This window comes from Amphiura filiformis, chromosome 10 (genome assembly GCF_039555335.1).
Source record: "Amphiura filiformis chromosome 10, Afil_fr2py, whole genome shotgun sequence".
Lineage (NCBI taxonomy): Eukaryota > Metazoa > Echinodermata > Ophiuroidea > Amphilepidida > Amphiuridae > Amphiura > Amphiura filiformis.
In genome coordinates this window covers 4,019,351-4,163,529 of record NC_092637.1, presented here as the reverse complement: position 1 = coordinate 4,163,529, position 144,179 = coordinate 4,019,351, and positions in this window count along the sequence as shown.

The window sequence follows — 144,179 nt, the reverse complement described above, 5'->3', positions numbered from 1 at the left end:
ACATATTTACACGCAGCTGCAATATTCTTGAGATCATTCCATGATACATGATCAATAATCGTGAAATGTAGCCAAGGATAAGTAATATCCACATCAAGTATATTTTGTTTCTCTTACCAGTTTAGACGAAGTCGAAGATGAATACTATTGAAAAGGGACAGTTATGTTCAAATATGTTGTTAAAATGTTTTTAAGAATACTTGATATTTATCTTAATCTGATTGTCATAGGCAAGCATATTAAGATACACTTCATTGTGTCAGGCTAGACAAGCTAATTCAATGATTTTTTACAGTGAGAAAAAAACCTTATAGCCGCTATTCGCTGTTAACAAAAGTATACTTCTAACATGAGAGGCATAGTACAGAATACTACGAGGTATCCGGATTATACAATTTGATCGCATTATTAGAAATCTAGATTTCACCTGTGGTTCAACTTACACTTTGTAAACACTTATCAGCCCTTATGTAATTCTGTAGCTTGTAGTGCAGTTGCATTAGTCGTACAATCTACTTATTCATCTAGTTTCCGTAAGGACTTGCTACTTGAACTTTGCCACGTACTGCTAGGAATTGAGATCGAAGAAATCCAACATACAATGATTATAAGTATGCAGAACAATTTTATTAGCTCTGAAGAAGCGTACTTTTTTGTTGTTTTCATAACAGATGGAAATAGATATGTTACATATGTTGCTTGTTAAAGAAACAAGTGTACAACATATGAGTTTAAATAATCCATTTAAATTAAGTGGTGGGCCAGTTGGGCCGTGGCCCGGGTACTTTCCTGCTCATCAAGGCCCTCGGTACATTTTAGGCCGTCAACAATAGACTATAATTGTGTGTGAGCTGCACGTGGATGTGAAAAAACAAAGAACATGTTACCCCCAACTGCCTATTCACATAAGGTAATACGGTAGTATATAAATGTGCGTTTGAATTTTTTTCAACAAATTAATTCTTTATTGAGCATAGTATCCCATTTACTTTGGTAAGATTTTTACTCTTGACCTGGTAAATGCAACAAAATAGCAACATATACATTAAAGAAGTATATCATCGCAAACATTATACTCGATTCTCAGTTACTACGATGTCTTATTGCTCCTCATTTCAGCAAATATATGCTGCGTCTTCAAGTCATTGATTTAATCTAGGAAAAACATACTATAATAAGTGTAAGGAACTTCAACCGTAATGTATTGTGGATAGATAATACAAGTTTAAGATGAGTTCGTCGACTCGTTGAATACATTGTAAGGGTACATAGTATAAACATAGTATAAACACTTTTAGCGATGGAATAAAATACGAACTAACCACCACCTGCGAGCTCCTTCAAGAAGAAAAGCTTGACAGATTTGTAACGAACCACATAAAGAGTGATGCTCATTTTACTACAAATGATGTACTCGATTTCATTATTTTGTACGATCTTACTGACTTCTGTAACCATGGTAACTAGTGTAGTTTTCATTCTTATATCTTTGACATTTAGAATGGCAAATATATCACCAGCGTAAACAACGAATACAAAGCAGCCATGGTAACAAGAAAAAGTGTAGGAAAGTGAAATGAAACTAATAAAGAACGAATTGGAACAAAAATGCAACTTGTATCTACTTGATAAAAATTACACAATGCACGCCCTTGCCATTTGAATGTACCGTGTCAGACTATTATTCACGTGAAGCCCCAAAGATTTTTCCTTGTCAGTTTTAATCATACAGTTGGACTTTAATCAAGAGAGTATTAATTGAAGTTGTGTACAACAATTTATCACATTCTACCATGAATGTAATTTAGCTTACATCGATATTACCCATGTGTATAAGACATTGATCACTGGTGGCTAAATTGAAACGTGACCGATCTGGTCATGTGTTATGAAATGCCAACAAGAAAAAGAGAGAACTGTGTCATTTTCTTTCGCAGTGCGCGTTCGATTTCAACAGTTTAATCCAATTTTGTGAAAACGCTCAACAAAGCCGTATTTTTGGATGAGATTGTTTCGAAACTATATTCGCAGTATCGAGAATAGGTTTGTGAAATATTTTGTCATTTCTTTCAATATTTGAAATGTTCTTTATTTACTCCAGTGCTGATTGTTAGCAACAAAAAGGCGTGGCTGGAACTGTGATATATGTATGTCGCTTTAAATAACAAAAAACAATTGATTTTTGTATGTGGGAATGTGTTTGGTGGCGGGGTGGGGGTGTGAGGTGTTGGGTGCAAGGGTGAAATTAAGCGGGATACGGGAGCCGTTTGGCCTCCAGAAACTCATTTGTAGTTGACCCGGGGGGGGGGCACTCAACTTTAGAAGTGACGGATATGTGCCTACCAGAGTCGCGAAGTAGGAGCCTATCGGGTACAAAACGTTAATTAAAAAGAAGGGGGGGGCATTGGGTACAAACAAAATAGAAATGGGGGTCATTGGGTATAATATTTTGAAAAAAGGGGGTCAGTAGGTATAAGATTTCAAAAAAAGGGTCATCGGGTAGAACATTTTTGAAAAAATGGAGCACAATTCTATTTGCTGGTTTCAAATTTTCCAAATTTCCAATACAAATTTGTTGAAATAAGAGAATTTGGAAATTTCGGCTTTATTTTGTGGCATTTTGCTGGTGCTATTCTAGAAAAAAAGGAGGTCATTGGGGTAGCCGCAACTAAAAAGGGGGGTCATCGGGTATGACTTTTAAAAAAGGGGGTCATCGAGTATAGTCGACTTCAAAAGAGGGGGCCTTTTGTTTTTCTGAATTACCCTAGTGTCAACATATTGGTTTTATTTTAAAATGTGCTTAGTTTATAATGCTTTAGAATGTTATTTCCCTGGCTATTTACAAACTGAACAAATAAGTAATGTGTCTTGACATTCAACGTACATCAAATAATGATATAATTATAAAAAAAATGTAAACCTTCATCTATCCTTTTGCATGATTAATAAGCGTACGTGATCAACACAGTACACAGACAATGTGTTACACCAAACAAAACTCATACTACTATTCTTCTTCTTCTTCCAATATAGTACAATCCGCACATAGCGTATATTCGTACTTTACTCAGCAAAACCATCGATATTTAATACACATTAAATTACATGATATTTGGAGCATTAACATCAGATATAACAAATACGTGATCTCGTTGCTTCGGTTGCAAAATTATTATTATTATATGTTCCACCAAAATACGGTGTAAAGGTGGGTGAGAGACCCCTTAAAGCGCTCGTATGAAGGTGATCAATTGAAATTGCAACTATCATATTTGGTGTCATTTTTATCAATGTTATGTTATTATTTATAATTATTTGCATTTAAAAATAGAGACTTTTATTTACAAAATCTAGCTATGATTAAACATATGTTTGCGATCACGTTGAATTCTCTAATGAGTTGCCGACTTGATATCTTTCATCCACTGCTCTTGTTATATTTTCACTTTATATAGTTGATTTAATGCTTAAATAGAGGGTGACCTATTTTACCGTATACAAACTGATGAATTTATATTGCTAGAAAAATGTAATTGACACAATTTTTCACCGATAAGATTGAGTTCAGCACAATCTCATTCATATTTGTGTGTTATGTATTTTGTCTCGAGTGGCGGCAACCTTTGTCAATAAGCATCGTGTTCAGGGTAAAATATAGCCAGCTTTCACAGCTTACAACAAACAATAGTACAACTATAAAGATGTAGACAATATCAATATAAGAGCCCTTTAGGGAAAGTTGTTGTGAATTTCAATAGTTATGACATATTTAATAACACCATGAATTACGATCTTCAAATTCTTGAGAAACATAAGCATGATATTAAACAAAAAACAACCATGATAGATGGGAGATTAAGTAAAAAGTGGGTCAGATACTGACGGTTTTGATTTGTATTATGTGGCTCTAAGTACTTCATGCAACATTGCAAACGTTCAAAGACTAACATTTGGTGAAATATCAAGAACTGGAAAGCATGTGTCTTACACTACTCAGGTAAACTAATATGTAAGAGGACCATGTGGAACATATATGAATTGGTGTGTGGACAGATGGTGATATAATTACTCAAATTTGATAAATTACAATTTTAACAAATATTCACGAATGTGAATAATTAGGATTCAGCGGTGTTTCATTTGGCAGAAGTTTATAATATTTCTGGAATTGGAGGTAGAAAATTATACAGGGTGTCCCTGAAAGAACTGTATCGTCGAAAACATAATTGTTTAGGTATTTTAATGCCACAACTAAACATAACTAGATAATTGGCGATTGGTTACGGATTCTAATAACAATCGATGATCTGTACTCCGTGGAACGGATTGAAAATCAGGTAGTTTCGCAAACTTCTTTTATTTCAAATATGGAGCCGTCAATTGTCAAAACTCGACCACATCGCTTATTTAGTTATGTTTGGTTTATGCCTTTAAATGCTCAAATCTAGTTCTTGACAATACAGTTCGTTCAAGGACACCCTGTTTAAGTGCTATATTATAAGGTCACATTCATAATCGTATAATCTCGTACTATGCTGTACTAGTGTGTATATATTTATATCATATTGGAGTTATACTTTGGTCGAAGGCGAACAACGATTACATACTGACCAATTGCAAACAATGTTTCTTCATACTTTTTCAAAAATGAACTAATCCCATTGGACAGAACTACCAATAGCAAGCAGATTAAGATAGACATCAAGTTGTATTCATAATATAGATTGTTGTCATCAACATCTTTCTGCTCTTCAATATTTTGTCATGTTTTTCTTTGACTTCAATACAGATGGATGTGGAATTACATCCTAACTTTACGGGTCCAAATGTGTTGAAACTGATGCAAGCGAATGCCTTTGAATGGATCGGGACCTGTCTGCACCCAAAACCCGCAATTTTATTTGTACCCAAGTGTTTCTTATTGCTGAATACTTGAACATGAAATGTTGCATTTATTCGGACCCATATACAACATATTAAGATCTATCCCGAGGCCTTCGGATGCCTTGGTTCCCTTACTACTGAATCTATCAATTTATTTGTTATATCATATTTACCCAGATCATGTACCCTACATAGTATTGTACAGACATAATGAGTATAAACAAGCAAATAATATATAAAGATATAAATCACAATAAAATAGAGTATATCAAGTAATAAGAACAAACCATTTCAAAAGAAGCAACAACATTGGAATTATTAGACTTAGAATTATGAACAAATATGGGTCACTCCATATCAAATCAAGGAGGCGCCCCACCTGACCCCCTCAGATTTGCTTTATATTTTAGTCATATGTTGTACCTGTAAAAATAGTAAAAACCTGCAAATTTGAGGTCTGTAGCTCTTACGGATTTTCTGTGGCAGCCATTTAAAGTTGGAGTAGGGGGGTCTAAATTTGGACCCAAAAGTTGCCCTTTAAATAAATTTCATCTTTGGGCGTTTGTGCCTTCTTTATAAAAAGAAAGAGAGGTCTGAAACTTTGCATACACACTAACTGCATGCCCAATTTGTCAACAAAAAAAAAAAAAATTCTGTAATTGCGCGTTGTGTCACGGGCTCATTAAATATGCAAGAAAAAATGTAATGTTTTGTAAACTGGCAAGTTTAGCCCCCTAAATTCACATTTTTGTCAGATTAATTATTTTTGTTGTCACCGATGCTATATATAGGATAAATACAATGCATACCCAAAAATTGGGGTCACAACTCATTTACATTTCGAACAGCGCCCTCACGAAGATGGAATTTATTGCACATTCAACATTTTCAGGGGCCCAAAGTCGATGTGGTCCACCTTCAAAGTTTATAAAACATCACTTTTATATAACTACAAGTCTTAAATTACAACTTTGCTAAGTCCCAGTAATTGTATAGGTTGACTTCATATAAAATGACAAGCCCAAAGTTAACCATTTTCTTATGATTGCATCTAGTGCAAAAAGGGTGCAAATGTGCCGAATTCGGAAGGTTGAAAGTCAAATTGACCCCAATATTGAAAAAAAATGGAAATAAAAGTAAATAGGGCCAATAACTATGCATCTAGTCATTTATTTTCAATATTGTGGCCATTTTGACTTTTAAACCTTCCGAATTCGGCACATTTGCAGTACATGCAATCATAAGAAAACGGTCAACTTTAGGCTTGTCGTTTTATATGAAGTCAATCTATAAAATTAATGGGATTGAGCAAAGTTGCAATTTAAGACTAGTAGTCATATAAAAGTGATGTTTTATAAATTTTGAAGGTTGACCACATCGACTTTGGGCCCCATGAAAATGTTGAATTTGCAATAAATTTCATCTTCGTGAGGGCGCTGTTCGAAATGTAAATGAGTTGTGACCCCAATTTTTTTTTTTTTTTTTGTATTTATCCTATATATAGCATCGGTGACAACAAAAAATAATTAATCTGACAAAAAATGTGAATTTAGGGGCTAAACTTGCCAGTTTACAAAACATCTTCGTGAGGGCGCTGCACTCCAACTTTAAATGGCTACCATAGAAAATCTGTATATATTGAAAACGAAATGGAAATACAAGTAAATGGGGCCAATAACTACTCATCTAATCATTTATTTTTAATATTGTGGCCAATTTGACTTTCAAGCCTTCCGAATTCGGCACATTTGCACTACATGCAATCATAAGAAAATGGTCAACTTTGGGCTTGTCATTTTATATGAAGTCAACCTATACAATTACTGGGACTTAGCAAAGTTGTAATTTAAGACTAGTAGTTATATAAAAGTGATGTTTTATAAATTTTGAAGGTGGACCACATCGACTTTGGGCCCCCTGAAAATGTTGAATTTGCAATAAATTTCATCTTCGTGAGGGCGCTGTTCGAAATGTAAATGAGTTGTGACCCCAATTTTTGGGTATGCATTGTATTTATCCTATATATAGCATCGGTGAAAACAAAAATAATTAATCTGACAAAAATGTGAATTTAGGGGGCTAAACTTGCCAGTTTACAAAACATTACATTTTTTCTTGCATATTTAATGACCCCGTGACACAACGCGCAATTACAGAATGTTTTTATTTTTTATTTTTTGACAAATTGGGCATGCAGTTAGTGTGTATGCAAAGTTTCAGACCTCTCTTTCTTTTTTATAAAGAAGGCACAGACTCCCAAAGATGAAATTTATTTAAGGGGTAACTTTTGGGTCCAAATTTAGACCTCCCTACTCCAACTTTAAATGCCTGCCACAGAAAATCCGTAAGAGCTACAGACCTCAAATTTGCAGGCTTTTTAATATTTTTACAGGTACAACATATGACTAAAATATAAAGCATATCTGAGGGGGTCAGGTGGGGCGCCTCCTTGATTTGATATGGAGTGACCCATATATATGCCAAATCCACAGCACGCTTTCTTATTTCATCAAATGAAGTTGTCAGATACTAGCAATGGTTAAAATTCATGTATTATTGCAAATAATTAGTGATAATGTATGATGTCAAGAACCTTTTACGGGAAATATATATGCTATATAATTATATCCTATATATAATTTATATAAAACAATGGTGAAACCGATAAAAGAAAGAGAGAAAAAAATAAAAACCTATGAACTCTTTAAAGCAGAACCAATGCGCTTTATACCATTTCTATGCTTGGATGATATCACTATGACCTTCGATGTATATTCTTTGCCGGATTATATCGACTGATCCGCAAATTGCTCACGGTGAGTAAACTCAAGTAAGTACTACAATAAACATTAATATAAAGGTTTTAAGTAATGAATGGCAAACCGCAGAGCAAGAAGATGGCAAGATGTTGCGAACTCGATGCCCATAACTGCTCGCGAATTCGCAACCAGGTATATGGCTACACTATATTAATTCATCGGCGTGCTGCGGCTTGAAACTGCAAGACGCTGTAGAGCCATCGAAATGCTGCGAGACGACGCAGAGGTAATCGGCGAGATTAAGCACCGGGTCCTTAGTGTAAAATGTATCGTACAAAAGCATCACCATGTAGGGCAATGAAGGAAAGTTTACTTGGTGGAACATGTTTCAGAAGACATTTCACTATTATTGATCAAGTAGCCGTGGAACAGAGACTAATGCAGCAGTGAAAATATGTGGTTTTATAATTATAACGAGTTTATAATGAATTCCGTATCACAATTCGGTGTCATTGCTATTTACTATGTCCATAGAAATGCAAATATCTACTGACAATAACTGGGTACATTAGCACAGGGTTGATTGCAACATAGGAACAGGTGATGTTGAACAATAACCACGTGCCTCCGAGCATTCTATTTTCTACATTTTAAAATTGCGTCAATTCCCACGTTACATAATTGGCGTCTAACCCTTGGTTAAAATAAAGTATACAGAGCTCCAAGGCATGTGAGGATTGCATCCCCTTACTACTTTACTACCGTGAATAGGTAGTTAATTTGCCAAATTGTGAATAGAAATGGAACACGGTGGAATACCAGAAGCCACCATAGACTGCTACAAATATGCATACTATCCTAGAGCCGTAAGATTATGGAACCAACTACCATCAGCGACAGTGTTAGCACCATCTTTAGCCACTTTCAAGGAAGCCGCCCTACCAGCTGTGAGGGGGATGAAGGTACCTGTTGGCTCAAGACTCCTGTAAACCTGTATGTTTTTATCCCGCACCCTAAGTTTTTCGTTTGGTATGGTCGTTACTTTTTTCTTCACCTACACTTTTCTGCACTTTGCCTGTTGACGTCACTTCTGCACCATCCTAGTATAGCTTTTAAAGCTGCAAAAGGATTCACCATTGAAGATTGAAGAAACAATGACATACTTTGCCTCATTTGTTTGTTTGTTTTTTCAACTAATAACCACTTTTCTGTGTTATATGTTCGTAAATTGCTATTTTTGTTTTCTGAATACCACGACTTGAATGATGAGGTAAATTATAGTTTCGCTACTGAAGTTTCAGTTAAGGGCCGGTTAGAGTTTACGAATCACAGCATCAAACACAAAGTAACCTTACTGACATTTGCTTGCTTTTGATTTTGCAAGTAAAATCCAATTTAAAAAGGTCATAAAGTATATTGAATCATCGCGAAAGGAAAATTGAACCCAAAAGATTGATGTTTCGAACAAATTGAGGTAGTTGTTCTCTACAGTATCCTGCCACAGTCTACCCAATAATATAAGCTCATGCAAAGCATATAGAAAGTAAAAACACTTCCCTAAAAAAAAGGTCGTGTGTTAAAACATACTCAGTACCGGGAGTTCAACGCCCGTTGGCTTCTTACTCTTTATGCATCCAGTTCACGTGAATGTGAAGATATATATATACAAGAAAATTGTAAAATGAATGACAACAAATATCAGAATCTTATTTTTAGAAACTGTGTGTGCAATATCGCTAAAGGAAAAGTAATATAGAAGTTGCTTTAATTTAATATCACTCGTAATATTGAAGTCCAAAATCTAATTGATATCTGATGTAGCGTGACAATGATAAAATAACAGAGACAACTGTTTGGTGATTGTTTTTTAGGAACATCCATGAACCTATGCTCACTATCTCTCATGCCAATATTAAGCTATTCCAGTTGAAATCCATACACCGCCTATATGGTAGACATGTCATTTATCTCCCACACATAGGTTGTAGATTTTAACTTTTAGAAAACCCCATTTGAAATTTACACTCCCTGTATGGAAGGGTAAGGTATATGACGCGTATTTATTTATTTCTCCCACAGGAGGGTATGTATTTCAACCGGAATAGCCAATTAAAACCAATCTAGTAGGTATACCCCCAGACTGATGTACGTGACACATTTTGATCCATCCATGCTCTGATGGGTCACAACGATAATAATGTAATAATATAATGCAAATCTCTAGTATTGATGTGCTGTGCGTTTCTTCAGATTGCTTCTGCAGTGTTCTGTCTTTTAAGTTATAAAGAACTCATATGAACAAATTGTTACATGTTTTGGCACTTTATTTCTTTTTTAACAAAAACACATTATGGTTGACAATTTTGACAATCTTCTTTGCTTCTTTTCATTTCAAAGGCGTGCTAATTATCAACCATAATTGGCTTTTCTTAAAAATTTTATTTCTAAACTATATACGATTTATGTCATGGCAAACATCAAACTTAAAGTCTTTATTGTTCCTCCTTTGAGGCAAAGCGGTTTTAATTGGTTCGCCTTCAATCATCGATTAAATATACATTAAAGTCAAATCATTGCACCAGACAAACCAATACGACTATAATTGTAGCGAATATCAGCCGTAATGCATCATGGGCTATCATATTTATTACAATGTATATTACCCCGTATATTACACTGCAGTAGGTTTGAGTAGAGTTCGTCAACCGCTGAATGAATGTTCAAGATACGTATATCATGAACACTACTGATTTTCTACGAGTTCCTTCTAGGTGAAAAGTTTAACTGATTTGTTGCGAGTTATATTTATGTGGTGCTCTTAATCAAATGCAGTCTGTAGGTATTTTTGTTCTTGCGTCTTTGCTACTAAGAATGGCAAATATATTACCAGCGTAAACAGTTCAATTTTGGAAAAACAAACGCGCAGTAACAACAAAAAATGTAGCGAATTAAATAAAAATAAGCAAACACATGCAACTTAAAATACATTAGGGCGAGTGGCATGAAGTACTTATGAATATGACGTTTCACGGTATATATTTGTGACGCACTCTGACAAAACCACGAACAAGTCGCATTTTTGACATTTCATGATTTGAATAAAGCAAGTGCTATGTAAGCACTAGACAATAAGCTTTAAAATGATACCAGAGATTTTATAATATGAGATAAGACACTCTGTACAAACGGCCTATACGTACCATTCATTCATGTACACCCAAGTTGAGGACAGCAAAATGTGATTCTTATTAAAAAATTATAATTAATAAATTATCCATGACGTGATGGACACGCAGAACCAACAACTGGTTGTGTAGAAGACCAGTACGGGTTTGAACGATAATTTATTAATTTATTTAAAAAAACATCCATATATGGTATGTGTACTATCCTTAAACTAGCTCCGGATTGTCGCTGATGATACCAACAATATATTATAATGAGCATCAATACTTTTCAAGATATGGATAATTGTGTAAATGATACCTTGATATTTTTGCCAAATTTCTATTCTGAGTAATGGTTTTTCTGCATCTCACAGGATTGAATAGGGATTATCATATTTGAACTGTAATAAACCACTTTTAGTATTTTCAAGGATTTGAAAGTCCACTTAGTCGCACAGACAAATCTCGGAAAGTTTTTACTTTGTAAAATTATTTCAAGGGATATCGACTCTGTACTTGTCGGTTAGGTTGAAATGGTTATATACTTTCATATTGGTGAGAAGATATATTCCTTGGTATGAAATATAACGGTATATGACGCGTATAGTAAATAATTACTGGGTCCGCAACAACCCCTCCAGAGTTTGTGTTACAAAAATGGCCCAGTATGACGAGGGTGTGAGTAGAGTTATTTGTGTAACGACAGATGAGAGAAGACAGAATATAAGCCTACCAATGCACGAGAACCATTGATGAGACAAAATAACATCACCGTTGACAAAACACATTGCAAATAAAAAGTGTAGAACATCTCGTGTCAGCGAGGTTAAAAATGCTAAAATGCTAAAAAGTTTTTTTTACCCTCGGTTCATTTTGATGAGAGCTTAAGCGTATCTTTATCGATGGTTAACTCAGACAGCCATGTTAGATTTTCGTAACGCACCTATTCAAATGTCAAACGGTGGGCGACAACGTTACATAAAAAAGGACAAAACACGTTCAATTGTGCAAAATTGGATTGATATTCATTTTCACAATCATTTGCATAAAATGTTTTAAGGAAGCATAGAAACGGAATGCTGACCCATTTTTTTAAATTTCGTATAACATGACGGTGATTTTGTAGTCTAATAATATTTAAGGTTATGGCTTACCGTTTAGCAAATAAAATAAACATGTCAACAAAAGTAACTAACCCCCCCCCTTTGTGTTACAAATCCGTAAAATGCTTTGAAAGCAGAATTTATTTCTTCGCATTTTGACACCTTATTTGATACGATAACCCAGAAAACAAAAAGCACCTGACAATTTAATGTAGTGAGGTCCAGATTTGAAAGTTGCACTTACAGCAATACAAAAACACTCAGATATCATTACACAGATTTCCTTCCATTTTACTGAATGCAAATCAATAGAATTTACTGCAACTTTCAAATCTTGGGTTACATTGATTTAAATGTACGCTGTGACGTCAATATTTAGACAATTACTGCAAATGTGTGTCAAAATGTCAATAAATTCTGCTTCCAACGCACTTTACAGATTTATAATACAATCGCCCGTTTTTGAATAGTGGCCAATATTTAAGGGGGATTAGTTGAGATGTTTATGAATGTTTACAGCCATACAGCTAGGGTGATTGCAATGAAGGGTATACGTAATTTTCAATCTGCAACTTTCAAATCTTGGGTTACATTGATTTAAATGTACGCTGTGACGTCAATATTTAGACAATACTACAAATGAGGTGTCAAAATGTCAATAAATTCTGCTTCCAACGCACTTTACAGATTTATAATACAATCGCCCGTTTTTGAATAGTGGCCAATATTTAAGGGGGATTAGTTGAGATGTTTTTGAATGTTTACAGCCATACAGCTAGGGTGATTGAAATGAAGGGTGTACGTAATTTTCAAAATCAAGGAGAAAGAACAAAAAAGAATACTCTTCGTAGGAGGAGAGTTAATTTCAGCATTATGCAATACCTGTTGGTGAGATGATCTCAAAATGGAAATGGTATTTATCACGTTATCCACTAGACATAACAGAACAATATAAAACACTGCGAACAGATATCCATCCAACATAATAGACGTATTAGACAGGACGTTAGTTTCCACACAGGCTATAGATTTCAAATGGAGTGGAGTGGATACTCAGGTAACCCCTTTTTAAATTCATACATAAGGGATATATGGTTATCAACTGGAATACCCCCTTCTTAAATGTTTTACACACTATATAGTCAAATATTATCATATCTTGCATTTTTTTATATGACTTATTGTTCAAGATTTTAAAGAATTAGTTGAATTTGGTTTTAATCAACCTGTATTCATAGTGTTATAAAACGAATAATTAATAGTTATACTTATTTTCTAACCGCTGAAATAATGTGTTGTTTTCAGCAGTAATACACTCAGAATGGAATTAAAGGTTAAGCAAGTTGATGATGCAATTGTCTTTGTTTCTAAAATTATTCGACATTTACCACTGCTCTCTTATTTATTACTGCAGCTTTATTTTAGAATAACCAATCCACTCAATGGTGTTCTGTCTCTTAAATTTGCCATATCAATACCGCTGCTACGGACTTAATAAAGATCTAAAAAAAGTCACATATACTGTCAGTACATGTGCTTTTCCTATGAGAAGCAATAGAAAAGTAAGTGGGAAACGTAATTAAAGTTCATTCAAAAAGCACCGTTACGACATCTTTACCTTCACAATTATAAAATGTCCATTCATTGACTTATCATTTTGCTCTACGGGATGCCCACACTTAATATCTCTGTGTACCTATAATAGTACCGTAAGGAGTTCTTATGCATACTTGCCTTTTCTTTCTATTACCTTGTACTTCGGACATTGAAATCCCTTGAAAACATAGAATGGCAATACATGTGTGCCTTGAGAGGTAGTGACATTTACAAAGTGCATCGTATCGTATGTGCACCCTTTCTAAAGATACCCGATTATCAACAAGCATGTAGCTGTACAATACGGATTAAAAGTACGCACTTCGAACAGTTGATACCCTTCTTATATAGTTCATAAACAAATTATCTGATCCTTATATTACAGAAGAAGTGAACCGCACCAGCAGATAAAATCATATTAAAGAAAATATGAACCACACCAGCAGGTAAAATCATATTATAGAAATGCGAACCGCACCAGCAGGTAAAATCACAATCACAGAAAACTTCATGATACCTGTACGATGTTGTATTATCCCGTGTATTCTGCTTGAATATGCTATTTACTGCTGCTTTTGGAGCTACTTATGATACGAAATAAGTAAAACCTGCAGTCTTGCTTTAAATGTTAAGCAACGGATATTTTTCCAGGCGCAGAGCAAACATATTTTCTGATAATATCGGTAAATGCGCTGGACAACAAACCAACAAACCACTCCTTGAAAAACGGTCCTTATAACCCTAGAGCTACTGAGGCATATTTTGTAACGCGGACTATGAAGCACCCCCCTTAATTTTCAATTATGAACCTCGTACACCGTTATATTTGATACCGAGTATAGCTATGGGTCTTTTCAATCCAGCGAAATTAGAAAGTAGACAACATTCTGTCCCTTAACGTTGCTATACATAGCGATATGGATCAATCTGAAAATGTATTCACGGAATCAAATCGGAACGTTACAATGTTGATATGTAAGATAGTGAGCATCGGTTCATTGATGTTCCTCCAATCAACCTGTTCTCAGTTTTGTTCTAGCATCGTGTCGCTGCATCAGACTTAATCGATTGTATTTGGAACTTCAGTATAATAGGAGCGATATTAAATTAAAGGAGCTTCTCTATTGTATGTCATTTGAATTTATGAATACGTTTTTAAAATATGTCTCTGATTTTTGTTTTGCGTTAATGTTCATCTTCTTTTTATTATAAATCTTCAAAAGTGATTCTTGTGAACTGTATGCATAGGCGCAAGCGGACGTACACTGAATACAGTATCTGTCATCACGAGCGTTTTTTAAAAAGACAATTTCTCATTCTATACCTGTTTTGCATTTTCTAATACGCTTTTTGTCAACTGTGGAAGGGCTTTTGTGAAAACAAAACACAGACGCTGATTCAGAATATCCATATTCATATCTATATTCTGACTTACATGTTATGTCTGCGATTATTCAATATAATGTACGACCTTAACTTCAAAATAATAGACTTTTACCTGCTAAAATAAATCACTTTACAATCACAAGTAAATGAGCTTATTACTACAGATCGCTCAAACCTCGTAGTACACTTATTGCTTCAAACTTTGATTATCAGAGTCTTCTTGTTCAAACACAAATTGGCCAAATATTGCATTTGTTTTAACTACATTTAATGTTAAGCAACGGATATTTTTCCAGGCGCAGAGCAAACATATTTTCTGATAATATCGGTAAATGCGCTGGACAACAAACCAACAAACCACTCCTTGAAAAACGGTCCTTATAACCCTAGAGCTACTGAGCCATATTTTGTAACGCGGACTATGAAGCACCCCCCCCCCCCCTAATTTTCAATTATGAACCTCGTGCAACGTTATATTTGATACCAAGTATTATAGCTATAGGTCTCTTCAATCCAGCGAAATTAGAAATTAGACAAAATTCTGTCCCTCAGAAATATAACTTATCTCATCAGAGTCTTCTTTATCAAACAGGAATTTACGAGCATGACACACAAATTGGCCACATATTGCATTTGTTTTAACTACATTGAATTTTCATTCCCAACTTTCATGTATTTTAACTTTTCCAATTAACATTCTAATGATTTGCAGAACAGTGTCCATGCACGGTAGCAAATAAATGTGTTTTTCACGAACCTAGGGGGTTCCACATGCTTCTTGGATGCGTGGAAGAAGATATGTCACCTAAGGTTAGACGCAAACGTGGAAACGTGGGAATTGACACTATCTTAAGATAAAATATGAACCAAAATGTTTGTAGGGATTAGTGTTCATCGCCTGTTCCCTTATAGCAAATTAATCATGTGCTAGTGTTTCTACTTAATGTCAAGGGGTATTTGCATTATTGTAATATGCAATGACACACATACGTAATACGGGTTCCTTAATTATAATACTCATAATGATGACTCTCAAAAGAAAGGGAAACATCTATAAAACCACACATATTTACACACAGCTGCAATATTCGTGAAATGCAGCCAAGGATAAGTAATATCCGCTTCAAGTATATTTTGTTTCTCTTACCACTTTAGACGAAGTCGAAGGTGAATACAATGGAAAAGAGACAGTTATGTTCCAATATGTTGATAAAAATGTTTTCAAGAATATTTTATGTTTATCTTAATCTGATTGCCTTTGGCAAGCAGATTAAGATACACTTCATTGTGCCAGGCTAGACAAGTTAATTCAATGATTTTTTTACAGTGAGAAGAAACATTAGTTATATTTTAGCCGCTATTTGCTGTTAACAAAAGTATACTTCCAACATGAGAGGCATAGTACAGAATACTACGAGGTATCCGGCTTATACAGTTTGATAACATTATTACAAGTCTAGATTTCACCTGTGGTTCAACTTGCAGTTTGTAAACACTTATTAACCCTTATGTAATTCTGTATTGCAGTTGCCTTAGTCGTACGATCTACTTATTCATCTAGTCTCCTTCAGGACTTGCTACTTGAACTTTGCCACGTACTGCTAGGAATTGAGATCGAAAAAATCCAACATACAATGATTATAATTATGCAGAACAGATTTAGTAGCTCTGAAGAAGCCTACTTCTATTTCTGATTTTGTTTTCACACATTTTTAACATATTCTTACAAAATATGATATTATGAACTGAAATAATTTAAAAATTCGGTGGCGTGGGGGTCCGGGCCCGGATACTCTCCTGCTCATTAAGGCCGTCGGTACATCTTAGGTCGTCGGTACACGACTTGCCTTGGCGAAAAAAATGTGGTCAGCAATTAGACCATAATTTTATGTAAATTGCGTGTGGATGTGAAGAAACAAAGTGCATTACCTCTTCACGTTGCTACATAAGGTAATAGTATACAAACGTACGTGCGTTTGACATTTTTTGTGCGCACAACCACCAACAGCCCCCCCCCCCGCACACACATACAACTGTTTCAGCAAATTGTTTCCTTATTGAGCATAGTCTTCAGTCTCTCATTTATTTTGATATGATTTTTACTCTTGACCTGGTAAATGCAACAAAATAGCAATATATACATTTTGACAAAAAGAAGTATATCATCGCAAACATCCCACTCGATGATCAGTTACTAGAATGTCTCATTACTCCTCATTTCAGCGAATATATGCTTCGTCTTCAAGTCATAGATTTAATCTAGAAAAATATACGATAATAAGTGTAAGGAACTTCAACCGTAATGTATTGTGGACAGATAATACAAGTAGGTTTAAGATGAGTTCGTCGACCCGTTGAATACATTGTAAGGATACATAGTATAAACATAGTATAAACACTTTTAGCGATGGAACAAAGTACGAACTAACCACCACCTGCGAGCTCCTTCAAGAAGGAAAGCTTGACAGATTTGTAACGAACCACATAGAGAGTGATGCTCATTTTACCACAAATGATGTACTCGATTTCATTATTTTGTAAGATCTTACTGCCTTCTGTAACTCGTAGATTTCATTCTTGTATCTTTGACATTTAGAATGGCATATATATTACCAGCGTAAACAACGTACTTTTGTCAAACAAATACAAAGCAGCCATGAAACAATAAGTTTAGGAAAGTGAAATCAAACTAATAGATAAAGAGTTGAAACAAAAAATACAACTTCCACAATCAGAGCGAGTTGACGCAGCGGTAGTTCCCTCGCCTTGCACCACGGAGGTCCCGAGGTTCAAGCCCCGGCCTTGCCCAAGGACTATATGTGCATTTGGTTTATCCCGATTCCATGCTCGCTCTCGCAGGTTTTACCCGGGGTCTCCGGTTTCCTCCTGCTTTCAAAAAATCGGGGATTATTTGTTTGGTTATCAAAAACTTCCTTTAACCAATGGAATTTGGGGATCTGCACAGATAATTGGTGGATGTTACAATCTGAGTGCGAAAAGGTTTGCGCCAGGTTAGGCTGCAACTGGCCTAGATTTGATTGTGATGATTCACGATGGCAGCGAAATTACAGCGCTTTGAATCCTTTAAGATCTAGCTGGAAAAGGGCGCTATATAAATCCGAAATGTATTTATTATTTATTATCATGCAAAATGATTAATATTATAATATATTAATTTTGTAATTAGTTTTGTAATTGTCTGTAGTTACAGGCAGCGTGAGGATCCCCAGACTTGAAAGCAGGGATCACTCGAGACAGTCTCCATGCATCAGGAATCCAGTTATGAGACTCAGGTTGAAAATATCAGAAAGAATAGGGGAGACAGTAACCACAGTGCGTTTCAGCATGAGGCTTGTGATTCCATCAATTCTAGCGGCTGAGTTGTTGTTAAGCTTTGATATTAAAGGGGTGGATATCATCGCTGGAATAACTGTAAAGAGATAAAAGGAAGAAATATCATAATGGAGTTGGAATGTCAGAAGTATTGGAGTCATTGAAGCATTCGGAAAAGATATTACAGAAAATATTGGCAATCTCAGCCTAGGTGGTACTGAGAGTCGAATTGAATGAAACTGGGCATTTATTGTTTTCTAATGCTCATGTTTATTATTGCTAGTGAATAAAACTAATATAAATATTAACTAATTTCATAGTAAGTAATGTACATGTTGTACAGATGATCATAGCATTACACATTGATATCATCTTGATCATGGGTTGTACAAAGGAACCATTTTAAGAGCAATAACTACTTAAGATTGATACATATGACATTTGGAAGTGTATCTACTTGATTAAAATTACATAAGACACGTCCTTGGCATTTGAATGGACCGTGTCAGACTATTATTCACGTGAAGCCCCAAAGATTTTTCCTCGACAGTTTAAATTACACAGTTGGATTTTGATCAAGGCAGTATTAATTGCAGTTGTGCAAAACAATTTATTACATTCTACCATGAATGTAATTTAGCTTACACCGATATTCCCCATGTGTATAAGACATTGATCACTGGTGGCTAAATTGAAACGTGACTGATCTGGTCATGTGTTATGAAATGCCAAAGAGAAAAGAGAGAACTGTGTCATTTTCTTTCGCAGTGCGTGTTCGACTTGAACAGTTTAATCTGATTTTGTGAAAAGGCTCAGGCAAAAAAAAAATCATGTTGTTGGGTCGGATTGTTTCTAAACTATTCACAGTATCGGGAATAGGTTTGTTAATTAAAATTAATAGAGATTAGCCGATATAGTTTGACGTACGAGTTTGTATCGGTAGCATCATGGAAATCATACGCAAGTTAATTTATCATTTCTTTCATTGATGAAAATGTTCTTTATTTACTCCAGTGCTGATTGTTAGCAACAAAAAAGTCGTGGCTGGGCGAACTGTGATCTATGTATGTCGCTTTAAAGAACCAAATAACCAAAACATTTTTTTTTGTATTTGGGGATGTGTGTGGTGGCGTGAGATGTGGGGTTTAAGGCGTGGGGTACATGTGTCTCGGGCAATAAACACCGACATTACGTGCGACAGTACATAAGCATTAATGGCAATAATTATATGTTATTACAATACTACCATTTTATACTCCAACGATTCGGACTGGAACACATGGTCACAGTGACCTATACTAAAGATTTTCTGCGATATCGGTGGTACATGAAAACGATTTACAGCACTGTCCGCGATGTGTGTTTGGGAGAACCTTCTGATTCTTCTTGGGGTTTTGGAATGATAATGTCCATGTAATATGTAACATGATCAACCACACATTGCATGCCAGGTTTTAATTGTATGTTTGTTGTCTCATCCATATAAACTTGTGTACAGGATCAAAGACGTCAAGTGGGTGCAGAAACATGCCTGTACAAAATGCAAGCAGTTTGTGCAAACCAGATCTGAAGGCACTGCCACCAACGCCATTTGTAGTCAGAAGAGCTCTCCGCTCCAGCGTGTCCATGCCTTGCCATGCTTTACCAGTACCAGTTTCTAGAATCATATGGCAGGACCTTCATCCATACAGCAGTTCACGTTTGAAATAGCCTACCATATGGAGTAGTCGGATACATATCTGATAACGGCGCACCATCCTACAAGAGGAGAGTGCATAAGCATAGTATTTCACGTGTCTGATGCTTTACTGTTCCCCTTCACTCTTGATAGTGATATATAGGAACTGTTCTTTATTTTCCCAGAAGTAAACGCGTTAACATATTGGTCTACTTTTAAAATGTGCTTCGTTTATAATGCGTTATATGTCATATCCCAGGCTATTTACAAACTAAACAAATAACATTGTAATGTGTTTTGATATTCAACCTACATCCAATAATGATCAAATTATACCTTTTTTAAAACCTTCACCTATCCTCTTGCATGATTAATAAGCGTACGTGATCAACACAGTACACAGACAATATGTTATACCAGATAAAACTCATACTACTCAGCAAAACCATCGATGTTAATTATAATACACATTAAATAACATGACATTTGGATATCAGATATAACGAATACATGATCTCGATAGGTTGCTTCAGTTGCAAAATTATTATCATTATGTGTCCCACAAAAACTACGGGGTAAAGGTGGGTGACAGACCCCTTAAAGCGATCGTTTGAAGATGATCAATTGAAATAACTTTAGCAACTATTATACGATATCCATATTTGATGTCATTTTTATCAATGTTATGTTAACATCATCATATATTTATAATTATTTGCATTTCAAAATAGAGACTTTTATTTACAAAATCTATCTATGATTAAACATATGTTTGCGATCACGATCACAATGAGTTGCCGACTTAATTGTTATCTTTCATCCACTGCTCTTGTTATCTTTTCACTTTATATATTTGATTTAATACTTAAATAGAGGGTGACCTATTTTACCGTATACAAACTGATGAATTTATATTGCTAGAAAAATGTAATTGACAAAATTTTACACTGATAAGCTTGAGTTCAGCACAATCTCATTCATCTTTGTGTATTATGTATTTTGTCTCGATTGGCGGCAACCTTTGTCAATAAGCATCGTGTTCAGGGCAAAATATAGCAAGCTTTCACAGCTTACAACAAAAAATAGTACAACTGTAAAGATGTAGACAATATCAATATAAGAGCCCTTTAGGGAAACTTGTTGTGAATTTCAATAGTCATGACACATTTAATAACATCATAAAGTATGATCTTCACATTCTTGAGAAACATAGGCTTGATATTAAACTAAAAAAACCGACCATGCTAGATGGGAGATTAAGTAAAAAGTGGGTCAGATACTGACGGTTTTGATTTGTATTATGTGTCTCCAAGTACTTCATGCAACATTGCAAACGTTCAAAGACTTACATTTGGTGAAATATCAAGAACTGGAAAGCACATGTCTTACACTAATCAGGTACAATAACATGTAAGAATATCTGGAACACATATGTTATATTGTCAGATAATGAAATAACTACTAACATTTGAAATTTAAATCACGAAATTTACGTTTATTGGCAATTAGTACTTAATGAATAATCAGGATTCAGCTGTATTTTACTTTGGAAGAAGTTGATAATATTTTTAGTGTTTTTTTCTGGAATTGGAAGTTGAAAATTATACAGGTAGAGAGAGAGAGAGAGCTAGCGGAGAGCTCATCTGACCACATCGTTCCTGAAATATAAGAATTTTAGGAAACTTTCTCATTTTCAAACTTTCTGCGGATTCAAATAACAATCGATGATCTGTACTCCGTGGAACGGATTGAAAATCAGGTAGTTTCACAAACTTCTTTTATTTCAAATATGGATCCGTCAATTGTCAAAACTCGACCACGTCACTTATTTAGTTATGTTTGGTCTATGCCTTAAAATACTCAAATCCAGTTCTTGACAATGCAGTTCTTTCAAGGACACCCTATTTAAGTGCTATATTATAAGGTCACATTCATAAATCGTATAATCTCGTACTATGCTGTACTAGTGTGTATATATTTATAGTATGCCATATTGGAGTTATACTTTGGTCAAAGGCGAACAGCGATTACATACTGACCAATTTCCTACATAGGTTCTTCATACTTTGTCAAAAGAAACTAATCCTATTGGACAGAACTACTCATGAGTTTGCCAATAGCAAGCATATTAAGATAGACATTAAGTTGTATTCATAATACAGATTGTTGTCATCAACATCTTTCTACTCTTCACTATTTTGTCATGTTTTTCTTTGACTTCAATAAATAGATGGATGTTAGAGTTACATCCTAACGGTACGGGTCGAAATATGTTGAAATCCAACCGAATCCCTTTGAATGGATCGGAACCTGTCTGCACCCAAAACCCGCAATTTTATTTGTACCCAAGTGTTTCTAATCATGCTGAATTCTTGAACAATATTCATTTATTCGGACCCATATACAACATATTAAGATCTATCCCGAGGCCTATGGATGCCTTGACTCCCTTTTGATCCATTTCAACCCATCCGGACTCATTCAGTGTAATAGTAATTTCCGAATAAATGTGCATGGGTAGTTAGTGTAAAATATATCTTACAAAGGCATCACCATGCAGGGCAATGAGGGAAAGTTTACTTGTTAGTGGAGCATGTTTCAGAAGACATTTCACTATTATTGATCAAGTAGCCGTGGAACAGAGATTAATGCAGCAGTAAAAATATGTGGTTTTATCGAGGCGTCCTTTTTCCATAGAATTATAATGAGTTTAATAATGAATTCCGTATCACAATTCGGTGTCATTGCTATTTACTATATGTCCATAGAAATGCAAATATATACTGACAATAACTGGATACATTATCACAGGGTTGATTGCAATATGGGAACAGGTGGTGCTAAACAATAACCACGTGCCTCCGAGCATTCTATTTTCTACATTTTAAAATTGCATCAATTCCCACGTTACATAATTGGCGTCTAACTCATGGTTAAAATAAAGCATACAGAGCTCCAAGGCATGTGAGGAGCGCGTCCCCTTACTACCTTACTACCGTGAATAGGTAGTTAATTTGCCAAGTTGTGAATATAAATGGAACACGGTGGAAACAATGACATACTTTGCCCCATTTGTTTGTTTGTTTTTTCAACTAATAACCACGTTTCAGTGTCTCACGGTTATATGTTCGTAAATTGTTATTTGTGTTTTCCGAATACCACTACTTGAATGATGAGGTAAATTATATTTTCGCTACTGAATTTTCAGTTAAGGGCCGGTTAGAGTTTACGAATCACAGCATCAAACACAAAGTGACGTAATAACCTTACTGACATTTGCTTGCTTTTGATTTAGCAAGTAAAATCCAATTTAAAAAGGTCATAAAGTATATTAAATCATCACGAAAGGAAAATCGAACCCGAAATATTGACACAAATACGTAATAATGGTTCCTTAATTATAATACTCATAATGATGACTCTCAGAAGAAAGGGAAACATCTATAAAACCATACATATTTACAAACAGCTGCAATATTCTTGAGATCATTCATTGATACATGATCAATAATCGTGAAATACAGCCAAAGATAAGTAATATCCACGTCAAGTATATTTTGTTTCTCTTACCAGTTTAGACGAAGTCGAAGATGAATACGATTAAAAATGGACAGTTATGTTCAAATATGTTGATAAAAATGTTTTTAAGAATACTTGATGTTTATCTTATTCTGATTGCCGTTGGCAAGCAAATTAAGATACACACTAGACAAGTTAATCCAATATTTTTTTTTATAGCCGCTATTCGCTGTTAACAAAAGTATACTTCCAACATGAGAGGCATAGTACAGAATACTACAAGGTATCCGGATTATACAATTTGATCGCATTATTAGAAATCTAGATATCACCTGTGGTTCAACTTACACTTTGTAAACACTACAGTAATTCTGTAGTGCAGTTGCCCGAGTCGTGCGATCTACTTATTCATATAGTCTCCTTAAGGACTTGCTACTTGAACGTTGCCACGTACTGCTAGGAATTGAAATCCAACATACAATGATTATAATTATGCAGAACAATTTTAGTAGCTCTGAAGAAGCCTATTTTTATTTCTGCTTTTGTTTTCACAAATTTTTAACATATTCTTACAAAATATGATATTATGAACTGAAATAATTCATAAATTCGGTGGCGTGGGGGTCCGGGCCCGGGTACTCCCTTGCTCATTAAGACCGTCGGTATATCTTAGGCCGTTGGTACACGACTTGCCTTGGCGAAAAAAATGTGGTCAGCAATTAGACCATAAGTGTGTGTAAATTGCGTGTGGATGTGAAGAAACAAAGTGCATTACCCGTTGCTACATAAGGTAATAGTATACAAACGTACGGGCGTTTGAATTTTATTGTGCGCACAACCACCAACACCCCCCCCACACACACACACCCACACCCCACACGCCCACCCCACCCCCACCCGCTTGAGCACACACATAAAACTGTATCAGCAAAGTGTTTCCTTATTGAGCATAGTCTTCAGTCTCTCATTTATTTTGATAAGATTTTTACTCTTGACCTGGTAAATGCAACAAAATAGCATGCAATATATACATTTTGACAAAAAGAAGTATATCATCGCAAACATCCCACTCGATGCTTAGTTACTACAATGTCTCATTACTCCTCATTTCAGCGAATATATGCTTCGTCTTCAAGTCATAGATTTAATCTAGAAAAATGTACGATAATAAGGAACTTCAACCGTAATGTATTGTGGACAGATAATACAAGTAGGTTTTTGGTTATCAAACACTTCCTTTAACCAATGGAATTTGGGGATCTGCACAGCTAATTGGTGGATGTTACAATCTGAGTGCGAAAAGGTTTGCGCCAGGTTAGGCTGCAACTGGCCTAGATGGTGCGATTTGATTGTGATGATTCACGATGGCAGCGAAATTACAGCGCTTTGAATCCTTTAAGATCTAGCTGGAAAAGGGCGCTATATAAATCCGAAATATATTTATTATTATGTTATTCTCATGCAAAATGATTAATATTATAATATATTAATTTTGTAAATTTTGTAAATAATTTCAAAATCGATAATATAGGTTGTGGGTGCATGTGCTAGCAACAACCTCTGCTCCGCCAGGATTGTTTTATTTTGTTTTTACGCCGTGTGTTTTGATTGTTTTCCATGTGCTCATGTTCCCTGCTTGTTTCAAGAGCCAGATGATGATGATCTAGGCTGAGGAACCATATCATACATGCTCCTCATACCGGTTTCATTTTGCTTGATCATAATTGTTGTATTTAAGATTATACTTTTGTCTGCATCACAATATTGTTCATACTTATGTACAGGTGGCCCCTCTGCTCTCAAGGGTTCCTATTATATTCTTGCCTTTGTGTGCTTCCCATATTGGTTTAATGTTGATCCATTTTGCATTATTTGGCTCATTTATTGTATTTATGTTTGATTTGTTTGATCACAGTATTTGCTTTTGTTTTCATAATTATGATCTTTCAAATTGATCAATAAAATCTGACATGTTATTGCTGATGAGGTGCTGCAGAACTTGACTATGAATAACCTTGTCCAGAAGCTTACTGCAAATTGGTTGCAATGAGATAGGTCTGTAGAGGCAGCGTGAGGATCCCCAGACTTGAAAGCAGGGATCACTCGAGACAGTTTCCATGCATCAGGAATCCGGCCAGTTATGAGACTCAGGTTGAAAATATCAGAAAGAATAGGCGAGACAGTAACCACGGTGCGTTTCAGCATGAGGCTTGTGATTCCATCAATCCCAGCGGCTGAGTTGTTGTTAAGCTTTGATATTAAGGGGTGGATGTCATCGCTAGAACAACTGTAAAGAGAGGTAAAGGAAGAAATATGATAATGGAGATTTGGAATGTCAGATGTATTGGAGTCATTGAAGCATTCGGAAAAGAAATTACAGAAAATATTGGCAATCTCAGCCTAGGTGGTACCACTTCGATAAATTATTATCATTCTAATGTGTTTATTATTATTATCATTTGAATTTTTTTTTTCTAAGAGTCGAATTGAAGAAAACTAGGCATCGTCGAGAAGCTGTTTATTGTTTTCTAATGCTCATGTGTATTATTGCTAGTGAATAAAACTAATATAAATTATTAACTAATGTGATAGTATTAAAGTAATTTTTGTGTTGTAGAGATGATCATAGCATTACACATGTCATAAGAGCAAAAACTATTTAAGATTGATACATATGACATTTGGAAATGTATCTACTTGATCAAAATTACATAAGATACGTCTTTGGCATTTGAATGGACCGTGTCAGACTATTATTCACCAAGCCCCAAAGATTTTTCCTCGACTGTTTAAATTACACAGTTGGATTTTGATCAAGACAGTATTAAATGAAGTTGTGCAAAACAATTTATCACATTCTACCATGAATGTAATTTAGTTTATACCGATATTCCCCATGCGTATAAGACATTGATCACTGGTGGCTAAATTTAAACGTGACCGATCTGGTCATGTGTTATGAAATGCTAACGAGAAAAGAGAGAACTGTGACATTTTCTTTCGCAGTACGTGTTCGACTTGAACAGTTTAATCTGATTTTGTGAAAATGCTCAGGCAAAAAAAAAATCATGTTGTTGGGTCGAATTGTTTCTAAACTATATTCACAGTATTGGGAATAGGTTTGTTAATTAAATAGAGATTAACCGACATAGTTTGACGTACGAGTTTGTATTGGTAACATCATGGAAATCCAGGGGCGTAGCCAGCTTTCTTGGTCAGGGGGGGCAAAATAAAATGTTGGGGGCAAGAAAAAATTGCATTGCATCATACAATACATAGAGACTGTATGTCTTCGAGCTTCCCGAAAAGGGCCTTATTGTGATGATGTGCGCGCGTAGCGCGAAAAGATGGTATTTTACACTATTTTCGCCCATTATCCGGCTAAAAAGGGCTTTATCGTTACAATGTGCGCGCATAGCGCGCAAAAAAATTAATTTTACACTATTTTGGCCCTGAATTTTGCTAGAAAAGGGGTTCCTTGCCCTTTTTCTTTGCCCTCCTGATTTTCTCTTTCATTTTTTGACAGAGGGGCACTTTTTTTTTTTTTTTTGTCAGGGGGCACTCTGCACCCCTGCCCTGGCTACGCTACTGTGGAAATCATAAGCAAGTTATCATTTCTTTCATTAATGGAAATGTTCTTTATTTACTCCAGTGCTGATTGTTAGCAACAAAAAATCGTGGCTGGGCGAACTGTGATCTATGTATGTCGCTTTTGTATGTGGGGATGTGTGTGGTGACGTGAGGTGTGGGGGTGTGAGACGCGGGGTACATGTGTCTCGGCCAATAAACACAGACATTACGTGCGACAGTACATAAGCATTAATGACAATAATTATCAATTACAATTACAATTACAATACTATCATTTTATACTCCAACGATTCGGACTGGAACATATGGTCACAGTGACCTATACTGAAGATTTTCTGCGATATCGGTGGTACATGAAAACGTTTTACAGCACTGTCCGCGATGTGTGTTTGGGAGAACCTTCTGATTCTTCTTGTGATTTTGGAATGATAATGTCCATGTAATTTGTAACATGATCAACCACACATTGCATGCCAGGTTTTAATTGTATGTTTGTTGTCTCATCCATATAAACTTGTGTACAGGATCAAAGACGTCAAGACGTTACTATCGTGAGTTAATGGTAGTTAATTTGCCAAGTTGTGAATAGAAATGGAACACGGTGGAAACAATGACATACTTTGCGTCTCACGGTTATGTGTTCGTAAATATTTATTTGTGTTTTCTGAATACCACTACTTGAATGATGAGGAAAATTATATTTTCGCTACTGAATTTTCAGTTAAGGGCCGGTTAGAGTTTACGAATCACAGCATCAAACACAAAGTGACGTAATAACCTTACTGACATTTGCTTGCTTTTGATTTAGCAAGTAAAATCCAATTTAAAAAGGTCATAAAGTATATTAAATCATCACGAAAGGAAAATTGAAGTCGAAATATTGATGTTTCGAGCCAATTTATGTACTTGTTCTCTACAATATCTTGCCACAGTAAGAACAAATCCCTAAAATAAAAGGTCGTGTGGTAAAACACACCCAGTATTGGGGAGTTCACGCCCGTTGACTTCTTACTCTTTATGCATCCAGTTCACGTGAGTGTGAAGAAAATTGTAAAATGAAAGACAAAATAATATCAGAATCGTATTTTTAGAAACTGTGTGTGCAATATCATTAAAGGAAACGTAATATAGAAGTTGCTTTAATTTAATATCACTCGTAATATTAAAGTCCAAAATCTAATTGATACCTTATGTAGCGTGACAATGATAAAATAACACAGACAACTGTTTGGCGATTGCGCACCTTTGAAAGCATCGATAAACCTATGCTAACAAATAAAAAAGGAAGTAATAAAAAGTAAGTGGGAAATGAATTTAAAGTCGTTCAAATACCATCACGAGTCGCTAAAAAAGCATCGTTACGACAATATTATCTGCACAATTATAAAAAATTCTATCCATTAATATATCATTTTGCTGCCGTGAGATATGCAAACGATCTTTAATGAACCACTATTTTAAATGCATTAAAAAAACAATCCGTTCGAATATAAGAAGCTTTAATCAGTGCATTAACCGATAAGGGTATGGGCAGAATCCAACAGGCTACTTGTCAATCTATGAAAGTCATTTGAAATCAGATATAAGAGCTCTACGGGTTGCCCACACTTAATATTTCTGTGTACCTACAGTACCGTAAGGAGTTCTTATGCATACTTGCCTTTTCTTTCTATTACCGTGTAATTCAGACATTAAAATCCCTTGAAAACATAGAACATGTATGGCAATACATGTGTGCCTTAAGAGGTAGTGACATTATACAAAGTGTATCGTATCGTATGTGCACCCTTTCTAAAAATACCCGATTATCCACAAGCATGTAGCTGTACAATACGGATTAAAAATACGCACTTCGAACAGTTGATAACGTTCTTGTATAGTTCATAAACAAATTTTCTGATCATGTTACAGAAGAAGTGAACCGCACCAGCAGATAAAATCATATTAAAGAAAATGTGAACCACACCAGCAGGTAAAATCATATTATAGAAAATATGAACCGCACCAGCAGGTAAAATCACAATCACAGAAAACTTCATGATACCTGTACAATGTTGTATTATCCCGTGTATTCTGCTTGTATATGCTATTTAATGCTGCTTTTGGAGCTACTTATGATACGAAATAAGTAAAACCTGCAGTCTTGCTTTAAATGTTAAGCAACGGATATTTTTCCAGGCGCAGATCAAACATATGTTCTGATAATATCGGTAAATGCGCTGGACAACAAACCAACAAACCACTTCTTGAAAACCGGTCCTTATAACCCTAGAGCTACTGAGCCATATTTTGTAACGCGGACTATGAAGCACCCCCCCCCCTAATTTTCAATTATGAACCTCGTACAACGTTATATTTGATACCAAGTATTATAGCTATAGGTCTCTTCAATCCAGCGAAATTAGAAATTAGACAAAATTCTGTCCCTCAGAAATATAACTTATCTCATCAGAGTCTTCTTTATCAAACAGGAATTTACGAGCATGACACACACATTGGCCACATATTGCATTTGTTTTAACTACATTGAATTTTCATTCCCAACTTTCATGTATTTTAACTTTTCCAATTAACATTCTAATGATTTGCAGAACATTGCCCATGCACGGTAGCAAAAATGTGCTTTTCACGAGCCTAGTGGGTTCCACATGCTTCTTGGATGCGTGGAAGAAGATATGTCACCTAAGGTTAGACACACATTATGAAACGTGGGAATTGACACTATCTTAAGATAAAATAGGAACCAAAATGTTTGGAGGCATGTAGGGATCAGTGTTCATCGCCTGTTCCCTTATAGCAAATTAATCATGTGCTAGTGTTTCTACTTAACGTCAAGGGGTATTTGCATTATTGTAATCATATTGCAATGACACACACACTTAATACGGGTTCCTTAATTATAATACTCATAATGATGACTCTCAGAAGAAAGGGAACCATCTATAAAACCATACATATTTACACGCAGCTGCAATATTCTTGAGATCATTCCATGATACATGATCAATAATCGTGAAATGTAGCCAAGGATAAGTAATATCCACATCAAGTTTATTTTGTTTCTCTTACCAGTTTAGACGAAGTCGAAGATGAATACTATTGAAAAGGGACAGTTATGTTCAAATATGTTGTTGGGGGGGGCACTCAACTTTAGAAGCGACGGATATGTGCCTACCAGAGTCGCGAAGTAGGAGCCTATCGGGTACAAAACGTTAATTAAAAAGAAGGGGACATTGGGTACAAACAAAATAGAAATGGGGGTCATTGGGTATAATACTTTGAAAAAAGGGGGTCAGTAGGTATAAGATTTCAAAAAAAGGGTCATCGGGTAGAACATTTTTGAAAAAATGGAGCAAACTTCTATTTGCTGGTTTCAAATTTTCCAAATTTCCAATACAAATTTGTTGAAATATTTTGTGGCATTTTGCTGGTGCTATTCTAGAAAAAAAAGGGGGTCATTGGATAAGCCACAAGCAAAAAAAGGAGGTCATTGGGGTAGCCGCAACTAAAAAGGGGGGTCATCGGGTATGACTTTTAAAAAGGAGTCATCGAGTATAGTCGACTTCAAAGAGGGGCCTTTTGTTTTCTGAATTACCCTAGTGTCAACATATTGGTTTTATTTTAAAATGTGCTTAGTTTATAATGCTTTTAATGTTATTTCCCTGGCTATTTACAAACTGAACAAATAAGTAATTGTGTCTTGAAAAAAAATGTAAACCTTCATCTAACCTTTTGCATGATTAATAATAAGCGTACGTGATCAACACAGTACATACACAGACAATGTGTTACACCAAACAAAACTCATACTACTATTCTTCTTCTTCTTCCAATATAGTACAGTCCGCACATAGCGTATATTCGTACTTAACTCAGCAAAACCATCGATATTTAATACACATTAAATTACATGATATTTGGAGCATTAACATCAGATATAACAAATACGTGATCTCGTTGCTTCAGTTGCAAAATTATTATTATTATTATAAACTCCTCAACGAAAGTTTGGAAAGTTTTTTCAAGCATATGTATCTCCAATTATTTGTGACATATTCATATCGTGTTGCATATCACTGGATAGCTACAATACTCCCTTTACAATGACACCCATTTGAAACAATAACATTTTTCACGGCTGAGTACATGCCTTGTGATTGTAGTGGGGTCTCAAAATGAATTTGCCAAATTGACCATTATTCTGTGCAGCAAGCTGCAATCCCATAACTTCACAATCTGGGACCTAATGCAATCCTCCAAGATGACACCGCTCGCCACACATAGCCACGGTAGTCAACGACTACCTACAGAATATGGGAGTAGAGTCAAAATGGCCTGCCATCAGGCCAGACCCGGGGGCCAGACCTCAACCCGATTGAACACTTGTGGGACCAGCTTGATCGTGCTGTGCGTGCCAAAGAAGCCCATAGGCAACCACATTGAATGACCTGCGACGAATCCTTGTGGAAGAATGGAATTCCATCCCACAGTAACGTGTAACCAGGTCGGTGAGCAGCATGAGGAGATGGTGCCTGACTATTGTGGCTGCCTGTGGTTTTTCCACCCGCTATTGAGGTTAGTGGCTAGCTTTGTTTGAGCACAGAATAATGGTCAATTTGGCAAATTCATTTTCAGACCCACTACATTCACAAGGCCTGTACTCAGCCGTGAAAAAATGTTGTTGTTTCAAATGGGGTGTCATTGTAAAGGGGAGTATTGTAGTAATAACATGTAAGAATATGTGGAACACATATGGTGTATGGTCAGATGATCAAATAACTACTAAAATTGGAAATTTAAATCACGAATTATACGTTTATTGGCAATTAGTACTAAATGAATAATCATGATTCAGCTGTATTTTACTTTGGAAGAAGTTGATAATATTTTTAGTGTTTTTTTCTGGAATTGGAAGTTGAAAATTATACAGGTAGAGAGAGAGCTAGCGGAGAGCTCTTCTGACCACATCGTTCCTGAAATATAAGAATTTTAGGAAAGTTTCTCATGTTCAAATCTTTCTACGGATTCAAATAAGAATCGATGATCTGTACTCCGCGGAACGGATTGAAAAGGAGGAAGTTTCGCAAACTTCTTTATTTCAAATATGGAGCCGTCAATTGTCAAAACTCAACCAAATCGCTTATTTATTTATATTTGGTTTATGCCTTAAAATACTCAAATCCAGTTCTTGACAATACAGTTCTTTCAAGGACAACCTATGTAAGTGCTTAAAGGTCACATTCATAATCGTATAATCTCGTACTATGCTGTACTACTGTGTACATATTTATAGTATGTCATATTGGAGTTATACTTTGGTCGAAGGCGAACAGCGATTACTTACTGACCAATTTCCTACATTGTTTCTTCATACTTTTTCAAAACGAAACTAATCCTATTGGACAGAACTACTCGTGAGTTTGCTAATAGCAAACAGATTAAGATAGACATCAAGTTGTATTCATAATACAGATTGTTGTCATCAACATCTTTCCGCTCTTTAATATTTTGTCATGTTTTTCTTTGACTTCAATATATAGATGGATGTTGGATTTATAAACATCCTTACGGTACGGATCCAAATATGTTAGTATCCAACCGAATGCCTTTGAATGGATCGGAACCTGTCTGCACCCAAAACCCACAATTTTATTTGTACCCAAGTGTTTCTTATCATGCTGGATACTTCAACAATATTAATTTATTCGGACCCATATACAACATATTAAGATCTATCCCGAGGCCTATGGATGCCTTGACTCCCTTTTGATCCATTTCAACCCACCCGGACTCATTCAGTGTAATAGTAATTTCCGAATAAATGTGCATGGGGAGTTAGTGTAAAATGTATCTTACAAAAGCATCACCATGCAGGGCAATGAAGGAAAGTTTCCTATTTGGTGGAGCATGTTTCAGAAGATATTTCACTATTATTGATCAAGTAGCCGTGGAACAGAGACTAATGTAGCAGTGAAAATATGTGGTTTTATCGAGGCGTCCTTTTTCCATAGAATTATAATGAGTTTAATAATGAATTCCGTATCACAATTCGGTGTTATTGCTATTTACTATATGTCCATAGAAATGCAAATATCTACTGACAATAACTGGATACATTGGAACAGGGTTGATTGCAATATGGTAACAGGTGATGCTAAACAATAACCACGTGCCTCCGAGCATTCTATTTTCTACATTTTAAAATTGCATCAATTCCCACGTTACATAATTGGCGTCTAACGCTTGGTTAAAATAAAGCATACAGAGCTCCAAGGCATGTGAGGAGCTCCTCCCCTTACTACCTTACTTCCTTGAATAGGTAGTTAATTTGCTAAGTTGTGAATAGAAATGGAACACGGTGGCAACAATGATATACTTTGCCCCATACTTTGTATGCTTGTTTTTTCAACTAATAACCACGTTTCTGTGTCTATATATGTTCGTAAATTGCTATTTGTGTTTTCTGAATACCACGACTTGAATGATGAGGTAAATTATATTTTCGCTACTGAATTTTCAGTTAAGGGCCGGTTAGAGTTTACGAATCACAGCATCAAACACAAAGTGACGTAATAACCTTACTGACATTTGCTTGCTTTTGATTTTGCAAGTAAAATCCAATTTAAAAAGGTCATAAAGTATATTGAATCCTCGCGAAAGGAAAATTGAACCCGAAATATTGATGTTTCGAACCAATTTAAGTGTATTATTATCTACAATATCCTGCCACAGTCTGGACAACCATATTAGATCATGCAACGCATGTAGAAAATAAAAACACATCCCTAAAAGAAAAGGTCATGTAGTAAAACACACCCAGTACTGGGAGTTCAACACCCGTTGGCTTCTTACTCTTTATGCATCCAGTTCACGTGAGTGTGAAGAAAATTGTAAAATGAATGACAAAATAATATCAGAATCGTATTTTTAGAAACTGTGTGTGCAATATCGTGAAAGTAAACGTAATAAATATAAGTTGCATTAATTTAATATCACTCGTAATATTAAGGTCCAAAATCTAATTGATATCTGATGTAGCGTGCCAATGATAAAATAACAGAGACAACTGTTTGGTGATTGTTTTTTAGGAACATCCATGAACCTATGCTCATTATCTCTCATGCCAATATTAAGCTATTCCAGTTGAAATCCATATATGGTAGATATGTCATTTATCTCCCACACATAGGTTGTAGATTTTAACTTTCAGAAAACTCCATTTGAAATTTACACTCCCTGTATGGAAGGGTAAGGTATATGACGCGTATTTATTTATTTCTCCCTCAGGAGTGTATGTATTTCAACTGGAATAGCCAATTAAAACCAATCTAGTAGGTATACCCCCAGACTGATGTACATGACACATTTTGATCCATCCATGCTCTGATGGGTCACAACGATAATAATGTAATAATATAATGCAAATCTCTAGTATTGATGTGCTGTGCGAAGTCCATTGTACACTTGCATTTATGAATCCTTGCGTATAAAATCCTCATACGAAAGTGATGCTGTTTGCTCATATTATTTATCTCCTTGCGCTGCCTTCTCCACAATATATCTCCTTGCGCTGCTTTCTCCAAAAATGGTGTTTCTTTCACCAATTACTCTTTCTCCACGGAACAGGTTTCTTTAACACAGCTCCGTAGCCTTCACAAACCCAGCAAACTCCAGCAATTCGACAGAAGAACTTTAATCTTTTGATGAGGAAGAGCACTTTCGTGTGCTCGCAATCTCCTTCGTTGTTGTATTGAAATAGCTCAATTATTCGCTACTTGCACGGTTCCGCCATTATGCACTATGTGCGGGAGAGCCTCGAACTGGCAGCATACATGAAAGGAAGAATTATGTAACCTTACACAGAACGTTATGACTAGTTCAATTCCCATTCATGTATGCTGCCAGTTCGAGGCTCTCCCCGCACATAGTGCATAATGGCGGAACCGTGCAAGTAGCGAATTGGCTATATAAACTTGTTAAAATGTACTACTTTTTTTATACACATTCACCTTTCACATTACATCACTTCCTGGGGGGTTTTCCTGATGGTGCAATAATGAACTGGGGATTTCCAAGTTCCAAACTTAGATCTGACTTTGTTTACAATACTTTTGGGGGAATTCCAAAATGACTTTCCACGCCATTACCTCGCACGTACAAGGGGGTTTCCCATCTTATGACATACTTTCAGCTTGTAAATAAAGTTAAATAATTAAATTAAATTAAATTAAATTAAATTACTCAGGGCACATCACAATATCAATACCATGAGAAATATTTGGGCTAAAAAATAAAACAATTATTTGAGCGTAGAATTTCAGCGTGATCAATCTGAGACTAGCATATAAGTCCACAAACTCATGTATCTGATTATAGTTTCAGTTGGATGAAATATTGTAAAGCAAACGCATAGTAACAATAATGTGTGATGCTTTGAGAACAATAGTTTGCATATGCAGCATTGTTATGGCAAATAATAGTACAACTAAGTAATTGTGATTGTATGATGAGAGCATGATATTGTTTTTGCAATATATTTGCCCTTTAATAAGTAAAACCTGCAATCGTGCTTAAAATGTTATGAAACAAATATTTTATGCAGGCGCAGAGCAAACATATTTCTGATAATACTGTTAAATGCGCCGGACAAAAAACAACAAACCACTCTTTGAAAAACGGTCCTTAACTCTAGATCTCAGATCTACTGATCTAGATCTATATTTTGTAACACGGACTATGAAGGGTCCCCCGCCTAATTTTCAATTGTAAACCTCGTATACCGAAACATTTGGTAACAATGTATAGCTATGGGTCTCTTCTATCCAGCGAAATTAGAAACTAGACAATATGCTGGCCTCTAACGTTGCTATATATATTGCTTCGCCTTCAAAACCAAAATTGATCATGTAAATCAATCTGCAAATGTATCCACGGAATCAAATGGGTAGGTTACAATGTTGATATGTAAGATACTGAGCATCGGTTCATTGGTGTTCCTCCAGTCAAACTGTTCTCTGTTTTGTTCTAGCATCGGGTCGCTGCATCAGACTTAGTCGATTTAATTCGGAACTTCAGTATACTGCGAGCGACATTAAATTAAAGGAGATTCTCTATTATATGTCCTTTAATTTATTTATTAATACGATTTTTGTTTTGCATTGGTGTTCGTCTGTTTTATTAGGAATCTTCAAAATTGATTCGTGTGAACTAGGAAATAAAATACAATGGACAATGGACATTTTTTTTGAGAAAAACAGAGACAGACGTTGATTCAGAATATCTATATTCTGAATCACAAGTAAATGAGCTTATTACTACAGAGCGCTAATTCCTCTTAGGGATTGGTGTATATCGCCTGTTCCCTTATTGCAAATTAATCATGTTCTAGTGTTTCCACTTAATGTCAAGGGGTATTGACATTGTTAATTGCATTAATTACATAATTAATGCAATGGCACAAATACGTAATACGGGTTCATTAATGATAATACCCATAATGATGACTCTCAGAAGAAAGGGAAACATTATAAAACCACACATATTTACTCTCTGCAAACAACTGCAATTTCTTGACATTCCCTCATTTCAAATATATAGTTTTGGTTTCTCTATTGTTCAGAAACCAGAAATCAAGGGATTAAAAAGTAGAGCTGATCTGGTTTGCAATCATAACACTATTATGCTGGAAGGACACAGTATAGGGTATATAACCAGAAGTATACAATAGCCTATTGTGCTTACATAATTATTATCATGATTGATATCGGAAATCTATCCCGCGGACGACAGTTGATGCTCTCTGTCGAAGGTAGGTGGCATATTACACTCACGAGTTCTAGGCCTAGAAATCATATACATGCGCGTATATTGAAGGATGGGGCGGGGTGGGGGATTTGTTTGTTTGTATGAGACATAAACGATGCATGGAGATGATTTGATTATGAATTAGTTTATTATCCCCGGAAAGCACAACCCATACCTCTTTAAGAGGGGATTCCCCTCCCTATATAACCACCTCTTCCCTAAATTACCCCTTTCCCCCTCCTCCTCCCCTACATTCGATATCTTCATCTCGAGCTCTCCTCCTCCTTCTATTTCACTTCCAATGCTCTCTCTCATCTGTTTCTCTCTCTCCCGGCCCATATTCCCCTTGTCCTCCAACCACCCCCACCACCACACACACACACACACACACACCCCACACAATCTCTTTTCCCCTCTATCTTCTACTTTTTGAGGTAAAAATTGCTTCAGTAAAAGTCATTAGGTTATTAGAGGTCATATAATGGCCTTCCATCGATTCTGGTACATGGGATTAAGGACATGAATCGATTTTGTTTACAGCACCTATACAATTACAATAGTGACCCCTTTTGTAATGTCGAATGCAAATATTTCGATGGTCTATATTTTTTCACAGGTGAATTAGCCTAGACTTATTCGGTTTTGTAAACCACGTCTTTCAATGTAGATTACCATGCTCGATTTCTCTCCTCGTGGATATTGCACTGCGAAATTTAAACATTTCTTTTGTATACTTAAGAGTAGGTAACTTCAAATCAAATAATTTTACGATCCACACCACTTATAAGAAACTGAAACCAAAACCGAAACTGACTGACACAAATGTTCGGTTTTAAACAAAAGGTAGAAACAATGAGTTCGATATTTTATGATTCAAGTGGTTAGGCAGGACAATAGGAAACCACGTGACCAAAACCAAAACCAAAACTAAAACTATATATTTGAAATGAGGCATTGTTCCATGATACATGATCAATAATCGTGAAATGCAGCTAGAGATAAGTAATATCCACTTCTAGTAAATTTTGTTTCTCTTACCAGTTTAGACGAAGTCGAAGATGAATACAATTGAAAAGGGACAGATATGTTCAAATATGTTGATAAAAATGTTTTTAAGAATACTTGATGTTTATCTTAATCTGATTGCCGTTGGAAAGCAGATTAAGATACACACTAGACAAGTTAATCCAATAATTTGTTTATAGCCGCTATTCGCTGTTAACAAAAGTATACTTCCAACATGAGAGGCATAGTACAGAATACTACGAGGTATCCGGATTATATAATTTGATCGCATTATTAGAAATCTAGATTTCACCTGTGGTTCAACTTACTGTTTGTAAACACTTATCAGCCCTTATGTAATTATGTAGTGCAGTTGCCCGAGTCGTACAATCTACTTATTCATCTAGTCTCCTTAAGGAATTTCTGCTTGAACTTTGCCACGTACTACTAGGAATTGAGATCGAAGAAATCCAACATACAATGTTTATGCAGCGCAATTTTTATTAGCTCTGAAAAAGCGCACTTTTATTTCTGCTTTTGTTTTCATAGCAGATGGAAATAGATATGTTATATAGTTTGCTTGTTAAAGAAACAAGTGGACAACATACTACTTCAAGGCCGTCGGTACATCTTAGACCGTCACAAATAGACTATGACTTTGTGTGAGCTGCATGTGGATGTGAAGAAACAAAGAACATGTTACCCCAACTGCCTATTTACATAAGGTGCGTTTTGAAATTTTTGTTCAACAAATAAATTCTTTATTGAGCATAGTTTCCCATTTACTTTGGTAAGATTTTTACTCTTGCAAATACCAAATAGCAACATATACTACATTAAAGAAGTATATCATCGCAAACATTCCACTCGATGTTCAGTTACAACACTGTCTTATTGCTCCTCATTTCAGGGAATATATGTTGCGTCTTTAAGTCATTAATCCAGGGAAAATGTACTATAATAAGTGTAAGGAACTTCAACCGTAATGTATTGTGGATATATAATACAAGTAGGTTTAAGATGAGTTCGTCGACCCGTTGAATACATTGTAAGGATACATAGTATAAACATAGTATAGACACTTTTAGCGATGGAACAAAATACGAACTAACCACCACCTGCGAGCTCCTTCAAGAAGAAAAGCTTGACAGATTTGTAACGAACCAAATAAAGAGTGATGCTCATTTTACTACAAATGATGTACTCGATTTCATTGTTTTGTACGTGCTTACTGCCTTCTGTAACCATGGTAACTCGTGTAGTTTTCATTCTTGTATCTTTGACATTTAGAATGGCAAATATATCACCAGCGTAAACAACGTACAATTGTCAAAGGAATACAAAGCAGCCATGGCAACAACGGAAAGTATAGGAATGTGAACTAATAGACAAAGAGTTTGAACAAAAAATACAACTTCCGCAATCAGAGCGAGTTGACGCAGCGGTAGTTCCCTCGCCTTGTACCACCGAGGTCCCGAGGTTCAAGCCCCGGCCTTGCCCAAGGACTGTATGTGCATTTGGTTTATCCCGATTCCATGCTCGCTCTCGCAGGTTTTACCCGGGGTTTCCGGTTTCCTCCTACTTTCAAAATATCGGGGATTAGTTGTTTGGTTGTCAAAAACTTCCTTTAACCAATGGAATTTGGGGATCTGCACAGATAATTGGTGGATGTTACAATCTGAGTGCGAAAAGGTTTGCGCCAGGTTAGGCTACAACTGGCCTAGATGTGCGATTTGATTGTGATGATTCACGATGGCAGCGAAATTACAGCGCTTTGAATCCTTTAAGATCTAGCTGGAAAAGGGCGCTATATAAATCCGAAATGTATTTATTATTTATTATCATGCAAAATGATTAATATTATAATATATTAATTTTGTAAATTTGGTAAATAATTTCAAAATCGATGATATAGGTTGTGGGTGCGTGTTGATTGTTTTCCATGTGCTCATGTTCCCTGCTTGTTTCAAGAGCCAGATGATGATGATCTAGGCTGAGGATCCATATCATACATGCTCCTTATACCGGTTTCATTTTGCTTGATCATAATTGTTGTATTTAAGATTGAATTGGTTTATGATATACTTTTATTTGCATCAAAATATTGGTCATAATTGTGTACAGGTGACCCCTCTGCTTTAATCATTTTGATCCATTTTGCATTATTTGGCTCATTTATTGTATTTATGTTTGATCACAGTATTTGCTTTTGTTTTCATAATTATGATCTTTCAAATTGATCAATAAAGTCTGACATGTTATTGCTGATGAGGTGCTGCAGAACTTGACTACCTTGTCCAGAAGCTTACTGCAAATTGGTTGCAATGAGATAGGTCTGTAGTTAGAGGCAGCGTGAGGATCCCCAGACTTGAAAGCAGGGATCACTTGAGACAATTTCCATGCATCAGGAATCCGGCCAGTTATGAGACTCAGGTTGAAAATATCAGAAAGAATAGGCGAGACAGTAACCACAGTGCGTTTCAGCATGAGGCTTGTGATTCCATCAATCCCAGCGGCTGAGTTGTTGTTAAGCTTTGATATTAAGGGGTGGATGTCATCGCTGGAACAACTGTAAAGAGAGATAAAGGAAGAAATATCATGATGGAGAGTTGGAATGTCAGAAGTATTGGAGTCATTGAAGCATTCGGAAAAGAAATTACAGAAAATATTAGCAATCTCGGCCTAGGTGGTACCACTTCGATAAATTATTATCATTCTAATTTGTTTATTATTATTATTATTATTATTATTATTATTATTATTATTATTATTATTATTATTATTATTATTATTATTATTATTATTATTATTATTATTATTATTATTATTATTATTATTATTTGAATTTTTATTTTTTCAGAGAGTCGAATTGAATAAAACTGGCATCGTAGAGAAGCTGTTTATTGTTTTCTAATGCTCACGTTTATTATTGCTAGTGAATAAAACCAATATAAATATTAACTAATTTCATTGTAAGTAATTTACATGTTGTACAGATGACCATAGCATTACACATGTCATGTGTTGTACAAACGAACCGTTTTAAGAGCAATAACTATTTAAGATTGATACATATGACATTTGGAAATGTATCTACTTGATTAAAATTACATAAGACACGTCCTTGGCATTTGAATGGACCGTGTCAGACTATTATTCACCAAGCCCCACAGATTTTTCCTCGACAGTTTAAATTACACAGTTGGATTTTGATCAAGGCAGCATTAATTGCAGTTGTGCAAAACAATTTATTACATTCTACCATGAATGTAATTTAGCTTACACCGATATTCCCCATGTGTATAAGACATTGATCACTGGTGGCTAAATTGAAACGTGACTGATCTGGTCATGTGTTATGAAATGCCAAAGAGAAAAGAGAGAACTGTGTCATTTTCTTTCGCAGTGCGTGTTCGACTTGAACAGTTTAATCTGATTTTGTGAAAAGGCTCAGGCAATAAAAAAATCATGTTGGGTCGGATTGTTTCTAAACTATTCACAGTATCGGGAATAGGTTTGTTAATTAAAATTAATAGAGATTAGCCGATATAGTTTGACGTACGAGTTTGTATTGGTAGCATCATGGAAATCATAAGCAAGTTAATTTATCATTTCTTTCATTGATGAAAATGTTCTTTATTTACTCCAGTGCTGATTGTTAGCAACAAAAAAGTCGTGGCTGGGCGAACTGTAATCTATGTATGTCGCTTTAAATAACCAAATAACCAAAACATTTTTTTTTGTATTTGGGGATGTGTGTGGTGGCGTGAGGTGTGGGGTTTAAGGCGTGGGGTACATGTGTCTCGGGCAATAAACACAGACATTACGTGCGACATAACATAAGCATTATGACAATAATTATAAGCTATTACAATACTATCATTTTATACTCCAACGATTCGGACTGGAACACATGGTCACAGTGACCTATACTAAAGATTTTCAGCGATATCGGTGGTACATGAAAACGTTTTACAGCACTATCCGCGATGTGTGTTTGGGAGAACCTTCTGATTCTTCTTATGGTTTTGGAATGATAATGTCCATTTAATTTGTAACATGATCAACCACACATTGCATGCCAGGTTTTGATTGTATGTTTGTTGTCTCATCCATACAAACTTGTGTACAGGATCAAAGACGTCAAGTGGCTGCAGCAACAGGCCTGTACAAAATGCAAGCAGCTTGTGCCCACCAGATCTGAAGCCACTGCTACCAACGCCATTTGTAGTCAGAAGAGCTCTCCGCTCCAACGTGTCCATGCCTTGTCATGCTTTACCAGTACCAGTTTCTAGAATCATATGGCAGGACCTTCATCCACACAGCAGTTCACGTTTGAAATAGCCTACCATATGGAGTAGTCGGATAACGGCCCACTATCCTTCAAGAGCAGAGTGCACATTAAGCATGTCTAATGTTGCACTGTTCCCCTTCACTCTTGATAGTGAAATATAGGAACTGTTCTTTATTTTCCCAGAAGTAAACGTGTTAACATATTAGTTTAAAATGTGCTTCGTTTACAATGCGTTATATGTCATATCCCAGGCTATTTACAAACTAAACAAATAACATAGTAATGTGTTTTCATATTCAACCTACATCCAATAATGATCAAATTATACATTTTTTAAAACCTTCACCTATCTTTTTGCATTATTAATAAGCGTGCGTGATCAACACACTACGCATACAGATGCTAATCATAGTTATAATACACATTAAATAACATGACATTTGGTGCATTAACATCAGATCGCTTCAGGTTGCTTCGTTTGCAAAATTATTATTATTATGTGTCCCACCAAAAATACGGTGTAAAGGTGGGTGACAGATGATCAATTGAAATAACTTTAGCGACTATCATACGATATCCCTATTTGGTGTCATTTTTATCAATGTTATGTTAACATCATCGTATAATTATAATGATTCGCATTAAAAAATAGAGACTTTTATTTACAAAATCTACCTATGATTAAACATATGTTTGCGATCACGTTGAATTCTCCAAAGAGTTGCCGATTTATTTTTCATCCACTGCTCTTGTTATCTTTTCATTTTTGATTCATTTTATACATTTAATTCAATGCTTTAACAGAAGGTGACCTATTTTACCCTATACAAACTGATGAATTAATATTGCTAGAAAAATGTAATTGACAACATTTTACACTGATAAGTTTGAGTTTAGCACAATCTCATTCATATCTGTGTATTATGTATTTTGTCTCGAGTGGCGGCAACCTTTGTCAATAAGCATCGTGTTCAGGGCAAATATAGCAAGCTTTCACAGCTTACAACAAAAAATAGTACAACTGCAAAGATGTAGACAATATCAATATAAGAACCCTTGAGGGAAACTTGTTGTGAATTTCAATAGTTATGACATATTTATTAACTTCATAAAGTATGATCTTCAGATTCTTGAGAAACATAGGCTTGATATTAAACTAAAAAAACGACCATGCTAGATGGGAGATTAAGTAAAAGTTGGTCAGATACTGACGGTTTTGATTTGTATTATGTGACTCTAAGTACTTCATGCAACATTGCAAACGTTCACAGACTTACATTTGGTGAAATATCAAGAACTTGAAAGCACGTGTCTTACACTAATCAGGTACAATAACATGTAAGAATATCTGGAACACATATGGTGTATGGTCAGATGATGAAATAACTACTAAAATTTGAAACTTAAATCACGAATTTTACTTTTATTGGCAATTAGTAATTAGGATCGATTCAGCTGTGTTTCATTTGGCAGAAGTTGATAATATTTTGGTGTTGTTTTATTCTGGAATTAGAAGTAGAACATTATACAGGGTGTCCCTGAAAGAACTGTATCGTCGAAAACATAATTGTTTAGGTATTTTAACACCAGAACTAAACATAACTAGATAATTGGCGTGGTTGGGGGAAAATCGTCTTCAGATACGTGAAATAATATGCTTTAAAGCACACTGCTCTTGGAAGATGCTCCGTCTTTGTCAGATATGTTTTGGGTTACTCCATCTTGTAGGCTTTTCCAAACGTGAACTGCAGTGTTGATGAAGGTCCTGCCATGTGGTTCTAGAAACTGTTACTAGAGTGAAGAGCTCTTCTGACCACACCGTTCCTGAAATATAAGAATTTTAGGAAACGCCCTCATTTTCAAACCTTTCTACGGATTCAAATAAGAATCGATGATCTGTACTCCGTGGAACGGATTGAAAAGGAGGACGTTTCGCAAACTTCTTTTATTTCAAATATGGAGCCGTCAATTGTCAAAACTCGACCACATCGCTTATTAAGTTATGTTTGGTTTATGCCTTAAAATACTCAAATCCAGTTCTTGACAATACAGTTCTTTCAAGGACACCCTATGTAAGTGCTTAAAGGTCACATTCATAATCATATAATCTCGTACTATGCTGTACTACTGTGTATATAATTATAGTATGTCATATTGGAGTTATACTTTGGTCGAAGGCGAACAGCGATTACATACTGACCAATTTCCTACATTGTTTCTTCATACTTTTTCAAAAAGAAACTAATCCTATTGGACAGAACTACTCATGAGTTTGCCAATAGCAAGCAGATTAAGATATACATCAAGTTGTATTCATAATACAGATTGTTGTCATCAACATCTTTCTGCTCTTCAATATTTTGTCATGTTTTACTTTGACTTCAATATATAGATGGATGTTGGATTTATATACATCCTAACGGTACGGGTCCAAATATGTTGAAATCCAACCGAATGCCTTTGAATGGATCGAAACCTGTCTGCACCCAAAACCCGCAATTTTATTTGTACCCAAGTGTTTCTTATCATGCTGAATACTTGAACAATACTCATTTATTCGGACCCATATACAACATATTAAGATCTATCCCGAGGCCTATGGGTGCCTTGACTCCCTTTTGATCCATTTCAACCCATCCGGACTCATTCAGTGTAATAGTAATATCCGAATAAATGTGCATGGGTAGTTAGTGTAAATGTATCGTACAAAAGCATCACCATGTAGGGCAATGAAGGAAAGTTTACTTGTTGGTGGAGCATGTTTCAGAAGACATTTCAGTATTATTGATCAATTAGCCGTGGAACAGAGACTAATGCAGCAGTGAAAATATGTGGTTTTATCGAGGCGTCCTTTTTCCATAGAATTATAATGAGTTTAATAATGAATTCCCTATCACAATTCGGTGTTATTGCTATTTACTATATGTCCATAGAAATGCAAATATCTACTGACAATAACTGGATACATTAGCACAGGGTTGATTGCAATATGGGAACAGGTGATGTTGAACAATAACCACGTGCCTCCGAGCAGTCTATTTTCTACATTTTAAAATTGCATCAATTCCCACGTTACATAATTGGCGTCTAACCCTTGGTTAAAATAAAGCATACAGAGCTCCAAGGCATGTAGGGAGCGCGTCCCCTTACTAGCCTACTACCGTGAATAGGTAGTTAATTTGCCAAATTGTGAATAAAAATGGAACACGGTGGAAACAATGACATACTTTTCCCCATTTGTTTTTTTTTTTTTACTAATTACCACGTTTCAGTGTCTCACGGTTATATGTTCGTAAATTGCTATTTGTGTTTTCCGAATTCCATAGAATTATAATGAGTTTAATAATGAATTCCCTATCACAATTCGGTGTTATTGCTATTTACTATATGTCCATAGAAATGCAAATATCTACTGACAATAACTGGATACATTGGAACAGGGTTGATTGCAATATGGGAACAGGTGATGCTAAACAATAACCACGTGCCTCCGAGCATTCTATTTTCTACATTTTAAAATTGCATCAATTCCCACGTTACATAATTGGCGTCTAACTCTTGGTTAAAATAAAGCATACAGAGCTCCAAGGCATGTGAGGAGCGCGTCCCTTTACTAACTTAATACCGTGAATAGGTAATTAATTTACCAAGTTGTGAATAGAAATGGAACACGGTGGAAACAATGACATACTTTGCCCCATTTGTTTGTTTGTTTTTTCAACTAATAACCACGTTTCAGTGTCTCACGGTTATATGTTCGTAAATTGCTATTTGTGTTTTCCGAATACCACGACTTGAATGATGAGGTACATTATATTATATTTTCGCTACTGAATTTAGAGTTAAATGCCGGTTAGAGTTTACGAATCACAGCATCAAACACAAAGTGACGTAATAACCTTACTGACATTTGCTTGCTTTTGATTTTGCAAGTAAAATCCAATTTAAAAAGGTCATAAAGTATATTGAATCCTCGCGAAAGGAAAATTGAAGTCGAAATATTGATGTTTCGAACCAATTTAAGTGTATTATTCTCTACAATATCCTGCCACAGTCTGACCAAACATATTAGATCATGCAATGCATGTAGAAAATAAAAACACATCCCTAAAAGAAAATGTCGTGTGTTAAAACATACTCAGTACCTGGAGTTCAACGCCCGTTGGTTTCTTACTCTTTATGCATCCAGTTCACGTGAATGTGAAGATGTATGGAAAATTGAATAACAAAATAATATCAGAATCGTATTTTAGAAACTCTGTGTGCAATATCGTGAACGGACACGTAATATAGAAGTTACTTTAATTTAATATCACTCGTAATATTGAAGTCCAAAATCTAATTGATATCTGATGTAGCGTGACAATGATAAAATAACACAGCAACTGTTTGGTGATTGCTTATTTTTAGGACCACAAATGAACCTATGCTCACTATCTTTCATGCCAATATTGAGCTATTCCAGTTGAAATCTATACACCCCTTATATGGAAGACATGTCATTCATCTCCCACGCAGATGATATAAGACAAGCAAGTTAGATCTTCGTAACCCACCAATTCAAAATGGTGGGCGGCAACATTTCGTAAAAAACTTCCAATTTTGCAAAATCGGATTGCTATTCATTTTCACAATCATTTAGTATAAAAAGTGTAAAGCAAGAAAAGGAACGTAATGCTGACCTATTTTTATTTCGTATAACAACCGTGACGGTGATGTTGTAATCTAATTGAAGGTCATGGCTTACCGTTGAGCAAATCCAGTATGAATGTTTACAGTATACAGCTAGGGCAATTCAAATTAAGTGTGTGTGTAATTTTACAAGGAGAATAAACAAAAAAAAAGTACTCTTCGTAGGAGGAGAGTGACATTGCGTAATGCTAAAATTACAATTTCAACATTATGCAATACCTGTTGGTGAGAGTATCTCTAAAAGGAAATGGTGTATATCACGTTATCCAGTCGACATAACAGAACAATATAAAACACTGCGAACATATACCCATCCAACATAATGGACGTATTAGACAGGACGTTAGTTTCCACACAGGCTATAGATTTCAAATGGAGTCATCCACTCAGGTAACCCCTTTTTAAATTCATACATAGGGGATATATGGATTTCAACTGGAATATCCCATTCTTGAATGTTTTACACGCTATATAGTCAACAATTATCATATCTTACATTTTGTATTATGACTTGAAAAAAAAGTATTTTAAAGAAATAGTTGAGTTTGGTACACATCATTCTTAATCAACCTGTATTTCATATTGAGGAGAAAGCATTTATAATGTTATAACACAATTACTTACAGTTGGACTTTTTTCTTCAAAATATGTGTTGTTTTCAGCAGTAATACACTCAGAATGTAATTTCGGGAGGGGGCAAGCATCACTCAAAAACCCCGTTACTCAGCAGACCCACAATTTAGAAAACCCATCAGCCAGAATGTCCGCTATTCAGAATTCTGAAGGCCCGCTACTCAGAAAATATTTTTTTTAGTAGCTGGCCTTCTGAATAATGGGTTTTCTGAATAGCGGATCTTATGAGTAACGGGCTGTCACCTAAAATTACAGGTTATACTAGTTGATGCAGATTTCCTTGTTTCTAAAAGTATTTGACATTCTAATGAAACAGCTATCACTGCTGCTTTATTTATTACTGCATCTTTACCGTATTTTAGAATAACCAATCCACTCAATGGTTTTCTGTCTCTTATATTGTTACAGATCCAAAACAAATTGCTAATGAATTTAACAAGTATTTCGCTAACATAGGTCCTTCGTTATCTTCTAGTATCAAACATACTGGAAGCGATTATAACACTTACCTTAAGAAAACTTATTTCAGTGCTACTTGTTTTTTAAAACCAACGGACGAAGATGAAATAACTACATATATGGCTGTTCTGGATTTTGTAAAAGACATAAGTGAGGCTATAGATAATGATATGTATACACTAGGTATTTTTATGGATCTATCGAAAGCCTTCGATACCATAGACCACGATATATTACTCAGTAAGCTGTATCACTATGGTTTTCGTGGCGTATCACACAATTGGTTTTCAAATTATCTCTCTAATAGGAAACAATATGTATCGTATAATAATGTTGTGTCATCTAATGAAAATGTAATTTGTGGTGTGCCCCAGGGTTCAATACTGGGGCCATTACTTTTCATAATTTATATGAATGATATTTGTTTTACATCCAAATTATTATCATTTATTTTATTTGCTGACGACACAACTGTATTTCATACTGATCGTGATGTAAATGTGCTTTATGATACAATGAACCGTGAGTTAAAAGAAGTATGCAATTGGTTCAAATGCAATAAATTATCACTCAATGCATCAAAAACAAACCTTATGCTTATAGGAACAGCATATCAAACAAAACACGCTCAAATAAATGCTGATATTCACTTAGATGGTTGTAAATTAACTCGTGTTTGTACTGCAAAATTCTTAGGTATAACAATTGATGAGAATTTGACGTGGAAATCACAGATAAATGAAATTTATAAGGTGTGTTCGAGAAATATAGGTGTCTTAAATAAAGTTAAGCACTTCTTGCCAAAACAATCATTGTATCAATTGTACTGCTCCCTAATTTTGCCTTATATGACCTATGGAATATTGTTATGGGGTAATGCCAGCAAAGAGTACCTTGTGAAAATTTTTAAACTTCAAAAAAGGGCTTTAAGAATCATCTCTAATAGCTCTTATCTATGCCATACAAAGCCTTTGTTTGAAAACTACAATACCTTAAATATTTTTGAATTGTACAACAAAGAACTGGGTATATTTATGTATAAGTATAAAACTGGTTTACTTCCTCAATCATTTGATAATTTATTTACAGAATTGGAAAGTATTCACAACTATGATACGAGAAACAAGACTGATTACAGACTCGAAATACACAAAATTAAATCTGTATTAACTTTGGTACCGAAACTTTGGAACTCGTTCCCCCATGATATCAAAGCGGCTCGAAATTTAAATTCTTTTAAAAAGCGTTTGTCGTCTTTTCTCATGGAGAAAAATCTAAGCATATAATATATCTTTGTTGTAAATTATGTATCAGTATTTGGTACATGTATGTTATTGGTTTAGGATTTGTTGAAACTATTTTTCTTATTACATCCGTAATTCTAACTTATTGATCAAATGATTTATTTTTGTGAGTTATTTTCCTACATTACCTTGCTTTTGTTGCTTGAGACATCTGTTTGTGTCTGTGTGTGTAAATGTATGTATCTGTATTTGAGTGTAATTCTTAATTTCTGTGATTCTAGTATTATATTAATTAGCCTAATATTTCTTTTAAGGTGGTGTAACGCTCAATTCAGGCTTTTGCCTTTTGTTACATCTCCGCCATCTTTTTTTTAAATTCTATTTTGCCGTTTTGTTAAATTTGCTTGCATGTATTTTGATATGATGGAAATAAATTTAAAAAAAAATATGTATGTAATATCCGAATTTTAATAACAAATGAAATGCATTAAAGGTCCGTAACCCGATCGACAGCATCATCCCCCCGATTTTTTTCATTGTTGATGAGGTTTTGGTATCACATAATAGATACTCTTTTTCTCATTACTATCCTGAAATTTGACGCTCCAAGTTGATGTACTTCTGGAGAAATCATGAAACACAGCGGTTTTTACAGGTTACCAGTTGTTCGCATTTTACACGCCACTGGAGTTTTGGGTAGTCATAGAATGAAATCGGAATAGATTCGGAAGACTTCACCCCAGTACCAATTCGTCCGCAAAATACATCAAATAGGCCCCTAATGTCAAACTATAGATGGCGCTATAATGATATAAAACAAAAACAAAAATAAAGAAATACATAAGAGGCGAAATAAATAAAGAAACATGACCTATATTGTCAAGCATGATACGAGGAATATGAACAAAATTATGAGAGCACCTCCCCCCCATTAAAAATTAGTTAAAAAATAAAACAAAGAAAATCATAAATATGTGAAAATGTGCATCATATAGCTAAAAATAAAGAAATAATTAAGCGAAGTAAATACAGCATGGGCTATCTTGTCAAGAATGATAATGAGCGCAGTGATATGTAATGTTTTTAAGATTAATCAGTATGAATAGAGGGTATAAAAGTGTACAGGGGCGAGCCGGTTTTCAGTGCCAAGGCGAACACTTCCTGTTTCCACCGGGACATGCGCTCGGCCGTTGTTTCGGGATGCCTGACCAGAATGCAATTCACGCGTACCAGTGTATTGGCTTGCTAATATGCTAATTATTCACATTTATGCTGAAATTGTTTCCGTTTTCTCACATAGATGGATAAAGGGGACAATATTTGACATTGTATGTAAGTTTAAAGAAAATCCATATCCTAAACCGATAGGGTTACCCCCTTTTAAGCCCCTGAGCTATATCTACTGCAATGCAATACTTCCTTTCCACATTGTTGAAAGCTATTTCGGAAACAACTGACTTCCGGTAGAAAAACCCATGATCCACGTATAAGGTATACTTCTCAGGGTATAACTAACTCTTCCGAAGCTTTAAAATTCTTTTAGAACTTGTCATGATATAAAACTAGGACGCTAGTGTTAGATGACGGAGTCTTATGTGAAATCTGAAATATCTTGTTATATACTGCCCTTGGGCGGGGCTAGGTTGTGTCTGAAGTGTTTGATATGCTTTTGAAATCCCTTACATGTAGAACCGACAAATCTAAGCCATGATACTGACACCCCCTACAACAATGGAAAACTAATACTCCAATGGCTTGAGATTTATCCATTTCTTCGCTCTGTTGCAATAGTATTGCAATGTAATCATTGAATACGTTCCTAAGACATGCCGCTTTGACACACAGGGTGTCCCATAAAAAATGCCGGTGTAGAAATTTTGACGTAAGTCGAGAAATAGGCATCATGATAAAAAAAACAGCGTATTAATCATCGTATTCTGCATCTTATATGCTAATTTTTATTTCAATAGACTGACTGATTGTGAAGATATGAGTGATTACATAACGCATGTGTCAATTCACTTCATTCCTCGTTTGATAGAAAGATCACACAACACAGTGCACACTGGTGGTGTTTAAACATGTCAATAAAATAAGCTACGCGCTGCGTTTTATTTACTTTAATTACAATGCATATTCCTCGACTAATGTTCAAATTCATTCAACATGTATTTTTTCTGGAACACCCTGTATTACTCTCCTACTAGTCATCGCATAAACCAAAACTCTCTTACTTTTGGAGCTTGTATTAGATTGTATACTTAGAACTGAAATTAAGATACTGACACGTGTGATTTGTCTTATAATCACATTCACCGAGAATGAAAGTTTTCTAGTCACAAGTTGTATTATAGCAACGAAATGTATATATTATATACTAGTATGTAAACATTTCGAAAAAGGTACTACCCCCTAAATAATGACCATTAATCAAAATCGGGTGATTGTATTACAACTCTGTAAAATGCGTTGGAATCCGAATTTATTCTGACACCTCATTTGTAGCAATTGACTAAATATTGACGTCACAGCGTACATTTAAATCAATGTAACCCAAGATTTGAAAGTTGCAGTTAATTTGTATTGATTTTATATTCAGTATAATGGAAGGAAATCTGTGTAATGATATCTAAGTGTTTTTGTATTGTATGTAAGTGCAACTTTCAAATATGGACCTCACTACATTAAATTGACCGGTGTTTTATTGTTTTGGGGGCTATCGTAGCAAAAAATAGTCCCCTTTTGAATAATGGTAATTTTTAAGAGGGGGGGGGGGTTAGTTACTTTTTTTTTGAGATGTTTATCATTCATCATATCTGTGTGATATGTGCAGTAGGAAAAAATAGAACGAAGTAGTCGTCAGTGTTTGGTTGTAAGTAATGTAAACGAAAAAGGTAAAAACACCATTGTTAGTATCGGCCACATATAACCGTAATCAACTCCATTTATAATAATAGTTGTCTGTATTTTTCAGTTGTTAATATTCAATCTTTTTCTCTTTTTTCAATTTTCATTTTCTTTATTAACAGTGTGTTGACATATAAATATGTAAGCACTGCTTAAAATAAATATAACACTCGATGTTTTTATTAATTTAAAATATACATTAAACTCTCATTTTTGTTAACTTTGTTGATTAATTTAATTTAGTAAGACCAATAAATGTAGGTTCCAAAATTAAATAAAAAAATAGTTGAGTTGTATTTATGCATACCTGGTGGTGCGCTCAGCAAGTCCATATACTATTTGCATCACATTCAGATTCGGAACTCTCGTGTTGAAATATCAATGACGTCATTGGTTGGTTCCTTCCACTTATCTTTGCGTGCTGCATCTACACTAAATAAACAAGAGAAACAAACCCATTACAAACTACTTATGAACTGAATTGTATACGAATGTATTAACGAATACCCGCTTCCAACAGCAACCTACTTCATTCAGGTTTGTACTTCACTCTATTTAAGTCAAGTTTGTTGATGTGAAGGACTGTCAATAATTCCATTATTGTAGTTATATTGCATTTTTTAAACTTAAGAACACTTCATAATTCCATTATTGCAGTTATTATTGCATTTTATAAACTTAAGAATACTTCATTTTTACGATAAGGTGTCATAATACTAATGTATGTCGATCAAGCAAAAGAGACTTACTCTCTAAATTCATAAGATTAGATTTGAATTTTAAGTCTTTTCAAGGTTTTGTCCTGCTAATAAGTCCCTGGAATTTAGAGAGTATAATAATACAGACAACAGAAAGGGTGAAGTCTCGTTAGACCTTTGGTTCAGACCATATTGAAGTGCGTAATCATACGAACGCACTTCTATGATGAGATATTATTGCAGATTTGTTTGTGTTCATCATCTTACGAATGGTAGTGAGCTTTGGCAAATAATGCATTGATCATTTCATAGCAAGCGTGTAGAATTCAAATATCACAGAGTTACTTTTATAGGTCCTGTGGTTCTTGAGTTATATCGTAAAGAGGGCTGAAACAACAACACTTTTGTAAAACGTACTTATAACTTATTAACAACAATAAATCAAGCAAGTTTTCAAACTATATGATTTTTGCAAAACATCAATGTGTTATTTTTCAATAATATATTTATCTAAATATTGAAAATCGCACACCCAAAACATCTCAAAACATAACAAAACACTGAATATACGACAGAACTGTATATACGAAAGTTTAATCAGTATTCAAATTAATAAAAAGTAAAATATTGACTCAAGTACCACAAAGGGGTTCTGTTTAGACATAGCTAACACCCACAGGTATCGATACTGTAAATCTCTATGGCTTACCCAAGCCATACTAAGCTCATCCCTGTTTTCTTACTGAATAAAATAACATACCACCATAAAGTTACAAATGATGAAAAACCTCAGTATTATACGACATTTCTCCACCAACTTTATGTATACTCTTCGGTAAAACTAGTATCTGAGATTTTTTATCATTACCAATACCGTGTGCACACACCTGTAAAGGCAGTATTATTATTGCAAACGAGTTTTATAGGGGCGATGTGGGAAAGCACGTATATAGGAACCAATAAGTCAAAGTGGTTATGGATGCAATAACAATCAGCTAATAACGATCAGTTAAAGGTGATAAATATGTTCGGCACAAATGTGACGTATCATGTCAAAAGGAGATATAGGCAGGATCGTAAATGGAACAATAGCCAAAAATCTGCCTGTGGGTCATTTTGTTCACAATGTTAAAAATATTGTCTGATATTTCTACGTAAATCTATTTTCTACGTAATTCCTGACTCTCAACATTGTCAATAATATCTTTAAAGGCCGATATCTCAATTTCCAATTTTTTAATACCATAACTTACAAACTCGATATCTTCGTTTAGAAATGTCCGATTTCATCGGGAAAAACGGTGTTGTGGAGCAAAATATCTCTATATATTATATGACAAATGAGAATAACCCTTTAAATTTCACGAAACAATTTGGTAGCATACGTTAACAACACTACCAAGAGAATGACCTTATGAATAACAGTATACGTTTGTGCTTATCATACATAATGAACAATTGATTGACTACGTGACATTTTAACACTGAAAAATAACGAATATGTAATATCATACAATAGAGAAGGTTACACAACAGAACAATGAAGAATAAATACAATACAATACATCTCAAAATAATGCAGAAAGCGCAGCTTATTGACTTAACCTTTCGTGTTAGTTTTCTTCAAAGGTCATTTTATTGATTTGATTTTTTAAAAGCTCAGTATTTTCTTGAAGTTCATGGTCAGATTAAGTCAACCAATTTGTATAAATCATACTACATGTACTGCTTTTCCAGAAATTTCGCCAGATGGTCACACTGGATGCACCAATGTATAATTACCTCCGTATTTCCAGAAACGAAAAACATAATGAATTAAATATAAATTAAATGAATTGCTCATTTTTGTTCGTCATGCAAAATGTAAGGGCTACTATTATGAATGGACAACGATCAATATTAAATCACAGGACATAAGGAATTTTTTAACAAGAAAATGTCACCTGCAGAGAGTATCTGACCTTTTAATTCTAATTATAACTGTAGACATGGATTATGTCCTATTATCAGAAACGTCAGCATTATTTAGATTACTCTGTAGTAAAAAAAAAGTTGATGAGTATTAATCTTTTGTAGACTTAATTTCTTAAGTGTTTGTTAACTTTCAAGTTCACTGTTATTAGCACTTGAAAACGCCTGTTCTTCTAATCAAATGATGCAGGAATTAGTTTAATTATTTAGTTGTGACACTCACGTATTTTAAAGACAATTATACTCTGTATCACCAGCATAATATTCAGAACTCTCGTGGCGTCATGGAGTGGCTCTTCAAATTATTGCATGCTACATCTACACTAACTAAACCCATGACACACTAGCTATACACTGAATTGCATGTGAATATTTCGGTGAAAATTTTTCAGCCAATAAAAACACTGGAAAACAAAATTTTTATAGCATATTCTAAACGTCCAAAAAAAGCATTTGCTGCCTCCAAACCAGAGTAATATACTTTTTAGAATAAAACCAACCATTTTTTAGCTGTATAGGTTCCCAGTATATGTTTCACTTACCACGCGTGTAGTGTATTGATTGGTATGGCGCTATATCCAAATGCGGTTGCAGTTTGTATCGATAACTCTTTGTTATAGCCATGACAACTCTTATAACTCTTGTAATTCATAATCTTCCGGTTGGTCCGACTTAAACTTGCTTGAGAAATGTTGCAAAGGGGTTGCATCTTGAGCTACTGATGTTTGGGTCTATTTGCAACGCATGCCTAACTCTATCAATGTTTCAGTTCGCGGTCTTCCGGACCCTGGAGATTCAGGCTGTCGGTTATTAGAGTCACATGATTTGAGTCTACTATGGTGAAAGAGCATTCTCCGTCGCCGCGCCAACTTTGTGGAACAAGCTGCCTGCACGCATCCAGAAAGCGAGCAGTCTCACCATCTTCAAGAGACTTTTAAAGACTTATTTTGTTTGACAATCCGTTGTAAATATTTTTGCTGCTTTTGTGTATAATTTTCTGGTTTTTAATTAGTAGTTTTTAAGATGTACTTTTAAGGTTGTAATTGTAAGTTTTATCTTTTGTAAAGCGCCCAGAGGCCTTTTGGTGTTGGGCGCTATATAAGTGCGTTGTTGTTGTTGTTGTTGTTGTTGATTTGCGTCTTACCTGCACTATTGCTTACTTACATGTACTCGATATCCGATCAGCTGTGGGTAACTGAAAACGAAAGAGACGACGATCTTCATGCGCCATAATTGAAGTGCCATATTTTACTAGGCTCGTTTCTTTGTGTGCATTCTAATATGATGGAGTTGAAATTGAAAAATTAAAAATTCGAAACCACTCCTACCACACAACTTTATTGTGTATTTGAATACCTCGCTATATCAGTCAGCACCTACCATGCATTATCATGACTACATTGCTTGGGCTGAGAAACCGCGTGCAACTGCAAAAAGTGTGGTTTTATTCAAATGAATATAACTCATGTTTGCAGTGCATGTTTGCAGTGAGCGAGTACTACAATTCTGTTTTTTAAATGTAGACGTTCAGAATCTGATTTTCTATGATATTTTCATTTATAAAAGATTCCTTATATATTTCGTACAAAGGCGCCACAAACATGAGATTACTTCATTTTGAATCACCTTGTCCCTTTTTATAGATTTATTCTTCTAATTAGTACTAAGTACTGAATGAGAACTTTTGGATTGATCTAAGACATATCAAAACATGGACAACATTGCCAATGTCAATTACATACCAATCACACAGCATCGTTATTATAATAAACATGATATCACAAAACACGGCGGTTGCAGCAAAACTGAATTATAACCTTCTGACCTCAGGATTGAACAATATTTCTCCACCTACGTGTATATACTTAACGAGTGTAATTTCATTAACAATAAAAAGAACAAGAAGGAGGAGAATAATGGGTCATTTTTCTGACTTGTGAGATCCTCAGTTCTTCAAGTGCATCATTTCCTTGAAGTTCAAGGTTAGATTGAGTCATCCTATGTGAAGAAAGCATATGGAGTAGTCTTGCCTCTTTTCCAGAAATCTCACCATATGGCCGCCATGAAATAAACGGTAAAGGTAAAGGAGACGATACTGTATAAACAGTGATCGGAGCGCCCATCTCCCTTTCATTGGCGATTGGGCCAGACTCCTCCATGTAATGTTGTTATAGGGGGATCGCTACACCTCCTCTACAGCGAGTCTGTTACCTTCCCAGCATTTAAGAATGCCGGTACCCATTTAAACACATGGGTGGAGAGGAGTAATCGAGATAAAGTGCCTTACTCAAGGGCACAACACGATGGCGTCGCCGGGGCTCGAACCCGCAACCTTGTGATTATGAGTCAGTGCCCGTTCCGCTAGGCCACCGTGCTCCCAATAAAATAAAATAAATAAATACAATAATAATAAATAAAGATTATAAAAGGTTCGGATGCACAAGACACTCGACATATCCTGAGACGACAAAAAAACCCAATTTCAACTTTAAACAAAATATCTTTTCAATTGAAATGAATATCTTATCAAAATGCAAATGCTACGAAATGTGAAGGAGGAGTAAATCTTGAGCCGCATGACACAAAAAGAACAAGAAGGAGGAGAACAATGAGTCATTTTTCTGACTTGAGAGATCCTCAGTTCTTCAAGTGCATCATTTTCTTGAAGTTCAAGGTTAGATTGAGTCATCCAATGTGAAGAAAGCATATGGAGTAGTCTTGCCTCTTTTCCAGAAATCTCGCCATATGGCCGCCATGAAATAAAATAAAATAAATACAATAATAATAAATAAAAATTATAAAATGCTCGGATGCACAAGGAACTCGACATATCCTGAGACAAAAAAAAAACAATTTCAACTTTTAACAAAATACCTTTTCTGTAATGTAATTCCCCGATGTCAACAGTTGCTGCACTGGACAGGGATGGTTCCCCGGGGGGGATCACTCACATAAATGGTCTGTACGCATGCGTGACCAAAAAAACAAGTAAAAGGGGGTGTTTTTTTAGGCAAGGCAAGTTACGCGCGTGACGCGTTTAGGGTCTAAAAAACAGTGATTTTCAAGAATAAGGGTAGTTTTCTGAAACTGGACAACTTGTTTAGGGTACCTTTTCAAATTTTTGGTAAATTATGAGTCCAAAAGGGTATATTTGTTGCATTTTCACCAGCTAAAATCTCATTAGGGGGTAAATTCTACACTAAATTACCTTATTAAGGGGCTCAACCCACCACCGCCAGTCCCAAATCGGGACCTCAGCAGAATGTTAGATTGATGGAACAGGATTTATAATATGTCTACCTGGGCTTGATGCAGCAAACAACAACTTGCTTCATCTGTACACGTCCTTAAAAAACGTCGATTGCAGATCAAGCCAGGAAGCAGCCACTCCACGGCTATGGAATTTCACTAATATAGGCATCCCTTTAATTTTGTGGCCCTGAACCAATATTGCAATATTGCAAAAATGCAAATGAAATAATGTAAAATTGTATTATTTATGTTAAACTGTATTAAATTGTCATGTTCTTGTTTAATGTGCACTTAATGCTGTTAAACATGATGATTATTGTTATTGGAATGTATTTGCAATTAGGTTTGCTCGAATACTGTTCAATCTGCAATTAGATTTGCTCGAACACTGTTCAATTATAGTCATTTTATCACATCCTTTTCAAAGAGCGTTATTGGGTCACGCAATAATACATTCGCTTCAATTTACAACATGTTATTTAAAATGTATATTGAACATTTCTATTCCAACCGTGTTACATTATGTTTCCAGGCAGTAATAAGTAACCCGTCAAGGTCTTTACCAATCTATTTTGTTATATCAATCAAATCGGTCACAGTCGGGCATTTTTACGGGAAGACGTTTCGTAATGTATTCCTAAATGCATTCCGTGCTACTCTGATGTGGAAATTATACAAACACAAGGCCTGAAGTGAGTTCATGGAGGTCGTTAACCAATGTTTTATATGGGTGAATGTATATTTAGAGTATGGTGGTTGTTCGTCATGGTAAGGTAGAGAAGAATATCGTCGCGTCAGTGCAATAACGTCGAAAGTGATTTTTCTGTGGTTTTTGCAGTTGCAATAATTTGTTTAAACAGCGATAACATTATGTGTGTGCAAAGGAATCATATACATGTATCTGATAATATCGGAAATTAAGCTGGACAGTAGTCCTCTTTGATGATAACATCTTACCTTAGCAAATATGAGTATAAATATCTTGTAAAATCTTACACTAAAATACACAATTTCGTGAACAAATTTAACACCAGGACTTTTAAAAAGTTAAAGTATATTCAAGCACCGTGGTTTATCTGAATAAAATACGATAACTTATAGGGCAATAACTGCGCATTAGTTATTTTGAGGGCATTGCGAAAAATCTAAACAGTTTGCCTTTGGAACCGAGGAATATCCCGAGGAGCGCAGCCCCGAGGGATATTCTGAGGTCCAAAGCAAAATGTTTAGATTTTTCACAATGCCCGTAATATTACCGATGCATTAATTAATGTATATGTTTTATAATTAACGGAGATGGTTAATTTCAAAGGAAATAGGTGTATCTCAGAATTGTATTGATTTCAACATGTACCGATCTGGTCAGTAGCGTTCTGGGTGTTTCAGGCTTGAGTAAAAAAACCCAATACATTTCTTCATTTTAAGTTCAATACGAAGTAGCTTCCAAAATGAAATAAAAAGTTGGGATGAAAGTCTGCCTACCTGGCGGTACACAATTAGCATATCCATAATGTATGCATTACCTCCAGATTCAGAACTCTCGTGTTGAAATATCAATGACGTCATCGATTGGCTCCTTTCACTTATCGTTGCGTGCTGCATCTACATTAAATAAACAATAGAAGCAAACCCCATTACACACTCCTTATAAACTGAATCTTATGTGAATATTTCAATGGGCTTCCGTTTCAAACCGTTGAATACTTCATTCATTTTTGTATTTAACGTTATTTTTAAGGGTACACGAGGTATTGTTGGTCGAAGCAGCCACAACAAAATCGATTGTCATTATTTAAATCAATATATTATTGAGAAAACAACACTTTGATGTTTTGCCAAAGTTCATTCTATAAATCATGTACTTTGAAAACTGGCTTGATTTATTGTTGTTAATGAGTTATGTACGTTTTACAAAAGTGTTGTTGTTTAGTCAGCCCTGTTTACAACATAACTCAAGAACCACATGACCTACAAAAGTATATGTGTAATATTTGAATTCTTCTACACATCTGCTGTGAAGTGATCAACGTTTTGCCCAAGGTCACTACCACTCGCACGATGCTGTGAACTACCAAATCGCAACAGTTTAAAATAGTTGCTAACCTTAACATTGTTTATAAAGTCAAGTTTGTCGAGGTGAATGACTGTCAAGAATTCCATTTTGATAGTTATATTGCATTTTGTTTACTTAGGGTTACTTCACTTTTACGATAACCGAGTCCCAATACTAAAGTATTTTGATCACGTAAAGACACTTAAAATACGCCAACGACAGAGAGAGTCAAATCTCGTTAGGAGTTACTTTCATACCATGGAGAGTACGTAATCATGGGACCACACATTGGAGATTGGGTATGTCGTTTGGATGATGTTTCGATGCGATCAGGCTTCATTATATATTGAACAGCGTTTCCCACACGATTACGCACACCCAACCATCTCAATACACGTGGGGAATATAAGATTTAAATTTAAATCAGCATTTAAAAGTATAATGCAATTATTTGATCACTTTTGACTAAATCAAAGTTGAAAGTCATCGATTGTACCTATATAGTATGATCTACCACGCGGCCACGAATGGCTCCCCGTCTTGACTTCGCTGTCACCTAAAGAGCCTCGTTATGTAACGATATTGTAACTTACATTAAATAGGAGCTCTGACATCTCTATATGGCATATCGAAGTCATAGTAACCTCATCACTTTTTCACAACGAGCAAAAGGAGTCGATCACCAATGACAATAACATCAGAAACATACACCATCATGAGTTCATTATAGTATATATTTTATCAGAAAACACAGCGGGTCGCACAGTATGGCTTTAACATTGAACATTTTGCGTATAGGCAGAAAAACAATTGTTGTATTGAAGTAACTGCGCCATTGCAAAATAGGGTAGGGCGGTCCCCATTTTAACTTTCTGTACTATACAGTAAGCCAAAAAATTAAGGTACCAGTTGTGTTTACCCCTGTATATCCTAAATAAAGACAAATATGTCCAAATTAAAACAAGCAGCTAATACCCGAACTCTCTAGCTCTGATTCAAGACCCTATTTGTTGAAATTGGTTGAGAATTAAAGAAACGGTGATCTAAAACCTACTGAAGAGACGAAATCAAAAGTTGCACTTTTGTGTTCTAGACATTGAAAGCATGGCGCTAGTTTTAACGTGCTAATCAATGGAGGCACGGCGCTGGTTCCCTTATTCGCGAACGCGTTGTGTACAAATCAATAGCGCATGCAATGGAAGAAACTGCAACTTTTATTTTGACACCTTCCTTGGGGTTTTGGATCGTCGTGTCTTTATTTCTTGAACAATTTCAACAAACGAGGTCTTAAATTCGAGCTAAAAGATTAAGCTATTGGCTGCTGGTTCCAATTATGACATATCTGCCTTTGTTTAGGATATACAGGGGGTAAACCTAACTGGTACCTTAATTTTTTGGCTTACTGTATATAAATAGTGCAGTCAAATAAATCATAAAATAACAAAACAACTATTGCGAGTGCTTAATTGTGTACCTTTGCAATTTCCGTGTTTAGTTGTATTCCTTTTTTGAGAGAAGCACCACATAGCGGTGTTCGGTGTTTATTTGTTTTGTTTGTTTCGTTTTTATTTTTTGTTGAAAAGTCTAGGGTAGGGCCCGATTTAAGGGTAGGGCGGGTTACCCCAATTCAACAATTTTGTTTGACCTTAGTCTTTTTCAAAGGTCATTTGATTGATTTGAGATTTTGTCACCGATTTTGGTCCGACCCTGCCATCCAATGTAGATAAAACAATATGGTTCAGCTACTGCTTTCAAGAAATGTCGCCATATGGTCACCACCAATGCCACTCAGAATTATATGAATTGCTAATTTATGCCAGGCACTCAAAAGGCATGAGCTAAAGTAAGAATAAACAAGATGCATGGTAATTCTGGTTCTATACATACGCGTTTGATCCTGTTATCAGAAATGCTTATTATAATAATTTACTTGTTTATATCCAAGTAAAAGATTGAACGTAAATACACTTTAACATCCTATAAAATTAAAAATAAATGTAAGACACTCTAATTTGAAGTCTTTTATGTGTTAAATTGTTTTATTTTCAACATGTTCTTTATTAATTTGCATTCTGTTATTGATTCGCAAGAGCATTAACGGGCCATACAATAAACATGTATATTAATAACATACAGCATCTTTATATTAAAGGAATAAAACGAACGAAGACGGGAAACAGGTGTACATTAGCAGCACATTTTCGGTACTAAGCGTACCTTCTTCAAGCTTTATATTAAAGGTTTACATTCAATCCATGTTACAGCATATTTCCATGCAGACAGCAGCGAGGAGCCCGTCAAGGTCTTTACCAATCTATTATGTTGTGATATCAATCAAATCGGTCGTTGTCGGGCATTTGTGCGGGGAGAATGTATTCTTAGATGCATTCCGTACCTACCACTCTGGTGCGGAAATTATAAAATCACAAGGCATGCAGTGAGTTCATCGAGGTCGTTAACCAATGTTTTATTGGAATGAATGTGTATTTAAGGTCTAGTTATTCACCATGCAATATAAATTTATTATTAATTAAACAGTCAAGTACCCAAACAAACAAACAAACAAACAAACAAACAAACATACACAATGACAAAACAAAGAAAGAAATCAACCAAGCAAACATGAAGATAAGCAAAGAAACAAATTAAGCAAACAAACACAACAGAGGATCGTATTCTCTGAAACATTTTGCTTCCTGTTTGATAACCAATTATGAAAATAGGAACATTAAGAATGTTAAGAGTAATATCACAAAAGGCTAAAAATAGGATTTGGCATCTAAATCATCTAGTTTCACCTGACATTGGTGGCGTTTAACTGTGAGAGTTCTGAATATGAGAAAATTCCACCCGAAAGTAGCCTTTTTCCAAAAAAAATGAAAAAAACCTTTAAAATTGTCTGAAAACCATGTAATAGAGTGAATGAACCTTTAGGTACGACGCTAAGGGTAGAAACGTGACAAAGGTCAATGTATAAACTTTCGGCTGGGTGTAATTTTACTAATACGCCGGTTCAGATTGTCCAATTTCAATGATTTTTGTGTCCAGTGACATGTTTTCTGACATGGCAAATTCAACTGAATAGCTTAAAATGCAAATGGCCGCATTGACCTTGACATTTTAAATTGGCTGCCAGAATGTAAATATTAGGGTGCATCATGAGCCCTCATATAGTAACCACTAATTTAGTCTTAACATGCTCCACTAGTTCAAATATTAACGCTTGTCAAATTTTACTTGATTCTAAATTTGTTATGGGTACACCACAATCTGGTAGCTTATAATTTTGCATTCAAACACACATTAAAATGAACTGTGCACTTTCAAGGTCAATGCGATCATTTGGATTTTCTTAAGCTGTTCAGTTGAATTTGTCATGTCAGAAACATATAACTAGACATCTGCAAAATCATTGTAATTTGACATTCTTAACCGTATTAATAAATTTTCAACCAACTAGCTAGCTGAAAGTACCTTGAACTTTGTCATGTTGTTTGACCTCTACCAACATATCTGACACTTTGAAGATCGAGGGTTTTATTGTTCTTATTATTCGAATTTTTAATTGAATAAATTTACCGATAGTATTTGTAGTATCATAATAATAATCGGAAACGAAAAAAAGATGAATTAAGCTCTATATCTACTTTAATTGCTGAAAACCAAAGAACAGGTGTGTTTGTGTTTACACAGTAGCCTACTTTTGAAAGTACGATTTATTTTCGACCCATCAATTAAATTATATACATTACTTGCGAGTGTGTGTCCACATGTGACTTACTTATAAGTGAACTTACACGTACGCCTTTCCGCCACTGGTAAAGTATGCCCATTTACGATATTGTTGGATCATCCAGTTCCATATTATCAACATAAGTCGGCAAGTAACTTGCACGTCTTGTTCACACGGGCTTTATATTCAAAAGTAGCGCACTACATGTAACATATTTTATATAAAAATCGTCAAAAGTAACTTGCAAGTATCTGATTTTGATTGCGTCGACCGGCTCTACTGTTGGGTTTACTTTTGATTGTAGTTACTGTTGACTTTACTTTCGATCGTCAGAACAACGCTTATATCATAATATGAATTTATGTATGTTGCTGCTTAGACTATTAATTCGCAAAGTATACTACTTACGGTAATCCATGTGGTGATTGCCCTCACTAAATGTGTGCAGAAAAGTCAGGATCCTGAAAGTTAAAAGTATTTCAGTTTTAAAATAAATAAACGGCAATTTGTCAGTATGTGAGGAAAGTAAACATGTTCAAACCCTTTTATCTCTGGGGTATAACAATAATCCCTCTGTTTTTGTTAGTAGATACATGTGCGCCGTAACTACCTATATACATGTATAATATTGCTTGAAAGGATTTATTCCCAGCCGATGAGTTATGTGCAATCATTTGCTTTTATTTGCATCCATTGATTCTGCAAATTGCCTAGACTTTACATTTAAATCGAGTTATCTGCAAACATTAACACATTCGTTTTAACAAGCCTGCTTGTTACGTTTACGACGTGAACAATTTGCCTTAACAGTTACACCATAACTTTCAATGAGACCACAAAATCACTGCAATACAGTTACACCATAACTTTCCATGAGACCACAAAATCACTGCAATGAGCAAACATTGAGAATATCATTAAGACAGTATTCCGTGCCAAATTTACACGTCAGATGTTTTTATTCATATGGTTTTGAAAATGAACACAACTCAATCAAATTGCAAAATTTAACGCTTGTCGTTAAGTTTTATCAAAAGATGCCGCACGCCGTTTGACCTTTCTAAATCGGTCCATTGCGATAAGCTCACATCATGCTTGTCTTAAGTCATTTTCATAAAGCATCTATGAAGATATACATGGATATGCTTCACAGTTAGCTTGAGCTCTCATCGAAAACTAACTTTGTAGTATTTTGAAACCAGCTTTGTATCATTTTATTTTTATGGTTACATCAATTCGCGCTTCGCTGGCATGCGATTTCCTCCAGTTAATGGTCTGTTTTATGTTTGTGATGCTTTTTCGAGGTTGTTATAGCTTTCTCTCATCAATGCTTCTGGTGGTTTGGCCTTCTCTCACCTTCTCTTAATAGTCCATCAAAGCAATAGATGACTTTGTTGATATTTTCAGAGTTCCGCATTAAATCATCGCATCTAATATGAAGGAATATCTAGGCATTAACATCATCGTGTAGAGACAGCTGAAAGGTTTTCGCCAAAATATTTATTAAGCTCCTTTCTCAAGCTGGTCTGAAAGCTGCGGTATACACAGAGAGATCATTCAACATGCGGGTTGTAGTCTCGATGGGGCAAAAGATCTCTAATGACTAAAAATGTTTGATCGTAGTATCAATCATTAAGACAAAATACAACTGACATGTTTTAGGAATGATATGAATTCTATAGAGATCACACGGCTAGATATAAAATTTGCCATGTTCTTATTGGGAGGGGGTGATGTGCAAACATCGTGTTGACATAATTTTTAACGTATTGACATGACCTATGGTAATATTAATGCTATCGTTGATTTCCTTTATTAATTGGATCGATGGATTTATTTAGTACGCTACATGTTTAGGTAAATGTTAATCTGGAAACATCGCTCCTGTCATCTCACTAGCAACACTTTTAGCCTAACACGAACGCTTGTATTTTTCGCCATCAATCAATATTACCCATATCGTTAAAAACATAGCAAGTTGTTTGCTAAGTCTAGACATGCTAGAGCTCACCAACAATTGTCTCAGTTTACCGACGGGACAGATAGATAATAAATACTTGCAGGGTGATGATATGATGTAAATTTATAACACTATCACGTACTTCTCATTCATTACTTATAACTAGAGGCATTTAAGCTAATGTTTTTTCTGTCTTCTCCATTAAAGATACTTGTCACCAACGATTTTGAATTCCATTCCTCCGTCCATAGGGCTAAAAAATTCCATGTTTCAAATCCCCGTGCGCTTTCATTTTCTTAGCGCACATATCAGCTGAAACATTTTCCTTTTTTCTGTAAAATCATGAAATTCTGAGACATATTTTGAAGAAAGTTTACTTGAATCGATTCTTAAATCGATTGTTTAGGTATTTACTATTGATATTTGTAACACAAATGTGTAAATCAATCACGATTTTTTTTGATGCGTACTTTTGAGCACTCGAACTTGACATCTTAATTCAAAATTAAGTTTTAAAAATTGTTTCAAAAGAATATCCGGCCAGAATGATTCCTTATTCGTTTTTGAGACTGTCATGGGCTTTGAGACATAGCATTATTTTTAGCCTAATATACTACACATGAGTGACCGACAAGTGTTATTTTAATTTACAACTTCAGTGAAAGATTCATTCAGAATTTGCCGCGATCATAAACTGGGACACTAGTGATCATCGAAAGACTTGTTTGGCAAATCTTTCTATAATTCGACACGAGTACTTGGTGGCTTAACTGTCTTTGCGTGGAATCCAAAACAAGTGAAGTTAGATCCTGTTTTGGGCGCAACATGATTGTGCGCTCTGTGTTGTTGTAGGTATAGGCCACTTACTTTCTTTATAACGTTGTGGTGGTGTTATTTTTCATTCAATACCTTAGATAATCAGATCATTCATCATTTGCAAAGAGATTGTCGTGATTACTAATCAATCAATCAATCAATCTTTATTTTCATCAATCTCATTACAAACATTATAGCATTATTATAATATACAATTATTGTGTATTAACAAGATTTGATGAAGGTAGGTACATCACAAAGCCGAGGCCTGATAACGATGTACCACCTTTTAATTAACAAATAATTATAATTTAATCAAAACAACGAATATACACATAAACATAAATAAATAAACAAAGAACCCATCTTAATTTACCATAATACAATTTTAAGCAAACAAATATTTTAGCAGTAGTATAGTATCAAGTAGTATAGTGAATAACATAGAGTCAGCACAATATGAATTATAAGAACCCATCTTAATTTACCGTAATACAATTTCAAGCAAACAAATATTTTAGTAGTAGTATAGTATCAAGTAGTATAGTGAATAACATAGAGTCAGCACAATATGAATTATAAGAACCCATCTTAATTTACCATAATACAATGTTAAGTAGGCAAATATTATAGCAGTAGTGTAGTATCAAATAGTATAGTGAATAACATAGATTCAGCACAATATGAATTGTGACATTATTTGTTATCTTTTAGATACCTTAACATACTATTTTTGAATTCATTTACCAGTTTAGCTTCTTTAATTTCACTTGGCAAACTATTCCACAGCCTAGGACCAAGTGTTAAAACATCAGTGACTTTATGGATGTCAGTTCGATAATTCTCTTTCTTTCTGGTATTATAATTGTGAATAGACTTCATGTTTATGAACAAGTTGTCAAATGAACTTGGTAATAGACCCTTATGATATTTGTACATAAATATACCCAGTTCTTTATTATACAGTTGGCATATATTAAGTAAATTGTACTTTTCGAACAATGGTTTGGTGTGGCAAAGATACGAACTATTATTTATAATTCTTACTGCTCTTTTCTGGAGCTTCACAAGTCTGTTTAAATTATACTTATTAGCAGAACCCCACAATATTATACCGTAGCTTAAATATGGTAAGATTAGCGTACAATACAACTGATACAGGCTTGTTTTTGGTAAAAATAGTTTAAGTTTGTTTAGGACACCAATATTTCTAGAACATGTTTTACTAATGTTGTTAATATGTGACCTCCAAGTTAGGTTGTCATCAAGTGTAATGCCCAGAAATTTAACGTCATATACACGTGAAAGTTTGCATCCATCTAGAAATACATTGTGGACATCAGTTATATTCTTTGTTTGATGAGGTGTTCCAATAAACATAAGATTTGTTTTACTAGCATTCAGGGATAACTTGTTACACTTAAACCAGTTAACAATCTCCTTCAATTCTTTATTCATATTGTCACAAAGCCTTTGAATATTATTATCAGAAAGAAAAACAGTTGTGTCATCTGCAAATAATATAAACGATAGAAGTTTGGATGTTCTGCTAATGTCATTCATATATATAATAAATAGTAGTGGCCCCAAGATGGAGCCCTGTGGCACCCCACACTTCACACTGGTACAAGATGATTTTGCAGAATTAAAAGATACATATTGTTTACGGTTTGACAGATAGTTTTCAAACCAGTTATACGGTACACCACGAAAACCATAATGGTACAACTTTTGTAATAAGATGTCATGATCAATAGTATCAAAGGCCTTTGAAAGGTCCATGAAGACACTTGCAGTATACATATTTTCATCAATAGCCTTGTTTGTATCTTTAATCAAGTCTAATACAGCCATATACGTAGAATGTTTATGACGAAACCCATATTGCCTATTGTACAGTAATTCTTTGGCATTTAAAAAGTTACTACATCTTTCATGAACAATTCTTTCAAGAATTTTTGAAAAACAAGGCAACACAGATACTGGTCTATAATTACCAAATAATTGTGGAGAATCTTTCTTATATATAGGTACAACCTTTGCTATTTTCACTAATATCTTTTCCAAAAAAAAACGAGCATGTTTTCAACGTAGTCGTAGGATTTATATGATTTTATACCGCAGTTAAACATAAACAAAACAAAATATTTTGAAATTTATAAACCAAAATATCAAAATCTGAAATAAAAAGAAAAACAATGGCGACCCTGTTTTTTTCTTCAGATTTTTAGGTCGGTCGATAAGGGCAAGGCAACTTATTTTTATAAGCCTAACAACATCGTTCGCGATCAGGTAATCAATCCTACACATATAAAAAAACCCTTATGAATAACAGTATACGTTTGTGTTTATTATACATAATGAACAATTGATTGACCACATAACATTTTAACACTGAACTATTAATAACAAAGCTGAAATATCATACAATAGAGAAGGTTACACAACAGAACAATGAAGAATAAATAAAATACAATACATCTTAAAATAATGCAAAAAAACGCAGCTAATTGACTTCACCTTTAGTTTTAGTCTTCTTCAAAGGTCATTTAATTGATTTGATTTTTTTAAAGCTCAGTATTTTTTTGAAGTTCATGGTCAAATCTAATCAGATTTTCTTGAAGCTCGTGGTCATATTCTTCAAAATATGTCTAAGAATTTCATGATTTTACAGAATAAAGGGAAATAATAAATGAATTTGCTGTTATGCTGATATGTGCGCTAAGAAAAAAGAAAGCACACGGGCTTTGAAACATAACATAGCATAGCATGGACGGGAGAATGGTATTCAAATCCGTTGGTGACAAGTATCTTTAATGGAGAAGACAGAAAAAAACACCTTAGCTTAAGCCTCTGGTTATAAGTAATGAATTTGTATAAATCATACTTCTGCATTTCCAGAAATTTCGCCAGATGGTCACACTGGATGTACCAATGTACAATTACCTCCATATTTCCTGAAACGAAAAACATAATTGAAACTCTTAAGGGATCTAAAATGAGCGTTTATTGCGTTTCGACAGTATTTTTTGTGCGACATGAGAGCACCTCAGACCTATCGAATTGCATTCTGAATACGAAGCATGTCTTTCTGATATCAAATAATTTCCATTTTTTGAAAATCACAATATAATACAAAATTTATGACAAATTATAAAAATTTGATATTTTTCAAATTTTTGATACATAACAGTCCTCGAAGTGAATTATATAAATCTAATGATATATTCTTAAAGTGTATGTAGCAGGGAGGAAAAGCCGACGGTCAATTGAACATTTTGACCTTTCATATTGAAGATATGGATTTTTTTTCCCAAAAGACCTATTTTTTTGGCGTTTTGGGGAAAAAATCCATATCTTCAATACGAAAGGTCAAAATTTTCAATTGATCGTCGGCTTTTCATCCCACCTACATACACTTTAAGTATAAATCATCAGATTTATAAAGTTCACTTCAAGTACTGTTAAATATCAAAAATATCAATTTTAATGATTTGCCATAAAATGTGTATTAAATTGCAAATTTCAAAAATCAAAATTATTTGATATCAGAATGACATTCTTCGTATTCAGAATGCAATTCGATATGTCTGAAATGTGCTCTAATGTCCCAAAATAAATACCGTCCAAACGTTCATACCCCAGCCCTTAAAATCGTTTAAATTCAATGAATGGCTCATTTTTGTTCGTCATACAAAAGGTAAGGGCTACTGTTAGGAATGGACAACGATCAATATTAAATCACATGACTTTATTTAACAATAAAATGGCACCCCAGAGAGTATCTGACCTTTTAATTCTAATTATAACTGTAGACTTGCATTATAACTAGATTACTGTGTAATAAAAAAAATGTATGATGACTGAATTTCTTACGTGTTTGTTAGTGTTCAAGTTCATCCTTATTAGCACTTGAAAACGCCTGATCTTCTAATCAAATGATAAAAGAATTGGTTTAATCCTTTAGTTGTGACACTCACGTATTAAGACAATGATACTCTCTGTATCACCATTATATTCAGAACTCTCGTGTTGAAATATCAATGGCGTCATGGAGTGACTCCTTCAAATTATATTTGCATGCCAATCTACACTAACTAAATCCATGACACACTACTTATGCACTGAATTGCATGTGACCATTTCGGTGGAATAGTTTTTTTTCAGCCAATATATAACACTGGACACCAAATGAAAAATATCGTTGAAAAGAGCAGATTCTAAACGTCCACCAAACCAGAGTTATACTTTTTGAATAAAACTAACATTTTTGTAGCTGCACACGGTTTCACTTACCATACGTGCAGTGTATTTATTGGTATGATGCTATATTCAAATGCAAAATCCACGACGGTGCTGCAGTTTGTATGGATAATTCCTTGTTATAACCATGACAACTCATAACTCTTGTAATTCATAGTCTTCCGAATGGTCCGACTAAAACTTGCTTGGGAAATGTTGCGAAAGGGTTGCGTCTTGAGCTGCTGATGTTTGGGTCTACTTGCAACGCGTGCCTAACTCTATCAATGTTTACTTGTAATTGTCATGATGGTATATGGAATTTCCCTCTTGGATAACTTTAGGCCAATAGGATTTAATGTTTTTCTCACATTCAAGTGAGCTGATTGTTTATGACAAGTAGTCATGCATCATGATTCTACTTATTGATAGGCAGATTTTCTTAGCTTCTACACATAGAGTTCAGATTGTTATGCAAATGAGTTGGTCCCTTGTTCAGGAGTGGGAGATATCTGGTCTGGGCATTCAAAGTCTTGGCATTTAGGCAGATTTTCTTAGCTTCTACACACATAGGCAAATTTTCTTAGCTTCTACACATAGGGTTCAGATTGTTATGCAAATGACTTGGTCCGTTGTTCAGGAGTGGGAGATATCTGGTCTAGGCATTCAGATACAAGACAGAGGAGGGTTGACACCTAACTTGTTGTACTCCATGTTAATCCATGTGCAGGAATAGTATAGAGAGGGCTGCATTATTACACAGCCGTGACGTTAGTGTGTCCTTTTTCTTACAGGTTCTTCTCTCTTTCTTCTTTCTTCTGTCAACCATTACATTTGCTCTAGCACTCACAAGCTTACATCGATTTTGACCTAACTTGGTCACAATGATCATTGACCGTGCCCCTACATGTCACATGAAACCTGTGGGGTCAAAGGTCACGCAGGGGTCACAGGGGTCAAAAACGTGATTTCAACTCAAAATGCATATTCTCCTACAAATTACGTAGGACAGTGACGCCACTTGCACACATGCATTGTAATTACCCAGTGTCTATAAGGTGTACACATATTTGGGGTCAAAGGTCATTGAGGGGTAACTTCCGGCATAAAACGGAAGTAAAACATAGCACAGTAACGGTATCTTCACATATGATCTGCAGTCACCCAATGTATATGTGGTATTTTTTTTATTTGGGGTCAAAGCTCATTAAGGGGTCACTTCCGGTATAAAAAGAAATAACTTTAAAATGCATCTTCTTCCACAAATTACGTAGGCCAGTGATGCCACATGCACACATGAATTGTTATTACCCAGTGTCTATGTGGTGTACACAGATTTGGGGTCAAAGGTCATTAAGGGGTCACTTCCGGTATAAAACGAAATACCTTCAAAAATGTCTATTAGCTAAACAAAACATAGGACAGTAACGGTATGTTCACACATGAATTGTGGTTACTCAGTGTATATGTGGTATTTTTTTATTTAGGATCAAAGGTCATTTAGGGGCACTTCCGGTCTAAAACGAAATTCCTTCTAAATGCCTCTTCTGGCACAAATAACATAGCAGAGTGATGCCACGTGCATTGAGATTGGCCGATGTCTATGGAGTGTTCTGAGATTTTGGAGTCAAAGGTCATTAAGGGGTCACACCACGGCTGTGTTCGTGGTCTTAGACCACAGCTAAGTCTAGTTGCATTTCTTTGTGAAAGTTAAAACATAACTATCTCAACTGCTGCGCTGCCTCGTCAGTGTAACTTGCTGTAGCCAAATACTTTGCCAGGATAGTGGTGCTGGAGTTGTTATCATCGTTAAGATGACAATTGTGTCATGAAAGTAGAGCTTTCCTCTGGGTAGTTGTTTTGGATGTCGAATTGAAAAAATGTGGTACTTTGAATGGTTCTTCTCAAAGAGAGTATGATGTCCGTGACGATCTAAGTCGGGGGCAGTGCAGCAGAATGTTAGATTGATGGAACAGGATTTATAATTTGTCTACCTGGGCTTGATACAGCAAACAACAACTTGCTTCACCTGTACACGTCCTTAAAAACGTCGATTGCAGATCAAGACAGGAAGCAGCCACTCCACGGCTATGGACATTTCACTTATAGGCATCCCTTTAATTTAGTGGCCCTGAACCAATATTGCAATATTGCAAAAATGCAAATAAAATAATGTAAAATTGTAGTATTTATGTTAAACTGTATTACACTGTCATGTTCTTGTTTAATGTGCACTTAATGTTTTTCTTAAACATGATGAATATTTTTATCGGAATGTATTTATTAGATTTGCTCGAATACTGTTCAATCTGCAATTAGATTTGCTCGAATACTGTTCAATCATAGTCATTTTATCACATCCTTTTCGATGAGCGTTATTGGGTCACACGATAATACATTTGCTTTAATTTACAACATGTTATTTACAATGTATATTGAACATTTATATTCCAACCGTGTTACATTATGTTTCCAGGCAGTAATAAGGAACCCGTCAAGGTCTATACCAATCTATTTTGTTATATCAATCAAATTGGTCACAGTCGGGCATTTTTACGTGGAGACGTTTCGTAATGTATTCCTAAATGCATTCCGTACTACTCTGATGTGGAACTTATACAAACACAAGGCTGAAGTGAGTTCATGGAGGTCGTTAACCAATGTTTTATATGGGTGAATGTGTATTTAGAGTCTGGTGGTTGTTCGTCACGGTAAAGTAAAGAAGAATATCGTCGCGTCAGTGCAATAACGTCGAAAGTGATTTTTCTGTGGTTTTTTCAGTTTGCATTTTTTTTATATTTAAACAGAGACAACATTATGTTTGAGAAGCGGATTCATATACATGTATCTGATAATATCGGAAATTAAAAAAGTCCTCTTTGATGATAACATCTTACCTTTGCAAATATGAGTATAAATATCTTGTAACATTTCAATCCGACCTTATATATGACCGTCCAGGTCGAAAAGCTCGTAAAGTCGGCCCCTGGTCAAATTTGTTTTATTCCATGTTTAGAAAATAAACGGTTCCAAAAAAATAAGTCCCCCCCCCCCCCTAAGAATTGTTGGTATAATCCAAAAACGGCTTGATCAATTCTCTTGTTTTAAAGTTTGGAACATATGCTAATTAGTTATGCATCAAGTGAACGGTGTTTTCTTGTTATCTGTTATCATCTTCACTGAGAAATACAGCAATTTATAAAAATTTCTGCCGAAAAAAAGCTGCACTTTTCTACATAGGCTTTTTATGCATGCCTTTTTGTTTCAGACCTCTTTCAGTTGAATAAAATTAATCAAAAAGGAATGTTTCTATATGTTTTTATGTTTTTTATTAAAGTTAAGATGTTTAATTAATTTTTAAACTTTTCAAACATGTTTTATGGTTTAGTGAGTAATCATATAGCCATTTATGAAATTTAATTCATCAACAAAAGTTGCACTTTTCTAAATTGGCGTTTTGCGGTATGCATTTTAAAAAATGCGTAAATTTAACAAGTTTTTCATTCTAATTTAATTTATTGGAAGGAACAACTGTAACCTCAATAATAAATCTTGTGTTCATTGATTAATTTAACCAATGGACCAACATATTCCTGGTTAGATCTTTTATGCTGGCCCTATACACTTGTTTCATTGGTCATTGCTTACTTTTGCTCATTTTAATTGATGTAAAGTCAGTCAAAAACAATTTAATCAGAAGCTGATTCGTGACTATTCGCGATATTGAAAAGAAATCAAACAATTAAAGTAGAGCCCTTAAAAATTATTTCAGAACTTGTCATGATATACGCAAGACGCTAGCATTTATTTATTCTAACTGCTGAGTTGATGTTCTTTGCTTAAAAACACCAGTATTAGCAGTGGTATGTTCTTTGTGAATGGGGACCGAATTGAATACATACGAGGGGCAGTCAGTATGTTTTAAGAGTTGACTCGTTACGTCATTTGTGGATCGTTTTCATGGCATTTCTCAATGATTACATAAACACTGTACCTTTGTCTATCAAACAACACATGTAAAATTATATCACACACATGATTACGTAACAGCATTAGCATAAATCAATGGTCTAGAGTCACCTGGTGAAATTGAGTCGTTTTTGTTAAATAAGAGGCCGAAATGAGGTATTGTTGTATTTTCTCGGGAATTAAAGAATGGAGAATGCTGCCGTTTGGAACAGTACTAGAACACCTACTACCTGTTCATTAAACCATGTTTGTTGGGCTGGAAAGGTATTAGTTTATTTAAAATGCGTGGTCAAATATGTCTTATTTTTTGACAAAAACAAAGCTTTTCTTTCTTTAAAAATCTTGATATTGCCAAAAATAGCAAACGTGGAAATTTAATTTTTTTTGCCAGTTCTGTTGACTAATCTTTAAACATTTAAACGGGAGTCTCATTAGAAAATATTTGAATCCGTGATTAAAATATAACTGTTATTCTACCATTGTTACATTTATACAAAAAATAGTGGTACAAAGAGAGAGACCATCATTTGAATGAGAAATAAATTTTTAAAACTTTTCTGTTCATTTCAGGTTGAGATCATCCATAAAAATTCATATGAATATTTAAATTACAATTTTCATAGCATTTTGTAATATTTTAGGCCCTATTTACATGGAATTTAGCAATTTTCGTGCATTTCCTTCATGTTGTATCGGTCATCCCACCTACGCATGCGCAGATTGTTGTTTGATTTGCACCAGTGAGTACCAGCTCTCACACGTGACCAGTCATTATATTTTAGTATGTTTCATTTTGGAGATAATTAGTGTCATTTGTAATAACTGCTTTTTCATTTTCGCCATTTTTGCAGAATAATTTCGCTTCCATTCAAGCCCTAAAGTTGTTGAAGTTTCCAGACGTCCCATTTCCACCAAAGTTTAATGGCAAGTCTCATATTATACCAAATGCAAACTGAGGACCTAGTGTTTATTCCTGCCAAAAACTAGCCTTATACCCCTTGTACTTTTTCAGTTCTCGGACATTTTAAACATGTGTCTTTGCTGTAATTTAAAAGGCCCCCCTTTTTGCATGATTTGGCAGTGTCCCTAGACTATCGCTAATGCTGTTACGTAATCATGTGTATGATATAATTTTTACATATGTTGTATGAAAGACAAAGGTACAGTGTTTATGTAATCATTGAGAAATGCCATGAAAACAATCCACAAATGACGTCACGAGTCAACTCTTAAAACATACTGACTGCCCCTCGTAGTTCGTAACACTATGTCCTCATTGACAAAGGACATGCAATTGACTATACCGACTATACAGCGACTCAACAATTGCAAGGTCTCGAAACCCCCAACTTGCGACTTTGCACACATTTCATGGGAACAGCTGACATTATACAAACTTATGACCACAATGATAATACTCGAGTAGGGTGAGATTGGTCCGTAATAGGAGAAAAAGTAGAACACCTGGCAATAATAACAATCAAATGCATCTATAATAACAATTTCTATTAATCTAAATAATGATGATTTATAGATGTTCTTATTCTTGGTTTACATTTTTTTGTATTTGCAGCTTCCATGTCTTTACACTCACTCGAAGGCGTTTGTTGTACAAGGCTTACTCAGTCATTTAATTAGGCACTTGAACCGATTGAATTCGGTGTTGGGATGAGCAAAAGTGTGAGCTACATCTTTTCAAGTTAAAAATCAAATGAAAAGCATTTTTAAAATATTTTTTCCAGTAAATGTCAGCGGAAAACCACAATGTTTGATACTGTGTTTTAAAAATCCTAGTGTTAAACGCAGGCGTGAAATTTAGTTTTCTTACGTAAGATTTTCGACTTTGATTGCACTATTATTCACTTCGGACTCTTAAAATCAACGCGTAAATGTACCCATGGCTTAATGGTTCTGAATGCCATAACAGAAATACCAGTTTCTGCTGGTTTTATTCAAAATGTTCTGAGTTGGCCATTTCGGCAGTCACAAGTAAAAAATAGTGAAATCAAAACGGACATGCTGACTTAACTATAATATATAGATCCGTACGATGTGCTTTATAGAAATTGGAAAAATATTTCTTTAGCGAACCATATTAGTTTGAAACGTTAAAAAGTAAAGGTCTGTAAAAAATCAAAAATCCTACACCAAAATACACGATTTCGTGAACAAATTTAACACCGGGACTTTTATCTGACATTACTGAATAATATGCAATTATTGTTTTATAATTAACGGAGATAATTAATTACAAAGGAAAAAATGAAATAAAAAGTAGTTAGGGAGCGATCGTTATTTACTACAGGGGAGATTGGGCGTTTTGAGGGGGGAATCCGATGGGTTTTTTTTGGGTCTTGAGGGGAACGCGAAATTATTCGTTGAACCAGGAGGGGGGAATGTTAAGTTTTAAATGGAGAAATTCGGGAAAACAAGGGGGGAATCCGAAACTTTTGAGCGGACGCGAGAGGGGGATTTGTTTGTTGATATTTTTCAAAAACGCCCATTACCCCCTGCCGTAAATAACGATCGGTCCCTTAGTAGTTGAGTTGAAAGTATGCGTACCTGGCGGTGCACACTCAGCATATCCATAATATTTGCATTACCTCCAGATTCAGAACTCTCGTGTTGAAATATCAATGACGCCATCGATTGGCCCCTTCCACTTATCTTTGACGTGCTACATCTACATTAAATAAACAATAGAAGCAAACCCCCATTACATACTACTTATGAACTGAATTTTATGTGAATATTTCAATGGACTTCCATTTCAAACCGCTGAATACTTCATTCATTTTTGTATTTCACGTTATTTTTAAGGGTACACGAGGTATTGTTGGTCGAAGCAGGAATTATTTAAATCATGTATTATTGAGAAATAACACTTGATGTTTTGCAAAAGTTCATTGTATAATTCATGTACTTGTTTGATTTATTGTTGTTAATGAGTTGTGTACGTTTTACAAAAGTGTTGTTGCTTCGGTTGCATTTACACACTCGCTATGAAGTGATCAATGTAAGTTTTGCCCACGCTCACTACCATTCGCAAAATGCTGTGAACTACCAAATCGCAGCAGTTTAAAATAGTTCCTAACCTTAACATTTTTATAAAGTCAAGTTTGTCGAGGTGAATGACTGTCAAGAAATCCATTATGATAGTTATATTGCATTTTGCTTACTTAAGGTCACTTCACTTTTACGATAACCGTGTCCCAATACTAAAGTATTTTGATCACGTAAAAGACACTTAAAATACGCCAACACCAGAGAGAGTCAAATCTCGTTAGGAGTTACTTTCATACCATGGAGAGTACGTAATCATGGGACCACACATGGGAGATGGGTTTTGTCGTTTAGATGATGTTTCGATGCGATCAGGCTTCACTCTATATTGAATAGCATTTCCCACACGATTACGCACACCCAACCATCTCAATACACGTGGGGAATAAAATATTTAAATTTAAATCAGCATTTAAAAATATAATGCAATTATTTGATCACTTTTGACTAAATCAAAGTTGAAAGTCATTGATTGTACCTAGTATGCTCTACAACGAATGGTTCCTCGTCTTGACTTCGCTGTCACCTGAAGACGCTCGTTATGTAACGATATTGTAACTCGCATTAAATATGCGGGCTTTTATATCTCTATAATAATAATAATAATAAAAAAAAAAAAAAAAATAAAATAATAATAATAATAATAATAATAATAATAATAATAATAATAATAATAATAATAATAATAATAATAATAATAATAATAATAATAATAATAACATGTTCAATACAACATTGATCTTTCACATGTCCGTGTGGATATTAAAATATTACTAAGAAACAAAAGTTAATTTTAAAATACAATGCATTAATGTACATAGACTAAAAAACTAAAATTAATACGATATTTTACTCTCACCATCTTAACACACATCATCCATACATCTTTCCACAATAAAACGTTATTATACGATGTATGTAAAAGTTATATTTAAATTATTAAAACACATCATCAAGACCACTATTGCACAAAAATATACATAATGATAAATTATTCAAAAATATTAAGAAATAATTTATTAAAACACATCATGGTAATTTAAATTATTGCACAAATACCGAAATTGCAATAAAATATAAAATACTATAAAAGTAGCACCCACGTTCATCCTCATAAATTCATACTCACACTCCCACATGTTAGCTACTACCGCCTCACCATGAAACAAACATACACTCCGCTCAATGTCATACCCTTTCATCCCCTCAACACGCATCATCCATACCCAGGATCCATACATCGTATACGATTTGCATACAAATTAAATTCAAAGTCATATTTAGCTCATCACTTTTTTTAGAACGAGTAAAAGAAGTCCATCACCAATGACAATAACATCTTCAGAAAGATACACCATCAAAACGACTCAAAATCATCTGAAAACATTAGCATGATATCACTTTAGCTGTTTAAGCCCAAAATGTGGTTGTACATGATGTTTTGTTTGAAAAAACTAATAAATGATCCCATCAAACAACCGTGTATCTATATCGCGATTCCCCTTGACTAGCAAAATACACCCGTTGTTTTAAAAAAAAGATTCTCCGCAAGTGTCCGCGAAAAGGAAATATTCGATTTTTACGATCAAAAAGCGTTGCATCGCCCCACTCATTGACACATGCCTTGCTCATTGAAACGCTCATTCGGTCATTTTGCTACTCATTCCCTGCTCATTGACTCATATCACCGCTCATTCGCTCATTTTACTGCTCATTTACATGCTCATTGAATTATTTCCCGGCTCATTGACTCATTTCCATGCTCATTTCACCGCTCATTAGAGTCACGCGGTAGCTTGACCAGCAAGTTTTAAAAAAAAACGACTGATAAAGAAGAATAAACAGATGCGCCGCGGGACTATATTTACACGAAACAAAACGCTATTGTTCTATGATATTTTTCGCTGGGTACAAAATATATCTAAAACCATGCTAAATCTTATTTACTGTCCAAAGTGTAATATTTTAATAACTCATTATTTCAAAAAGTTACACCAATCTTACAGTCAATCCGATTGTTTGATAATAAACAAACCTTCTTGCTTCATTTCACGCGGTATTTTATAGCCAAAATAAGTGGCAAATCATAGCTAATCATACTGAAATCCAGAATCTTTCGACACTGCTACAGCCATACAAAGCTGTTACTGTCGCACTACCTTTTGAGATTCACTTCCAAATATACCCTAGCATTTTCCTGGATACCCTCCATACAAATTCTGGATCCCATTCGCCAAAAAATCAAGTTTTTCATAATTTATTTATTCTTTCCGGACCACAGCATACATTCATATTAATAAATACTCCGCTTCTACACGTCGTAATATTGAGACTTCCCCGTGGCGAAGGGGTTAAGGCCATGGACTTCTAATCCATTTATGAGTTTTTGCTCAAGTTCGAAACTTCCCACCACTTTTTTTTCAATGTTTTATTAACCAATTTATTGTCATAAATCAAGAATAACACCATTTTGAACACCCATTGCTATGGTGATATTATATTTTTTTCATCAAACAAACAATTATTCAGGGGCTCTGTTCACAGCTCAGACTGAAATTATATTTGGAATAAATATTATAAATTGTCACAAATTAAAATCACAAACCGCGAAAGATCGCCAACAACTGCCGCTAAATATTGATATCCAACTAGATTTCCCCACAGGGCTATAAAGAACCACAAACCACGAAATTTGGATATCCAACTAGATTGCCCCGCAGGGCTACAAAGAATCACACACCATGAAATATGGATATATCCAACAAGCCTAAATTATAAATTAGCTCACGATAGAGGGCAGGGCTTGATAAGGGAAATTCAAATCACAAAACGCGAAAGATCGCCGACAACCGCCTTTTAATAGGGATATCCAACAAGAACCACAAACCGCGAAATTTGGATATCCAACCAGATTGCCCGTAGGCCTATCGATTATAAAGAACCGCAAACCGCGAAATATGGATATCCAACAAATTAAGACCACAAACCGCGAAAGATCAACAACAACTGCCGCTCAATATTGATATCCAACTAGATTGTCCGCAGGGCTATAAAGAACCACAAACCGCGAAAGTTGGATATGCAACTAGATTGATCGAAAGATCGCCAACAACTGCCGCTCAATATTGATTATAACGAACCACAAACCGCGAAATTTGGATATGCAACTATTGCCCCACAGGGCTTCAAAGAACCACAAACCACGAAATATTGATATCCAACAAGCTTAAACTATAAATTAGCTCCCGATAGAGGGCAGGGCTTGATGAGGTAAATTAAAACCACAAATCACAAAAGATCGCCGATAACCGCCGCTTAATAGGGATATTCCACTAGATTGCCCCGCAGGGCTATAAAGAACCACAAACCACGAAATTTGGATATCCAACTAGATTGCCCGCAGGCCTATCGATTATAAAGAACCACAAGCCGTGAAATAGGGATATCCAACAAATTAAGACCACAAACCGCGAAAGATCAACAACAACTGCCGCTCAATATTGATATCCAACTAGATTGCCCGCAGGGCTATAAAGAACCACAAACCGCGAAAGTTGGATATGCAACTAGATTGCCCAGCAGGGCTACAAAGAACCACAAACCGCGAAATTTGGATATCCAACAAGCTTAAACTATAAATTAGCTCCCGATAGAGGGCACCAAACCACGAAAGATCGCCGACAACCGCCGCTTAATAGGAATATCCAACTAGGTTGCCCGAAGGACTATACAAAGAACCACAAACCGCGAAATTTGGATAGCCAAGTAAATTGCCCCGCAGGGCTACAAAGAACCACAAACATTAAAACACGATTATCTTGCCTAGTCGGGCATTTAGACGCTTCCGTAGTATAGGCTTAAATATATGCGCATTATCGGCCTAAATCGGACTTTCTCTCCGTGTCTCTCTGGCATTGTCAACTTTGGGTGTGTGTTGTTCATATTTACATTTTCTTTACATATTTACGTTGCCTTGAATAATTAAAGTGTATTAAAATGTATATTAACAGTACAGTCACGCGTGACGAGCAAGTTTTAAAAATAAACGACTGATAAAGTTTTGTTTAATTTATTTTTTATTGTCATGAATCAAGAATAGCAACTTCAAACATCTATTTTTCATTTTATTCGTTTTATGGAGCACTTCGTAACCTGATGACTTTCTAAGCTTGGAGCTGATTGGCTACATTCATAAAAAGAAAAGAAATCTACCAAAAAAAAAAACGTTGACAACGTAAAGAAATCAGCAAGTTTAAAAAACCCACCTCGGCTCACTTTTTGAAACTTGGTCCCATTTTGAACACCAACAGCAAATCAGTGTTTTTATTTGATTTCAACAGAATACAACGTTTCCAATAAGATTACAAGCCTACTTTTATTCGTTTAATTCAATCATTAATCATGATTATTATAAAACAAAACACAATAGGATATTGGTTTACCATGCAAGAACAAGATAACCTTTCAGGTCGTTTCAGAAAGCTTACAAATTAATATCGCATTTGCACATTAAAGATACATAACACATCTGGAAATGTTTTAAATTTATATAAATATGATAAAGTTTATATATGATATATGGGACCAAGTTTCAAAAAGTGAGCCGAGGTGGGTTTTTAAACTTGCTGATTTCTTTACGTTGTCAACGTTTTTTTTTTTTAGATTTACTCATTTCACCACAAAATTGACTTTTGATCGTGTAAGGTTCACTCAGGGTCGAACGTCACTTCCGGGTCAAAGGTCACTTCCGTTTTACATGGTCGCACCTCTAAGTTTTACTTCGATATTGGTATAGAACAGAAACAAACAATATTTCCCTAGACGAAATATTTTAGCGCATCGACCTTTTGACCTCTCGACCCCCGCGGGTAGTTTGTAATTCTACCCGTAACCTGTATACTGAATCTGACACCGTTTCAAATTATGTACAAAAATATTCTTATTTTAAACAATTTGGTGTTTCTAGAACAAAAACACCCCCATGAGGACCACTTCCGGTTGAAAGTCGCTCTTTAAAAAAATTAATGTTTTTAATTTTTTAAATTTTTTTTAAAATTATTTATTTTGAAATTTTTCAAAATGGCGGCATTTGTGGTTGACCTTTCAAAATGGCGGCACTTCCGGTTGACCTTTGACCTCATGACCCAGAACCGGAAGTGGACGTCTCTAAATACCCTTTTAATACAGTGTTGGTTTTTTTTAAGGTCTATGGTAGGGCTCCTTTTTCATTTAGGGCGGGTTATTCCAATGCAACTTTTGTTAGTGTAGGGCCCAATTTAAGGGTAGGGCGGGTTACTTCAATGAAACAATTTTGTTATGCCTTAGTCTTCTTCAGGTCATTTGATTGATTTGAGATTTGAGATTTTATGACTTTATTATCATTCTGTGTGAAGCCAAAGGTCCGACCCTGTCATCCAATGTAGATTAAACAATATGGTTCAGCTACTGCTTTCAAGAAATGTCGCCATATGGTCACCACCAATGCCACTCAGAATTATATGAATTGCTAATTTTTGCCAGGCACTCAAAAGGCATGAGCCAAAGTAAGAATAAACAAGATGCATGGTAATTCTAGTTCTATTCATACGCGTTTGATCCTGTTATCAGAAATGCTTATTATAATAATTTACTTGTTTATATCCAAGTACAAGATTGAACGTAAATATACATATACTTTAACATCCTCTAAAATTGAATGTAAATGTAAGACACTCTATTCTGAAGTCTTTGATGTGTTAAATTGTTTTATTTTCAACATTTTCTTTGTTAATTTGCATTTTGTTATTGATTCCCAAGAGCATTATTGGGCCATACAATAAACATGTACATTAACAACATACCAAGACTTTATATTAAACATTTCTATTCAAGCCATGTTACAGAATCTTTCCAGACAGCAACGAGGAACCCGTCAAGGTCTTTACCAATCTATGTTGTGATATCAATCAAATCGGTCATTGTCGGGCATTTGTGCGGGGAGAATGTATTCTTAGATGCATTCAGTATCTACCACTCTGGTGCGGAAATTATAAAATCACAAGGCCAGTAGTGAGCTCTTGGAGGTCTTGGAACCACAAACCACGAAATTTGGATATCCAACTAGATTGCCCGCAGGCCTATCGATTATAAAGAACCACAAGCCGTGAAATAGGGATATCCAACAAATTAAGACCACAAACCGCGAAAGATCAACAACAACTGCCGCTCAATATTGATATCCAACTAGATTGCCCGCAGGGCTATAAAGAACCACAAACCGCGAAAGTTGGATATGCAACTAGATTGCCCAGCAGGGCTACAAAGAACCACAAACCGCGAAATTTGGATATCCAACAAGCTTAAACTATAAATTAGCTCCCGATAGAGGGCACCAAACCACGAAAGATCGCCGACAACCGCCGCTTAATAGGAATATCCAACTAGGTTGCCCGAAGGGCTATACAAAGAACCACACACCGCGAAATTTGGATAGCCAAGTAAATTGCCCCGCAGGGCTACAAAGAACCACAAACATTAAAACACGATTATCTTGCCTAGTCGGGCATTTAGACGCTTCCGTAGTATAGGCTTAAATATATGCGCATTAACCAGTTCCGACTTGAAGTAGGCCTAAATCGGACTTTCTCTCCGTGTCTCTCTGGCATTGTCAACTTTGGGTGTGTGTTGTTCATATTTACATTTTCTTTACATATTTACGTTGCCTTGAATAATTAAAGTGTATTAAAATGTATATTAACAGTACAGTCACGCGTGACGAGCAAGTTTTAAAATAAACGACTGATAAAGTTTTGTTTAATTTATTTTTTATTGTCATGAATCAAGAATAGCAACTTCAAACATCTATTTTTCATTTTATTCGTTTTATGGAGCACTTCGTAACCTGATGACTTTCTAAGCTTGGAGCTGATTGGCTACATTCATAAAAAGAAAAGAAATCTACCAAAAAAACCACGTTGACAACGTAAAGAAATCAGCAAGTTTAAAAAAACCCACCTCGGCTCACTTTTTGAAACTTGGTCCCATTTTGAACACCAACAGCAAATCAGTGTTTTTATTTGATTTCAACAGAATACAACGTTTCCAATAAGATTACAAGCCTACTTGTTATTCGTTTAATTCAATCATTAATCATGATTATTATAAAACAAAACACAATAGGATATTGGTTTACCATGCAAGAACAAGATAACCTTTCAGGTCGTTTCAGAAAGCTTACAAATTAATATCGCATTTGCACATTAAAGATACATAACACATCTGGAAATGTTTTAAATTTATATAAATATGATAAAGTTTATATATGATATATGGGACCAAGTTTCAAAAAGTGAGCCGAGGTGGGTTTTTTTAAACTTGCTGATTTCTTTACGTTGTCAACGTTTTTTTTTGGTAGATTTACTCATTTCACCACAAAATTGACTTTTGATCGTGTAAGGTTCACTCAGGGTCGAACGTCACTTCCGGGTCAAAGGTCACTTCCGTTTTACATGGTCGCACCTCTAAGTTTTACTTCGATATTGGTATAGAACGAAACAAACAATATTTCCCTAGACGAAATATTTTTAGCGCATCGACCTTTTGACCTCTCGACCCCCGCGGGTAGTTTGTAATTCTACCCGTAACCTGTATACTGAATCTGACACCGTTTCAAATTATGTACAAAAATATTCTTATTTTAAACAATTTGGTGTTTCTAGAACAAAAACACCCCCATGAGGACCACTTCCGGTTGAAAGTCGCTCTTAAAAAAAATTAATGTTTTTAATTTTTTTAATTTTTTTTAAAATTATTTATTTTGAAATTTTTCAAAATGGCGGCATTTGTGGTTGACCTTTCAAAATGGCGGCACTTCCGGTTGACCTTTGACATCATGACCCAGAACCGGAAGTGGACGTCTCTAAATACCCTTTTAATACAGTGTTGGTTTTTTTTAAGGTCTATGGTAGGGCTCCTTTTTCATTTAGGGCGGGTTATTCCAATGCAACTTTTGTTAGTGTAGGGCCCAATTTAAGGGTAGGGCGGGTTACTTCAATGAAACAATTTTGTTATGCCTTAGTCTTCTTCAGGTCATTTGATTGATTTGAATCATCTTTCTGTTTGATAACCAATTATGAAAATAGGAACATTAAGAATGTGAAGAGTAATATTACAAAAGGCTAAAAATAGGATTTGACATCTAAATCATCTAGTTTCACCTGACATTGGTGGCGTTTAACTGTGAGAGTTCTGAATATGAGAAAATTCCACCCAAAATTAGCCTTTTTCCAAAAAAACCTGAAAAGAACCCCTTAAAAAATTCCTGAAAACCATGTAATAGATTGAATGAACCTTTAGGTACGACGCTAATGGTAGACATGTGACAAAGCTCAATGTATACAATTTCGGCTGGGTGTAATTTTACTAATACGGTTCAGATTGTCCAATTTCAATGGTTTGTGTGTCCAGTGACATGTTTTCTGACATGGCAAATTCAACTGAATAGCTTTAAAATGTATGTATGTTGCTGCTTAGACTATTAATTCGCAAAGTATACTACATACAGTAATCCATGTGGTGATTGCCCTCACTAAATGTGTGCAGAAAAGTCAGGATCCTAAAAGTTAAAGGTATTTCAGTTTTAAAATAAATAAACGGTAATTTGTAAGTATATGAGGAAAGTAAACATGTTCAAACCCTTTTATCTCTGGGGTATAACAATAATCCCTCTGTTTTGTGAGTAGATATATATGCGCTGTAACTACCTATATATAATACTGCTTGAAAGGATTTATTCCCAGCCGATGAGTTATGTGCGATCATTTGCTTTTATTTGCATCCATTGATTCTGCAAATTGCCTAGATTTTACATTTAAATCGAGTTATCTGCAAACATTAACACATTCGTTTTAACAAGCCTGCTTGCTACGTTTACGACGTGAACAAGTTTGCCTTAACAGTTACACCATAACTTTCAATGAGACCACAAAAGCACTGCAATGAGGTGACATTGAGAATATCATTAAGACAGTATTTCGTTCCTTTTCCTAAATGCCAAATTTACACGTCAGATCTTTTTATTCTTATGAGTTTGAAAATGAATACAACTCAATCAAATTGCAAAATTGAACGCTTGTCGTTAACTTTTATCAAACGATGCCGCCCGCCGTTTGACCTTTCTAAATCGGTCCGTTGCGATAAGCTCACATCATGCTTGTCTTAAGTCATTTTCATAAAGCATCTATGAAGATATACCTGGATATGCTTCACAGTTAGCTTCAGCTTGTATCGAAAACTAAATTTGTAGTATTTTGAAACCAGCTTTGTATCATTTTATTTTTATGGTTACATCAATTTGCGCTTCGCTGGTATGCGATTTCCTACAGTTAATGGTCTGTTTTATGTTTGCAATGCTTTTTCGAGGTTGTTATAGCTTTCTCTCATCAATGCTTCTGGTGGTGTGGCCTTCTCTCACCTTCTCTTAATAGTCCATCAAAGCAATAGATGACTTTGTTGATATTTTCAGAGTTCCGCATTAAATCATCGCATCTAATATGAAGGAATATCTAGGCATTAACATCATCGTGTAGAGACAGCTGAAAGGTTTTCGCCAAAATATTTATTAAGCTCCTTTCTCAATCATTAACACAAAATACAACTGACATGTTTGAGGAATGATATGAATTCTATAGAGATCACACGGCTAGATATAAAATTTGCCATGTTCTTATTGGGAGAGGGTGATGTGCAAACATCGTGTTGACATGACCTATGGTAATATTAATGCTATCGTTGATTTCCTTTATTAATTGGATCGATGGATATATTTAGTACGCTACATGTTTAGTTAAATGTTAATCTGGAAACATTTGCTCCTGTCATCTCACTAGCAACACTTTTAGCCTAACACGAACGCTTGTATTTTTCGCCATCAATCAATATTACCCATATCGTTAAAAACATAGCAACTTGTTTGCTAAGTCTAGACATGCTAGAGCTCACCAACAATTGCCTCAGTTTACCGACGGGACAGATAGATAATAAATACTTGCAGGGTGATGATATGATGTAAATTTATAACACTACCACGTACTTCTCATTCATTACTTATAACCAGAGGCATTTAAGCTAATATTTTTTCTGTCTTCTCCATTAAAGATACTTGTCACCAACGATTTTGAATTCCATTCCTCCGTCCATAGGGCTAAAAAAATTCCATGTTTCAAATCCCCCGTGCGCTTTCATTTTTCTTAGCGCACATATCAGCTGAAACATCTTCCCTTTTTCTGTAAAATCATGAAATTCTGAGACATATTTTGAAGAAAGTTTACTTGAATCGATTCTTAAATCGATTGTTTAGGTATTTACTATTGATATTTGTACCACAAATGTGTAAATCAATCACGATTTTTTTTTGATGCGTACTTTTGAGCACTCGAACTTGACATCTAAATTCAAAATTAAGTTTTAAAAATTGTTTCAGAAGAAGATCCGGCCAGAATGATTCCTTATTCGTTTTTGAGACTGTCATGGGCTTTGAGACATAGTATTATTTTTAGCCTATTATACTACACATGAGTGACCGACAAGTGTTATTTTAATTTACAACTTCAGTGAAAGATTCATTCAGAATTTGCCGCGATCATAAACTGGGACACTAGTGATCATCGAAAGACTTGTTTGGCAATTCTTTCTATAATTCGACACGAGTACTTGGGTGGCTTAACTGTCTTTGCGTGGAATCCAAAACAAGTGAAGTTAGATCCTGTTTTTGGGCGCAACATGATTGTGCGCTCTGTGTTGTAGGTATAGGCCACTTACTTTCTTTATAACGTTGTGATGTGTTATTTTTCATTCAATACCTTAGATAATCAGATCATTCATCATTTGCAAAGAGATTGTCGTGATTACTAATATCTTTTCAAAAAAAAACGAGCATGTTTTCAACGTAGTCGTAGGATTTATATGATTTTATACCGCAGTTAAACATAAACAAAACAAAATATTTTGAAATTTATAAACCAAAATATCAAAATCTGAAATAAAAAGAAAAAAATGGCGACCCTGTTTTTTTCTTCAGATTTTTGGGTCGGTCGATAAGGGCAAGGCAACTTATTTTTATAAGCCTAACAACATCGTTCGCGATCAGGTAATCAATCCTACACATATTAAAAAAATCAGTTGCACATTGGTAGATGCGTGGAGAATAAAACTTTAAACTTCATGACGCAATTTGGTGGCATACGGTAATAACACCACCATAGAGAATGACCTTATGAATAACATTTTAACACTGAACTATTAATAACAAAGCTGAAATATCATACAATAGAGAAGGTTACACAACAGAACAATGAAGAATAAATAAAATACAATACATCTCAAAATAATGCAAAAAAAAAAACCCAGCTAATTGACTTAACCTTTCGTTTTAGTCTTCTTCAAAGGTCATTTTATTGATTTGATTTTTTTTTAAAGCTCAGTATTTTCTTGAAGTTCATGGTCAAATCGAATCAGATTTTCTTGAAGTTTGTGGTCATATTCTTCAAAATATGTTTAAGAATTTTATGATTTTACAGAATAAAGGGACATAATAAATGAATTTGCTGTTATGCTGATAAGAAAAAAGAAAGCGCACGGGGCTTTGAAACATAACATAGCATAGCATGGACGGGAGAATGGTATTCAAATCCGTTGGTGACAAGTATCTTTAAGGATACACTAAGAAATGTATAAAAAACGTATAAAAGACGTATAAAGTTGTTCTCTAAAACCGCGTTTTCTCAGCAATCAAATATCGCAGTGAGTCAAATGTTGGTGCATGGATGTATCTTTACATTATTGTTATTTACGTTATTGATTTTTCGCCATTGATACCTTTACAGCGGTATTGAGCTTGTTTATCATAAGAGCCTGTTATTACACTATTCCATAATAGCAGTTTGAGATCAATCATTTCTACGTCTCTCAGTGGCTCAATCGGTTAGCGCGTTGGACTCACGCTGGACTATATAATGCTATAGTTTTGAGCTTGGAAACTTTGGTACGTGTTCGAGTCCCGATGTGGTCCATTCCATTTAGTTTAGTTTATTTATCTCTCACTTTTTTTTTCTTTTTTTTGTTTGTTTCTTTCTTTCTGACTGCAGCGATTGATTGTTTTTGCCCGGTTTTTTTCATTATATAATTCAGGAATTTTTAGGCCTATACTAGTCTAATAGGCGCGGCCTATGAATATAGGCCCTATTTTTACAAATTAGTAATAACAAAATATTGGTTGTTGGTTTTGTTATTGTTGTTGTAGTTATTGTTGTAGGCCTATATATTGCATAATCAGGGTATAAATAGGCCTACTAGGCCTATTATAGCCTATAGAAGCATTGATTTATTTCACGACAGATATCATCCAGGATAATTTTAAAAATTGAAAATTTAGAAAATTCGAAGGAAAATTGCTGAAAACGGCTGCCCATAATCCCCCCCCCCCCAATCAGGCCATATGGTCCTATCATGGTCGCCCCTCCTATCCCTGCAACATATATTCTTGATATCTGTTATCATCTTCACTGAGAAATACAGCAATTTATAACATTTTCTGCCGAAAAAAAGCTGCACTTTTTATGCATGACTTTTGGTGTCAGACCTCTTTCACTTGAATAAAATTAATCAAAAAGGAATGTTTCTATATTTGTTTATGTTTTTTATTAAAATAACTTAAGATGTTTAATTAATTTTAAAACTTTTCAAACATGTTTTATGGTATAGTGAGTAATCATATAGCCATTTATGAAATTTAATTCATCAACAAAAGTTGCACTTTTCTAAATTGGCGTTTTGCGGTATGCATTAAAATGCGTAAATTTAACAAGTTTTTCATTCTAATTTAATTTATTGGAAGGAACAACTGTAACCTCAATAATACATCTTGTGTTCATTGATTAATTTAACCAATGGACCAACAGATTCCTGGTTAGATCTTTTATGCTGGCCCTATACACTTGTTTCATTGGTCATTGCTTACTTTTGCTCATTTTAATTGATGTAAAATCAGTCAAAAAAATTTAATCAGAAGCTGATTCGTGACTATTCGCGATATTGAAAAGAAATCACGCAATTAAAGTAGAGCCCTTAAAAATTATTTCAGAACTTGTCATGATATACGCAAGACGCTAGCATTTATTTAAACAGATCACCACCGATATATAGTGGCGTAAGAGTACTTGCATGCCTGTCTTTGCATGCAACTAGGTGGTACTTCCTGTTCCCACGAAATGGGCGTAAAGTTGAGAGGGTTGAGGCATTCTAACTGATGAGTTGATGTTCTTTGCTTAAAAACACCAGTATTAGCAGTGGTATGTTCTTTGTGAATGGAGACCGAATTGAATACAGAGTTCGTCATATTATGTCCTCATTGACAAAGGACATGCAATTGACTCTGTATTTAAACAAAGAACAGCAACTCAACAATTGCAAGGTCTCGAAACCCCCAACTTGTGACTTTGCAAACATTTCATGGGAACAGGTCACATTATACAAAATTATGACCAAAATGATAATACTCGAGTAGGGTGAGATTGGTCCGTAATAGGAGAAAAAGTAGAACACCTAGCAATAATAACAATCAAATGCATCTATAGCCTAATAACAATTTCTAATATTTTAAGTTACCATTTTATTAATCTAAATAATGATGATTTATAGATGCAGCTTCATGTCTTTACACTCACTAGAAGGCGTTTGTTGTACAAGGCTTACTCAGTCATTTAATTAGGCACTTGAACCGATTGAATTCAGTGTTGAAATGAGCAAAAGTGTGAGCTACATCTTTTCAAGTTAAAAATCAAATGAAAAGCAGTTTTTCCCAGTAAATGTCAGCGGAAAACCACAATGTTTGATTCTGTATGAGAAAGGTTTTTAAAACAAGTCTCCACATACATAAATGACAGCCAGTGAAAAAATTTCACTGATCATCCAGGATTTGAACCTGGGACATTCGGATCACCGGACCGATGCTCTACCAACTGAGCTAATGAGTCAGATGGAGAAGAGCAGTGATGTTATTATCTATAGGCCTTCAGTTCAATACCCGTTTGATACTGTGTTTTAAAAATCATAGGTTAAACGCTAGGGGTGAAATGTAGTCTTCTTACGTAAGATTTTCGATTTTGATTGCACTATTATTCACTTCCGACTCTTAAAATCAACGCGTAAAGGCTGGTTCAAAGTGAATATTCGAAGGCGAATATTCGGCTTCGAATACGTTTTGGGCGTCAAAATATATGCGGCTTCGAATATAAAACTATGAACCGGAGAAAGATATATTTCTACAATTCACAGCGTTGCCCGACTGTTAACAAGTATTGCCCGTTGACCAAGGTAAGCAAAATTTAGAGAAATTCTTTAACGAAGTTAATAAAATCATAATAGGTAAACTCCATAATTTGAACTATTGTCATGATATAATGACTGTATAAATGGGTCTAAATAGGAGCAGTGGCGTAACCAGTGGGGGCCGGGGGTGCAAGCTGTCCCGGACACAAAAAACCTGGAAGAAGAGTCAAAAATTGGGAAGGGGAAAAGGGGGAAAGAGAGAAAAAGAGGGAAGAAAAAAGAGGGAAGAGAAAGGGAAAGAAGAGAAAAAGGGAAGGAGAAGAGAAAAAGGAAAGAAAGAGGGAAGAGAAAGGGAAAGAAGAAAAGAAAAAGAGGGAAGAAAAGGGGAAGGGAGAAGAGAAAGGGGAAGGGACTCAAGGGAGAAGAAAAAGGGAAAGAAAGAGAGAAGATCTATTATATAGGCCTACTACTTTCATTGTGAAATTTGTACACTGAAACACTGATAGTTTCTAATATGCCAAAACCAGGAGCTTCATGGCGCTCAGCCCCCTTGACCCGCTGGGCTTTGCCCCTGGACCCCACCGACTCCACCCGTTTAACGCTTCGAGGCAAGCGTGCTTTCTCTCGAACATAAATACTAAAACTTTTGATCAGAAATTGGGACATTTTTCAATCTTGCACCCCCCCCCTCCCGGAAGGTCAGGTCTGGTTACGCCCCTGAGAGTCAAAAAGATTTGCTTTTTCGCGGGGCATTTACGACCTGCCTGTAACCGGCGCGGAGGTTGACCCATACCTTCTTGCAGGTTTCAACTGCAAAGCAAATCAAGAAATGAATGAGTCAATAGATAGATAAATAAAAAAAATAAAAAATAAGTAAGAAAGTAAGTAAGTAAGTAAGTAAGTAAGTAAGTAAGTAAGTAAGTAAGTAAGTAAGTAAGTAAGTAAAGTAAATAAATAAATAAATAAATAAATAAATAAATAAATAAATAAATAAATAACATAAGATATGATTGAAGCGACGACAAATATGACAGCCCTCATAAGTGTTATATATGAAACCACCAACGGTGACCCACCAAATATATATCTGTCGAGTTCAACAAAATTCAACTCCCACAAATATATTTCCGGTGAATACTTTTTTCATTGGCTGATATCCACTTGAGATCGGTATCATCAAAGTAGTATTGCTCTCATTTCATGATTCATTGAGCAATCAATTTTGGCATTCGACCGAAATACGCGTCAAAAGATAAAAAGCCTCGTTCCGAACTTGTGTAGGCCTACATTGCTAGGGCCTAAGAGTGTTTTAATGCCTGATTCACAAATTATAGAAATAAACAAGAATTTTTTTAAAAAAGAACACGCAATGATAGGGTACCAACGCTCGTGGTTTTGGTTGTTCTGCATAGTTTATGAAGATATTTCATTGCAAAGCGCTATATATCCATTCCTACATGTTACTTATTTTGCCCTCTTAATTATTAATTATAATTATGAATTTGACTGAACGCATTACATCTTTATTCCGCCCAAAATAACATCGTTTATAGGTGCCCAAAACGTCAAGAATTTCGCTAGTTTAGTGCGGAAAAGATGACAAAAATGGGTGAACCTCCGTGGCAAACGCATTTTTATATCAATAACCAATGATTTACCACCCCCAGACCCTCACACATCCTCTGCCAGGGGCAGATGCATATGAGGACCTAGAACTGGGGCCAAACATTATTTATGTAAAACCGGGGTGGAGGCATAAATCTGAATTTGGAGTTAGATTTTTTTCCTGCATCAGTCGATTTAAATGGAGCTACGTTAATATGGAAACATTCACTTGTACATTTAGGTTATGTTTGTAAGCCTAAATATCATAATTTTGCATAAAACATTACTTTATACCATCACTAGGCCTACAGCATTGGAATGCTATTGCCTGCCAGGCATTTTCCTTTTCCTGGACGTCTTAATAGTCCCTTACTTTCATATCATATAAAAATGGGTACGATTGTCCCGGGGGGCACTTCAATATGAAATGGATATAGGTGTAGGGCTGGCACTTCCGCACTAAGGGGCATTCGGTGAGAGCAAAATGTAAAAAAATATGGGGTCATTGGGTGAGAACATGACCTTTTTTAAATGGAATCTTTGAGTGAGAGCCGAAACAGCGCCACAGAAACCTCGAAAATCGAATTTTTAGTTCTAAATGGCTTCAAATTTCTTTGTTTTTTCAAAATAAATAACAAAATCAGTGATAAATGAAAATTACTGTTCAAATTGAACTTGTAAGGGTCTTTGGGTGACAGGTCAAATGGAAAAATAGGGGGTCTTTGGGTGACAGAGCATCTGTTCGTAAAAAAATATGGGGTCTTTGGGTGACAGCGATGATGAAAAGGGGGTCTTAACAGCCCTACATACGCGTCACCTCCAAAGTTGGAGTGCCCCCCGGACGCTTGTACCGCACTAATAAGGGGGCACACCACTAAAGCAATGCGCCATTTGTGTAACCCTAATGAGTTCCGGTAAAATACAGAAACTATTTGAGGTATTTTGGGCCGGTCTTTAGACTTATTAATCAGAAAGAGTGGCGAATTATTGCTTAAATAAAAGTGGAACGCCTATACATAAATTCGTCGCATTTTTACAAAACAAAGTCGCATTTTTATAATTATTGAGAAAAAAGGTCCGCGAATTAAAAAATGGCAGAATCGGGTTTGCAGTCTTGAGAGCATGTCAAAATCATTGGGGATTTTTGAAATCATCGTTCGTCGAACGATATTCAGGTGACCTCGAGCCTTTCATATAAATCAATAGTATCTCGCCATCAGTTGAGCGATATTTAATCCGATCCAACTCATATTTTATTCGTTGCCGTATATATTTTGACGTCACAAAAAGTATTCGAAGCCGAATATTCGAAGCTTCGAATATTCACTATGAACCGACCCTAAATGTACCCATGGATTAATGGTTCTGAATGCCACAACAGAAATATCAGTTTCTGCTGGTTGTATTTGAAATGTTCTGAGTTGGCCATTTCGGCAGTCACAAGTAAAAAATAGTGAAATCAAAACGGACATTCTAACTTAACTATAATATATAGATCCGTACGATGTGCTTTATAGAAATGGGGAAATATTTCTTTAGCGAACCATATTAGTTTGAAACGTTAAAAAGTAAATGTCTGTAAAAAATCAAAAAGCTTACACCAAAATACACGATTTCGTGAACAAATTTAACACCGGGACTTTTATCTGACATTACTGAATAATATGCAATTATTGTTTTATAATTAACGGAGATAATTAATTACAAAAGAAAAAATGAAATAAAAAGTAGTTAGGGAGCGATCGTTATTTACGACAGGGGGGATTGGGCGTTTTGAGGGGGGAATCCGATGTTGAGGGGGAACGCGAAATTATTCGTTGAACCAGGAGGGGGGAATGTTAAGTTTTAAATGGAGAAATTTGGGAAAACAAGGGGGGAATCCGAAACTTTTGAGCGGACGCGAGGGGGGGGTCGAATTTGTTTGTTGATATTTTTTCAAAAATGCCCATTACCCCCCTGCCGTAAATAACGATCGGTCCCTTAGTAGTTGAGTTGAAAGTATGCGTACCTGGCGGTTCACACTCAGCATATCCATAATATTTGCATTACCTCCAGATTCAGAACTCTCGTGTTGAAATATCAATGACGCCATCGATTGGCCCCTTCCACTTATCTTTGACGTGCTACATCTACATTAAATAAACAATAGAAGCAAACCCCCATTACATACTACTTATGAACTGAATTTTATGTGAATATTTCAATGGACTTCCATTTCAAACCGCTGAATACTTCATTCATTTTTGTATTTCACGTTATTTTTAAGGGTACACGAGGTATTGTTGGTCGAAGCAGGAAATATTTAAATCATGTATTATTGAGAAATAACCACTTGATGTTTTGCAAAAGTTCATTCTATAATTCATGTACTTGTTTGATTTATTGTTGTTAATGAGTTGTGTACGTTTTACAAAAGTGTTGTTGCTTCGGTCCTCATTTACACACTCGCTATGAAGTGATCAATGTAATTTTTGCCCACGCTCACTACCATTCGCAAAATGCTGTGAACTACCAAATCGCAGCAGTTTAAAATAGTTCCTAACCTTAACATTTTTATAAAGTCAAATTTGTCGAGGTGAACGACTGTCAAGATATCCATTATGATAGTTATATTGCATTTTGCTTACTTAAGGTCACTTCACTTTTACGATAACCGTGTCCCAATACTAAAGTATTTTGATCACGTAAAAGACACTTAAAATACGCCAACACCAGAGAGAGTCAAATCTCGTTAGGAGTTACTTTCATACCATAGAGAGTACGTAATCATGGGACCACACATGGGAGATGGGTTTTGTCGTTTAGATGATGTTTCCATGCGATCAGGCTTCACTCTATATTGAATAGCATTTCCCACACGATTACGCACACCCAACCATCTCAATACACGTGGGGAATAAAAGATTTAAATCAGCATTTAAAAGTATAATGCAATTATTTGATCACTTTTGACTAAATCAAAGTTGAAAGTCATTGATTGAACCTAGTATGATCTACAACGAATGGTTCCCGTCTTGACTTCGCTGTCACCTGAAGACGCTCGTTATGTAACGATATTGTAACTCGCATTAAATATGGGGGCTTTTATATCTCTATAATAATAATAATAATAATAATAATAAAATAATAATACTAATAATACTAATAATACTAATAATACTAATAATACTAATAATACTAATAATACTAATAATACTAATAATACTAATAATACTAATAATACTAATAATACTACTACTGCTACTACTACTACTACTACTACTACTACTACTACTACTACTACTACTACTAATAATAATAATAATAATAATAATAATAATAAGTTAATTTTAAAATACAATGCATTAATGTACATAGACTAAAAAACTAAAATTAATACGATATTTTACTAAAAGGCAAAATATATATAATAAATAAAATAGTAACCCTGCATTCTTCCTCTTACAATCACACTCTCACTCCCACATACACACCATGAAACAAACATACACTCCACTCAATGTCATACCCTTTCATCCCCTCAACACGCATCATCCATACCCAGGATCCATACATCGTATACGATTTGCATACAAATTAAATTCAAAGTCATATTAAGCTCATCACTTTTTTTTAGAACGAGTAAAAGAAGTCCATCACCAATGACAATAACATCTTCAGAAAGATACACCATCATTAGTTCATTATAGTTAATATTTTATCACAAAACACGGCGGGTCGCACAGCATGGCTTTAACATTGACTTAACATTTTGCGTATAGGCCGAAGACCAATTGTTGTATTAAAGTAACTACGCCATTGCAAAATAGGGTAGGGCGGTCCCCATTTAACTTCCTGTACTATAATTATATTACATACACTATACTTGTTCTTGCAATCAAATAAATCACAAAATGACAAAGCAACTTTTGCCAACTCTTGAGAGTGCTTTATTTTGTACCTTTGCAAATTTGGTGTTAGTTGTATTCCTTTTTAGAGAAGCACCACATAGCGATTTTTGGTTGTTGTTACTTGTTTGTTTGTTGTTTGTTTGTTTGTTTGTTTTGAGAAGTAAGAGGGTATTAATGTCGAATAGATATATTAGTTATGCTTTGACGCATTTCGCGATGCAATGACGCATATTTGTCGCAATTCGGTACGCTTTGGCGCAATTAACGACACGATTTACGCATTTTTGACGCAATTCGTTACGACGCATTTTCTTACGCAGTCGATGCATTTTGATGCTTTTGTGCATTTGTGGTATATTTGTTGGGAGGGGAGGGGTGAACTGGTTTTAACCAATTTTATCCACGGTTGTTTGATGTGTATAGAATTGGCTTCAATATTAACTAAATGCAAACTATAGATGGCGCTATTTATCCTTAAATTTAGCCATTAAAACAGTTGGAATAGGTGAAACAAGCAACAAGGAAATTTTATAAACATATTCTATCAAACAATAAAAGGAATTATTTGTATTAAAAACTTGAAAAAGTAATTTCCAGTAACTAAATAGCGCCACCAATTTTGTCATTAATAGATACATTTTATATCCGAAAAAGCTTTAAAAAATACTATAAAAGTGAATAATTTTGCAAAAGAGGGGACATTAAAGTCGAGAACGACTCAAAATCATCTAAAACATTAGCATGATATCACTTTAGCTGTTTAAGCCCAAAATGTGGTTGTACATGATGTTTTGTTTGAAAAACTAATAAATGATCCCATCAAACAACCGTGTATCCGGTTCTATATCGCGATTCCCCTTGACTAGCAAAATACACCCGTTGTTTTAAAAAACGATTCTCCGCAAGTGTCCGCGAAAGGGAAATATTCGATTTTTATGATCAAAAAGCGTTGCATCGCCCCGCTCATTGACACATGCCTTGCTCATTGAAACGCTCATTCGGTCATTTTGCTACTCATTCCCTGCTCATTGACTCATATCACCGCTCATTCGCTCATTTTACTGCTCATTTACATGCTCATTGAATCATTTCCCGGCTCATTGACTCATTTCCATGCTCATTTCACCGCTCATTTACTCATTTCACCACAAAATTGACTTTTGAAGGTTCACTCAGGGTCGAACGTCACTTCCGGGTCAAGGGTCACTTCCGTTTTGCATGGTCGCACCTCTAAGTTTTACTTCGATATGGGTATAGAACGAAAAAAACAATTTTTCCCTAGACGAAATATTTTTAGCGCATCGACCTTTTGACCTCTCGACCCCCGCGGGTAGTTTGTAATTCTACCCGTAACCTGTATACTGAATCTGAAACCGATACGTTCCATAGAACGGCGAATACGACGTTTCAAATTAGGTACAAAAATATTCTTATTTTAAACAATTTGGTGTTTCTAGAACAAAAACAACCCCATGAGGATCATTTCAAAGGTCACTTCCGGTTGAAAGTCGCTCTTAAAAAAAATTTAATTTTTTTAAAAAATATTTATTTTGAAAATTTTCAAAATGGCGGCATTTCTGGTTTATATACAGTGTTGGTTTGTTTTAAAGGTATATGGTAGGGCTCCTTTTTCATTTAGGGCGGGTTATTCCAATGCAACTTTTGTTAGTGTAGGGCCCAATTTAAGGGTAGGGCGGGTTACTTCAATGAAACAATTTTGTTATGCCTTAGTCTTCTTCAAAGGTCATTTGATTGATTTGAGATTTTATGACTTTATTATAATTCTGTGTGAAGCCAATGTAGATTAAACAATATGGTTCAGCTACTGCATTCAAGAAATGTCGCCATATGGTCACCACCAATGCCACTCAGAATTATATGTATTTTTTGCCAGGCACTCAAAAGGCATGAGCCAAAGTAAGAATAAACAAGATGCATGGTAATTCTAGTTCTATTCATACGCGTTTGATCCTGTTATCAGAAATGCTTATTATAATAATTTACTTGTTCATATCCAAGTACAATATTGAACGTAAATATACGTATACTTTAACATCCTCTAAAATTGAAAGTAAATGTAAGACACTCTATTCTGAAGTCTTTGATGTGTTAAATTGTTTTATTTTCAACATTTTCTTCATTAATTTGCATTTTGATATTGTTTCCCAAGAGCATTATTGGGCCATACAATAAACATGTACATTAACAACATACCAAGACTTTATATTAAACATTTCTATTCAATCCATGTTACAGCATGTTTCCAGACAGCAGCGAGGAGCCCGTCAAGGTCTTTACCAATCTATGTTGTGATATCAATCAAATCGGTCATTGTCGGGCATTTGTGCGGGGAGAATGTATTCTTAGATGCATTCAGTATCTACCACTCTGGTGCGGAAATTATAAAATCACAAGGCCAGTAGTGAGCTCTTGGAGGTCGTTAACCAATGTTTTATTGGAATGAATGTGTATTTAAGCTCTAGTTATTCGCCATGCAATGCAAATTCGTTATTAATTAAAGAGTCAAGTACTCAAACAAACAAACAAACAAACAAACATACACACACAATGACAAAACAAAGAAAGAAATCAACCATTGAAGCAAACATGAAGATAAGCAAATAAACAAATTAAGCAAACAAACACAACAAAGGATCGTATTCTCTAAAACATCTTTCTGTTTGATAACCAATTATGAAAATAGGAACATTAAGAATGTGAAGAGTAATATTACAAAAGGCTAAAAATAGGATTTGACATCTAAATCATCTAGTTTCACCTGACATTGGTGGCGTTTAACTGTGAGAGTTCTGAATATGAGAAAATTCCACCCGAAATTAGCCTTTTTCCAAAAAAAACTGAACAGAACCCCTTAAAAAATTCCTGAAAACCATGTAATAGATTGAATGAACCTTTAGGTACGACGCTAATGGTAGACATGTGACAAAGCTCAATGTATACAATTTCGGCTGGGTGTAATTTTACTAATACGGTTCAGATTGTCCAATTTCAATGGTTTGTGTGTCCAGTGACATGTCTTCTGACATGGCAAATTGAATAGCTTAAAAATGTATGTATGTTGCTGCTTAGACTATTAATTCGCAAAGTATACTACATACAGTAATCCATGTGGTGATTGCCCTCACTAAATGTGTGCAGAAAAGTTAGGATCCTAAAAGTTAAAGATATTTCAGTTTTAAAATAAATAAACGGCAATTTAAGTATGTGAGGAAAGTAAACATGTTCAAACCCTTTTATCTCTGGGGTATAACAATAATCCCTCTGTTTTGTGAGTAGATATATATGCGCTGTAACTACCTAAACACATCCCAAAAAGAAAGTATCCAGTTTGATTTTGGTCCATAAATCAAAGATGGGGTCTTAAATCAAGAACTACCAAACGTATGTTACAGATGAATTAATTCCGCACAGTTTGATATCTCATTTGATCACAGTGATCTCTTAAATGCAATCACCCCAATTATAAAAGTTGCAATAATCCTTATTGATGTGGTTTTCCTGCTTCTCCTGATTCTTCATAAAGGTGCACAATAACAGAGACGGTCTGAGACTTTTTGACCTCACATCATGTGTTTTATTCAATACAGATACTCTTTTACTCCTTCCTCATGCATGCTCTTGATCTATCGCTACCCATATTGAGTAGGAGGACTAAATCAATAGGAATTTGCTGCAACTTTTAAAATTGAAGTGATTGCGTTCAAAAAGTCATTGTGTCATCAATTCTGTATCGATTTGGACAAATGAGGTAACAAAATTCATCTGTAACATACTTATCGTAGGTCTTGATTTAATACCCCATCTTTGATTTATGGACCAAAATCAAACTGGATACTTTCTTTTTGGGATGCGTTTATATATAATACTGCTTGAAAGGATTTATTCCCAGCCGATGAGTTATGTGCAATCATTTGCTTTTATTTGCATCCATTGATTCTGCAAATTGCCTAGACTTTACATTTAAATCGAGTTATCTACAAACATTAACACATTCGTTTTAACAAGCCTGCTTGATACGTTTACGACGTGAACAATTTGCCTTAACAGTTACACCATAACTTTCAATGAGACCACGAAATCACTGCAATGAGGTGACATTGAGAATATCATTAAGACAGTATTTCGTTCCTTTTCCTAAATGCCAAATTTACACGTCAGATGTTTTTATTCTTATGGTTTTGAAAATGAACACAACTCAATCAAATTGCAAAATTGAACGCTTGTCATTAAGTTTTATCAAAAGATGCCGCACGCCGTTTGACCTTTCTAAATCGGTCCATTGCGATAAGCTCACATCATGCTTGTCTTAAGTCATTTTCATAAAGCATCTATGAAGATATACATGGATATGCTTCACAGTTAGCTTGAGCTCTCATCGAAAACTAACTTTGTAGTATTTTGAATCCAGCTTTGTATCATTTTATTTTTATGGCTACATCTATTTGCGCTTTGCTGGCATGCGATTTCCTCCAGTTAATGTTCTGTTTTATGTTTGCAATGCTTTTGCGAGGTTGTTATAGTTTTCTCTCATCAATGCTTCTGGTAGTTTGGCCTTCTCTCACCTTCTCCTGTCTGTTGTAGACGACTTTGTTGAATTTTTCCGCATTAAAACATCGCATCTAACATCTTGGTTCACAATTGTTGAGTATGTAAAGGAATATCTAGGCATTAACATCATCGTGTAGAGAAAGCTGAAAGTTTTCCCCAAAAATATTTATTAACCTCCTTTCTGAAGCTAGTCTGGAAGCTGGGGTATACACACGGAGAAAATCCAACATGCGGGTTATAGTCTCGATGGGGCAAAAGATCTCTAATGACTAAAAATGTTTGATCGTAGTACTTATCAATCATTAAGACAAAATACAACTGACATGCTAAAGGAATGATATGAATTCTATATAGAGATCACACGGCTATAGATATAAGGTATGTAGTTACCAAGTACATGTATTTGCCTTATTGTTCCTGGGAGGGGGTGATGTGCAAACATCGTGTTGACATAATTATTAACGTTTTCACTTAAGAACCACATGACCCTGTTGTTAAATGGAAATGTTAATGCTATCGTTGGTTTCTTTTACTAATTAGATCGATAGATTTATTCAGTACACTAGATTTTTAGTACGGTTAAATGATGATCTGGAAACATGGCTCCTGTCATCTCACTAGCAACACTTTTAGCCTAACACGAACGCTTGTATTTTTCGTCATCAATCAATATTACCCATATCGTTAAATACATAGCAAGTTGTTTGCTAGGTCTAGACATGCTAGAGCTTCCCAACAATTGCCTCAGTTTACCGACGGGACAGATAGATAATAAATACTGGCAGGGTGACGATATGATGTAAATTTATAACACCACCACGTACTTCTCATTCATTACTTATAACCAGATGCATTTAAGTTAATGTTTTTTCTGTCTTCTCCATTAAAGATACTTGTCACCAACGATTTTGAATTCCACACCTCCGTCCAAAAGGCTAAAAAATGGTATGTTTTTCTTAGCGCACATATCAGCTGAAATAGCAAATTCATTTATTATTTCCCCTTTTTTCGGTAAAATCATGACATTCTGAGACATATTTTGAACAAAATTTACTTGAACCGATATTCGCATTGTGTAGGTATTTACTACTGATATTTGTTCCTCAAATGTGTAAATCAACCACAATTTTATTACACCCATTTTAGTTTATAGAAGGCAAAAAAGCGAACAAAAAACAAACAAACACTAAAACAAATAAGCCAGGGGGTACTACACCCAGGCTGTGGTAAATTTGTGACTATTTTTTTGCATTTTTCTCAAAAACTAATAACACACTGATAACAAAAGTTATGTATATTATTGGGGCAAGGATTCCAATTACTACACTGAAATGTCAGTGCCTCAAGACAAGCGGTCCCGTATATATGATAAGAAATGAGGTACATCCTAGCGGTACCTAATTTATTATCATAAATAACGAAACACTTGTCTTGGGTCACTGAAATTCCAGTGTAGTAATTGGATTCCTTGCCCTATAGTATACATAACTTTTGTTACCACTGTGTTATAAGTTTTTGAGAAAAATGCAAAAATAGACACACATTTATTGAGGGGTGTAGTACCCCCTTAAACCAAGAAATGACTACAAATTTCTGAAACATTAAAACTCGGATCCCTAACGTTCATTCAGAACTTGTCGCTGTCATAAACTGGGACACTGGTGCTCATCGAGGTTTAGCAATTCTTTCTACTATTAAACACGGATACTTGGTGGCTTAACTGTGTTTGCGTGGAATCCGAAAAAAAGTGAAGTTAGATCCTGTCTTTGGCGCAAATCCGAAAAAAATAATGAAGTTCCTGTCCATGGGCGCGACATGAATGCGCCTGAAGTATGTCAATTGATTGGGAAATGCCTTAAAACTGGGAAAAGCAAGCCATGATTCTGACACAAAAGCATATTCGTAATACTCCAGTGCCGTTAGGGTGATCCGTATAGTCTGAAAGAGGAACCCTGGTGGTTCTTATATCAGTTTGCTTCAAGTCAAATTCTACCTGTTTCCATCCATGTATGTAACTACTTGTCCTAAGGTATGTGCTCTTACAAGTTGCAAGCCGTCACATGAGTAAGACTCTTATTAACTGGATTAGATCGTTTGGACTGAAAACAAGATGTCTTTTATTCACCAAGGTAGGTGTGTCAAATGCGGCAAGTTGTCTTCAAGAAAACTTTACTGAAAAACAATGGTTGATTGGCGTAACATAAATTCGGTAGGTAGGGCGGGATTTTTCTAATTATTATTATTATTATTATTATTATTATTATTATTATTATTATTATTATTATTATTATTATTATTATTATTATTATTATTATTATTATTATTATTATTATTATTATTATTATTATTATTATTATTATTATTATTATTATTATTATTATTATTATTATTATTATTAGTAGTAGTAGTAGTAGTATTATTATTATTGTTAGTATTAATATTATTTATTATGCGCTTTAAATTCCTTTTAACATTTAAACACAATTTTCGCTTCGCGTGTGAGTGCTGTTGACCAGTTTTACACTACTATAGCTAAATATCGGCTTGAATTTGTGGTTAGGCATGTTCATTTATAGCTCATGTGATTAATGAGTTATTTGTTTTAAGAAGGAACGCGAGAATCACATAGATTAAACAAATATGCTGCAATACATCAAGTTGACGTGTATCGTTGTTTCTAGAAAGTTTGACTATAAACTACCCAGCAAACAGAAATTTTAATACAGTTATATAAAGGGTATAAAAACATAATGTGAGAATGAAAAAAGAAAAAAAAATGCAAACAGCAGGAAGGTTAATCTCTTTATGGGTGCTTCCTCGTCAGCAGCTTCTAAATTTTCTTGTTGGTCTCTGCTGTTAATGCCTAGTTAGGCCATGTCGTAAAAAAACATGTTTGCCCAAAATATTTTATAATAATGTTATAAAAACGTTTCAAGACCTTTTTATACAACCCGCCATTTAAATGCTATTAAAATGTTTTGAAAAAAACACCCGTTTTTGTCCAGGTCCAAAATGGATTAAAAACAAACCAGTGTATTCTTCTAGTCTCCTCAACAAATTTTTGAAAAGTTATTTCAAGCATCTTTATCTCAAATTATTTGTGACATGTTCATATCGTGTTGCTTATCAATGGATAACTTAACTGTTTGTTTCTTTACAATGACACCATATTCTGTTTGAGACCCACTACATTCACAAGAAGTGTACTCAAGCGTGAACAAGGTTGTTTTCTCAAATGTAGTGCCATTGTAAAGAACAATAAAGTAGCTATACATTGATATGCAACACGATATGAACATATTATATTACATATAATCTTGAGATATAGATGCTTGAAAAAACATTCCAAACTTTTGTTGAGGAGTTTAGTTATAAGAATTTCGAACGTGTGTAGTTTAACCTAGGATATATAGCACACGAAAATATCAAAAGTCATTATTTTGCTCTATGAGTGTTGTGACTGAAGAAGTGTCAATGTTAGTTTTGATATAAAAATGTATACAAACACATGATTATACAATCTAGGATGTGTTGTTACCTTAGCATTCAAATATGTCAAGGTCATATATGCCCCAATGGTCATTTGGCTGTGAGAGTGTTAGTATTAAACAGTGTAGTGGTCAGATGCAGTTCGCTCAGCCACGTCAATAGTCCAGTCCCTTGCCTTTCGTCATAAACATTGATGTCAATCAATATTGAATTGCATTTAAACGCAAATTCAAATCGTTTGTAGCCATTATTTTGTGGCACATTCACCTTTATTTACATCACATATATTCAATGTAATATTCAACCGTGTTGTAGAATGCATCCAGACAGATTATATTAAGTACCTCAAGGTCTTTAACAATCCATTTTGTTATCAAATCGGTCCAAGTCTGGTATTCTCACGGGGAGCTACTTCGTAATGTATTCCTAATTGCATTCAGTACAACTCTGATGCGGAAATTGTACAAATACTGGTGATGAAGTGAGTTGATGGAGGTCGTTAACCAATGCCTTGTGAGTTTGCTGTTACGCTTCGCTAAAGGCAAATAAGTTTGATCCACCATGAATTGTAATTGCATGGAAAAAGAAACACAGAAATGATGTTATAGCACAAAACAGTTGGCTGATATGTTGCTTGTCACCCAATGCTTTTCAAACATTTTTTGCGAGTTTTTCAGGTCTTCAGAAGCAACATTTTCTTGAAGGTCAAGGTCAGATTGAGTCATAAAGATAATAAAACATTTTTCCAATAATTCCCGCCAGATGGTCGCCATGTATGGTACTGTTGATAAAAAGATACAAAGTTAGCTTCCTGATACAGAATGCATTTTGTACCATTTGCTCCAATGTCACCTTACAAGTACCACCACGTGCATTTCAGAGGCTTCAGAGGATCAGGACTGGAAGGTACTGGTGCAGTTAGGGTTAAATACATTTGAAATGAACTGTTTAGTTTGTATTTATCTTCGTTTAGAATCATTTTATAGAGGGATTTTATTAGGGAAAAGAACAATGCTTAAACAAAAATATTGCCTCCCTACTCGACCTTATTCTATAGGTGCATCATAGTATACATTATTAGTACCAAAAACGATAGCATTATTTAAAACAATCAAATTGGTTTAATCTCATTTTGCAAATTCAATTTTATAGCCCCTGAAAACGACGGGGTGGCACTTAACAAAAATGACCATATAGAGGTATGTTCCCCGGAATGATACCCCGTTTGGATTTTGTAGCTCCGAAAGACCCTCACATTAGAGCTCCGAAAGACTCTTGGGTTTGATAATTCAGCTCTAAAAGACCACTAAGTTACTCGTTCTCAAATTTCTGGGTTTATCCAGGCTATTTTCTACAAAAAAGCCAACAAATTAAGACCCTTGATTGCGACTGATCGCAGCTCCATAAGACCCCTTTTTGTTTGCAACTCCAAAAGACCCATTTTACCGGTACGCCGTCAACTCCCAAGACCCACTACGTCAAAATTCCCACCAAAAATGTATAAAGCCCCCCCCCTCCTCCCGGTGGAAGTAATTATTTGTTTCCATCCAAAGGCCAAGTTTTAAAACACATTATAGGTATAGTTATACAACAAATAACGTGGAATTTAATCAAAATGTGGCACGTTTATTACCGTCTTTGTAATAATAGGACGTATATTCGCGTATTTAAGGGGGTACTACACCCCTGCCCAATTTTGGGCCTATTTTTGCATTTTTCTCAAAAATTATAGCGCATTGGTGACAAATAAGATATGTATATTATAGGGGCAAGGACTACATCTACTGCACTGGAAATTTTGTTTCAACACAGACAACAGTTGTCGACTTACAGGCAAAAATGAGGGAAAACCAAAATTTGATCAATAAATCAATAACTACTTGCCTAGAGTTGCTGAATTTTCAGTACAGAAGTTGTAGTCCTTGCCCCTATAATATACATATCTTACTTGTCAAGAATGCGCTAGCATTTTGAGAAAAATGCACAAATGGACACAAAATTGGCAAGGGGTGTAGTACCCCCTTAAATCATGTTCGTGACTAAAGAGCAAATGCTCTCCCCGCCTAAGCTTCTTAATCTCCTCTCATTTTCCTCTTTAGCTTTATTGTACATACTCCCTAGGTAACTTGTAACATGTTTCCTTTTAATATATTACATTGTCGCGAATCTCGTAGTAATTTTCCTCTTACGTTTTACTTTACATACACATATTAAAATTGGGTAGCGCAATGCATGGTGCTGGTACACAGAGTAAGTAGAAAATCATGAATGTTGTGGAGAACCAATCACACGAAATTATTCATAGATGAATACACAGGTCCGCGTTTTTTATTTCAAACATAGTAGTCTGGTATTGTTATTAGATTATGCTTGTAATCACCGAAGTCAAGTAATACAATTAGAAGAATGGAATTATATTGTTTAAATATATGTTTCGTTGCAATTTGTCAGCAGTGTATGCGTTCGACTAATATTTCGATCGTGTGGATTAAAAATGTCGGATTTTGACACAAATACATCACCTAGAAATGTTTGCTGTTTACAGGGTATGTAATTAATGTACTTTAGAATCTTTTAAAGCCATATTGTAACATTAATAGAAATATATTAGTATTTCCTTTCTATAAAATGTTAGCTTTTACTGTCAGATAATTCCCTTGAACTGTATGTATTGTTTTTTATCATTGTATATCTTCATGTAATCTTTAAGCTCTTTAAGTTTATTGTTTGTTTTTTTTGGTTTTTTTCTTAATCTGTTTTTATATCTCGCCTTAAAAATCTTGTTTTGATGGTATGGGCGCGCGGTGTTATAAATCCATTAAGTTAAGTTAAGTTTAGTTAAGTGTTTTGTTCATCCAAATCCACCATTTAATCAATTAGATGTTGCTTTTAGCAACGTTATTGAGTATTTTGACTATGGTAATGCTTTGCTCTATGGTGCCAATGAAGGTGACTTAAAGCGTTTGCAACGCCTTCAGAACAGGGCCGCCATATTGATTATGATTGTTGGCCGAGACCATCCCAGTGCTCCTTTACTACGTCTCCTTCATTGGCTTCCAATTCGCGAACGTATCAAGTTTAAACTACTGGTCTACGTCTTCAAATGCCTCCATTCACAATCTCCATCATATCTACAAGAACTGATCGCGGTAAAAACATCTGTTTATGCCACTCGTTCGTCAAAGGACAAAACACTTCTATCTCAACCAAAAACCGGTGATCATTCATTTGAATCATGTGCACCCCGGATATGGAACACTCTACCTCGTGACATCAGGGAAGCTGGTACACTCCAGCTTTTCAAAGCAAACCTGAAAACATACCTATTCAAGTAGTTGTTATCATGCTTTTTCCAATTGTCATGACATATATTATGATTTGTATTGTTTGTATTAGTTTATGATTCATGTACCTGTATATATTCTTTTGTAAAGCGCTCCGTTCTTTGTGGGGCGCTCAATATATGCCTATTATGTTATGTTATATTATGTTATTTTGTAGATGTAGATGTAGATGTAGATGTGATATATATGTCATTGCCAGCTACGCCATTTCACATCAATTATAATTAGAATTCTCTTTTTTATCTGCGAGTTTTTCAGGTTTTCAAGAGCAGTATGTTCTTGAGGTTAGATTGAGTCACAACGATAGTAATACATTTTTCCAAGAATTCCCGCCAGATGGTCGCCATGTATGACTTTTGATTTTAGATACAATGTTAGCTTCCTGAAACAGAATGCATTTTACACCACTTATTACAATGTCACCTTACCAGTACCACCCCGTACATTTCAGAGGCCTCAGGTGCGGGTGCAGTTAGCTTTAAGGTTATACAAAATCTGTCATGGCTTTGTCAGCTCAAAAAATATATTATCATCTTACACGTAAGAAAACATTCATACCAATCATGTGAAATAAAAAAAATTAAAAAAAGTGTAAAATGACCATTTTAGCTTATTTTGTCACCTTCAGTCATCTCCTATTGTTAAATTTGTTTACCGATGCTTGGTAACAAATTTGATTGACAAACAATAGCTTGTCATCTGTCATGCGCAACACAATTATCTCTATAAAACATACTATAAAGATGTCAGCCTCATGCAATTAAACTGATCACCAGTTGCAAGCTCGACCCAAGAGGCACTCGACCTAAAAGACACTGCCCTGTTGTAATGTAGCCAGAAAAAAACCCGACCGGCCCGGTCAATATTTGTTGAGGCCTGTGATTGATTGGGTGGGAGTGGGGCACCCAGGGGGAGTCGGTGGGGGAACGTCCCCCACAGATAATTTTCAGGAATACATGGGAACAGCAAAGAGTCCTTAAAACCGGGCCTTAAAATGACTAAAAATGAGATAAAAAATTTACAAATTGGGATAAAAATTTGTCTTTTCGGCCTATCTATCCCTCACACTAAAATCCTGGCCAATAACGGGCTGTGCTGGAGTTTGATTGACAGAATCGTTTCATGTAGTCCTATTACATTCATTTTTATATAGCACGCACGGCCGACGGGCTTGCGTTTCAAGATGTATTTGTTTGTAGGGCTCTGTTTAGTTAGTTCGTTGGGGTGGGCGTTTCATGTTTATTTTGTTTGTTTTAGCAGAGAAAATGGGGACATCTAAAGGCTGTGCATGCAATAATTATGAGCCCTGGGGAGGGTAAAATTAGGGGGGAAGAAATTTTTGGCGAGCCGAAAGGCGTTGGGAAGCAATTTTGGCCGGCCGAGAGGAGGGCAAGTGATTTTTGGCACACATTCTTGGGACGCCTTTTAAATAAAACACTCTAAAAATGCTTAGGAAAACCGTACGGAAAAGCTTAAATATGCAAATTTTCCTTCACGCTGCACTCGCAACATGTATAAAGACCATTTAAAGTTTGTAAATTGAGATCCCAAAAATTTGGCATGTGCAGGGGGGGCAACGATTTTTGGCGGGCCGAGATATAAGGGGGGGGCAAGCGATTTTTGGCGGGCGGGGGGTATTCTGCATGTACATTAGTACCCCCCCCCCCGTGTGGGCCCCCTCCCACATACCCGAAGAGGAGGAGGGGTCAAAAATTTGATGAATTATTGTTTTTATATTGCGCATCAAATTTCCGGATCTGAGAAAATCTCGAATTTTAAAATGAAAATTCCTTAGAACCCTGACTGGATGACTCGGCTAGATAATGGTACTCATTTAACATGCATCGTGGCCAAATCAAAGTTTTATATTATTGAGAACACCTTTTCATGCCAAAAATTGATGAGTTTTAGTCCATTATATAATTATCGGACCAGCTGATTGCTGTCGGGTTTTGCGTTCAAAAACTCATCTCTTTTTCCTCAATGAATATTACCCTAGTAATAAGTATGCAATGTGTATTAATGAACGATGACGTTTGAGAGGATGCTGCATGGACTGATGCCGTATAGGCCTATGTATACCATGTATATTCTAAGATCAAGTCATGTTTAAGTCTAAATGGAAGCAAACTTAGGTCAAAGGTTTGATGTGGACCTTTTAGCTGTGGGGTGGGGGAGGTTGGGTGGGGGTGAGTGAGTGTGTGTATGTATTTCCCTTGGGATATAGGCCTACTATTCAAGTCCCAATTTGTAGCGACACTCTGTATGTTTAACATACCGAATTTTACAAATTACTCTTATATATCATACAATGTATTCTTCATGCATTAGTACCCCATGTGGGCCCATCCCACATCCCGACAGGGGGGGAACAATTTGATGAATCATTGTTTTTATATTGCGCATTATAAGCCTATCAATTTCAGTCATGTAGGCCATGTTTAATATTATATTAGGTCAAAAAAAACTTTGAAGAATGTCTCTCATGTACAAAAGTATAGGAAACTGAACATTTAAAACCACCTTGAAGGAATCATTTTCTTTTCTTCAAAACACTCAGGTTTTTATGTCAAAAATGGTCTCTTTTGGGGTGCTAAATCTGCTAAAATGTTTGTCGTCTTGAAATTTTAACTAAAAGCACACTGAACGTGAAGGCCCAGGATGGGGTGCCGGTTGCTGGGGTTGGGTGGGGAGGCAGTGGATACCAAGCACAATGTTTAATTATTGCCTTATTTTTCTGCTTCAACATCAGCCATATTGGTCATGTAATAAAACCAAAAACTTTTTTTTAAGAGTGTCTCTTGTGCATAAAAGTATAGGAAACTCGAACCTTTAAAGCATGTTTTCTGGAAGAAGGAAGCACTTGTTATTAAAAGTGTAGAACAAGCCAGGAGCTTTGAAATGTTCTTTTTAATAACCTCTGAAATGTCCTTTCCTGTGGTGCGAAATGTGCAGAAACCAACCGTGCTGGGCGAGAGTTACACTCGCTACGCTCGCTACGATTTGCAAGTTCAGATTTTTGGGGTCAGTCTGTGCATCTCTGAATTTTGTAACAATCCAAAAAGTTGAGGGGTCTCATTTTTTTCAACACCCCTTAATTGTTGGACTGGGATTGACAAGCCAGTATAATAAGCGCCGAGTATTTTGGTCCATTTTTAATATCATTAAAACTTTTGCTCCATTCGTGCGAATTTGTTCCAGCAAAATCATTTTGATAGTAGGTCATCAAGACACAGGTTTTGCAATTTGAGGCCCTGCACTGGTAGCCTACCCCCCCGTTTTCGAGGCTCACATTCCCCCTCAGACCCGGGCCTCAGACACCCTCCCGATGGTCGCGCTATTCCTGAATCCGCCACTGCCCTCTCGGCCTACTAAAAATTTCATGTTTTTTTTTGCCATGCGGGGGGGTATTTTTGCAATGCACAAAGGCCATTAAATTTTTTCTCCATATTGAGGCCTATTTCACAACCCATTAGGTATATAGGCCTATTAGGCCTAGTTTTCATGTGTTTTTTTTCTCGTGCATTACTTTTATGTAGGCCTATTTAGGGGGCTGTGAAGTTTTCTTTGGAAGGGGGTCTCAAATTTACTAAAAGTCAGCGCCAATAAAACCCTTCCCGGCCACCACCGATACACCTTACCCCTTAACAGGCTAAAATTGTATTGAAATCGGTCCTTTTAAATGAAATAAACACACTATCTGTAGTCATCTTGTGACTCAGATTCTCTACATTTGGTCATTAAAAATTTTATGACCCCCTATTTTTCAAAAATTTACGAAACCCCCCCGTATATTTGGACCCCCCCCCAAAAAAATGCCAGCCCTTAACATTTTTTAAAGATTTGTTTTAGGCCTATTTATTTTTTTATTTTATTTTTTTATTTACGGTATACTATTTAGCCCTATTAGATTTCATATTGTAGGCCCTATGGATTAATTATATATTTTCTGAGAGAAAGAGAGAGAGGGAGAGAGAGAAATAGAGGGTGAAAGCAAGAGGGACTGAAGGAGAGTGCGGGAGAGGAAGAAAATGGCAAAGAAAATTGGACACAGTTGTTTGACATAGCGGGTCAAATTGAAATAAGGCCGAGTTGCCACAGGGCCGGCCCTCACAGGAACAACGTGAGTGACCTTGTGACCTCTCTTCGGAAATCAACACACGCTGAACTGAATGTGAATTCAAATCAAGTGTCCCGAGGATAAATATTTAGAAATTTTGGCATCTTTGGACAAAATTGGAAAGAAGTAAGTTAGTATTTAGAATGTAACGCTATTCATTAATCGTCATGTCCATTTTGACATCAATAGAATGAAAGATATTGATAAAAGAGCGATTTTGTCGTCATGTATTTAATGGATTGGCCGTAACGCGATAATTGAAAACCTTCACAAAATGACAGGGGAGTGTGCCTAAACGCCCGGATATTTCATTTTTGGTGAATCCTGGTAACACTAGCATACCACATATGTTATGGTAAGGTATCATAGAAATAATGTAGCTAAGAATTCTGGCGATAATATCATACACAAAAACAATATTATTGTTGCAAAAATGACAACAAGTGGTACCAGATTCCATGCAAATTTTGTCATTGCTTAAGCTTATAAAATTAAATCAACGCGACCTTTATACAGGCTGAATAGCGACATTATTTTGTTGAACTGTTTATTATCTGTAGCCAAATTAAAAGCAAAATCGGGGCATGCATCACTAACTTATGGCCTCTGTCACAAAAATCTTCATGCTCATGTGACGTGAACAAAATTGAAACACTGACAAAGTACATTTGTGTATGAGCTAGATTAATAAATAATAATTAATAATAATGCTTAGAATGTTAGCTTCGAGATGACCTATGATTTTTAGGTCTACGATGTTTATTTTCTGGAGAAAAAAATTGGTTTAGGTGGCTACGTACAGCCCAGATTAGGATGAGAACCATAGAAATTTAGCGTAACCTTAAATACATTTGAAACGAACTGTTTAGTTTGTATTTATCTTCTTTTGAATCATTTTATTCAGAGATAGGCAAAGAGCAATATTTAAGCAACAATATTACCTCCCTTATACTACTCGTCCTTATTCTATATGTGCATCATAGTATACGTTATTACATACTAAAACGATTACATTATTTTGAAAAAATAAAATCCGTTTAATATCAAATTCACTTTTATAGCCCCTGAAAACGACGGTGGTGGCACTTAACACAAATGACCATACAGGTATGTTCCCCCGGAAAGACACCCCTTTTTGGATTTCGCAGCTACAAAAGACTCCTTAAATAGATCTCCGGAAGACCCCCCCAAACAGATCTCCGAAAGACCCTTGAGTTTGATAATTCCAGCTCTAAAAGTTTACTCGTTTCTTACATTTCTGGTCTTTTCGGGCGACAGAAAAGATCCCCTTTTACTTATTTGCACCTCCAAAAGACCCATTTTACCTGTACACCGTCAGGTCCCTTCAACATTTCCACCAACAATTTATATTGGACCTCCTCCCCGTGGAAAAAATAATTTGTTTCCATCCAAAGGACAAGTGTCAAAGGAAATTATAGGTATATTTTACAACAAATGACGTGGAATTTAATCAAAATATAGCACGTTTATTACAGTCTTTGTAATACTAGGGCGTTACCTTCGCCTATAAATTTAAATCATGTTCGTGACTAAAGAGCAAATGCTCTCCCCGCCTAAGCTTCTTAATCTCCCCTCATTTTCCTCTTTAGCTTTATTGTACATACTCCCTAGGTAATTTGTAACATGTTTCCTTTTAATATATTACATTGTCGCGAATCTCTTCGTTTTACTTTACATAAACATGTTAAAATTGGGTAGCGCAATGCATGGTGTCGGTATATACACGAGTAAGTAGAAAATTATGAATGTTCTGTAGTCTGGAGAACCAATCACAAGAAATTATTCATAGATGAATACACAGGTCCGCGTTTTTTTTAAATTTCAAACATAGTTGTCTGGTATTGTTATTAGATTATGTTTGCAATCACCAAAGTCAAGTAATACAATTAGAAGAATGGAATTATATTGTTTAAATGTATGTTGCGTTGCAATTTGTCAGCCGTGTATGCGTTCGACCAAAATTTCGATCGTATGGATTAAAAATGTCGGATTTTGACACAAATACATCACCTAGAAATATATGTTGTTTATAGGGTATGTCATTAATGTACATTCGAACCATTAATAGAAATATATTAGTATCTCTTTTCTATGAAATGTTAGCTTTTACTGTCAGATAATTTCCCTTGAACTGTATGTATTGGTGTTTATCATTGTATATCTTCATGTTATCTTTAAGATCTTTAAGTTTATTCATTGTTTTTTTTTATTTTTTTTTATGTTGCGCCTTAAATATCTTGTTTTGATGGTATGGGCGGCGTTATAAATCCATTAAGTTAAGTTAAGTTTAGTTAAGTGTTTTGTTCATCCAAATCCACCATTTAATCAATTAGATGTTGCTTTTAGCAACGTTATTGAGTATTTTGTAGATGTAGATGCAGATGTAGATGTGATTTATATTTCATTGCCAGCTACGCCATTTCACATCAATTATAATTAGAAATCTCTTTTTTATCTGCGAGTTTTTCAGGTTTTCAAGAGCAGTATGTTCTTGAGGTTAGATTGAGTCACAAAGATAGTAATACATTTTTCCAAGAATTCCCAGATGATCGCCATGTATGACTTTTGATTTTAGATGCAAAGTTAGCTTCCTGAAACAGAATGCATTTTACACTACTTATTACAATGTCACCTCACCAGTACCATCCCGTACATTTCAGAGGCCTCAGGTGCTGGTGCAGTAAGGTTTAAATACATTTGAAACGAACTGTTTAGTTTGTATTTATCTTCTTTTGGAATCATTTTATTCAGTGATAGGCAAAAAGCAATATTTAAGCAAGGTACTGGTGCAGTTAGGGTTAAATACATTTGAAATGAACTGTTTAGTTTGTATTTATCTTCGTTTAGAATCATTTTATAGAGGGATTTTATTAGGGAAAAGAACAATGCTTAAACAAAAATATTGCCTCCCTACTCGAACTTATGCTATAGGTGCATCATAGTATACATTATTAGTACCAAAAACGATAGCATTATTTAAAACAATCAAATTGGTTTAATCTCATCTTGCAAATTCAATTTTATAGCCGCTGAAAACGACGGGGTGGCACTTAACAAAAATGACCATACAGGTATGTTCCCCGGAATGATACCCCGTTTGGATTTTGCAGCTCCAAAAGACCCTCACATTAGAGCTCCGAAAGACTCTTGAGTTTGATAATTTCAGCTCCAAAAGACCACTAAGTTACTCGTTCTCAAATTTCTGGGTTTATCCAGGCCATTTTCTTCAAAAAAAAAGCCAAAAAAATTAAGACCCTTGATTGCGACTGATCGCAGCTCCAAAAGACCCCTTTTTGTTTGCAACTCCAAAAGACCCATGTTACCGGTACGCCGTCAACTCCCTAAGACCCACTACGTCAAAATTCCCACCAAAAATGTATAAAGCCCCCCGGTGGAAGTGATTATTTGTTTCCATCCAAAGGCCAAGTTTCAAAACACATTAGAGGTATAGTTATACAACAAATAACGTGGAATTTAATCAAAATGTGGCACGTTTATTACCGTCTTTGTAATAATAGGACGTATATTCGCGTATTTAAGGGGGTACTACACCCCTGCCCAATTTTGGGCCTATTTTTGCATTTTTCAAAAATTATAGCGCATTGGTGACAAATAAGATATGTATATTATAGGAGCAAGGACTACAACTACTGCACTGGAAATTTTATTTCAACACAGACAACAGTTGTCGACTTACAGGCAAAAATGAGGGAAAACCAATATTTGATCAATAAATCAATAACTACTTGCCTAGAGTTGCTGAATTTTCAGTACAGAAGTTGTAGTCCTTGCCCCTATAATATACATATCTTACTTGTCAAGAATGCGCTAGCATTTTTGAGAAAAATGCACAAATGGACACAAAATTGGCAAGGGGTGTAGTACCCCCCTTAAATCATGTTCGTGACTAAAGAGCAAATACTCTCCCCGCCTAAGCTTCTTAATCTCCTCTCATTTTCCTCTTTAGCTTTATTGTATATACTCCCTAGGTAATTGGTAACATGTTTCCTTTTAATATATTACATTGTCGCGAATCTCGTAGTAATTTTCCTCTTACGTTTTACTTTACATACACATATTAAAATTGGGTCGGGCAATACATGGTGGTGGTACACAGAGTAAGTAGAAAATCATGAATGTTGTGGAGAACCAATCACACGAAATTATTCATAGATGAATACACAGGTCCGCGGTTTTTTTTTAAGTTCAAACATAGTTGTCTGGTATTGTTATTATATTATGTTTGCAATCACCAAAGTCAAATAATACAATTAGAAGAATGGAATTATATTGTTTAGATGTATGTTGCGTTGCAATGTGTCAGCCGTGTATGCGTTCGACTAATATTTCGATCGTGTGGATTAAACATGGTGGATTTTGACACAAATACATCACCTAGAAATGTATGACGTTAATACAGGGTATGTCATTAATGTACTTTAGAACCTTTTAAAGCCATATTGTAACATTAATAGAAATATATTAGTATTTCTTTTCTATAAAATGTTAGCTTTTCCTGTCAGATAATTTCCCTTGAACTGTATGTATTGGTGTTTTATCATTGTATATCTTCATGTTATCTTTAAGATCTTTAAGTTTATTGGTTGTTGTTTTTTTCTAAATCTGTTTTTATATCTCGCCTTAAAAATCTTGTTTTGATGGTATGGGCGGCGTTATAAATCCATTAAGTTAAGTTTAGTAAAGTGTTTTGTTCATCCAAATCCACAATCTAATCAATTAGATGCTGCTTTTAGCAACGTTATTGAGTATTTTGTAGATGTAGATGCAGATGTAGATGTGATTTATATTTCATTGCCAGCTACGCCATTTCACATCAATTATAATTAGAAATCTCTTTTTTATCTGCGAGTTTTTCAGGTTTTCAAGAGCAGTATGTTCTTGAGGTTAGATTGAGTCACAAAGATAGTAATACATTTTTCCAAGAATTCCCGCCAGATGGTCGCCATGTATGACTTTTGATTTTATATACAAAGTTAGCTTCCTGAAACAGAATGCATTTTACACCACTTATTACAATGCCAACTTACCAGTACCATCCCGTACATTTCAGAGGCCTCAGGTGCTGGTGCAGTAAGGTTTAAATACATTTGAAACGAACTGTTTAGTTTGTATTTATCTTCTTTTGGAATCATTTTATTCAGTGATAGGCAAAAAGCAATATTTAAGCAACAATATTACCTCCCTTATACTACTCGCCTTTATTCTATATGTGCATCATAGTATACGTTATTGCATACTAAAACGATTACATTATTTTGAAAAAATAAAATCCGTTTAATATCAAATTCACTTTTATAGCCCCTGAAAACGACGGTGGTGGCACTGAACACAAATGACCATACAGGTATGTTCCCCCGGAAAGACACCCCTTTTTGGATTTCGCAGCTACGAAAGACTCCTTAAATAGATCTCCGGAAGACCCCCACCCCAAACAGATCTCCGAAAGACCCTTGAGTTTGATAATTCCAGCTCTAAAAGTTACTCGTTTGTTACATTTCTGGTCTTTTCGGGCGATTTTCTAAAGGAAAGACAGAAAATATCCCCTTTTACTTATTTGCACCTCCAAAAGACCCATTTTACCGGTACACCGTCAGCTCCCTTCAAAATCTCCACCAACAATTTATATTGGACCTCCTCCCCGTGGAAACATTATTTGTTTCCATCCAAAGGACAAGTGTCAAAGGAAATTATAGGTATATTTTACAACAAATGACGTGGAATTTAATCAAAATATAGCACGTTTAATACTGTCTTTGTAATACTAGGGCGTTTTTAAATCATGTTCGTGACTAAAGAGCAAAATGTTCTCCCCGCCTAAGCTTCTTGATTTCCTCGCATTTACCTCTTGGGCTTTATTGTATATACTCCCTAGGTAATTGGTAACATGTTTCCTTTTAATACATTCACGCAAATCTCATTGTAATTTTCTCTTGCGTTTTACTTTACATAAACATGTTAAAATTGGGTGGCGCAATGCATGGTATTGGTATACAGAGTAAGTAGAAAATCATTAATGTTCCGGAGAACCAATCACAGGAAATTATTCATAGATGAATACACAGGTCCGCGTTTTTTTATTGCAAACATAGTTGCCTGGTATTGTTATTAGATTATGTTTGCAGTCACCAAAGTCAAATAATATAATTAGAGGAATTAAAGTATATATTTTAACTGCATGTTTCATGACAATTTGTCAGCCGTCTATGCGTTCGACTACATTTCGATCGCATGGATTAAACATGGTGAATTTTGACACAAAGTTGGCACCTATAATATGTATGCTTTTTTCAGGGTGTATTAGTTCTTTAATGTACATGTACAGATCAGAATTTTGACAAAACATTAGGTCGTCGTCCTCATTAAATGTTACAATATGGCTTTACCCTCGTCATACTAACATATTTATTCCTGATGACCGAAATTGCTCTGATAAGTGATTCAAATTAGTCTAATCTGGAGTGCGCTTCGAAAATATTCCTTTGGATTGGAAATGAGATATACGGTGAAAAGTGTTCGCTTCTAAGATGTTTTAATAAAAAATCTAAATCTTATTAATAAGGCTAACAAAAAACAAATTTGTTTTCTGTAGCGCGCATTTCGTTTTTGACACCTTATTGTGCGCATTTGATTTTTTTTCGGAAAAATTGCAAAAAAACCCAATATAAAACACTACTGAAGTAAACATTTACACATTACACAACAAACGAGCATCATAAATATTCTTGAATATGAAGAAATATGATTTTTTGTGTGTGTCGAAAAATCCACTGTAAATTCCCATTCCAATTTGCAGCGAAAAGAATATTTTTTCCATTTCAAGACATGGATTAAAAAAAAAACACCGCATTTCGCATTTGACTTTTTGGACCTGCTACAGGAAACAAACATTTTTGGCCTAATCATAGTTGACTTATATTTTGTAAATTGCCACAACCATTTTTTTTTTTTTTTTACCCAGGGCAATCTTACATTATGATGTAATAATGATGGCATAATGTAAAAGCTGGTATAAGCGGACAAAAGATACCAATAGCTTAGGGATGAAATCAAATCGGTTAACCGCCGGTTCCGCCCGGTTTCTATTATTCTTAACAATGGAAACCGGACGGAACCGGCGGTCAACCGCCGGCCCAGTTTTGATTTTACACCTAACCGTGTTTAAAAATGTATACCAAATGGGAAAGTATGGGGTTAGGTAGAGAAATCCATGTGAGTTGATTTTCGAAATCAAAACTATACAAGTTGGACAAACCACAATAATCATTGATATATTCTTTACTACACACCCCAAATTTATTTAAATCAATGCGATAAATAGAGAAATGAAGAAGAGCGGAGCGTACAAAGAATTGTTTGTTACATGCCCCTTTAATATGAATAGTGTGATTTTCATCGCTAAAAGTAAAATGGCAAAATGAAAGGTCGTGTATTATGTTACAATCCAGTTTGTTATTATTAAACAACCAATCGTCCCTAATTGCAATGGACACTACCGTGTTATTGTTGGAGGCTTTGTATGGGAGTGTCGTTCAGGGCATATTTAATATTTAACGTATCATCAGGTGGGAATCAATTGAATGTATTAAATATTGTGGTTTCACATTGATGAACTTCTTGCAAAAAAAATCGACGATTTGTATTTGCTAATTTGGGTCTGGTAGAGTCATAATTATGATTATTTGCAACATTACGTTCTCAAGTGACAATTATTATTAAAGTGACAAATTAAATAGGCAATAAAAACACACTCTATTTGTGTTTTGTTCATGTTTTGGTTCAAAAATCTTCCTACGAAGGGATTTGTACCGAATTATACATGATTATGTACTAGAAATACGGTTCAAAAGGACAAAAAAGACAATGACAACGTACGGTAGATGTTCATCAACAACCAGTCAATCAACAGCAGTTCACTGATGGTGATGGATATTGATGCCTCTAAAATTAAGGGTGCCGATAGCGACGTTTTTACGTATTTTGTGTGGGCCCTGAGAGCACACCAGACACACCAAAGTGCATTTTGAATACGAGGGATGTCCTTTTGATATCAAATGATGTAGATACTGCACATTTTATGGCAAATTGTAACAATTTAAATTTTCGATATTTCACAGTCTTTGAAATAAATTGTATCAATGTAATAATATATACTTAAAAAGTATGTTACTGGGATGAAAAGCCGATCATAATATGAGCATTTTGGCCTTTTGTATTGAAGATATACATTTTTTGATACTCCCCAACAAAAACCCCAAAACCTTTGAATACAGTACATTAGGATCGGGTGCGTTCGTTAGAATCACGAAATATTAATCAATATGAGAAAGCATGTAGGATTCCAAAGCGGACATGGCATAGTGGTTGGTATTCCGTCAGAACTGAACCGACAAATTATAAAAAAAGTGTTGTGGTGTTGAACATGTGACCTGGTGTAATGTTCAGATTTGCAATATAGAAAGAAAAGAAAATCGTGTAATATAATATATAGTCGAAACGGAACAGGTATGCAGACTACATAATACATTTGAGGTAGGTTTTTAACGCAAGAACATCAAAAACATTGGCAAAAATGCAACTTCTTACAACAACGTCATATTCTATGATATTCCACATTTAGTTGACTTCTGCCAAAATCTTTGTTTCTCTACTGATAACACAGCCGTTTTAATGTTATCTGCTGTTTTTAAAGTTCAGGGAAATAATGTGGGTAGTTGTTTGATTAAAAAACCAACACTGTTACAAATATCGGGATTAACGCGGGCGACTCTTGTGGTATGTAACGGAAAGAGCTTATAAGTTAAAATCACATAATAAACTGAAATGCTTTTCAGAAACATATCATTAATCGCTGAAACCTAAATATGCAATTCCAAGTGATAAGTAAAAACCAGCATGAGCGTAAATGACTATGATCTTGGTACACCATAACAATTATAATGATATAATGATTACCCACATGGCTTTCATTTTAACCGTTATTTGTTAAACTGAATTGATATTTTCTACCTTTTGATGAATTTATCGAAAAACGTTTCGGAGAACGCTACTTTAATGCTTCCAACCCTTAACATACTCCATGTGTATACATGTAACGTATTTATATTCAAAGTATTACAAACACGTATGCTATATGTAGGTAGATGTGTAGCTTCAACATAAAATCCAATGACGGCAAGCTTGCAAAATCTCATGTTGGAATCGTTTTATATGACGTCATTATTCAAAGCTAATGAACGTCATGTTTGGTAGAAGAGACACATAATGTTGACATTTAATTTTGATATGCAGTTTAATTTTGAACTGTGGTTGCTGATACTCTCTAAAAAAACTATAAAAATGAGATGGACTCGATATTTATTTGATCTATTTATTTTAAGGTGCGATGATTGGTTCTATACAGGGTGATAAAAATTTGCTTCATTATAAGCAAAAAGTTTAATTAGTGATAATTAGCTGATTAATTAACCTTAATATAATACAATATTTCTTTGTTTGTCACTCTTCGACTAATTACTCGTAATTCTGAAAATTGATTATTTTGCCATGGACGAGCCTGTACATGTGCTCGTTGGCAAACCATTAATGAGATAAATAATTAGTTGCTACAATTACTTACCTCAAATTGGTACTACATAATCATGGATTATCAACATAAAATGGAAAAAAAGTATGTCATCAAATCGTTATAAACTTTTTCCACATACTTTCTATGGTACCGTGTCCTCACATCCGCCATTCTGTAAGTTTGTTAAAATTAAAATTAAAATCAATTAAAATTGATCATAAAATAATATGCATCCTGGTGTTGGTGCCAAATTCAAAAGATAGAACTAAGCTTTAAAACAAGACAAACATGAAGAATGTATTTTGAAAATATCATTTAGGCCTATATCATATCCTTTTAAGGGCCCCAATATAACATAATACTCCCATACGGATATAATTGTCTGACACTTAATTAGGGATTCAATCATGTTTCACCGTTGTTCATCGCCGATTAACAACGATGCGTCCGCGTCGTCTGAGTGGTTTACGCAGACGCGCCGGACCCTTTCAACAACGAAACAAGCTAAAGATGTCTAATTCACATGATTATTTCATTCGGAATGTCTGTTTGTCATTGCCATGCCACTCAACCTTACAAGAAGATCGCGGTATTTCTCTGTTTATATCAGCAATAAAACTAAAGAATAAAGCGGTAATATTTAGCTGCTACCACCAACATAAGAGAGTTCATGTTTACGCATATGTTCCAGGCATGACGAATTTATTTTACGCGCTTATGCGTAACGCATACGCGTAACCTTGCGTTCGCGTATACGCTACTGAACTGTGGATTCATCAGGGATTAACAACGGTTGGCTCCTGTAAAAAGGTATAGGAAGAGTTGTTGAATTCTGTTTCAATTATCAAAACCAAATATTAGTATTGTATTGGAAGAACAATTGCCAGTTATGTCAAGATATGTTACGTTGGCAAGTTGTCAGTCGCAAAGACTTGTATACATTACATTGATTTACAACCCATTGAGGCGTATCAAACCATAAACTTCATCAATATCGTCTTTGCTCCAATTCCAATAACATCAAAGCAATGAATAGAGAATCATAGCAACGCGCACACAAACTGTTGGTTACATGATCTCCTCTCGCATTGTGCTGAGTAAACGATCCATTTGTTATCAATAGTGTGATTTCCATCGTTGAAAGTGAAATGGTAAATTCAAAGGTCATCATTACAATGCAATCCGGTTGTGGCCACTAGTTCTACCTTTTATTACTTTATTTTTAAACAAGTGACATCGATACTGTCATGGTATTGTTGGCACACTCTGGACTGTTGTTTAGGGCATGTTAGCTTCCATGGCTTGCATACCACCAGGTGGTCATCTGATCGTGTTATGAAAGCACCGTGATATTTGTGGTGTCAGAATACGATAATCGAATCTTACGGATTTACATTCTATTTTCAAAATCTACCAAAATCTAAATTCGCAGGAGATGTAGTGATGTAACAGGACCCATAGCGATGCGTCTACACATACCTCATGCCAGTTTGAATTCCCCGGCACAAGAAGCATGCTACACTCATCTCCTGTGTATGCATGTAATCAAGATTTTGAAGGAGGATATCTCTGATAATCTATGGCACAATACAGAGGAACTGTTGTTCTCATTACTAAACGTCTAGTGCAAGTTAATACATTCCATATGGTGATTAGTCTAGTTTTATTGCTACTTCTACAAAAATTGCACATACTGCAATCAATCGGTGATTTGTATGTTATGACTTGTGTATAGTGGTGTCAACCTTCTCCAAACTGAGGCATAACTATGACATGTGGGTCAGTTTATTGCAGCCCGCTCATGTATTTCTATATATCATCATCATCATCATCATCATCATTTTATTTTCATTTAAATCAACTTACAATATATATATAAAAGACACACAATTTGAATGAGGAGATGCTCAAAAGGCCCAAAGGCCTGAAGCGAGCTTACACTGCCTTAAGTTACAACATACAATTACATAAACTTAACAAATAAAAGAAAAAAAGAAAGAGAAGAAGAACATGTAAAGAAATAACCAATATAAATATATATATAACATTTCAATAAATAGACATTCCACAGTTCACACAAGAAATTGATAGTTGGTGTGGAAATGGGTGGGGATGGGGGAGGTCATTAAATAATGCCTAAATATTTGATGTAATTTTTTATTAGATTTTTCTTTGTTTGTAACTTATATAATATTAAACGCCTTATATTATTATATTTAGTACCATTGTGTCTCTTCTATCCAGGTGTGCGAAATAAGTATAAACTTTCCTAACGTAATGTAGCTATGAGACGCTATAAAGTATGGTGAAAAAGAAAGAAAAAAAACTGCGTGTTTATGCGGTTTTAATTGAAAATAAATGTTCCGCCTTTCTAGCCAGAATGTCCCAATCTCAGGAAAGCGCGATCGCATTATGACATCATAGTGATGCAGGGAATATGTGTACTTATTTTGATATCACCTGATAGAGTCCAATATGTAAAGAGGGGTTGCAACAACCACATTTTAGTCAGTGTGACAAAATTTGCCTTCGTGTGATAAGGGTTAATATACACTATAGTTCATTGTCACTTGCGCCATTTATTCATTCCGACGATTTGCTACCCACTTACCCTATGAACATCCTTTCGCCTGCATTGAAGCACATTCAATATGAATAATCAAAGTTAAGGATGCATCTGAGAGTTCAACAAACGTCACTGACCGGAAAGTAAAACGAAACGAGGATACACTATGTAGATTCAAATTTGAGTGAGCAAGCGTATTTTCGATTTAAAAAAACAACTTTGTGATAAATATCATCTTTATCCTTCGGCTCCGGAGCATGCAACCAGGCGACCACAATATGTCTCCATGTACAGCGAACTTCGGCAAACATAACTACACATGTATCTGTTATGTTTGAACCATGAATTCATAGTGCCATTGCAAACGTTGGATGTAGGTAAAATAAGAGATGCATGTGCAGGTCTCATATTTGCCATGAGGTGGTATGTAGAGAGCATACTAACAGATGAGGAAGTTGGATTAGAAATCTCAGCAGGCGATTCCTTATGCAGTTGATAAGAGGCTCGGTGTTGGTCATACCATATATAATTTATGACGGTGTTTGAGATGGACAGAATCCTGTTATTATGTCGGTTTAATCCCGTAGCAAGAGGTAGCAAAAGCGTATAATTTTGTTGGCAATGTTTTGTCACAGGACCCACACCGAGATGGATACTAGATATTGTGAGCTTCTCTACAAACGTCCCAGCTTCAAGAAAATCATACCGTGGTAATGACCCGCGCCTTAAGGTCGCTTGCAAATAAATTGGATATCCAACATATTGAACTGATAACATTCTAGCAGCAAAGATGGGTTTCGAGATCTGATGTGGTATTCTTCTGTATAAAGTCTACTAACACTCTAATTTGGAATGAGTCAGATACATGCAATTATTCAGATAATATTCAAAAAGATAATAACAATAAATGCAAATAACATGTTCCAATTAATTAAAATACAAAAAATCAAAAACAGATGCGAGCAGTGTACAAGAAACAATGCAAGCGACAACACGAACATACATATATTTTATATTGAGTGAAATGTCAAATGGAAAACAATATCAAATAAATGTAACATGTGGGTGTTGTCTGTAGGTACAATGTCGCCGCGGGTATTTCCGTCAATTTCAATTAAAACAAATGCATTGATGTACAAACATGACACTCGGAGAAGTATTTCAATGCGCAGCCTGAAATAGACGAATACTAGAAGAATAAGAAGATAAGACGGAAAAGTTTAGACGATAGTAGAGAGAATGGAATGGCCTGCCATCAGCCCAGACCTCAACTCGACTGAACAGTTGTGGGACCAGCTTGGTCGTGTTGTGATTAACCAATGCAACAACATTAAGTATCTTGCGACGAATTCTGGTTGAATAATGGAATATCAGAGTTACGTGTGACCAGGCTTGTGAGCAGCATAATTTCCACCCGCTATTGATGTTAGTATCTACACCAGGCACAAAAAGAAACTCGTCAGTTATATTCATTCTTTCTGTTCAAAAACTTGATAATTTTGGATTATTCTGAAATATGCATTTTGTTAATTGGATTTTCCTTTCTCATTTGACACCCTGCTCGTGAACATTGAGCAAGACTTGACCAAGATATGCGCCTCCAAACTCTCAAACCCCAAAATGAAAAGTTGCAATTTTAACGATTCAATTGTGCCTGTTAGTGGCTGTTACACTGTGTGCTTTATTGATTGACCCGTGGTGATTATGTGCAATACAACGATGCGTTCCCATTGAAAATCGTTGAAAATGCAACTTTTGATTTTGGGGTTTGAGGCTTTGGAGGTGCATATATTGGTCAATTCTTGTTCGTTTTTCACGAACAGGGTGTCAAATGAGAAAGCAAAGTCCAATTAACAAAATGTATATTTCAGAATAATCCAAAATTATCAAATATTTGAACAGCAAGGATGAATATAACTGACGAGTTTCTTTTTGTGCCTGGTGTAGTGTTGTTTGAGCACAGAATAATGGTCAAGATCAGTATCTTGTTATATGGCTTCTCACACAGAAGCTGGAGGACAGCATTAACTGGTATATATCGCCAATTGTTACAGAATAGTGCTTGGGATCCGTCACCATGATATAGTATCAAATGTGATTGTGTACCCGATGACCTATCAGCAGCCACTAAAAAAACGACAGATGGAATGGCTCCTACACATCCTCAGATGAGCTAATGAATATCTATGCTCTATATGACCCGCGACATGGCAAAATGAGTCAGGAAAGGCAGAGAGTACTTTGCCACCAGTATCTCGCAAACTTAATCAACGAGGCTATTACTCTTTCCCCAGCTAAGATCATGACATATCCTATTGGAGGAAGCTTATGACCGACTGCTTCCCAGCCGACCTACTTTGTTTCAGACCCCACTCCATTCGCCAGATATGTACTCAGCCATGTAAAATGGATGATTTGATTTTGTTCGGGTTTTTGACAACCCTGGATAACCCAAGAAAGCCTCTATTGAAGCTTATTTCCATTGGGGTCCATTTGAACACCGGGATGGGTTGAAACAGTCAGGGGTTAACACCCTACTCTTTTCGAAACTGGCTGCGAGATACATGTACAGGTATGGCTCTCTGTACACGGGACCGACGGCTTAACGTCCCCTCCGAAGGACGGAGTACTTTCATGATTCATTTACCCAATTCTAAATGAACCATGGGGAGAGCGGAAGTCTGAATTTAATCTACAGAAGTTGCCAATTAATTTAAGACTTTTTTTCCAAGTCAATATCCCAGCAAATCGCCACCGCCGGGAATCGAACCCAGGACCTCATGCACTAAAGGCAAGTACCCTAACCATTGCGCCACGCTCTCCCTTTATTACAAATGTGATATCATTGCAACGGGGAATGCATTAGCTGTCCATTGGTATGCAACACGATATGAACAGGTCAAAAAAAGCTTTTTGAGGGGTTTAGATAACATAGATAAATTCGGGAATTACAGATAAAATTGGAACGATTGTTTAAAACGATTTATACCATATAACATGTATAACATCTTATATTTTGAGATATGAGATATGAGATATCAACCCCTAGTTAATATATATAGTGTTTCTGTTTAATACTGATAATTGTCAGATTGAAATTCAAACTACGAATAAACATAAATAATATAATGGATACTTAATACAATGTTATGTTTTTTTCTTTAATTATCAAAGGCATACAAGTAGTAGACGTCGAAAGCGCAAAAGCAATGCCAATTTCAACACATCCGTTTGCGAATCCAATTTTGTTCGAACAAGCATGTAACCAGACAGCAATGTGGAACACGTCAAGGTCCTTACCGATCTATTTTGCATGTTTTGTAATCAAATCGGGCACAGTCGGGAATGTTTACGGGTCCTGCTTCGTAATGTGTTCCTAAATGGATTCCATATCACCTTGATGTGGAAATTATACAAACATTGCAGCTCTGGCGAGTTCGTGGAGGTCATTAACCAATGGTTTATGGGCGAGTGAGCATGTAGAAGTGGCTGTAACGTCATGCCAAAGGCGAATAAGTTTTATCCACGGTACATTGCATATCCTGTGTAAAAGAAACACAGAAACAAATTTACAAAAAAGGTAGGAATATCCTGAGGTACATTAACTAAGGTTGTTTGCCTGAAAGCCTGTAGGTGTAATGTAAGATTTAATATATATCTACTGACTCCCTAACTGTATCAAATCGCTCAACAGTAAAAATACTAAGTAAGAGAAGATCTGTACATTCGTGCATTGTCTATATAAAGCTTATTGAATAGCCTACCCGGGAGGCGGTAGTGGGCACACAGGGAGGGGAGCAAAAGGATACTGCTGTTATCATTCGTGACCAAGCAAAACAAAAACAAACAAAAGGGGTATACGAGCTCATGTGTTAAGAGCAAATATAGTTTATTTCCATGAAAAATGGTACTTTTTAAAATCGTTCCTAACGCATTTAAAGTATTATTTTTGTCACCTTTCCCATATGCTGCCACTCCGATTTCAAAAGAAACGCCTTGCCATACCGGATTTCCCGTAGTAAGTTGGTTTGTGATGTGGAAAATTTTGCGGATGCAAATGCCAAAGAGTACATCGAATCCTGAAACTAATACCAGGCACCAGAATTTTAACACCACTCATAGTGTGGAGACATAAGCGTCACGCATCAAATCGGTCGCAGTCGGAAATGTTTACAGGTCCTGCTTCGTAATGTGTTCTTAAATGGATTCTATATCACCCTGATGTGGAAAATATATACAAACACTGCAGCTCTGGCGAGTTCATGGAAGTCATTAACCAATGCTTTATGAGCGTACTAGTGCCGGGCGATATATTCAAACATTGTTTTAACCTATTGTCATGGTAGGTAATGCGATTATTACGTCACTTCGACAGCGTATAGCTAAGACAACATGCATGCATGTAAAAACATTGAGTACAAATTCACACCACGCTGTTTGTCAGTGACGTTCGAAATAACGGAAACACACCAATATTAGATATATCAGGGGGGGGGGGCGGCCAAGATTGGCTGAATTTTGACGTTGTCATTGGTTTTACACGTAAACACAAAATGTCTCAAATTATTCCAAAACTGTACGTATGTTATTAGCACTATTTTATCAGTCTAAATCCGTTGAGGTTCGCCAGTGAACCTCATTGTAAGTACTGTTTTTTGAATGTTTTGTATGAATAACGCACGGTATGTTTATGATATATATCTAAAATTTCCCCCGTTGTGTATCACGGTTCGCGTGGTCTAATGGTAATGGGTCTCGCCTGCGGTGCATAGGGTCCCGAGATCGAGTCCCGCTCACTCCCGGCTAAAATTTTTTTTTTCTTCACATTTATTTTGAATCCAAAAATATTTATTTTTATGTGAAAATGTATACATTCACTGAGAAATATATTTTGTGCATTTTTTTCTGTAACGGGGCCAATAGAGCTAAAAACACAACTCAGCACGGGGTGTCCAATGTCCAGGCAGTGTTGCCGTCATATTGTCTGTTTTGTTTACGATATTGGCTGTTGCCACAGTGAATAATGTAGTCCACCATCGTCTGAGATATATGTAGTATATGGCTGTAGTATGAATCATTGTCAGCCACAAAAGTTACTAACAGATAGCTTATTTAATTTTTATTTCCATTACATAATAATACTGATAAGAGAAATACAACTGATAAAATCTTGAAACCTCAACAAATTGTAAAAGGCAAATGGACTTTTATAAAAATATAACAGATAAAATCTTCAAACTCTAACAAACTGTAAAAGGCAAATGGACTTTAAAAAAAATACAACAGATACAATCTTGAAACTTTAACAAACTGTAAAAGGCAAATGGATCTGCCAGCATGTAATAGAAATATACACTTTTTAACAAAACCAAATACTATAATCAAATATGTTAAATATATATACACATTTTAATAATGCGAAATGATGCATGCATATAAAACTTACATGTACTTATTTAACTTGGTGAACAAAATCGTATGTGAGCAACAGATGTAGAACAATTCATATAAACCACCCAAAAAAGTACACTTTTGCTTAAAATCGCTAGACTCCAGTCGTTATGGAGAAATGTTTAAGGGGAAAGGCACAAGAAGTGGAGGATGGAAGCAGAGCAATGTGAAATTACAAATTTAAGGTGGTACTAAACCCTTAATAAATTTGTGATAATTTTTTGTTTTTTCTTTAAAAATAGTAACACACTGGTAACAAAAGTTATGTTTATTATAGGGGCAAGGAAACCAGTTACTACACCGGAATTTTAAGAAAAGATTTACCGCTAGAATGTACCTCATTTCTTAACAGATGTAATGCACCACTTACCTTGATTCACTGACATTAATTTTTCAGGGACGTAATTGGATTCCTTGCCCCAATAATATACGTAACTTTTATTACAGTGTAGTTACTTTTTAAGAAACGTGCAAAATAAGACACACAATTTATCAGTGGGTTTAGTACCACCTTAAAGCTCCGTAGATTTTGGAGATTACGCAGTATTAAAGTTGGAACTGTTGTTGTTAATCTTGCTACTGTGCAAGTTTTTAATAAATGTTTGCCGCCTTAAGATGAAATGAACAAATCATCGGAATATAGCAATCGTTTCTTTAATTCCCCTGAAATCCTTAAATCTTTATCCAACATGTTCACATTCCTTCAAATCTTGTCACGCTCAGAAAGTGGGACGCTACTGTTCGCCGCGGGTAGACCCTTTGTTTGGAATATGCAATATGTTGACATTTTGTTCCACAGCTTCAGTTAGATTATGCCTTAGGCGCGTCTAGATTGCGTCTGAAGTAAGTAATTTGCGGGGTGAATGCATTAGATATAGAAATTGTAAGCCATGATTTCCGACACAAACGGCCTTTCCTTGTCCTACTTATTGTCCAGTGTTGTTGCTAAACGCGGAACTCCATAGCCGTGGTCCGTAACTAGTGGGATTCATGTCAAGCTTTACACGTCTGTGACTTAAGGCATGCCCTCTTCCTTACTGGCCATTTTATGAGTGACTAAGGTAATCGAGTTTTTTTGTCGACATTAACATTGATGTTGAGATATTGCCAATATTAGTATACAACTTATTTTATATTTTCTTGTTATGAGCAGCACTTGTCTAACATTCTCGGCAAAAGACTTTTTATGACACCCCCCCATACAGCTTACCCCTAAAACAATTCATCTTGTGACTCCCTTCATTTTGGGCATCAACAATTTCATGACCCCCCCCCCCCACCTATTTTTCTTTACAAATATTTATGACCACCCCAAAGTATGTTTGCCACTACCCCTTCCGAATAAAATGCCAGCTCTTAATGCACCAAAAAAGTAGACTTTTTGCTTAAAATAACCAGACTGGAGCTGTTACGCAGTATGTATGACGGGGGAAAGGCACAAGAAGTAGAGGATGGCGGCAGAGCTATGTGTTGGATGTTGCTATTAGATGTTGGCGATTACGCAGTAACTTGGAACTGTTGTTGTTAATCTTGCTACTGTGACATGTCGTTTTATAAATGTTTGCCGCCTTAAGATGAAATGAACACATGATCGGAATATAGCAATCGTTTGTTTAATTCCCCTGAAATCCTTAAATCTTTATCCAACATGTTCACATTCTTTCAAATCTTGCCACGCTCAGAAAGTGGGACGCTACTATTCGACGCGGGTAGAGCCTTTGTTTGGAATATGCAATATGTTGATATTTTGTTCCACAGATGCAATTAGATTATGCCTTAGGTAAATGTAAGCCATGATTTCCGACACAAACGGCCTTTCCTTGTCCTACTTATTGTCCAGTGTTTTTGCTAAACGCGGAACCCCATAGCCAGTGTCCGTAACTAGTGGGATTCATGTCAAGCTTTACACGTCTGTGACTTAAAGGCATGCCCTCTTCCTTACTGACCATTTTATGAGTGACTAAGGTAATCGAGTTTTTTGTCGATATTAACATGATGTGGAAATATAGCCAATGTTAGTATGCAACTTATTTTGTACTTTATTTTTATGAGCAGCACTGACATTAACATATCGTTGGAAAGGGAAGTCTACTCTTGATTAAGTTACATTTTGAATTTGCCTAACAAACGACTCACTTTTGGTCGGAAATTATTTAGTCCACATGAGTGAGAAATCTTATTAGAGGGAGCTTATGTCGAATTGATATGAAATTTGAAGATGTTATCGATTGGCTCCTTCTAGCTATAATCTGCGCGCGTGCAACTACACAAATAAACAAACCCAATATATATTACAGTCTACTTTTCCAACGGTCTTCCTTTCGTGATGCTATGATACTTCGTGTTTCACATTATTTTAAAATCAAGTTTGTCAATGTAAAACCTGCCTAGAATTTCATTATGATAGATTTGATGTATGTTTGTTTACATAAAAGGAAACTTTACCTTAAACGATAATAATATATGTGTATTTTGATCACGCATATTTTTCAAAGGGCTATAAAATGCACCGCTAAAGGGTACGTATCGTTAGACAATGTGTTCAATACCAATTAGGAATAGAAGGTTAAAGTTTGATCATCATTTACATTTATTATTCAAGTTATGATCATTTCTTGAATACATCAACGTTACAAGGGAATTCCCCTCCGTTCCGTTTGTAGTTTTTGAATAAATCAACGTTATAGGGGAATTCCCCTCAGTTCCTTTGTAGTTTACCATGTACAACAAACTAATTCCGTATTTTGACTTCACTCTGTGATTTTCTCTCTTTTGAGAATGTGATTCTTTTTTAATTGGGACGTTTTCGTTAACCATATTCGCTGTCGTAGTACACGTTAGTAACCATTGGTAACTGTTCCAAGCTTGGAACATGTTCCGAATTTTGATATACCATAGGCTTTGTGTTGCGGTCATTTCGATCAGTGGTTCGTAACAAAAAAAAACGAGATCCAGTTGACCTAGCAACGGTCATATATTCTAACGTGCACTACGACAGCGAATTGGTAGAATAAAATAAAACAATGACAGCGTTTATGAATGCAATAATAATAATATTCCTTTTGTTTTAAATTAAAGGTACGCATACATTAGCCATTCGCCACTCTCAAACCAGATGTCTAGTCCGTGAAGTTTTGAATAGGCCAGTTTGTCACTTTTAAAAGTGGACCTTCGTCTAATCAAAATGCTTGTAACTTTACTTCTTGAAGACACATTGGATTCAATGGGGTATCATAATGTGCCGAATTAGATAGGGCTTCTATTAAGAAAACTAATTTATTCCAATGTGGTTCAGTTTTGAAAGAGTAAGGATACTTTCTTGGCGCAGTATATAAACTTTAGTTTCATGGTAGACATCAATGTAAAATCATTAAAAAATCGGACATCGGAAAATTTCGCTTGTTTTATACAAGGTTGGTGTAGCAGACACCATTAAAGAAAGTTTTATAAGGTGTCATCAGCACTCAATATTCTATCTTCGTCTTTGGATGCAGGAAAGGAGTTGTCGATGTGTTTTATGTGCCGAAAAGCGTTAACGAAAACACGATCCGAAAGAGCAAACAGAACATTGTCAACTTTCAGAGAAAACAGGTGATCATCAGCGATCAGTCAATCAACAGCAGTACATGACGGCCGCTAATTTCTCTGAAACTACTGAGATCAAACATACATGTAAGGGTTAATGACCAGTTGATAGGTTTAACATTGACTTACTGACCAACCTTTCGTGATTATACATATATTTTTGTCAGCTGATGTCGTTAATAAGCATTTATTTTAACGGAAACACGAACCTCAGATAAGCTGAACTAATACGATGCAATGCATCAAGTTGACTAAATCGACGATTGTAAACATTTGGACAATATTGGTTATGGCTTGATAGCATTCGTGTATAGTACCGTGGGAGTAACACATTTATGCCTAAACCGCCTTCCCTTTTGTGCGTGTATAGTATGCATAAAATGTGTCATCTAATGTATTTTATTTTTAGAAGCTTTGCAAAAGAAGTAAAAATCGCTTTAATTCAAATGCATCGCCTGTATTATTTTGGGAATAAAATTCGTTTAATATCATGCAGTGAAAGTGTTGATGAGTTGCCACACATTCACTTTAACTCAAGTACATCGCCTGTATTATTTGAAAATAAAATTCGTTATATCTTATGCAGTTTAATCTTAACACAATTTTGGAGGTGTGTAACAGTTTCCAAGTTAAATTATGTAGCACCTGAACATAAAGGAGTCTTCCATTTTGTAATTGTAACTGATTCCAAGCCAAATAATGAAGGAAACATACTTGATTCCATCGGGAACTACTTGACACATAAAGTACTCGTATTTTATATGCTAGAATATATAGGTTCGGTCTCAGAATAAATTCCTGATTATTGTCACAACAAATAAAATGAGATTGAATGTAAACACGCGAGACATGTTTAATACAGTCATTTCAGTATGCCACAATCATGACAATGGAGCATGTAACATTCCGTGTACCTTTGCGCGGGTAGCTGATTGCCGTGACTCAAAAACAACATTTTTACGCAATTTAAGCTTACAAAATCGCCTCGTATTTTCGAATGGATTTTACAATGTATTACAAATGTGTAACGCGATGCTTGAAATCAAGGAAGAGAAGTTTAACAAATCTCACGCTCTGTTTCGTTTTGTATCACGTCATGGCTGTTGTAGCAAACGGGCTCATGAGACTTAGTGGAAGAAACACAGAAATAATGTTAAATGTAATTGAAAATCTGTACGGTAACTGGATAACGGAAAAGTGTAAAGGACTTATTACAATAGATGACAGAACTGTATAAAAATAAGAGAAAATCGGTATTATACCAAAAATATTGGGGAATTTGTATTTTGTAAACCATGTAATAGATGTTGTTGTCTAGTAGTTGTAATTTTTGTTAAGGAGTCAACCACATTAATTCTAGCCTATTGAAAAATTCTATGTTTAAATATTATGCTGTGTGTATTATTTTGTTGATTTGGTAATAAATAAATGCGATGTGATATTTTGAATAGTATTCACAACCGACGCAGGTTGCAATACTAAAATTACAGTAAAATTGATAGTTTTATAACGAACAATATTACTGTTTGAACATCTGATTGATCAAAAAACATGTAATGTAATGTCAACATTGTCAACTTTCAGAGAAAACAGGTGATCATCAGCGATCAGTCAATCAACAGCAGTACATTTTGAATGACGGGCGCTAGTTTCTCTGAAACTACTGAGATCAAACATACATGTAAGGGTTAATGACCAGCTTCACCTTCTCGTTGATGGGTTTAACATTGACTTACTGACTAACCTTTCGTGGTTATACATATATTTTTGTCAGGTGATGTGGTTAATAAGCATTTATTTTAACGGGAACACGAAATAAAATCAGATAAGCTGAACCAATATGATGCAATGCATAAAGTTCACTAAATCGACGATTGTAAATATTTTATTGGTTATGGCTTGATAGCATTAGTATGAATTAGTACCGTGGCAGTAACATGTTTATGCCTTAACTGCCTCCTCTTTTGTGCGTGCATATGCGTAAAATGTGTCATCTAATGTAATCTATTTTTAGAAAGTTTCTAAATTCGTATATATGGGTTTTTATGCAGTTCACAATATATTCTCCGAATCAGGTTTGCAAAAGAAGTAAAAATCGCTTTAATTCAAATGCATCGCCTGTATTATTTTGGGAATAAAATTCGTTTAATATCATGCAGTGAAAGTGTTGACGAGTAGCCACAAATTCACTTTAACTCAAGTACATCGCCTGTACTTGAAAATAAAATTCGTTTAAATCTTATGAAGTTAAAGTGTTGAAGACTGTGTATATTTCAACACAATTTTGGAGGTGTGTAACAGTTTCCAAGTTAAATTATGTAGCACCTGAACATAAAGGATTCTTCCATTTTGTAATTGTAACTGAATCCAAGCCAAATAGTGAAGGAAACATACTTGATTCCATTGGGAACTACTTGACACATGAAGTGCTCGTATTTTATATGCTAGAATATATAGGTTCGGTCTCAGAATAAATACCCGTTTATTTTCACAACAAATAAAATGAGATTGAATGTAAATACGTGAGACATGTTTAATACAGTCATTTCAGTATGCCACAATCATGACAATGGAGCATGTAACATTCCGTGTACCTTTGCGCGTGTAACTGATTGTTGTGCCTCACAAGCAACATTTCACGCAATTTAAGCTTACAAAATCCCCTCGTATCTTCTCATGGATTTTACAATGTATTACAAGTGCGTAACGCGATGCTTGAAATCAAGGAGGAGAAGTTTAACAAACCTCACGCTCGGTTTCGTTTTGTATCGCGTTTTAGCAAACGGGCTCATGAGACTTAGTGGAAAAAACACATAAATAATGTAAAATTGAACTTGAAAATCTGTACGAAAACTGGAAAACGGAACAGTTAAAGGACTTACTGTAATAGATTACAAGAAATACATATTAATATAAATAAGAGAAAATCGGAAGCCTACTAATCAGTGTATGCTACGAACAATGTGACAACTAAACTAAGCAAGTACTTTTGTGGGGGCAGTGAGAGGTGTAACCTAAGCTCTGGGCACCCTATCATTGACCAAGAGGTATCGCTTTCAGTTTATATCATGTATATAATTATCATTCAAACCCCATTGCACCGCTTATGTGTGTATCTGGGGAAAGGGGGGCCAGTACCCCCCCACACACACACACCCACCCCACCCCCCACACTCTAAGCTGCTGTGAACCACCGATTGACCCATTTGGTACGTTTGTCTTTTATTATTTTATGTGCCTATATAGGTTCTTGAATTGTGTCACTCGTCATGGGCTATTGTTCACTCCAGCATTTTATATAAAAAAAAAGTACGTTTTGGATTATACCAAAATACATTTGGGGAACTTAAATCTTGCAAACCCTGTAGTTGAGGTTGTTGTTGTCTGATAGTTGTAACTTTTGTATCTTTAATTCTTAAACACTTGAGAATGTTCTTGCAATCTTATTGGTTCTTACCCGTGTGATATGACACAATGTCACACACTTTAGCGAGTGTCTGTCGACGCGATTCTCGTACTCGCTATTTGAACCAATCGGAGGTGCATAGCAACAACGGGACTGATCGATTCTAAGGCTAGGTAATTCCTTGGAAAATGTAGGATTTAATTTGATTAAAATTGGGTATACTTATAATTAATATATCTATTTGAATTGAAGTGTTTAAGAATGAGAATAAAGGTATTGTATTTAGCCGCTGTCGTGCATCTATTGTCTCATATAACACGCGACATCATTATTTTGGGCGTAAAACAACTCGGCTCCGCCTCGTTGTTTTACTTAAAATAATGTGTCGCCCGTGTTATATAAGACGATAGATGCACTCCAGCGGCTAAAAACAATACCTTTATTCTCTAAATATAACGCAGTGTGTATTATTTTATTGGCTTTTAAATAAATAATGTGATGAGATATTTTGAATAGCATTCACAGCCGACGCAGGTTGCAAAATTAAAGTAAAATTTAGAGGTTTATAACGAATTATATTACTCTTTGAACATCTGATTGGATCAAAAACATGTAGTATAACCTTGTAAGTATACGTGATATTGTCGACTAGGATATATGAACATTGATTACGAACCATGCAGATCAGCTCTATAGACCTTTGTCCATATATCCCAGCATGCACTACTCGTGAGGATATGACATAGTAGTAGTAGTAGTAAAGTTTATTTTATTTCATATCGCAGCCCTAAGGCTGAATTATATGTAAACTTACAATTTTAAAACACATCAAAATATATGATATTATATACAACAATCAAAATTACAATATTGCACATGACACATTTCAATACACAATTTATCACACATCAGTATCAAATAAGTTATGTAAATAAAAATTAAAGAGGGATAAAATTTCATAAAAATCAACAGTGGCATATAGCGGCTGAATGAATTAAGTTAGCAGGACAGCCCTGAGCGGTAATGTGAAAAAAACTAACTATTCAATAAACTAATAAAATATGGAACTGGACTACTCTGGAAGCGCGAGGTTCTGGTAAAAAGCTGGGACAATTTGTTAGCATTGCGTAGGTTGCGACCATGGACCCTGCCCCTGACAGGGGGTAGTAAATCATTTGTTCTAGGATTATTGGAGAGCCCTTCGGCAAACCTTAGACAATGATCCACCCTCCTGTCACAGAGAGAGTCCAGGTCACAATCCTGCAGTGCTTCAGAATAAGATGTAAAATTCCTGCCCAGGACTATCCTGCAAGCTCTTCTTTGCAGCTGTTCAAGTGATTTGGACTGGCCAGCAGTTAAAGATGAGTGCCATGCTGTGTCACAATATTCTAAAAGAGGCCTTATATACCCTCTATAAACTGTTATCAGTTCTTGATGGTTAAAACCGAACTTTTTTAACATGCGCAGCATGTACAGCCTGCGGTTGGCCTTTTTAGTAATTTCCATGATGTTTTTGTCCCATTTAAGATTATTTTGCACCCATATGCCAAGGATTTTTGCATCATTAACATATTCAAGGGGTGTGTTATTATACCCCAAGGCTAATGGATGAGGCACATCTCTTTTAAAACACACCTGGAGGGCCTGACACTTGCTGGGATTCAAACACAGTTTATTGTCACTGGTCCATTGCGAAAATTCATCTAAAACCTCTTGGAGCTTGCCAGACGTAGAATGAGTGCGATTCTCAGCAAGTGTCAGGTCATCCACGTATTTCCAACACTTTGTATTTGGGGCAATATTAGTGGCCGCATCATTAATTATGGCTTGAAAACCAAGAGGACCAACTTTTGTTCCCTGTGGGAGCCCCCCTTTCAAAACTTTAAAATCTGAGAGTGACTGATTGTATTTAACACATTGCACACGCTCGTTGATGAAATCACACAACCATGGTACGATGGCCCCCCTGACTCCCAAATGAATAAACTTCTCAATCATGAGAGTGTGGTCAACCATATCGAACGCTTTTGAGAAGTCAGTGAGGACCACCGTACCAATGTTGTTGATAACATCAGCACCTGTATGTAGGAAATGTAAAAGACTAACGAGGTAGTGGGCAGTAGACACCCCCTTCACATTACCAAATTGCCGAGTGTCTATTTTCTCTGAAACATCCTCAAGCACCCAGTTGGTAATAAAACTCTCACTGACTTTGGCAAAACAATCCGTCAGGGAGACAGGGCGTAATTTGTCTTCCCTAGGTGGGTGTGTCTTAGGGATGGGAACAACCACAGCTCTTTTCCACTGTTTTGGGACTACACCTTCAGTAAACGAGCAATTGAGCAAGTCAGTAAGAGGGGTACTTAATTCATAAGAAAATTCTTTGACTAATTTAGGGGATATTCCATCAGGACCACATGCCTTTGATGGCTTGATTTTTTGAAGTTCAGTATATACATCCCATGCGTGTAAAATGGGTGGCGGTGTAGGAGCAGGAAGATAGGCCTCGAGCTTAGTGATATCGAGAGGGCACAAATGATCTGAAACAGAAACAAATCTGTTATTGATAGCATTGGCAATGCCTACATGGTCACCATCTTCCACACCAGGGATGGGTATGTTGACTTCAGATTTATTATTATTAGTCATGAGTTTGACCTGCTGGTGCCATTTGCGGGGGTCAGTCTTTTGCAAATGACGGACACGATTTGCATAATAATTAGTCTTTGCTTTGAAAATCTCCCGCTGAACACGATTACGTAACCGACGCCATTCTGTAGTTCGTTGCGGTGTGAAGGCTCTTTGTCGTAGCTCAATTAATTTTGTTATTTTGGAATTCACCCATGGTTTGTTGTTGCTATGTATTTTAATAGTCTTCATTGGAAAGAGTGACTCGACCGCATTGTCTAGATAGCCATAAAGTGCATCAGCCTTGTCTTGAGTGCCTCGGGCATTGGTGACATTATCCCAGGTTTGACTCTGAACCCAACTACCGAACTCTCTAATTTGAGAGTCTTTCATGGGACGAACCTTTTTAGTGACGGTCTTAGTTTTATCTTGGCGATACATCTTATTCGGCTTCCAGACAATGCATGTGTGATCACTCTTACCAATGGGACTCACATCAAGAGGGTTTTCAAAATAAGAACTAATGTTGGTCATAATTATATCTAAAATTGCATCACCACGGGTGGGAAAGGTAACTAATTGCTTCAAGTCATGAGCATGTAAAACATTGTTGACATTCATTCTATTGAAATCCCCAAGCACAACGAATCCCATGTCTGGATGCTTTGTCTTCAAGTAGTCCATTGATTCATTCAGATGGCATTGAAGTAGATCTTGGTAGGGGGAGTCGGTAAGAATGTAAACACAGCAAACTGCAATTAGAGACACAGATCTAGGTGTACGTTTTAGTCGTCACATAACCCAAAGGCATTCAAGCTCATCAGGGATTTGGATGTCATTTATCACCTGAGCAGAAATATCCGATCGAACATATATTCCGACACCACCCCCTCTAATGTGCTCGCGACAGTTTGAAAACAGTTGATAACCATCAATCTTAGTCTTACTGTCTGGCATGTCAGGGTGGAACCAGGTTTCACTGACCGCTGCAATGTCAATGGAATGGTGGTGAAGCAGAATCTGAAACTCATCAGATTTGTTGCCCAAAGACTGTGCATTGGTTAGTAAGAATGCCGGGAAGTCAAAACAGCTCTGCTGATACTGTGTATCGGTACCTTGGACACTCGCAGGGTTATCTCTATCTGCTCTGGGAATGGGCGTTAAAGTTCTAGACCACGAACTGTGTTGTTGGTCTACTGAGTCATTAAATGCACGATGGGGATTTATATGCACTGGGATATTCTTACGCATGTGAGATCCAGCTCTGCGACCTCTAACATGCCTTTTGATGCCAATATCCAACAGTTTACATTTTAGATCAGAGTTGATGGTGTGACTGTGAGGGGCGGCGTTGAGTCTCCAAAGTTCATTTCGACTGTACGTAATGCTCTGTACAGGTTTGGGATAGATAATAGGGGTAGCACGGGAAGCAAATTGATGATCATTGCCCATTGTGCAAGTTAATGAGTTCATTGAAAAATTCAAAAGTGGCGAGTTCAAAATTCTGCAGTCAGGTAAGCTTAAAGTTACTGCAGCTGCAGTGCCAGGGTTCAAAATTTTGCACCTGTTGGATGTGTCAGCATAAGTACCATCAATTACTTCCGATTTGCCCCAAATCTTCTCCTTTCCCTCGGTAGACAGGTTCCTTGGACTTAAAAGATACTCACTGATGTAGTTATGAGTGATGCTGGTGTATAAAATACGAGACAAAAACATATAAACAGGAACAGAAATCAACATGTTGGCCACAGCTAGAACAGCGCCATAAAAAAAAACACAATACAATCATAGAGTAATTGCACTTGGGACCCACATTTTTTTTTTGATGCTTGGGTAGGATGAGCATCCCGCCAAAAAACTGCTTCTTTTTCAAGCCCCCCCCCCCCCTACATCAGTACTTTTTTTGATGATTTTTTACTGTTTTCTCGAAATTGCTCAAGTGGATGTAATGGGTTTTGCAACAAAGTTCTTTGTGAGTACCTGCATGATCTAGTGGTGAGGGTAACAGGTTCATGATCTCTTTAGGTCCGTGTTCAATTCCCATAGATGGTAACTGGTCATACATCTGCTGTCATCATGATTCCTAGGTAAGATTATTTTCAAAACGTAAAACTATGAGAATATATATTAATAAAGCCCACCAGTTTAACTGCTAGCTAAGCTACCAAATTTAGTACAATTGTGTCTCACATGAAATGCATGGTCCAAAGACCCCTAGTGATCGTTAGAGGTCACAAAATGTCAAATAGGTCCGTATGTACAAAAGAGTTAGACCTGGTATAAGTGGAATTTAGTACCAGGAGAAGGGACACATTCCTTTACATTTGAGTTATTTTGTATTATTTTTGAACTTTGCATTTAAATCTTTAAAATTTGCAAGCTACTCTAGGAAGGAAATAAGAGTAAAGGACCATTCCTGATGAAACTAAATTCCACTTAGACCAGGTCTAACTTTAGACCTGGTCTAATTCTTTTGTGCATACGGACCATAGGGTTTTAAATTTGAAAAATCTCCAATCTTATCGACACAGATACACCAAAGTGTTTGTCTGATCACAAGGTTAATTGCGCCTGATAAACCTACCAGCCCTCCAATCCGAATGCACCGTACTCTACACCCGGGGAGGAAAGTCTTGATTGGGAGGGGTGATATATTTTGCAATACTTTAACAGCGGAATGCTGCACGATGGGATACAAGAAAACAGATCTATAACAGCCTACAATCGGATATGTCACTGTAACATTATCTTATTGAGTACCTGGAAATTCATATCAACTCATTCCATTTTATTACTGCATCCAAGATATTTAATACATAATACATAGGCTATTGCTCGCGATCGTATTACATAGTTACATGCATTTACTATCCTATATATATAATCCAACCGGAGCGATTGGCGATTGAATTTCTACCAATTAAATTGTTGGATACGTAAAGTAACGAGAACATAGTCCAGATAATCGTGAAAAATCGTTTCACTCTAATACGTCAATCTTTTTAATGAAATATCCATCGTCACTCTACGAATGGAAATATTCAAATACCGTAACTAAATGACATTCGGTGTTTGCAATTTAAAATGCAATCAATTCACCGAGATACATATAACTGTCGTAGTACTAATTTTTGCAGCACGAAATACCAAGGACAGGCTGCAGTTGTAAATCTCATATATTTGTCTATGCCACTATGATCGCGAATTGCGAAATCCTAGATACACTGTAAATTTCTTATTTAGGGTATTTTGGACGGATATTTAAGTGTTTATGATGTGATTAGATACAAATTCAAATTGTGAGAACTTGTAAACCAAAAGGGACGGCGTTGATTATTTTGGATTTGTGATGTAAAGGGGAATAGGTTTAAAACTATTTTTCTGAAAAAAACGTGTATAAAAAATGATGGATCTACGATTAGCTAGAGTCGTTAGCGGTTTTTTATGACGTAGTTTTAGGGTTAATTATCTTAGTTAACTTTTCACTTTTCTTAAAACTCAATGGAATTGCTTGGTGTCTCAATTCTACTTAATGCAGGAACATGTTCTTCCTTCACTTTGAAACGTATTGGTTTCCAATTACAACAGCTTCGCTAATATTAGTGGTTTGCCTATCGTGCGGAAAGAACCCATTTTGGCCGCATATGATCCACACAAGATATATCATGTTTCAATGTTTAAGCTATCTCGCAAAACTTCCCCTCTTACATGTCCGTCATTTTATCTCATCAATCAATATTCCTCTCATCTTTGTAAACCATAGAAAGTATTTTGCTACATCTACAGTCTTGTCCGACAGCATGCCAG